The 126,390-nt window shown below is 36.8% G+C and overlaps 1 protein-coding gene across 5 annotated transcripts; it reads left to right on the top strand.

The window, feature by feature from the left end:
• The first annotated feature begins 41,727 nt into the window (after positions 1 to 41,727).
• PPP2R5C (protein phosphatase 2 regulatory subunit B'gamma) lies at positions 41,728 to 121,581 on the top strand. 5 transcript variants are annotated; one of them, XM_035551237.2, is made up of 16 exons: positions 41,728 to 41,906; positions 43,253 to 43,318; positions 59,413 to 59,572; positions 92,534 to 92,733; positions 100,332 to 100,442; positions 101,099 to 101,191; positions 101,300 to 101,430; positions 103,361 to 103,420; positions 105,496 to 105,604; positions 107,892 to 107,945; positions 110,783 to 110,953; positions 111,471 to 111,598; positions 113,144 to 113,245; positions 115,252 to 115,324; positions 117,671 to 117,787; positions 120,607 to 121,581. In XM_035551237.2, exons 1-16 carry the CDS (start codon positions 41,880 to 41,882, stop codon positions 120,736 to 120,738), a joined length of 1,734 nt encoding a protein of 577 aa, XP_035407130.1. In that variant the 5' UTR covers positions 41,728 to 41,879; the 3' UTR covers positions 120,739 to 121,581. The 5 variants fall into 5 exon arrangements, with proteins under 5 accessions (XP_035407130.1, XP_035407131.1, XP_035407134.1 ...); XM_035551238.2 differs by lacking the exon at positions 101,099 to 101,191; XM_035551241.2 differs by lacking the exons at positions 41,728 to 41,906; positions 59,413 to 59,572.
• Positions 121,582 to 126,390: the final 4,809 nt, after the last annotated feature.

Genomic DNA, 126,390 nt, shown 5'->3' on the forward strand with positions numbered 1-126,390 from the left:
AAAACAAACTTGTTGTTTTAAATCTAGAATATAATTATCTATGTTCCAATCCAAATGAAAGACAGTAGCAGCACAAAGACAGCAAAATAATACATGTCAAATCCTAGAGCCTTTACTTGGACAAATTTCCCATCAAGCTTTGGTGGCAGTTTTGCCTAATGAAATATGGCCGAGCCAGGCCTGAAATAGGCAAAAATATAACAAGCCACACCAGTGGAATGAGCTTTGAAACAATAAATGAAATATTTTTGGTATTTGAAAAATAATGAAAATTCAGTGAATTATCAGCATAAAACCACAGGCAACAATATCTCACAAATCCAGTAAGATGGGAGTCCTCAAATTCATTTATCTAGATACAATAGAGAATCAGAAAGATGTTTGAAGGAACAGATGACTTTCCAGAATATTTGGTACAGGCTGAAGGAAATATGCAAACAAATTTTTCAAATCATCATGCTTTGGCAAACAAAATTGACTGTAGCTTTGCATAACTTAGTTTACAAATGGCTCAGTCCTCTCATGTTTCTTCTTTTGCAATGAATAAGACAGAACTGTGGACTGGTCCTGTGCAGGAGACACATCTGGATGATGGGGCTTACGGTGGGGAAGAAGCCAGCATTTCTGTGCTGCAGCCAGGAAACATGCCAGCAAGCAGAGGTTCCTTGGAGCCCAACACCTCAGTAAGAACTGGTTGACATGTAGCCCAGCAGATCGTTCCACTCGACAGACCAGTGCACCAGGAGGCAGGAGATGAAAGGAGCTGCCAACCAGTGCAGCTGGTAAGTCAGGTCACGGAGTAGGAGAAAGATTCTGGCACTGTGCTAGGAAAGTATGTAAGACATACCCCTATCTGTGGGGGTGCATTGATGCAAGAGCCAAATCTATGAGTCTCACACTCAATGCACGAAACTTAACAGCTCAGATGGATGGGTAAAATCTGTATCACTGTAGAAACTGCATGGGATGAAAGCTTTGCAGTTCTGCACAGGAATCTGGTTCTGCTCTGTACCATCTGTGCACCAATTGTGTGGATTGTCTGTTGAGTTTTGTTTGTTTGTTTTTTCATTTGAGAAAGATATAGAAGTCAGTATAAAGAACGTATTTCAGATCACTTTAACTCTTGATCTATTTTTTTTACCCTCACCGATGTTAATCATAGGTTCAAATTTCTTATAAATGTTAAAAAGAACATTCATACCTAATAAACAATTTCTGCAATTTATTTAATCTGAAAAGAAGACCTTTGTTCACACTACTGAAGGAAGTGGAACAAACATCAAAATACAAAATAGATAAGATTCGAGATCTGATTTTCAATGTTAGATACTTGCAGCTGACAGCATATTTCTATGTGTATGTAATAAACGCAGTGTCTGTTTGAAACCAAATGACAATGTGTTAGAAAATACCTGGCATTTCCAGACTTTGATGTGGATGCTCCCATTAGGTGCAATCTCTATGGATTTGTGTGAGTATTCTTACCATATCCCTACAAGCTAGACTGAACAGTTCTTAGCAACAAGTAAATGCAACAATATAAAATAATAGTCATTTATAACATTAGCATTAAACATTTATATAATCATGCATGTTCTATGGAGCATCTAATAAACACATTTCAGAAAATGATTTAAAATCTTAATGTCCACAGACCCTCCTAACATGCTGTGGCACTCAGAGAGTGAAATTTGAGACTATTAAAAACAAATGGGAGCCTTGCTTAATCAGGGCTTTGCAGACTGCTGAAGCCCAGGGGGACACCCAAGAGAATACTTTGATGAAAATTAAGATTATAGTGACATCAGGGTTAAAAAAGGCATTGCTCCTATCTGCTTCTCCAGAAGGTTCTCTTAACTTACAGGAAACCCATCACCTTATGCTCTCAATCAGCAGAAAGCAGCAGTGGAAGTGATGGACTAAGAATTGCATAAACATTGGTAAATGCCTTACAGGAATGTTTTTTAAAATCTTGATGTTCTTTTTTGGCTTCTGGGGTTTTGGCAAGAACTCCGATCTCTAGGCCCATTTCTGTGTACACACTTTAATGATGGGCTTGATTATGAGACAGTAATTCCCCGGAGGTTTAGCTATCTTATTTATTGACATGAACATGAGTACAATGCCAAAATCAAATGGTTATGTCCCAAACCAATGGAAAATCATAGATGCAGAAACATGATGGATTCTTCATTTCTCAGGCTTCATTTATTTATATTGTTTTCCACAGTATATAGGCTTCATAATGTAACCAATACTCAACCTGGCCTTGCAAAAGATTATCTTCCACTGAACAACAAACAGCAGAAAAAATGTCATCCTACATCTGCCCATGAGGGAATTACATTGAGGCCCAGTTATATTTGTCCCAGTAGCTCTGCCCGCCAAGTGAGCCAGTTTCCCTCAAATGAGGATTTGAAGGAGGAACACAGATGTTGGCTCCAGGGTAAGCTAAAACAAGACTGCTAAGGAAAATTCTAGACAATTAACAGTGTTGTAGACTACTTCAGGAGTGAACCTCAAAGGAAAACATGGCAATGAGTTTATAAAAGTGAACTTACTGTCCTCCAATGTTCTCCTACACAGAATTCCTAGTTTCCAGTGAAGTCAACAGGATTTGCAGGCACATAATATATATCAGGACTAGACGTTGTATTCGAAGGTCACCCTATCTCAGTGGAATGCAGGCATTTCTGGGATGAGACTGTTTAACAGAGATAGGGCACAAAATGAAGCTGGACAGCAAAGCAGAATGTAGGCAAGGCGGAGTGCTTAGCGTTCAGTATTCAGGAATCATTTCTGATCACAAATCCTGTATCTCTTTAAGATTACTTAAGGACACAAAAATATATATTTAGGAATAGAATCAAGTCTCTGCTTTTTATAACTGAAAGGCAATATGAAGAAAACATCCTTGCCATCCTCTGTACTAAACTAGAATCACTGAATTTCCAATTAAATGACCATTTTCTTCTTCACCTCTCTGATATGCTTAAAGAGAATAATCCTCTCCCAAGAAAATTCAGTCTCCTGAAGCCTTCTCTTGCAGGAGGAAGTAGAGATGCTCCACAGCCCATAGCTCTACCATATATATTCCTTTAGTGGAATAAGACACATTTCTAGATAAACAACTTAAGAAGCCAATGAAACATCTGTGAGCCAACATTAAAGTCTCTTCATCTGGGAGAATTCCATGCTTTCTACAAGGATGCCTCTCATAGGAAGATGGCCAAAATCTCAGATAAGAGTTTGTGGCAGAAATCTACAAGTTTTGATTGCTATTTACACTATCTCTGCTTTTGAATATATTGTAGTGCACATGCATACATTATGTGCTTTCATTTCTGTTTTATTAACTTCTTTGTTTTATTTTCAACATGATTTTCAGCTTATTATGAAATTATGAATATTTTCTTTTTTTTTTTTTAATTTTGTGCTTTTTCTGATTCTATTATTTAGTGACTTTCCCCTTTGCTTGTTCCCTTGTATTCCCTTAAGGCAAATAGCCAATCTTGTAGTGCTGTATGGAGAGAAGCAGTTGCCAGCAAAATTTTTAATGCACAGGCAACAGAAAAATCCTTTTACCACCCATAAAGATCTGTAAAAGGTAACACTAGCTGGTATTTCTACATACAGCAGTACATTGTATCCAGAGAGGTACTTTCAAAGTCTTTATTTGATCTCAGTTACTTAGATATAGATATTATATGCACAGATACTTCTCATATAACATAATAATACATAATATTAATATAATATAACAAGCACTTGTGTATATCATGCATATACTACTACTACAATGAGTACATACATAATGTTTTGCAATATTCCAGGCAGCACAACAAATTCTTAAACAAGGTGGTACTTGTAAATACTATTACATGAACAGAGCAAAATATAGTTGTCAATCAGAGAAAAACATTCATATATGGACTGTGATATAAAATATTTCCTTAAGACATAGTAATTTCATCAAATCCATCTATATGAAATCTGATCATTCTTTTGCTGTGCTGGATACCCAATACTGCAAACATCTTAAAGAACCAAAAAGTGAAATGAATCAGATACAGAAACGCTCACAGTCCAGTTTCATTATCAGGGCAAAGTATATTAAAATAAATAAATGAATGAATAAATATCATAAAAATATTGAATCTGGGAAATATAAATTATGTTCTAGTTAGAGTGTGATGCAAAACTCACTGATATCTTTTGGAAAAGAAATGGCTCGCAACTTACCCCGAAGGTAAGCATCTAGTACAACAAAGAAAAAAGGTAGAGAACAACATAAACTGTGTAAAGTTTACTGACGATGCAGTGAATCTTTGAATACCATGCTAACTCATCTTGCAAAGATGTTTAGCTGAAAGAGAAAAGTGTCAAAGATAGGCAAAGAAAATGTGGTTAAAGGCACAGTGTAACCTTATTACAAGAAGAGACTGAAATGAGTATGTGATAATATGACAAGGGCATCAGTTAATGAAATTTTAGCAACACACGCCAAGAATGGTTATAACTACAGTGGTTTTCGATAAGAATTCTCAGCAAAGAAACACGTAAAGGAAGCCTCAGGTTTCTGATCACTACTGTAAATATAATAAAGGAAGACAAGGGTGGGGAGGGAGGTGCTCAGTCATAACCTTCAATAGCCTGCCAAATTAAACAAGAAGGAGTTTGGTTTTCAGCCAACAAAGACGAAGTAAAAAATGAAAGCGGGAAAGCTCTGAGTAGAGCTTTTTCTGGTAGAAAGAGACTCATGTATGATACTTTGTAGATTGCTTTGGAACAATACAAATGATTGAAGAAAATTCAAGTCTTTTGTTTGGAGTCATTTGATTGGAGAAAATTGAAATCTTTTTGAAAAAAATACAAAATGAGAAAGTATTAGTACTTCATACACCTGCTGGAGATGAATAAGGTAGAAAGAACTTTGGAAAAGTAGAAATTCAACTGGAAAAGTGCACTTATTGTTTTCACTGCTGTTTCCTGCTGAAGCTGAATTCAACATGGGGTTAGCCTTCCAAATTCAATACTAGACAAGTTAGGATAGGCTCTTTCAGAAGATGCTGCTGGAGACCATTGCTGCATGAGAAAAAAGTTAGCAAGACAGAGATAAGATATTTCTGGAATTAACTCCTTGTACTTGGTCTGCCAACAACAGGATATAGAACTGCAAAGTAATAAATTTTGCAAAACATTTTTAACACATTTCACAACATGTTAATTCATATTTGCCACAGATCTTTGACAAACATAATTGCACTTTGTACCATGGCCATCACATATCTTCTTCAGTTCAGTTCTGGAGTGAGGAACTCACTCTGGTTCTGCTCATCACTTCTGCAAATTATATTTGTTCTGAACTCAGAAGTTTAGGCAACCAACAGTAATTTGATTCTGGAAAGACAGCTTTTCTAAAATAATCTAAAATTTCTAAAATTTAATTGTCATTTGGAGACAGGAGTCAACAGTTCCTCGCCCAACAATACTATTATATAAGAGGAAAGACACACCAGCCTTTCTGGTTCAGCTTGCTGATGTCTGCTTGTCCATCTCTTTCTTTCCTTATTGTTTTTTTCCCACTAAATAGGTATTTAATGATTTCTTTAATGTCTCTTAAGAGGGTAGAGGTGGGAAGGAAGTTGCTAATTGTTAGATAAAGTTTGCAGCAATCATTTCCCATTGTTTAAGCAAAAGTACTGTCCATAGGTAATTGTCTTAAAAAATTCTTGATTTTTTGACAATGTGACAGATCACTGACTGCAAATACTTCCAGATTTTTTGTCTCCCAGACAAGAACAAAACTTAACACATTACTTCTTGTCAGAATTGAAAGGTAGAAAACTAAAAGATACAAAGTGAATGGAAAGCTATTGCAAGATTGTCTTACATTCTCCAGAGTGCTTAGTATCATAACAATTAAAACACGGTTAACAAGATATTTTCTCTTTCTGTTCACAAAATAGATACATTCTTATGAGATTACCTCAGAAAGCAGGAGCTGGCCACTAAATAATAAGCAAAGCCAAGCTGAAAGGGTCATGGAAAGAAAACACTTAAATAAGCAATGATCACCACTAGAGAATCTAGAGAGAGAACCAGAAAAGGTGAGCATCAGAAGTACTACAATTATTCCGGAAGAAACGTTCCAAATACATTTTAGAAATATTTTATGGTGCTATGTATTTATCTTCCACACGCTGATCACAGTGATAAAGTGTAAGTGTAATACAAGAAATTAAGCCAACATTCAGAAAAGGAAGGAAAAAAAAAACAGTTCTCAATTCAAACCACAGTTCTGGTAACAGATGGAAATTGAACCTCTTAGACTGTTCTTACCATAACGACTACTTGGAAAACTTGCTAACTCCAATTATAGCCACAATTAGCACTTTTTAAGGACATAGTTGCATAAAGCAGTGAGATAGATCTAATATCAAATAAATACATGCACAAATAAATAAATCTTGTTTTATTTTACATTGATTTATCACACTCGACAACTGGAGAAGGATTCATCTTCTTCACCACTTCCCCAGATTTTCTCAATTTCCTGGCTTCCAGAGAATGGAATTGTCTTCATGATTTTTAGTGACACCTGCAGTTCTCTAAGAAAAACACAATGAGAATTTTTCTTCCTGGGGAGAAATTTTCTTCCCAGCACAGTGCCCTCTATTTCATTTATCCACCACTAATGGGGCAGTGGGCATAACCAAACTGGTGAGGCATAAAATGAGGTTTTCCAGTGGCTGTTGAATCAGCTCAATGGGGCCATTGAGAGTTAGCATACTTGGGACTTAGACCAATGCAGAGTGCTCTTACAAGCAGAGAACTTAAATAGAACTTTCTTCCCTTTCCCTTAGGCAACCCCATGATATATCCCAGTTGCAGCTCAGGGTCTACATCTTTGTTTACTCAGATGATGTTTCCTAAGCTACAGGCTTTTTTCCAGTCTACAATATCAGAGACAGAATCCTAGTACTATGTAGGTACACACTTACAGACACACTGCAACTTCTAACATCACTTTGTATAGCTCATTCTCATAGAGCTTCATACTATGACACTGATAGACATATTTTAGTGATTGTCAAACTTTATCTGGAAAAGAGTTATTGATCCATGAAGGACAGACCAAATGCTTCTTTAAAAAAAAAAATTGTCAACAGTCTTGTTGATGCTGTTTACTATACACAATTTCTAGTTTGTTTATTTAAAGGGCTTCTGAGAGACTATGAGAAATTTCACTGCTATTTATCCCCAAGCATGGACGTCAGCCTGCAGCTGTAATGCAAATGTACTAACATTTCCAATGAAAAAAACTTATAGCAAAATTTAAATTGAAACTAGATATCAAATAAAACTTACCTTCCCCCCTCCCCTTCCATGCCCCCCCCCCCGAAAATGCTGACCCTGCAAACAAAACCGTATTAATGAATTTTGGATTATTTTTCTACCAAATGTTTAAACAATAGAAATTATATGTAGAAAAGTACTTAGAAAGCCTTGGATGAATAAAGAGAAACCAAAACATTTTTTTTTCAGGAAAACAGTGAGGTGAATACTCATGTATTTTCCACATGTGAAGGTACTTAATGGTTAGCAATTTGATATACCCAGCTCATTCTGCACATGATCAGAGACTAATTCTTAAAACTGATAATTATGATTTTCATTCCACAGTTTTAAATTGAGTATCAATATGTCCTGAAGGTCTTTTAACCTCCTAAATTTCACATTCCTGATTAGTCATTAAACTATCACCTTTCATTATCTACACTGTTTCCCTCTTGGAACAATGTTTATCTCTAATAGTCAATGTTCTGATAAATATTCTGGAATACATTAAGTCTTTATCACTAGGACTCACAGGCTTGTGCAGTGACAAAGAGATAGGGCTATTCTGTAATTCAGTAAAAGAAAAATATAATGCGCTCAAACATGCAATTATTGTCTTTTTTTTTGTTTACAAGACACACATTTAGTGGAAGAAAATATCCTTTGGAAAATCAGAGGTATTGACTGTGTTCAGTTGAGCATCCCTTTAATCATTTATGCTGTACATGACAAAAATTACGTTTAACATTTAACCTAGGCTCCCTTTGATCAAGGACAAATGCTCCTTCTGGAAGAAACAAAGAAAAGTTGGCAAGAGAAAGGAGCCTTAAGTTATCCTTAGGTGACATGTGACCATACAAGGATAAAAGGGGTTAGGGTACTTCATCAGGGAAGGCCACCAAAGACCATCAAGGACCCCCAGTATTTATTTCTGTTCAGCATACTTTCTTCTTTTGAAGGGTGGGAGTGAGAGAGTGGTTGTGGTGGAGTTTAGCTGCCCAGCAGGGTAAAACCACCACAATAAGATAGATAGAATATGCATTAATTTATTGTAAAATGTATAATGAAGAGGACAGCGCTGGGCGTGCTTGATTTGTGGAAAATCCACAGGGAACCCAGGTCTGAATAAAAATATTATCCCTCCTGAGTGTGTGAGAAATGGCTTATTGCACACCAGGTAAAGGATCTGATTTTTCAGACAACAGTTTTTGGCAACCTGGGTGACATGGCTGTGACACCTTGCTTGGATCAACTTACCGACTGCCAGCGAGGAGACACTGCTCTCTGGATTTTGGTGCACACCAGCCTTTTGATCAGGGACTCTGCAGATATTCTCCCTAGCAGGAGTGAGTAAGCAACACAATGGCGCAACATTTGTTAAAAGAGATATTGCCTATTTTGGTTGACTGGTAATCGTATGCACTTGACAGTGGCAACTGGAGCATGCAATTTGATGGTATACGCATACATAAGGTGTATGTTGGAAATTGGTCATATACATTTGACAGCAGTGACTGGCGTATATGAAGTCTTGGTTGAAAACTTTCTTTTTGCGTACACATATGGGCAGTAAACAGGGATCTACAATACCTCCTTGTTCCCCCTTGTGTTGTGTTTTAAGGCATTGGGACAAGTTTGGAGGGGATCCCCTGACAAAAATAAAAATGATTGAAGATTGTAATTATTGGTGGCCAATGTATAAACCAGATAGAAAGGAGAAATGGCCAGAGATTGGGACTTTGAATTACAATACTATTTTACAATTAATGTTGTTTTGCACAAAATTAGATATAAATGGGATGAGGTGCCTTATGTGGATATATTCTTTCCTTTAAGAAATGATCATGAGACTCAAAAGAAGTGTAAACTATTAACATCAAATTCTAATGTAATGATGATTATGGAGATGTGAAGAACCTGTTATGTTGAATCAGAATATGTTGTTCTGCTTGCAGCATAGGAAAAAGATGTCTGAAGCTAGAGGAAGGACAAGGAGGAAGATATTCAGATGTTGGTGGCTCCTGATGGGGAAGGTGTTATGAGTGGAATAGGAGGTAGAGAACAGGGTAGTAAGACTTTTAGTCCAGTAGCAGGAAGAAGCTGAGCACAGCAGCATCCCATAGTACAAGCCCCCTCCCTTCATCAGGCAGTAGGTCCAGATGGTTCACTGGTATATGTAAAAGTACCATTTACAACATTTAACTTAATTAATTGGAAGGAATCTGTGAGATCCTATCGGGATGATCCAGACAAAATGTACCAGTCTTCTAAGATGATTGTGAAGGATCATGACTCAGATTGGCAGGATATTCAAGTGCTGCTAAATAATTTATTTACACCAAAAGAAAAGAGAATGTTTATAGAAAAGGCAAGGGAAGAGAATGAAAGGCAGAATGCTATAGACCTGATCAACATATGCTGACTAAGGAACATGATTGGGATCTGAATACAGGTACAGGGATGCTGATGATTAAACAATATCAACAGTTAATTCCTCATGGAATTAAGAATGGGATAACCCCACCAAAGAATCTTGCTAAATCGTAGAAAGTGCTACAAGGTAAGACAGAGGATCCATATGTCCTTGATAAGCAGCTGTGTGAGGTAGCTCAAAAATGCACAGATCTGAACTCAGAAGACAAGGCTAATAAAAATGACCTTTACTACCCTGTTTGTAGGGCACTCAGCACCTGATATTAAAAGAAAGTTGCAGAAAGTGGATGGGATATTGGGAATTATTATTCCAGCTGATTGAATTTGCATATAAGGTCTTTAATAATAGGAAAGAGGTTGAAAGAAAAGGCAAAATGAATAAGAAAAACTAAAGGTCAGGAAACAAAATGTGGCAATACTGGCAGCCACCTTTGCAAGGCTCAGGCTCCATCTAGGGGACGAGGTTTTAAAGGATGACCATGGTGAGGAAGAGGTCAAGGAACAGCAACAGGATCCAGCATTAGGATTACATTGGCAAAGGACCAGAATGCCCTTTGTAAGGAAAAGGGACATTGGAAAAATGCATGTCCAAAAGGACAGTCTAATTGGGTTCTTATCCCCAGTACAACCCTTGTACCTGGGGAACTGATTGGGATTGTGGAGGAGGACTCAGATTGGCGGGGAATGGGGGTTGGGGAAATGATTTCCTCAGCTGAACTGAGGAAATTTCAAATTTCTAGTTGATACAGGAGCAACTTTGTATTGAACAGCTGTAAAGGACCCATGAGTAAGTATTCCATAACTGTAGTTGGTGCAAAAGGAAAGCAGGAAGTTAGACCCTTCTTCCAACCAATTAAGTGTAAAATTGGTAACAAAATGTTTTTATGTGAGTTTCTATATATGCCAGAATGCCCGGTGCCTCTGACGGGAACGGACTTGTCAAATGAACTTGGGGCACAAATAGCTTTTGATGAAAACAAGGTAAGAATTCACATTCCACAAAATAATACCTGGGAGGCACAAATGTATATGGGGCAAGAATTCCTTAAGACACAGGAAAGCAAGAATAAGAACACATCAAGGAATAATCCCTCTGAGATAGAGGAAGTTGTAACCCCTTTCATATGCGCAACTTAGAAACCTGGAAGAGCTAAATTGGCCGAACCAGTAAGAATAGTGTTAAAGCTGGGAGTCAAATCAGTAAGATGAAAACAGTATCCTATGAAATTGGAGGCTTTTATTGGACTGGAACCTATTGTAAACAATTTTCTCAAGAACGGACTATTGGCAAATTTATTTTTCAGAATTACCCAAGTGTGAGTGGTATAAATATTTATTGGTGATTGTTGATATATTTTCAGACTGGCCAGAAGCTTTCCCAAGTCACACCAACAAAGCTAAGGAAGTAGTAAAAGTATTATTAAAAGAAATATCTAGATTCAGAGTCCCTGAGGGATTCTCATCAGATAGGGGACCCCATTTTGTAGCAGAAATTATTTGAGAAGTTTCAAAATTTTTACAGATTAAATGGGATTTACACACTCTGTGGAAACCACAGTCTAGTGGGAAAATAGAAAGGACGAATCCAACAATTAAGCAACAGATTAGAAAATTATGACAAGAAATCCAGATGAATTGTACAATGGTTTTAACCCCTGGAGTGGGAACAGCCATGAATTATCATACCTTAAGATGTATTGCCTGTGCACTCTTGAAGGATATAAATTTTACCTCACAGGCTTTGACAGCTGTTGGAATAGAAAAAATGCAAATTCAGGAAGCTACTTTGGAGAACTGGGCAGCTATTGATTACTTGCTAGTAAGACACAATCAAGGGGGCAAAGAATTCAAAGGGATGTGTTGTTTCAATCCCTCCAATAATTTACAGCTACTAGAAGAAAACATTCAACAACTTTAAAGAAGTTAGCCTCTGAAATTTATGAAAAGGAAGGACTGGATATTTCTTGGTTAACCTTGTGGCTCCCTAATTCAGAGTGGCTTAAACAGCTATTTGTAATTATTTTGTTGATCATTTCACTGATTATAGTCACTTGGTGTCTGATTCAGTGTTTCTCTTTGTATCCCAAGGAGATATAAAGGAATGATTTGAGACTTAAAGGTGTTAAAACACATTAAGCCTCAAGAAAGGGGGGAGATAATTGTAACGGAACAAACTCTCCTTTGGAAGAGAAGAGGTATTGTCTGTGTTTAATTGAGCATTCCTTTAATCAAGTATAATTTATGTAGTACATGACAAAAAATAAGTTTAACATTTAACCTAGGTTCCCTTTGATCAAGGACAAATGCTCCTTCTGGAAGAAACAAAAGAAAGTTGGCAAGAAGTCTTAAGTTGTCTTTAGGTGACATGTGACCATACATGGATAAAAGGGGTTAGGGTACTTCATCAGGGAAGAACAGTTAGGGTACTTCATCAGGGAAGAACAGAAAAGACCACCAAAGACCCCCCAAAGAAAGGAAGGCATGCGCAGAAGGGTCTGAAAAGGAGCCAAGAAGAATGACACCACATAAGTATGGAACTCGTGTAGATTAGAATGAACATGTATTATATAGATAGATAGAATATGCATGAATTTAATGTATAAATGTAACAAAGAAGCTGGTATTGGGTGTGCTTGATTTGTGGAAAATCCACCAAGCACCCAGGCCTGAATAAAATGTTATCTCTCCTGAGTGTGTGAGAACTGGCTTACTGCACACCGGGTAAAGGATCCGCTTTTTCAGACACACACGTATTATAATTTCCTTGGCAAAGCAGTCTGGAATCTTTAATTCTTCTGAGGATTATGCTACTAGAAAAGCTTTGTATAGAAGCTCCTTCTGTAATTCATACTGACACCTTACTAAATCCCAGCTAAATACTCTGGATCAAGACCACAGTTTCAGTGTTCCATAAACAAGGATTGTCTGGAAAAAATATCCTTAAAATGTTTAGATCTCCAAAACATATCAAAACTAGTTACTTTAAGGTTTGCATAAAGCCAGACTTTATCATGAAATTAAAATGTAATCAACTGTTGTGCACTAAAGTTAAGGAAGCTTAGATGGGATACTTATGTGCGTGACTTAGCACTGCCTAGATTGGAGACATTAAACAGAAATGCCATTGTGTTTACAAGATGAAAAGATCAAGGTGTGCCCTGAAGAACTTACTGTTTCCAAAGAATTAACAGTAACACCATCATATAGAATGTTAACTTCAGGCACTAACATCTAACCTTTTTAGTAATTAATTAGGACTGATAACAGACAGTTGATTCATTCTGAAATACTGATTGACGTCCTTTCTTGAGTACTTGAATTGCTCACCATTTCCAAGCCAGAATGCCTAACTCTCCAGTTATTTCAATAATCGTCTTTGGTAACCAAATACTCCTCTCAAAAACTGAATGCAAACCATAGGAAATAGGGAGATCCTAGATCTGCTGCATGTTTCCTGTTTGTAAGGAAACATAAATCAGACTTAAAATTAATAACACACTACCAAGGCTTACACTTTTCGAGAACTGTGGAGGCACAGACCATCTAATACTATTAATCAGTAAAATATTGTTCTCATTGCAGCAGAAGACTCCTAGCAAACAGAACCAGCCTAAGAATTCTTAAGATAGTGGAGTGGAGTATAATTGTGGAAATGAAAGTGGAGGAATGATATGACAGCTAATTCTCAAAGAGTACAGCATGTTTTGAAGGGTCCAGTGCTCTGTTGCCATGAAAATCACCGTTGTTACACAGGCAGTGCAGTAGAATGGGAACTTGTCTGCCTTATCAAGAACAATCTGGAGTGATGTGATATGTGAAAGACTATCTGGCCTCCACTAAAAGAGGAAAGAATGTCTTAAGATCCAAGAATGTAGGGAAGAAATTTGTCAAGAAGTTTGATTCTGTGTTGAGAAAACAAAGCCAAATAGTTTAGCAAACAGCACTGGAACGACATTGAGAAATAAGCAAATCCACTCAGACTAATGAGAAAGGAGGCTGCTCCACCTAAGCAACCTCAGGAAGCAAATACCTTTGGAGTAAAACACATACCTACCAACCACTGGGTACTGACATTGGTAGTTAAGACTCTCTAGCATGAGTTCTTCTTTTAATGATGAGATGAAAGCATATTATCTCAACATTCCTTCTAGCAGAATGGTGTAGAACCCTGAGTAGGAAAAAAAAAAAAAACAGGTCTGTTCTTTCCATAAGCCACAGCCGGTACATGCCATGCCTAAAATATTAAATTGTTCAAAACAATAACAACACACATTTATTTCTGGTTGCAAATATCATCACCTTTAAAAATGTGTAATGCACTTTGGGAATTCAGCACTTCAATATACAGTACTGAAAGCATACATAGTGCTAGATTTCTTGTTCTGTATTTAATCATACACAAAACCACTCCAAATAATTTTTTATATTTCCATGCATCCAGCTACACACTGGTGTCCTAGGTCCTGCTCCATGTAAGCAAGGTCGAAGCAGGAACTTCCATTCCCTGCTCTAAGGAGCCTGCTCCTGCTCTAAGGAGCCTGCTTTGGCAGGGGGGTTGGACCCGATGATCTTTTGAGGTCCCTTCCAACCCCTTCGATTCTGTGATTCTGTGATTAATTTCAATAATGTAGGATCTAATCCTGCATGTAACACTAAACAGAAGATTGTCATAGTTTGGGGCAGTTCTTCAATCAAACAACACTTTCTTAAGGACAGTATTTTTGCAAAAGTCCTGTGTGAAGGTAATAAAGGGTTACACAGAAAAAATTTAAATTAAAACACTTACCAGTTCTTCCCGCTTTTATCCCTTTTCATATCATATCTCCTCAAAAAATTGTGAATTACTTAAACAGTTGCAGCTGGTACAGAATGCGTTTGGAATAACCATGAATTTCTACAGCTTTGTCAGCAGCACGCTTTGGCTTAAAAAGTCAAAGGATGGCTCAAATTCCATTCATCTCTTCCCCAAACAAGTTCTTGCTACCTTGTATGAAAATAATAATAATAATAATAATAATATGCCAAAGTAGAAAATTAAACAGTTTGGGATAAAATGGAATGATCAATTAACTGAGTGTGTACATGAACTTAAGTGTTTGATTAACACTAATTGGCGTAATTATTTCAGTCAAGACTAACAGCATACGGATAGAATAGGAAGAAGTATTATTTGTGATAAAAATTAGTCAAGACAGTCAAATCTAAAACTTACTGCTAACATTTGCAGAAGAATCATAGCATACTGAGCAACAGGAAATAAAATTCATTAACTACAAAGACAGTATCTCTGACTCTGGAATTTCCTGAACTACAAAATGCTGGAGCTGGAGAGAATGTTCTGACAAAGTAACAATACATGATTCTCCTGTTCTAATGTTTGTTCGTTTGTTTTTTTTCTCACAGCATTTTATTTTTGCCAGTGTTGGAGACAGGAAACTGGGCTAGAATGACCTTACATCTAACCCAATACAAGCATTCCAATTTTTTTAAAATGGATAATGGACACATAAAATCAATTAAGGCTACATCATACATAAGGCAAAAACATGTAAAAAGATGTTCTCAACTATCTTCATACTGAAAGGTGGTCTTGGAATAAACACATAAACAATTAAGAAAGAGAGAAAATAATTCTGAGACAATATAAACCTATCATGTTCCCAGATCTACACATTATGCAGTTCTCACAGCAAGAGATTACTAATGTTAATATTGCAATTACTAATGTCATTAACAATTTTAAGAAGGTTAACATAGGAGAATGTTATTTGTTACTTTGCAAATAATAAGACTCACCACAGAATTCTCACATAGCAGGTGAGAAGGAGTATAAAGCTGGATAGACCTTTGGTCTTTTTTCATATGACTGATCTTAGATTCTAAATCTAAGTAAATGAAGTCCAGAACTTACATTCAAATATTCATATGGATAGTAGGATAAGTACAGTGAAAGTTCACAATTATTATAATTAGTTATACCCATTTTGTGGAAAGAGATATGAAAACTTAAACCTGTTTAAGAATTAGAAATCAGGAAAAGACCAAGGCCAGGCCAGAGCAGTTTCCTGTAAAATTCTTCAACTTTTTTTGAAAGCACAAATATATCAGTAATTTACAGAGACAGGATACAGAGCCAGATGGAATTCTTATATTCAGATGAACATAAAGTACAAGTCTTTGCAGTTCTGATTTATCACAATTTTTGAATAATTTTCATTTGATAAAGCCACACATTATTCCAGGCAACATATTTAGGAGGTCTTCTTTATTGTCTTGTATTGACAATGTTTCTCAAACCTACTTCCCAGGAATAGTTCTTTAAAAATGTACTACTTGTCATATCCCACTGCCCAAACATATCCATGTGTGTTTTGTTTTTTTAAATTCCAAAAAGACTTAGGCACACTGAGTAAACAGATTTAATAAGCTGAACTCAATCATGACTTCTCCGGTTACATTTTTTGGCAGAAAATGACTTTCAGAGTTTCTATTTCAGTAAGATTCACTTAATACAACCAAAGATCAGTATGCTTTGATCCACAATTACAAAGTTAAAATATATGGAGAAAGAATAATGCTGGGAAAATGCTCTCTTGGCAAATAAAAGTTGGAGGAAAATTAATCCCACAAATTTCCCACCTTTAATGAGTTCAGATCTTGCCACCATTAATAATACTGAAATATTTAGTAAACTTTATATAAATGTAATTAGGACCTGCCAGAAGGATTTTAAGCCATTGGAACTTTTATCACATGAGTAAGATCAAAACCAAAGCAGCTATATTCCTTCTTTTCTTTTGCGTTAAGCACCTTTCATACCCCAAGCATCTGAATGTTGTCTTGACTTAAAGCACTTGGCTATTACCCAAAGACAAGTTCAAATAAGGTTCTTTTATTCCATGACCATGCACATATATACATTCTTTCAGTTCATCATCCTTGTATGAAGAGCAGGAGTCAACTGTAGTTAAAGGCAGTCAAGACCTCAAAACGTATTCCACACTCTGCAGTATGGGGTCTTTTATCCCTATTTGCCCCCCTTGATCTTGCCAGTTCTACTGTTAATGTTCCTCAGGGCTTGGGGGGCAGGGGGGGTAGGGATGAGGGAAGGAAAAAAGTACAATCAGCTTCACTTTAAACTCCTGAAAACATCCATTCACTTACATTGTTCTAAAAGAGATCCAAAGATGCTCAAGCACAAAGAATTATTTTAAAACTGCACAATATTCATCTGATAAGTACATGTTGCAGTCTACTGTCATCTTTCCTCAAAGTACTTTATAGTCTATATCTCCAAGTTACTAAATGCAGTCACTACATTCTGTCTCATCAATTTGAGAAGCTAAGATAATTCTGAAAAATAAGGGAAAAATCAGGCATTGATAATTCTAAAATTTTCACTAAAATTTGCAGGATTGGAAAATTCATCAGTAAACATAGTCGTATTTTTTCCCTGAGATATTAATCTACTGTATTCTGTGGGAGATATCTATTTATTTTAAAAACACAATAGGACTGAATTCTTGTGTCTTGTGATGCTGAAAAGTGGAGCAAAGTGTACCATGTCATCCAGCTGCCCTGACTGTTCAGATTGGAAAACTGTCCCAACTGAAGACCTCCTGCCTGCGTCTTTAGGATTCTTTTCAATGCAAATGAGAGCATTGGATGGGTGGGGAAACAGGAATGATACACATCTAGATCTTGTTCTGATAGTCACTGATGATGTATGTCTATATCCAGGAGCATTCCCAAATGCATGTTGAGATTCTGAAATAAAAGCAACTCAAACTTTTTTGGAAGATAGTCAGCAATTTGATCGTTTATGAACCTATAAAGTCAAGGAACCCCATTTTAGCACCTAATTTTGAAAATATTAGCTTAAATGTTTTGACCTTCACTCTTAGAAGTCACATTACATGTAATTACATAAATATTTTGCTTATTATTTCCTTAAAATTCCCATTATGAAAGAACTGATCAATAAATTTCCCACAAAATTTTAGCGGAATCAGGGTGCAAGACTGTCCAATTGAAATCTGAATTGTGAAAACAGCAGTACAGAAGGATTTTTCATTACTGTCTTGTTAACCAGAAAATTCATAGCTTCAAGGTTCCAAGTGAAAGGAGGAAACAGTCTTCCTCCATTTGACAGAGACTTTAGTTGTTTAAAACTTCTGTGTTTTTTTTTCCTGATTTCTACTTGAGTATCTTCACTTTATGTTTTCTTTCCAAGTAAATGAAAAGTGAATTGACTTTTTTTATGTCTTTCCACAAGTTAATTAGTAGCTATGGGAAGGAAGCAGTTAACAAGAGAGAGCGGAGCACACCTACTATATTATTATATGCCATTCATGTCAACACATCCCAACTTCTTTAACAGATCTGTGTAGTATTTGACCAGTCACATCTCCTTTTCAGGCTTCATTTTAGTCATCCATAGAACAGATGTAATGTTGATCTCATCAGAACAATTAAATGTTTACTTTCTTAATACTTGTTAAGCACTGGCACTTTCTTAGATTACAGGAATGAAATAAGTCAAAAATAAAACATGCAGACTCCTTATTTAACAAGTCTCTTGAGATAGTTTCTTAGAAAATAGATTCTCAATGAGAAAATGAGTACGTTACCCACACTAATGCATAAAATGACCATTTCAATATCTCCTTTTTTTTTTTTCAGAGATTTATTGTTACTAGCAATTGTTCAACAGCTGCATCCACCATTGGTATTTGCACTGTAACCTGTATTTACTGTTTCTTTAGTATTAAAGTATTAATAAATCAGGATGTATTTTTATATCTCTAAGATATAGCAGATTAATCCTGTATGCTTGCCAGAAAAAAGTGTTATACTGTGCACACCAAATTATACATTACAAAAGTGGGATGATATTACAGTATTCCAGTACACAGTATGGAATACACTCTAGAATAGGAACTAGAATAAAAAGATGACTTGCAGTGTCCTGCATAAATAGTACATTCCTAAAGTCTATCTTTTATATTACTGTGTGTTCTTTTCTGAGTACATTTTAAAAGCTAAAATTCTACTATCTGGCTTAACAGACTTAAAAGACAGTAACAATGCTCATTACAGACTTTTGGAACCAAAGAGTACTTTGGAACTAAATAGCAAACCTGAATAATCTAACTATTCTTTGTAATTGATGTTAACATCCTTATTCTATGTAGGATCTGCATTTTAACAAACTCCATAGCTCATTCCTTCCAATAAGTCAGTAACAGAAATCCTAAAAATTCTGAGCACTCTCCTTTTCTATTTGACATTGTTGTACTATTGCTGATTTCAAAACAAGCAACTGATCCACCTTGATACAAAGGTATTTTTTAATCTTTTTTTTTTGACATTTTTTTAACTTTTTACAGATGAAATATTATTGATGAGTCAAATATTGGCCACAAATTTTACAGCATTTTAATATAATCAGTTTCCAACAGAAAAATGAGACTTTTCACACTCAGGATTGCTCTAATGACTTCAGTGGAGTCATACAGAGGCTTGGGCTTTCTAAAAGATTTTTCTCTTTAACAATTATTTCTCATGAAACTGTCTCAATAGTTTGTAACTCCTCTGCAAGGGCAATCATTTGTCTTCAAAATAATAAGGAATTGACCATTAATGTGGTGAAATATCTTGAGTATCAGAATCTCAGGCAGTGTGCCACAGTTTCCCTAACACATGTGGGGATAAAAGTAATGGAACAGAGGGTTACAATAATATTTAGCTGAAGAACAAACCAATTTATCTCAAAGCAATTACAAGAAAAAAAATCAAAATACAAATACTTAAATCTGGAACAAAAAATATCAAGCGTTACATAAGTCATAGGCACATGTATCCAGATTATGTAAGGTTATTAGGTAGTTAGTTTATATGTGCTTTAAATATTAAATTAAATAAATCTTTAAATGCTTTAAATCTTTTAAATCTTTAATCTATAATTTCCATCATTCCTGATACCACCCAGTTTTCAGAATTCTTCTAGTAATATGAAGTTAATTTTTGTGTTTCACAGAAATCAGTAAAGAACTTTGGCAACTTTAGAACTAAAGCAAGAAAGAGGCAATTGAAAAAAAAAAAGCCTATTGCATTTACATAATCTTCAAATTATATTAAAATTGAAAGAAATAAAGATTTTGAGCACTCAAAAAAAATTAATATTGAGGGAAGTGAAAACATCAATATCTACAAAAAGAAAAATGGATGTTGCAACTAATAGTTTGCAAAGCACCTGATTCTTCATTTGCTGACTAGTTTTATGTGCTTAAAGTTCACAAAGATAACAAAACAAAAAATGAATGGTAGAGAAAGCACAGTAAGGATGAGGTCTTGGATTTATTCGGATGATTGTCTTCTGATGATAAAAGTGAATAGAATAGAGGTTTTATTAAATATTTCCTTTAATAAGTCAGCTACTCTAAGACACCTTTGGGGTCAGGTTTTCAGTCTACTTTTACTACATTTGCCTGAACATAAAAAAAAAAAAAAAAAAAAAAAGACTCAGAGACTGGATATGTATCTCTAGAATTCCCTCATCACAAAATCACTCCCTGCTGGCAAGAACCCAGTTTAACCAGTTCCTAGAATCTACGTTAGTAACTGGGAAGCAAACAGAAAATGGGCAAAACAATTGCAGCTGGAGGACTCTCTCCTTGGCTCATAACTCAGGTAAGGAGCTTTGAGTGGTCCCCTTTTTGTAACAGTGCAAGGGCAGATGTAAAAGTGCATTCAGGACCTGCTGGCCGTTTGCCAAGAAAAACAGTCCATTATCATTAAGTGTTGTGAATCATTGCTTCAGTGGTTTATCTTACAATTCTTACAATTACAAGGCAGTGCTTACAAATAAATTATGTTTTTTTACAGTCATAAAGCTCAAATGCCCCAAAGCCTACCCCTGTTTCCTACCCAGGCATCCCATATTATAAAACATTGCTGTTTCACAATTCCAAAGTTTCGTTTTTGGGGGTGTTTTTCATGTGTCTGTGTTTCTTTGCTTAATAACTCTTCCATGCATTAATAAACAAAACAAACAAACAAACAAAAAAGATGCTACTTCTATAAGTAACTAGCACTGTTCTACAAATCTCAATCATTTCTTAGAATGAGTTACTAAATTTCCTACTGTCTATGAGACTTCTGCTTGCGTGAGGACTGCCACATCAGGGACTGGTCAGGAATACGGTAAAAGTAGAGTACTGTGACTAACATTGTTAATGCCTCTTTACACAAGATTACAGAGTCACATTTTCAAATCCTGAGGGGAATTTGGCTTGGTAGTTCACCCTCTTTAGCATTTTTAAAGAACAGAATGTAAGGTGCTAAAAACATTTATTTGGCAGGAAAATGGTCTGAGACACTTCTTGAGGGTGAAAAAATGTCACAGTACTTGAGTCCAGGTATGAGAATTATTTTGTGAGGTAACAGAGAAACTGAAAATTGCTGTGATTAATAGACAGAAAGAAATTATAGAGTCATGTTTTTCATTTGTCGAAAGCAATGTGATCAATAGCAAACTCACTGCATTACGTGTTTCTCAAACTATCTACTTACTTAAAATGTCTATTGAATAGCAAATTACTTAGCATAGTGATATTATGATCAACAGACATTTAATAAAAAACGGTTAGACTGTAAAATCCTGGTTGGTTTGGTTTTTAATCTTTTTTTTTTTTTAATAGCAATGAATTTGCTTTAGAACGTAATTGAACAAGGAAACACACAAAAACTATAATAAGATTATTAGTAGTAAAATATTTTTGGAAGTACAATATTTGACTAATGTTGCTAATTCCCCTATACACAAGATTGTATTCACAAACTGTAAAGAAGGAGGTAGAATTTAGTGATTGTTTTTTAAAGGTATGCCAATGAAGAATAGGCATTCTGTCCTGAAGAGAACAGGGACTGGCACAACTAGTCAGAAAATTTAAGAATTAGCATTATTTTAGACTATTATAACACTATACCACTATTTTATTTAGGTGAATTGCTTATTATACTTGAAACGATTAGTCCTGTAGAACTGTTTCCCAGTAGAGAGCTGCACAAATACAGAAAAAAGCACTTCCTGGAAAAGCTCTTTGGCTCCTCTATCTGTGAGTACTTTGGTTACAGGATGTTTTGACCAAAACATTTATAACCCTTTCTTTATTTAGTTGTTTTTTTTAATTTCACAGCTGTTTGATTTGGTAACATTAAAATATAAAAACAGGATGCCAAACCAATGCCACGCCAAACCAATCTACTGATCACTTTAGTACAAAGTCCTTCCAGCTGTAGCTGGCAACTTAAGCTTCAGAAAAAGCCAGTAAAGAAATACGCACCCAGAAATTGTGTCATTTACAAGTTGAAGAACCAACTCCCTCCTTGCCTCTAGAGGTTCTCAGTTTAAAACACAAGGCATGAAATTGAATAGCAAATGGCTCCCAGAGCCCAATTATGAACGATTTTCCTTTTTCACAATGTTGAGCACTTATTCCCATACACTCCCAATTCAGAAAATAGGACTATTGATTTTTTATGGAATAAGGAGCCAAGTTCTGGCCTTCAGTTCCACTTGGTAATAAACTAGTAGTTTTCTTATTTCCTACTACTGATAATATGCAATATCATTTAAAAAATAATAATAATAATAAAAAAGAGAGAAGTAGGGACATAGCTTCTTTTTCAATATCACCAGCTTCTTTTTCAATATCACCAGTCAAAATTCCCTTTTCCTCATTCGAGACTTTTCATCAAAAAGAGAACCTCTTCATCAGAATACATCAGATGGTACCCTATGTCTGTGTTGAATCCAAGGAAGAGCTATCCCTTTCACAATGCAAATTCTGACTTTTGATACCAAGAGACACCTCTTAAAGAGTGCAAAGTGAAAGAACCATGTGGTACTTTTTCTTACAAATTACATGAAGTTCTACATTGAAAACTGTTTAGTTTTCAAAAATGAAAGTAAACAAACTGGTATAAAAATATGCCACCATATAAAATACAAGCTTTAGCTATTTTTTTCTCTCTACCTTTTCTTAGTAATACATATTCTTTTGTTCATATTGCAGGAAATCATAAGGCACATTTATTCCAGAAAGGTTTATCAGTTAACTAGGAATCTGATTTGGCAGAGGATTCTGCTTTCTGTAGAGCTACCTTATAAAGACTGTACATTTTATTCTATTTTACTTTTAAAATAAAAATTTATAATAAGGCTATTATGCATCCCCTTCTATTCCAGTCAATTCTCAGCACATGCTTGTATGGTCTGTCTATTCAATTTATATTAAAAAGTAATGCTTAATGCTTTCCAGGTATTTAGTTCTGGCAGTAGTACACATAGGAGTGAATTGATACTGAAAATTTGCATCAAAGCTAACATGACAGCAAATGAAATCAGTGAAGACAGACTTTCAGATTTGTTGTCATAGCTCTGCCACATACTGTTGGTCTGCTTTCTCTAACTTGAGATGTCAGGGCCTTTTCTTAAGACCAATTGTTTCCAGATGTACAGGATAGTGTCAGTGGAGAGAAAGAAAGAGAATGCATGCTTCCCACTGGCATAATTGAAATTGCAGTGAAAAAGCAGCCTCCACAAATCAAAATCAATCTCTCCAATGTATTTGTTTCTTCTTTCCTCTGTTACATATTGAATTTCTGTCTTATGTTTTTAGTCAACCACCAGAAAAACAGAAATGCTTTGCCTGTATGGTTTCCCTGCCAATGCAATAGGACTCTTTCTCTTTGCCTTATTCAGGGCAAGATGACATCCTTATTCACACTGAAGAGCACCTGCACTGACGACCTGAATTCAGTGAAGCCATTTGCGAAGTGTCATATTCACTATCTATGAAAGATCTAATGTCCCAATCATTGCATATAACCTGCAGTTACACTCCCAGCATCAGGGGCTGGTTCATGTCATTATTAATGGAAATAGAGTATGCCTCTGCTTGACATTCAAGTCAAGTTGAAGTTCACATTCTCGAGACCATTTGTATGCAATGACTACCTCCACATGACGTAGCTCTTCAGTAAGCTGTGTAAAATATGTGTGGTGATTTTATTTCCAGCATTTCTTCACAGATTTCTATTGGAACACATTGCCATTACTGTACTCTTCTTTATTCTCAGCAGACAGCCCAGATATTAAAGGAGTACATTAAATGAACTGTGTTGTAGGTCAGCAGAGAAGGACACAATCAAAGGAGCTTTGGCAATTTTTCATGTGTTATTTCTCCTCCTAAGTAATTTCTGCAATGCAATTAGCAGTCAAGTTTAATTTGCTAATACGATAATAGATTCAAAATTTTATGTTTATTACAGAGCTCTTCTAATACCTATACTATATTTCAGAGAAACACTAAAAAAAATTGCACTGCAATCCTAAATAATAAGCCATTACACTCGAATACCTCATAGGCAAACACGATGTTTTCAAATGCTTCAAAATAATTCTTAAAATCCTGTGTTTGTATTTAAGGCAATTTTCTTACAATTATGAACATGTGAAGCTACACATTGTAATTAATATTTGTTTTATTGTAGTGCTACGTAAATAAAGTATTTTTCCCATGAAGAGGTCCCTTTTCAAGGCAAAATATCTACAAAGAAAACATAACATTTTCCAAATAATATTGAGTCATTAAATGAGCATCCATTTTTCAGTAACACAATATCAAGTTCATTTATTTTTAGTCAACAAGAATGCTAAAACATAAAATAACCCATATAACAGTAAAGCCTACCTTCTTATGACCTTAGTTTATAAGTTCAATGTTCACAGAAACCAGAAACGCAGAATTCAAGAGAATCAGGCAAGTAGAAGTAGAAACAAGAGACAGATTCACCTGGTGGTGCTGACTTGTTGAAGAGAATGGGGAGCTAAGATCCAAGTTACTTTTCTCTTTCAACATCACAAGCTCACTTGTAGTATAAGAAAGAGCATCATTTTAATCAACTGTCGGGCCTGTCTTCATCCAAATAGGTTGCAACTTGTTACTAACATACAGTTAATTTTCACAGGTGTGCATAAGCATTTCCTCCAGCACAGTTCCTTTTCAAAGATGTACATAAGCATTTCTGCCATGACATATCGTTATTATTTTTTCCTGATATTGTTTTTCATTTCTTTATTTATCCACAGAATACACAAAGCATAGTCAGACAGTCTGAAACTGTTCTGTATCTTCCATTGATGATGCTCAACTTTCAGAGAAAAACTTCTACAGGAAAAACATAGTCTCCATGGCCATTCAAGCACTGGTGAAAAACACTGCCAACAAAATTACTGGTTGGTGTTTTCAATAGTTAGCTATATTGTGGGGCGACTGGACACATACAGTTAATTCATTAAACACAGTGCTGTGATCCGCCATCATATAATATTTAGTCACTAGCAATGTGATCCAAAAGTAAACCAATGAATCGGAAGCAGAATGCTTTATAACTCACCACTAGCTGCTGAATAACATCTTTCAAGCCTAATAACGTCAGAACCCTTCACACAACATTTTAAAGTAACACTGTTCATTGCGTGGTTACATCTGACCCTTAGTGGAACACTACTTATGCTACTAATAGTTTTATTGACACTTGAAGAATAGCTGTTGTATCATCCAAAAGGATCGTTTGTCAATTAATTATTGTTCTGTAGCTACATTTATGTTGTTGCAAATTTTATGCTTTCACATTGGAAACCACTGCAGTTTATACCATTATAGCAAACGCTGCTTGAGGGAATTGTGAAACAAAGATGACAAGACAATGACTTCTCTCTGTGCACATGAACTGTACAGATCAAGTATCTCCTTTGCTCCAAGTGCAGACCTCAGGAAAAAAAAAAAATGCTGACATTTCACACTCTAGTTGGATGCTAAGAAAATAAACACTGCATTTTTACGTTTTTATTTTTGCTTTTGTTTTTTAAAGGCAAATCACATAAAATTAAGAAAAATATTTACTTCGTATGCTTTGTACAGACTAACAGAAAAACAACTTGACACAACATGAGCAAATACTCATGTGAATTAAAATGTATTTATAAAGTACAGGGAGCTTATAGGAATTCTATAATACATCAACATCAGTATAACCTACCTACAGTATATTTTGTGGTATATTAAGCAGTAACATTTAAAAGGTACAATCCCATATCCTAAAACAGGTTTGATAACAGTCTAGCTAAGGAGAAGAGAAATGAAAGCACCATTAAGGTACCTGGAATCACTACACAAGGGAGCTGGCTGTAAGCCAAGTGGTCTTTGAAAGAAAAATCAGATCAGTAAAAGTATCAACACATGAGTTCCAACCTGTCCTGATTGTTGTTTCCAGGGATCACTCCATGTGAAGAGCTAGAGATGTATCTAACCATGTTTTTTCTGTTTCCTGCTTTCATTTTGCTTTGGCTTTACATGGGGCACACATGAATAGGAAGCATAACCTCTTCATTCCCAAAGTACATTATTAGATAAAAATTCTCCAGTATGTGTGAAATATTAAAAAAAATAATAATACTCTGAGTTGTAGGATTTTAACATAGATACATTTCCAAACTTCAGGAGGATGTGTGAGAGATCATTTATTTTTTGTTACATCTATCTTCACTGTAAATAAATACATTTCAGTCTAGACTGGCCCTTTTAGTGGGTAATTTTGAAAAACTGATGCTTTGAAACCTCTGAGTTTATTCTTTGCACAGTTTTTTTTTTTCCTTTCTTTGCTTTCCCTGAAGCTATACACTAGAAGTTTGAAATCTGAAACTTAAAAAAGAAATGAAGGACGCTTTATGTGCTCATGGATACCAATGTCTAGACACACTCACCATGATTTTAATGGCACAGTTCAAGAGTAGACTAAAAACTAACTAGTGGATCCTACCATGTAAAAAAATGTACCTTTGAAAAAGCTGCCACATCTGAAAAGAATTACAAAATTTTGATGGTCTGGCAAATTACAAGAAATCATATACTGTGTTTTACAGTCATATAAAACATACATAGTGCAGCTGATGCTGGTGGTTGATGCATATATTATCATCCCATTGTATGCAGCATTTGGTTAATTATTCCTTTTATGTTAAGTAAAACTAAACTCTGAATTTATAAATACTAATGTGGATAACATTCCATCTTTTCAACACATGTAAACTAATTCACACTGATGTAAACTGAGACGTGTTAACACATACTGCCACTAGAGGATAGTGTTGTCATATTACTGTGCACTCACATTAAATATATGAAATTCCTGTAAAGTTCACTTATTTTCTAAAGCCAACAAAAAAATATCATTCATATTGCAGTTAAATATATTTTTTTATCCTGAAAAAGCTTAAAGCCTCTTTTTTAATTAAAAATCACATAAAAATCACATGGCATAATTGTTTGTTATTAGTTTGCACTTAGCAAGAATATTTAACACGCTATTTGTTTTCAATAAGTGAAATGAATTTACCTCAGGCTGAATGTGCTATGTGAAAAACTCATGGAAGGATATATCCGTTGTGTAGTGGTCTGATATATGGCAGAAAATTGAATTTTATTGCAGTGGTGCTTGAAATATGTGACTCACTTCTGAAATGCCTGTGAAATGTAATACAGATCATGGCAGCCTAAGCTGGTCTACTTGCTGCCACATCCCAACTCCATATGCATCTTTTTGAAAACATGCTGTGGTAAGTTTTCTGTCTCTTTTGCTCTCTAAACTGTCTCACCATGATCAAGCTTTGCTCTCAGCACAAAGTGCAGGGATACGCTGCCCTGGAATGTGTGGCACCAAAGCTGCCTCAAATTAAACTAAAGTGCTTTGTAATCGGACTCGAGAAAAACACTTCTACATTTAAAAATCCATACATTCCTGCTGTAACTAGCAATCAGATGAAAGTAATTATGTTTTTATTAAATTTAAGAGTTAATTTCAGAAATACTGTCTCCAGATGCAGGTATAGATCCTTTTGACAGGTGTCATATTCAATAACAAACTGCTCATGAAGAAGCTTACCTGCCCAGAAGGTTCAATGTACATCTTGCTAAAATACTTACTATTCAAAGCATCTTTCTTTTAATTATTTGTCAAAGTGTCTTTGCTTTTATTATTTTAGAATGTTCCTGTTTCATTGTAGCATTAAAATAATTTTATTTGCTTGATTAAAAATGAAGCTATTGAGAGTTACAGGTATCAGACTAGAAACTTACCTAAAAGTGACTCACAGTCTCCTGAGCACTAGGAGCCAGCTTGGACCAAGCTCAGGTATATTCGCTTATGGGAATAACAGGGAATAAGAAACTCACTCATGTAAGCATACTTACACCTTTGCTTAGGCAAAGCAGAGGCAAATCAGCTGCAAACCTCACTTCAAGTACACACAACTTAGAAGAAGACTTGCACAGGACTGAGGAATATGCTGTATCAAATAAAAAGCCAAAAAATGTCATCCAAAAAAAAAGAAAAGGGGAGAAATGTCCCTGGGAGCTCTACCTGATGCAGTACAGATGGAAGTTTCTCCATGTTTAGAATTAAAATACTAACATCTGGGTTAGGGCTTGGCAAAATCTAAATTTACTCTGGTAATGACAAGGAATTTCTTCTTCAACAGAAGGGCAGAACATATTTTAGACACTTGTTTTCAGTAACTGAAATCTAGACTGGAACACAGTCAATTCATTTAGGTCTGTGCCTGCCAATTAACATCATACTGTTCAGAATGAGAGAACATTTTTCCTTAACATCTATGTTCACAATATTCATATTAGTAATACCACAATATTGTAATGTATGTATTTACTCAGTTATTTTGGTACGGCCTTAATTTAAAAAGCCATTGTTAGTAGTATTTAAGGAAGAGTTCCATACAGAGAAGAAAATAAAACAGTAAAAGTGGCTTAGAAAACAAGACCTAAGAGAGGTGAAGGATCTGAAAAAGTGTAGGACTTCATAATCCTCTTGATACATGAAAGCTGGTTATAAAAAGATGATCATCTACTGCTCAGTGTACCCACTAGAAGGAAAACTGGAGGAATGTGGTGGTTTTACCCAGCTGGGCAGCTGAGCTCCACCACAACTGCTCTCTCACTGCCCCTCCTCAAAGGGAAAAGGGAAGAAAATACGATGAAAAGGGCTCAAGGTTGAGATAAGGACAGGGAGATAGCTCAACAATAATTGTCACAGGCAAAACAGACTCAGCATAGGGAGATTAATAAAATTTATTGCCTATTTCTAACAAGCTAGACCAGTGAGAAACTAAAAACAAACTAAAAACACCTTCCACCTATCCACCTTCTTTTCCCTCTTCCCCCCAAGCAGTGCAGGGGAATGGGGAATGGGGGCTGCGGTCAGTCCATGATGCTTTGTCTCCATCACTCCTTCATGGTCACTTTCTACCCCTGTTCCAATGTGGGGTCCCTCCCATGGGATGCCATCCTTCCTGACTGAAAAGGAAGCACAAGAAAAAAATAATTAAATCTTACATTGAGAAGAATTAGAATATATATTATGAAAATTCAAACTGTAATTGATGTGAAGCCAAGCAACAGGCCCACATAAGAAGGTAGTGAAAGCTTTTTTAACAAAAGTTTAAAAAAAAAAAAAGTGTTTGTCCTGGATTGTTAAAAAAAAAAAAAAACTTGACAAGAGTAATACTGGATTTGTGAGACAAAATTGCTATTGTTTTACAATCTCACTAAAATCATGTTATTAGTAATAGTAACACAACAGTTTTAGGAAAAGAGGGCTTTTTGTATTTTTTTCTTATAAACACATATACTTAGCACACTTTCTCTACATTCTTCTGCAAAAATCACAATGAAATAACTCTTATCTCTTCTCAGCTGTCAGTTCATCACTAGCATCACACAACACTGAATTTTGGGACCTCTCCTAAAACTATTCTTTAAGTTTTTTTCTCGGTACTGTAAGTAGGCACTAGAAAAAGCAACCAGTAGTTTCTATAAAAAAGAAAAGCAAATTCTTCAGCTTTCCTGTTCCTCAGCTGAAGCATTACATAAGTCTTCCAAACAGAGTGATTTAAATTCAGTTAGAATTATGGTTTTTTTATTTCATTACATCATACTAATTTAAAATAATTACAAAGTTTTTTTTAATGAAGCAAGTCTGAGTAATTTTGAATCCAACAAACTCCAATAATATTTTACAAGGGATCTTTCCTTGTGAGCTGTTTCTTTATGCCCTACAGTTATAGAAATAAAAACACTTAATATGTGTGTTTTTGTAAAGGTATTTTACTCCCATTTTAATAGATTCTTGTTACAATGTATATTAATACACTAACATTACAGGTTACTGATTGCTGATGATACTTAAGCAATAAAATTCTGCATGTGATCTCCACATACTAAAGAATCTATCATATACTCCATCATATCTCCTATACTATGATGTGCTTCATTCAAATAAGTTTTTCTTTTTTCCCTCTGATTGCTGAAACTTGTTTTGAGTTGTAGTTCTGATTTTCTTACAAATGAATTTAGTTTCTCTGAAACCTTTGTATGCAATTAAATAGTTATTACAATGCCAGAACATGTGTCTTGGATTGCTCAATTAAGTAATTACTATTATTACATAATACTATTATATCTGCACTAACTAGACACTTGGCTGAAGGCATAAGTGTCCTGGCACATCTAGTTTTGTTTTTAAAAGTACATTATTAGGCAACTGTGTGTTGATAACTACTGGCAGATAATCTTTACAGAAATGACCAACAGCGTACATGAAAAGAAGCCCGAATACATTGTCAAAAGAGATATTAAAATCTGATCTATGAAATACTTTTAACCAGCTTTAAGTCTTGTTTTAGATTCTGCTTGAGTAAGAAGACCAGAAACTGAGTTTCTGTTAAACTCAGTTTAACCCCTCACATGTTAACCAGGGGTCTGATCTGAATTTTTCTTATAATTGAATCACCAAGTTGCAGAGGTATTAAGAAAAGCAAGAACCAAATTATTTTTTACTATGTTTTGTCTTTCAGTCTCTTGGCTTCTGTGATACTGCTATGAAACGTATACTCCAATTGCCAATGACTATGGAGGACCTGGATTTTTAATGTCAGAGCTGCAATTTGTTTTCCTAATTCAGACATTCTTTGAATAACCTAAGGAATAAAACCAAGAACATTTATTAACCCACCTTATTCCACAGTTCATCTTTAACAAAAATACTCTATCTGAGGTTGAGTTTAACTTCAGGATTTATTTAGTTACTAAGTCAGTCAGGGTTGCAAAATCATACCCCTCTGAATGAGACAGTTCTATTGGTAAAAGCACTACAGTAGATACTGGGAAAAATAAAAATTTATTGGGGAAAAAAAAAAGGGACATAGTTTGCCTCATTTGGAGAATTAAAGTAAGCCATGACTGGGGAAAAAAAATAAACAAACTTCTAAACCAGTTTAAGATCCAACTGTAACCAGTTTATCTGTACAAACTCGTTAGTTTATTACAAAAGGATGAACACTAGAACAGAAAAGGCCTTGAGCCTGGTCCCGAGCAGCCAGACCAGCAGGGAGAGCAGTCTGCAGCAATCCTCTGTAGTTTCTGCTGTCAGTCAGGGCATCAAACTATAGCTCGTCAGTCCCTACCTACAGCAGAAATGCAATCTTGAAGCTACAAAGGCATGAAAACTGCTGAGATCTGTGTCAGAGATAAACAGCCAAGCCTTTGGTTATTTTGTCCAGTGAGATTTATTTGGCATCTGATTTTTTTATTTATTTTTTTTTAAAAAAAAGAGAGATTATAAAGAACTTTTATTTCGCAAATATCTTGGATCAAGGATTATATTTGCATGTCATTTTCTCCCAGGCAAATAATTAGTTTCCGAATGTAAACAAGCTCCCCCCTCTAAGGAAAAGTAAAATAAAGATATAAAATAAAAAAATCTATAACTCAAAAGAGCAAGCCTTTTGGAGGCCTTAGGAAGCAGACAGTTAATACTGTCTTGGTTTGGCTGCAGGCTTAAATTCTGACATTTTCAAATCATATTGTTTAGCAATTTAAAAACAAAACAACTACTCCAAATAAGACTATAAATCGTGGGTGTGAGTGGCTTAAATTCTGATGCAGTAACTTCATTGTTCCTGGTGGAACTGTTAATTAAAAATCTTAAAATATTGTCCAAAACAAACAAAATCCTCCAAATATTTTGGCCATTATTCTGGCATTGACATCTCCATTGACTTCAGTGGAGCTGCACCAATTTTATCATCATTCAACTCCTTAAGTCCAAAACATTACCTTACTCACTTCATAGCACTAAGACGTATTTTTTTAAAAACTAGATACTGTTAGTTGTAATAAGTCATATGTTCTCTTTTTCTGTTCAAACTCCCTCTTTTGCAAAAGTATTTTGAAGCAGTAATAGAGCATACTAATGTAGTACAGAGTCATGCAAAAACTAAGCAACCTTATAATCATGGATCAATTTTTATGTCACATCTTGTGTTTTAATTCCATTTATCCACTAAAATAGAAAATACCAAACAACTTGCCATGGCTAGTAAGTAGATGTTAAAGCTAGGAAGCTAAATAATACTGAGATAGCTCATGCTGGAAGAATTAATAGCAATGTAAAAGCTAGAGCACAAGCTGTGAATACATTATTAATGATGTTTTCTTCTCAAATCAGCAGATGGACACTGAGTTGCTCAAGGAGCTGGTAATGGGATACACAGCTTTTCATCTCAAAGTAACTACTTCAGATAAACCTGACATTAATTTTAACCGAAAGTTACTGTTTGACAGGTATTCAGTAACCAATACGTAATAACTGGTCTTAGTCTAGTTTTCCTGTACAATCTGGTTAACAAAGTTGGCATGCTGTTTTCAAACTCAGTATCGAGTAGGTCAGAAGACTTGGTTACCCTTTTATCTCTAAAGGTTTGGCCCCTCAAAATAAGTTTCAGACCCAATTGCAAGTGGGACAGCAGATTTAGCACGTTACTCTTCAGATGTCATTTTCCACCAATGTCTAATCAGAATTTTTCTCAAAGACTAGATTAATTTTTAAATAGAAAAAAAAAAAAAACATGGAGAAGAAAATCCACCTCACATAAACTCATGAAAATATTTTTATGACACTGACCACTGATTTAACAAAGCTTGGCATGAAGGACATGAAGTGTTCTTCTTTTGTACGCTCAAGGCAAAAGAATTTTCAAAAGTGATGCAAATACACAGTATGGATGCAATATATCCATATTGTCAAAAAAAAAAAAAAAAGTATTAACAACTTGGTAAAAATCAAGAGATTATAAGTCCCTTTTGCTGGAATTTTGGAGAGGGCTAGTAGATACAGACCTCAATAAAATTTGCCATGTTCTGTGGTCTCCATGAGCTTTTAATCGATTAAGTTTTTTTTCAAGTTTAGTGAACAGAACTGCACTTATGTTTTCATGGAATCCTACTGAAATTGGTAGGGTTTCAAGCTAAACCCAAAGGCTGCCTATATCACCTGGCACCTGATGGCAAAATTGGTCATAATTTAGAAGCACTTTTCTTTAAAACAAAAACATCATAACTGATCAACTTTATCTCTTCAGAACGAATGACATAGGACCTGTATACAGGTGGAAACACACGGTCAAAGGTCAAACTTGCACATCTGAGTCACTACTAAGCCTTTGGCTCCCTGCCATTGCATAAGTAATGCCTACATAGTAATTTCTTTGGAATTGTACAGCTTTTGATCATATTCCTTTTATTCTAGCTTCAAGTACACAAAGACTTATAGTTAATTAGCATTTAATTAGTAACACTATATATTAAGCTTACCTTTAGGGAAGTGCGTATGTCATAACAAAACCAAAACTTTCTGTGAAAAGGACATTTGCTTACTAGCACGGTACTTCAGCATTGAGGGAGAACTGCTGGTTGGTTCCTTAATGCAAGTAAATTTTTTATATTCTTAGAAGATTAGCTACTGCTATGTATTAACATCTTTAGCAGAACTAAACTTCAAATCCAGCTTAGTAAAGTACGTTGCAAAAATGCAGTTAATGTGGAGTAGGATTCATACATAAACGTAAATAAAGAAACCTTTTTTATATATCTTACATTTATTTACACTTCATTTACTTTATTACTTTTATCCTCTTTACATACATGAAAGAAATATTAAATTTAAAGTGCCATGGGAATTATGGACAGGTAGTTACTTATCTGCTTCCTTTATATGCTAATAACATGGATTTTCCTGTTCAATTTATACTGAATAGCAGTGAACTTTAGCTCATTTATCTGCTAGTTCTTTCTCCAAGACAAAAACAAAGGAGTCCATGAAGTAATGTGGGCATCTATTCTAGAAATTAAAAAACAAAAAATAGGCAAAGGGCTGCCCATGAAGACATCAGTGTCAACCTAACCTCTGTCTTGGCGGCCCTGGTGAAAGGAAGGGGAAAACAGCTCTAACGATTGATTCTTGAATCAATATTACATGCATATGGATCACTTCTCTAAACAGCCAAGAACAGTATGAACAGGGAGTCTTCTGATGAAATTGGAATGAAACACATAACAATAAAATATAACAATAAAAACAAAAGCAGAGATATGTAGCACGCTGGAGAAATGAGCTGCTTTAAGGAAATTATCATCTGTAAGAATAGTTGCAATTATTCAGCTCTGATCACATGCATGCTATTTTCAGGGACAGGAAACAACTGTGGACAGAAAAAAAAAATTAAATTTAAAAAAAAAAAAAGTAATTGTGAAGGAAATGCATCAAGTATAAATACAATGTACCATACTTTGAGGAAGGCATGCAAACAAAAAAAAAAAATCTGCCAAAGGCCTTGTTTTTTCACTTCTTAGTAAATGACCTCCCACATTATTATTTCTCAGTACTTTTGTTCAAAATAAATACTAATATGCATAAGAAATAATGATACAAATGTAAATACAACTCACATCTATATAGAGTCTTTAAGATAAATACTGAACACACGAAATGCATACAAAGGTAACTTTGGGGCATAGTCTGTACAGGCATGCCAGACAGGCAGTACACAGCATCATATAAATACAGATGGAAGAGAAATCTGTAGTTAAGTTTGCCTAACACTCCTGTTATAAGGTTTGAGTTTGAGATGCTTGTAAACTTTGCCAATGTTTAATTGCTCAGTCTGATTTTTTTTCAGAGTATCTGATTTGTTTTACACCTTCTTAAACATGGAGCTGCCACATCCTAAAATGTGGCTAAGCAAAAACTACAGTTTGCCAAAGTTAACAAATTCTTATAACTGTTGTGTTGAAAAACTACCTAGAAGGATGAAAGGACTTAGGTGTTCTGCTGTTGTGTAGAATCTACAGCCCTGAATTACAGGCCAAGGCTCCCAACGTAACACAAAAGGAGACTCTGAGTGCACATAATACTATTAGTTTGAATCATTAGCTGTTTTGTTCCAAAGTCCTCTTTGTTAGTATCTGCCCTTTGGAGAAAAATTACAAGGCTTCCTCACAGACAAAACCTAGGAGCCAGTCAGCAGCTAGATACCTCTAGGAAATGGTTTGACTCTAAAGTCTCCTTCCACTTGGTCCAATCCTCCAACATCATCCTTGCAAGCCTTTTGCCTGGCATGCATCCATATTATACCTCTCTAGATACATGCCGTAGTAGTAGATATGTGGCATGGTGTGAGCATTTCTCACGTTATCTTGGACAAACAAAAAAGAACCTTTAAAAATTTTTAAAATGTCTCATATGCAAAGATAGGCTTCAAGGTGCTGACAGAAGGTCTGACTGGCAGAAAACTGCAGGCTATCACAGCCCTTGAAGACACGGGAATCTTGGCTGCAGGAATCACCCCAACTACCAAAAGAGAGATGGCAGGGCAGCTTAGCGCTGAGGGATGCTGATGGATCTCAGCATTGCCCCAGGCAGTAATCCCTGAAAATAAACTTTATCCATGTTACACAGTAAGAACTGGCATGATCACAGGATGTAAGTGCAGTGGAAAAGTGATATTTGTTCCGTGCCCCACATTTAAAAAAGGCTGAGGAATGATCTGCAGAAGACTACAGGATCCCTCTGGATGCTGCACAGAGCAGATGCAGGCAGCCTGCTCTAGGTGGAGCAAGCCAAAAGCTCTGTTGATGGAAACTGCTCTTTGCTTTCTGACCAGGAAACACGGATCGCTCCTGAAGCAGATCACAACTCCAGCATATGCATCTTTCGAGAAATTGGACGCTTCAGAGCATACTCAGAAGTAGACACTCAAGCATCTACAGATTTTTGGTAGTTACAGGGTTAAGTCCTGAGTACGCCTTCTGAGTATGTCTTTCAACTCTTCCCACACTGAGATAAAAATGTATAGCTATATTAGCTATGTCGAATCCCAAAAAGGCAGAAAAAAAGTATGAAGTGTTGAAAGAGAAAATCTTGTATGCCATCAACAGGAGGTACAATTAATTGGAACTCCTCATTCATTCCATAAATACCAACTTACACATAATAAAAAAGAAAATGTAGGAGTTTTAGCTGCAGTCACCTTTATGTTACTAGTCTCACTCATCTGATACAAAATTAATCTCTCCTTTGACATCACGTGGGAAGAGAGAACGGTACTACGTGATTAGGAACATTACACTAATTGCAGCTAAGAACCTGGAATCAACAAAGACACTGCTAAAAATTGCACCAAAACACACCACAATGATGCTGAATTCTGACATGAAAATGAGATGAACTAGCAAAAATAAATTTATCCCTTATACATTCTGAATGCTAGGCCCATCCATTAAATTTTAAACAGATTATATATGATATGTAAACATATCTCTTAGCTCACTGTAAATGCTGAAAATGAAACCACTAAAGATAGTAGAAACATGAAAGCAGACCTCCTAACAACATCTGTGTTACCAGCAGTGTTGCACTTCTTGCACTTCTTCTTTTTTTTTTTTTTTCCTGGAAAGATTCAACTACATGACATGCAGCAAAGTCTTGCTCTTAGGATCTTTTTTTGCTTCACTGAGGCGGAAGAACATCAAATGATTTGACTGAAGTGTTATAATCTTACTATATTTGTAGTTCCCATCTCTATGGAATCTGGGTACCAGCACACACAAGTGGAATTGCCATTCTGGATAAGACAAATGGTTCATCCACCTTAATTACTGTGATCATCATCTGACTTTCCAGATGAAATTCATTTTAATACTTAATAACCAATGATGGGCATAAACACTGCAAACTGTGGTCACAAACAGGAAAATCTGCTTTGTTTAACTATCGTTAGATATTGCTAGATATTTTTGTTATCTACTTCCTTGTCCACAGTTTGTGATTAGGATATCAGTAACATGCTGCATAAGTGAGTTCTCCATGATCATTATTTATGGTTTTTCATTTTCATTTTAAAATTAAGTTGGCCCTAGCAGAAATCCAGAATCAATGTGTATATGAATATGGATCTTATTTACTACTGACATTGTTTGGTACCAGGCCAGTTGCCAGCCAAATGTGACAACATTGCCAACTGGTCCAGAAGCTCCACTTAAGCTCTGTCCTGGGCAGCCAAACCTGGCCTGCTTTCTTGTACTGGCATCCAGCCCTCTACTTCCAGCATGATTTATTGACAGGGCTTCCTAGGTGGACCTCAAGCATGCCTTGTAGCTAGTCTTGTCTCTGGCCCCCATCTGGTTGGACTTTAGACAAATACTATAAGTAGTCCTCTCTCTGGGTCTGTCTCCTGTAAGCTTGGACCAGCATTATAGATAGTCTTCTCTCTATCCTTCTCTTTGGCCCTGTCTCCTGGTGTTCCAGAGTGGACTTCTTGGATAGGCCCCTGACTCATTAGCTCGCCTTGCCTTATTCCCGTCACAAGCAAGATGACTTCTGGTTTTGCCAATAAGCTTCTGGAAGCTTAGTGAAAAGGGGTCTTAACATCAGCTTTCACTCCTTACTTGAAAAAGTCCTGGATTTTTAACAAAAGTGGAAAATATCCTAGCAGACATCTTCTGCAATGTTGTAATTGTCTAAATAACTTATAATCCTATTCACTAGATTCAAAATGAAATCTTGTCATTTAAAAAATAAATAAATTAATTAAGAGAAATGAATGAGAGAAAGAAGATGAAAAGTTTTAAGACCAGACAACTCAAAGAAATTTGTATTTCGCTGGAAATACACAGTCACTGAAAATTCTTGTTTTTCATTTTTTGACCAACCTGAATTTTACAAAAAAACAAAGTAATATTACAACTAGAAGGTATCCAGTACTGACATTACTATACATACATATGATTACATCAATGAATTATGGTTCTGAAAGTGAAAGTCTGGTTCTATCTATCCAATAATTGCCATTTGTATCTATGTGGTCACAAACGAGGCTGAAATATCATGTTGTAAACATGTATGAAGTTGACTAAAATTTGACTTACTCATCATCTCAAAAGAGCCTGACTTCTATACGTTTTGAATAAATTATTTTGTAACTTACAGGACAGCAGAACACGACTGCTAGGCATCCAATGCTAGCAGACATTAACAGAATTGAGGAGAATTAAAACCTAGTCTTTTGAGAACAGCCCAAGAATTATTTAATGTAATTCAGGGTAGGCAGAATAAATACATGCTAGTGAAGGTTTCTGAAAGACGCTTCATCTTTTTGGTGGAGTTGAATATACTGCCTTTGCAGCTTTTGATATTAGGCTGTACAGAAGAGAAGTCTATTGCAGGTGCTCAGAGCTGAAGAAGTAGTTTATTTCCCCCAGACATAACTTGGCAGTTTCGCTATTCCTGACAAGAAAGTTATCTTACCTAATAGTTCAGCCTGAACACAAGATTAGAAAAAATGTTTAAATTTCAAGCCATCTATTCCAGCCTCTTCACTGCCAGTGGTGCTTGAGTTTTCATTTTTCTCTTTATGTCTCACACAGGGTGCCAGAAAGCAGAATAAATCTGCTTCAGTCAATAAAGAATTTTGAGAAACAGCCTGCCAGGGATTGACAATTATGTGTAATGACGACAGTTCACTGGCTTCTCAAACCTTGTCCACAAGTGTGGCTGCATAGCTTCAGCTGAGCCAAATTAACAGCTCGCTGGCAAAATGTCTCATTGTCTCCTGTCTTCCCTGCTCAGTTAGTTTTCTGCTATATTAGCAAGTTGAATTGGCATACCACCCAATTAAACAAGAGATGGGGCGTGGAAAGCAGTAACACCATACAACTGGGAATGGACGATGTTATCCCCATCACAGTGGCAGCAATCTGTTCAATAAACTCAGGACAGAGCATGAATGCTTAACCTTTATAAAGGGCCTCCTTCTTTATAAAAAAATAATAACCAACATAGTTGGAATGGACTAACCATGTAAATATTCCCCTTCATTGCCATGCTGGACACATGGCCCAGTTTCAAGCTATTAAATATTATAAAGCTATTTTATACAAGACATTAAACTATTTGGTGTTTTAACTTTTGCAAGTTTAGATAATTCAGTCAATACAGTAAAAAAAAAAAAAAAGGCAAATTAAATTGGTAGCTGTGATACGTTTGGTTTATTTTACTGTTTTAATTACAGAGATAGCCTAATCAGTGTGAATCTGTTCTGGTTTTTGAAAATATCTAGTTTGCATGAAACATGTTCAGAAGTTAATGCAGCTATTAATATAGTCATACTCACACTCATATTACACTATTTTATTTACATAGTTTATCCTACTCAGTGACAAAGTAATTAGGCCTACAGTGATATAACACCATAGCAAAAATAAGATTTCATCTCAATGCTGTGTGAAAATGTAAGTCATTTATCTTATTCTCATATTTTATGAAGATACTAGAGCATACACATGGAACTATTTTTCTTGTAAACCACCTCCACCCACTGATTATTTCGTATAATACAGTAGGCCTTGAAAAACACAATTGCTTTCTGTTACTGGTGAATGAGACTCTTTCCCCAGCAAGTTAGGTGAGGGGGAGTCAAGTTTTTACAAGGGTTTCTACATCTGTGGTCACAAAGAAAACCTCCCAAATGTAAACTGAATCGGTGCCATCTTTTGAACCTGTATTCAGTCTGATGTATTGATTCAAGGTTTTCCCAGCTAACAGACAATTTTTGCTGCTGCTGTTCATGAGTAGGTGGGTAACAATCATGTTGACTGAGTTTTTTCAGTATTTGGAAAAACCATGAGCACTAGCAAGCACAAAGGAGGCCAAGAGCCAATGAGAAACTCATTAAGCTGCTTAAACTGATCTAAATCTAGGCTGTTGAGGTCACATCCCGCCCCCGCCACATATTTCCACCCCCTTCCTTCAGCCAACACTAGTGTTTACAGAAACAGGTGGTGATGTGCCAGTTCAAGGGGAGTGAAAAAAATAAACAAAAACACAAAACCCCACATCATTTTGGGGGGTGAGTTTTCAACCAGATCAATTCTATGAACTGGTTTAAGGGGCTGCACAGTTCCAGCATCAGTGCAGAAGAGTGAGACAGGAATACGGCAGCTGGGAATTAAGAGTAGTTTAAGCTTCTGTGAAACTGGAACTTAACAAAGAATTGGAAGCTCTGGAGTTTATCCTCAGCTGTAAAAAACCCTTTCATACACTCATCACACTGCAGACTACAGATGGAAGTAGATTTCTTTTTCTTACTATCTATGTCCAAAATCCATGTTGTTTTGTTGGTGAGAAGTCCTACTTAGTAGTAGTAATTTCTTTGTGACTGGTTCCTAACAGAAGCACAACAGTGATAACAGCACCTCAATTCTAAATCCTCAGACCAGAGAAGATTAGGGAAAGGATAAGAGGCAGACATAATTTGTTTTCTAGCACTTAAGAAGCAGTGAAGGAAGGGGCCTGAAGCAAGAGGAAGCAACTCTCCCTACTCAGTAGTATTCCTTGTAGTGCCTCAAAAAGGGGAAATTTCTTTGTTCTTTTACCACAGCAAAGTGTTCAAATATAGTGGATATAAACTGATGTTAGATACCATCACATCTGATATGAGTACTTATTAGAAATCCCAGTTCCTAAAAACGAGAGCACGGCTGCTAGCTAGAGCTGCCTTTGATACTCGCGGGCTGAGTAAAGAAGGAGATCAATTTCTCTTTCATGCTGGTGTTTGTTAGGCTGTAATTTTTCTATCCTTTATCAGCACAGCACAATAAGTATTTAATAAGCGTGCCCAACCTAAATTTTAAATGTTTTATATCTTGGCATTATTATGAGGATTAATATCTCCTTTTTCCTCAGCTAATGGTAGTTTGGAGCTTAGTCAGGCCACGTGACAAACACAATTTGTAACTTTTCCAGTAGAAGCATATACACCTTTTTTCTTTTGTCAAAGAATATTGTTGACTTTTGCATTCTGACTTTGAAAGATTAAAGAACAACTTTGAAAGATGACATCTACAAAAAACAGGCTGGAACTACGCAAAGTTCGCCTCTTCCTTATCCACGTTCTGCAGGCAGGCAGTGAAGTCCCCCAGTTAATGACGACCACAAGACTTGTATGAGGGGCACGCGGCCAAAGGTTTTTATTTTGTTTTTTTGTTTTGTTTTTATTTTTTTATTTTTTCCTTCCTCACACACCGGCTGCTCCACCATCGTGCCGGCCCCCGGAGCCGCAGCCCCTCAGCGAAGGGCCGGCTTCGGAGGGCGTCACCCAGGGAGCAGCGGGGGTGAGGCGGCATAGCCCCAGCCTTCGGTGCCCACCTCGAGGCGGGGCTGGGGGCGCGGGGCCCTCCCCACAGCCGGGGCGGAGCCGGGACAGCCCCGAACCCCGCGCCCCGCACCCGGGCCCTGTCAGCGGCCGCCGCCGAAGCGTGACAGGAGGGGAGGGGGGGAGAGAAGGGAGGCGGTAAGCCCCGCCTCCGAAGTGACGCCACTGGAGGCGCCGCTCACGTGACGGAGACAGCCAATGGGCGGGCAGCGGCCCCGCTCTCCGCGGGCGGGGGGCGGCGGAGGAGGGAGGAAGGGGGCGGGGGGAGGGGCTGAGGCCGCCGCCGCTGGAGCCGGAGCCGGGGCCGGAGCCTGGGGGGGGGGCAGCGGCGGCGGCGGCGGCGGCGGCGGAGGAGGAGGACGAGGAGGAACGGGGCCGAGCGGGGGCTTTGCGCCTGGCCGGCCGCGGGGCGGCTATGCCGAATAAAAACAAGAAGGAGAAAGTGAGTGGGGCAGGCCCTGCGGGGGAGGAGGAGGAGGAGGAGGAGGAAGAGGAAGGCGGGGAGCCCCCTGCCGCCATGGGGAGGGGGGGAGCTGGGAGGGGGGCGCCCCCCGCCTCGTCGCTCCCCTGCCTCCGGCCGGGCGCTGAGGAGGGGGTGGACCCCCGCGGGGCCTAGCCCGGGGGGTGGGGGGGGTTAGGGGAGGGTTGGGGGGGGTCCCCGAGCAGCCTCGGCCCGGGGGAGCCGGCCCGGAGGGGCTGAGGGAGGGCGGCGGGGGAGGGAGGGAGGGAGGGAGGGGTGTGCGGAGAGGGAGGGGATGGGGAGGGGAAGGGGGGGAGAGGAGGGGGGGAGAGGGCGGGGGGGGCGCCCAGGGGTCGCCCTCAGGGCTCTGTGAGCACTGGGGGTACTGGGAGCTGCCCCTCTCCTCCTACCCCTCTCCTCCCCCTGTCCCTCTCTTCCTCCTCCTGCTGCCAGGCAGGTCTGGGTGTCAGCCGCCCAAGGGGGCTCACGCACAAGTTGGAGGAAAAGTTCCAAATCCAACCCACTCAGCTTCACGTGTTGCACTTTACTTGTGTGGCAGGTAATTAGCTATTAGGGAATGAGGGGAACTGGGAACAGCGAAGTAGACTGGCACATCCAGCCGCTGTCCTGCTGGACCTTCTCTGTTTGGTTGGCTTCTGCCCGCCTTCCAGTTTTTCAACATTGCTTTGAAATTAGATGGGTGTTGTGATTTGTGTTCTTTTGGTTTCATTTTTAATGTTTTTCATGATATCCTAGCTGCCTGTGACACAAAATGTTCAAACTTCTCATTGCTTTTCTTAGAATTAGCGAATCTCACAAATAGGCAGTGGGTGAAAGATCCAATTACAGTGCTGCGAGAGAGATACCAGAGTTGTGGGCCTGCTCCTAAAACTGGACTTTCTAGTGCGTAGAACACCAGGAGCAGACGAGATAATGACAAGTGCAATGCGTCCTGCAATGATGCTTGTTTCAAAGCTAAACTAAGTGTAAATGCTCCTGAGGCCAAAAGCCAGGCAGCAAGGTCAAATTTTTAGACATGGTTCAAGTCGCTTGCATTCTTACCTATATAAAAGCTTAGCTCTATATATTGTATCGGTGAGTTTTGAGGCATTAATACAATTCCAAAGCTGTCCTGAAGATGAAAAATGTTTAAAGCAACTTTGTAGAGACTGATAGTTCAGTATTATGGTCTTCCAGTAAAACGGTATCATTTTTCTCCTATCAATTTTAATATTCTCAGCAGGCATCTAAAATACTAATTTCTTGACTTGAAAATCTCCCTAAATCTCCTTTTCCAAGTAACTTACACTGTGAACTTTTTTTTTCAGGAACCTGCAAAATCAGGCAAAAGTGGAAAAAGTGGCAAAGATGGACAAGAAAACCAAGAACATGAGGTAAAAACTACTAGAATGTGTAGTCTTTCCAGGCAAATTTGTGATGACTTTTGAGAAGTCCTTCTGGATTGTTATAATTTTAAAGTGACAGGTGAGGAACCTGGAACAGGTGGCGTTTCTGGAACTCCTGACTTAGTATTTGATAAAGTCTTCTAAGGCTCAAAAGAAGATGCTTTTGAAGAAGTTATTTTTATGTAGAGTAACTTTAGAGATCTAGCTTGCTTGCTACGGTCTTAAACGCTCATCTGTTTCCTTTCTGGTTGCTGAGAGTACATCTATCTTATTTTCTGGTTTTATTGTGAGGTTTTGGGCTTGTCTTTTAGCTGCTTTTTGCGGTTTTTAATCATTCTCTGTAATTCCCAAAGCTCTCTTCTCGAAAACTTTTGATGTTAGCGTGTCAGTTAAGTGTAAGTAGCCTGTTATATTATCAGGAGACCTTAGGCTTAATCAAAGGCTGCCAGTTTTTTTGTTGTCTAATTTCTGTGTATAGGTATACAATGGGGTGTTCCATTTTTGACTGATTATTATGTTGTTGCTGTGGCATTTCTTTTTCCTCTGCATTGCTGCCTGTTTCGCCCACCAGCAAGGTGCAGTGGCTTGAAAGGGGTCAGTTAAATCCTTACATGCTGCCTTTCTCACATTCGTCTGGAAACCTACAATTAATAGATCTGCTTCATTTGGAAGTCCGCTGTTTATTTACTTAAAAGTCTTACTACCAGCCCAAGTGTAAAATGCTACACTGAAAAGTTTATGTATATTTTATCCTGTAAACTACGTGTCTTGATACCGACACAAAGTACTCATCCAGCTTTACCACTTTTTCTCTCTCGCAAATGATTACGGGGGGGAAGGGAGAGAATGTTTTTCCTACAGAACATGTACTCTTTCTGATGCGCCTCAATGAGCTTTCATTCCTTCCTTGTGCAGAAGGATGAGTGCTACTGTCACTACAAGATTTAATGACTTTATGAATTAAATTTAAATATTTTTGCAAATTCAGATAAAAGAATTTTGAATTTCGGCAGAGGGAACTCATATCCTAGCTACTAGGAAAAAAGCCCTTAGAATGAAATCAGAACTGTATCAGAGTGTAGATGTTTATAACAGTGCCAGCATATAATGAATGTATTTCATTGTGATGCATTCTGTTTTTACAGTATATTGCTATGGCATTGAAAGAGCATTACTTCTTGCCTGTAATCTTAGTTCCTGTGCAGTTGTAAGGCTTGCCATTATCAGTATCTTTGCTGTACATTGGTTGAATGCTTATTTTTTCATGCTTCTGAACAGCAAGCTGTGAGACCAGAACTAATTTTCTTGGTCCTTCAGGATAGAGTGTAAAGCTCCCACAGTAGACTAGTGGAGTGCTTTAAACATTAACTGAAAATGTATATGTAGATTCCTTTCTTTCCGCATGTGCAGATAAAGAAAGCTCTTTCTTTTTTGATATTTGAAATGTGTGAGAGATTAATCTCAATAGAAGAGTATGTTGTAGTGTTCATGCATTTTTTTCTATTGTCTTTCCAAGTTGAATTCCCAATGCGAAGTACAGTTCACTTAGATTATTGATGATGTTTTGCCATATGTGAGTAGGGACAGAAAGGGAAAGGGACTGGCAAACTGATGAGAATGTGACTGGCACATACACTGTGATTGCCATTCCCAGTGGGCATTGTTTAGTCTCCAGACAATTTTGAACACCTCAGTGCTTGACTCATTAACTTAATTAATAGAGTAATTGCACACAAATAGTAGTATGGAGTTTGCATTCTAATGTGGCTGACTGTAACAAAGATGTATGTTAGCTGGTGCTTAGAGATGCAGAAGAGCAGCTGTTTGTTAACATAGCGAAGACTAGTAAGTATAGAAATGCTCTGGAACATGCTATTAATACACTTTTTGGATTTTTTTTCCTTATAAGAAGGTTGTGTTCTTGTTTCCTTGTACCTGTGTTTTAACATGGCTTTTTAAAGATCCTCATCTAGACTGTGAGTAGGTTTAGAAATATACCGCTTCATGTAATTTTTTTTCATCAAACTGAATTTAATGGGCATACATTTAATGTAAATGAATGTAATGCAGATGGCAGATTTTAAAGACTGCTATTCAAAGAGCAGGAACAACACAAGCAGCAGCATCCCACAAATACTGTATTTATAGACACATTTATAACACTTACCTAAATTCATGATGCCTTGGACTTCCATAGATGAAAATATAAACAGTTCTTAATGATTTGCAGAAACAAAGAAGTGTGTTTCCTGTCTCCCGGTCAGGGAAATGAGATTTTGCTTGAGTGAAGCTATACAGCAAGTCTGTCTGAGTGATTAAACGATACCTGGTATGCCTGGTCAAGCGTGCCCGTGCTGAAAGAGGATGAGAGGGACTTGGGCTGGTACTTGGGTCACTTTGTAAATTTCAACAGAAGCACATAAATGTGTATGTATGGAAGTTCTAAAGCGTAGCTGCAGTGCACAAGTGACTTGCTGAAGTAAATACCTCTTTGCTTACATCTCAAAGAATCCCATTGTAGTTGTGTTTGAAAACAAGGTCCATCTTGCCTGTTTTCATGTCTCCAGTGTTCCCGACAAACAGGTGTTTGGGAGGAAAACATACAAGATGGTTCTTCTTGCATTGCCTGTGCCTTGGTTACTTGATGTATTACAAAAAGAGCCAGGCTAGAGAAGACCAGAGGTCTGTGTTCTTTGGTATTTTCTATGTGGTTAGTAGCTGATACTAAAGAAAAGAGTTTGAGTAACGGAGTGCATGTATGGTTTTCCATTCAGGCATGCCTTTCTTTCAGCCAGTGTGTGGCTTAGAAGGTTGCTTTCTAGATGAGCTGTTGTGTAAAGTTGTTTTCGTATTGTTAGTGACTTAACAGACTTTTCTATATAGTCGTCTGTAGATTTTTTCCAATCCCCCTTTTTAATATCTGCTGGGTGAGAGGGTTCCATTTCTTTGGCTGTCCTCCTGTTCGTGTTATCCTTCTATTCCGTTACGCTTTCAGTGATGGAGCTCCCAGAGCTGTACACAGTGCATTAGGTGAGGGCACCTTGTGTCTGTGCTGTAATAACTGCATTCCAGCTTCCAGTTATTGAACACGTAACGAAAGAGCTAATAGGATTAAGTTCACATCTAACTTTAGCCTGTAGCCTGTTAGTAAACACTAATGAATTAAACCAAATAATTGCCAGAACAGTTGAATCTATTCCTTTAGGTATAGCCTTATACCTCAGTAATTAGTCCAGTGTATTCTTGTCTTCAGGTTGTGAACAAAAACATAGTCTGTTGTGTATTGTTTTCTTCTGTGTGGGGATAGTGCCTTCCTCTGGTAAAATACTTGGGGCCAGTGACCAAAATCTATAATCAGAACTTAAATACAGATTGAAGAAAAATGCCCAGGTGCGAGGGGTTTTATGCCAGCACTTAGAAGTTGGTGGATGTTCCCTGTGATTGAACTGGCCTTTGCAGAAGGTACTTTCCTCATGGATAAGCTTCATTGTAGGGTTCTGGTTTCTCCCAGGGGTTCAGAGGTGTCCTTTTGGTTTAAAACAGTAGTAACTCATGGTCAGGTGTACACAAGGGGAGAAAAATGAGGTCTTGCCTTTCTTTTTTTCACTGTTAAGAGCTCTGTCTAGGAAAAACCTAGTGTTTTTTAAAATTCAAGTGTTTCTTACAATGCTTTAATAATAGTTTTCAGGTACAACCACAGGGGAAGGAAGTTGACTTTAACCCCATAGACTCTCATTTCTGTGTACTTTGATTGTGAGAAAGTATGTGCTAAAACTTGCACTTTTCACTGGTGACACCTATTGCTGCTCAAGCAGTTAGAACAGTTCAAAAACTTAACATCCCTGAGCTGGACTATGTTGGACCTTCAGGTGAATCCCTAACTGCTTCATATTTTTGCTCATTGCTTTGGTATTGATGTTGAAATTGAAGTGATTGCACTGATATTATCTGGGAACACACGGACAATTGGCAGCTCAGGTTCATCTGGGAGGTGGAAGTGGTAGAAGTATCTGGTGACCTTTACACAAGGCAGGCACAGGTGACAGGGTGATGCCTCTTCTAGATCCAACAGGGCTGGTTTAAGAAGGCATGAAACTTTGAAACTCAGAACTTCATTACTTTTGAATGTAGATGCTGGGCAGCCTGTAGTGGGGGAAGACAGCTGTTGTTTAACAAAGTATTGGCTTGGTGACTTTCAACAAACAAGAACAGAAATCATAGCTCTTCCTTCGAGTTCTTCTGCCATGCAGAACAGCAAACGGAAGACTGATGTGGTTTGAGTAGTGTGTGTGTGTATTATCTCATTGTTTCCATGTACTGCCCTGCTTGGGTGTTTTCTGCTTTAAAAGTGTTCTTTTTTTTGATACAAAACGTAATAAAATGCAAACTGCATTGGCCAGTTTCCTTGCTGTGCAAGAAACTGCTTGATTTATTGACAACATGTGTTGCAAATGTCAGATGATAATCAATGTTGAAACCAATTTTCAAATATTAAGAAAAAGGTATGCTAAGTACTGATCCATGCCTCTGTCTTACCACTATCAGCCATCTCTTTCCAGTAAGTTTGTTAAATACAGGTAATAACTTCCAGCGCAGCAATTTTAAGCTATGTTTTCAGAGGTCTTGTTTTGTAAAGTTGTTGTTTTTTAATTAATTTCTTAAGCTATTCAACATAGTGGTAATATTTTTCAGAATTAGTAGTGAAAATGCAGAAATCGTTGAATCTTTAAAATGCTTTGGCAAAAGTAAAGATTTCTGTCTCTGCAAGAACCTTGACAAGTGGCTGTCTTTCCTATATTAGCCAGGATACAGTGGGGGGGAAGGCTATCAGTATTCTTATTACTTCTTTTACTGATACCTGGTTACATGCACACATACAATTGCCAATTTCCTTAAAAATCGCATTTTAAAAAAAGGGAGAGAAATAGAAGTGACATTGATAGCTTTGTGTGGATTTCTTACTGGACATCACCTGAAGAAGTAGCCTGATGTTAAAACAAGAACTAGGAATAAACAAGCAATGAAATCCAGCACTTTTTGTTAACAGGCTCCTATGACCTGTTGCATCAAGTGTTGTTTAGACAATTGACTCCACATTTTCTGTATACAGTTCCTTATTTTTCCTCATGTTTTCTGTTTGTGATTTTCATTGCAATGCGATTTAAGAGGTTGTACCAGTTATTAGTAACCCTGAGCAACAAAATGAAGATGGTAGATAGAGGCTCTTACACAATATCTAGCTTCTCAGGAGGTTTTTCTACTTCAGAATTTGTAAAGTTATATTTGAAAGTCTTAGTGCAGAGGAGTGTTTATTAGGCAACCTGTTGGGGACTACAGCAGAGGAGCATGAGGTTTGGAGGTTGGATGGGGAATAATACTCAAAAAAGTTTCTCCTGTTGTTCATGTGTATTAGGACTGCTCCTAAATGACTTTTGGAAATACCTTCTTGTGACAGAACATTCTGTCAATCAGCTGAGACTATCCTGTTTTAATTGTTTACTATACTAACTGATGTGTAATTCAGTGCATATATATTCATCGTCATGTATAAAGTGGCTGTCTTTTAAGCTCTTTCCCTTACTGTTGTCAGATGGGCATCCTCTTTTACTCAGTGGCACAGCACTTTTGGATACATTGCGATCAGGATATTTGAGGTATAAGAAGATTCTTCTGTACTTGTTGTTCTTCATAGAAGCAGATGTCTTTTACACAGAGATGTTTGGCATAGATCAGGTCTGTACTATTCAATTAATGCCTGATGTTAAGTAATGATTTATTTCTAATACAAAATTGTTTTAAGGGTTTTGGTAAGAACTTCCTACCGTGCTGTCAGTTGGATTCGAGTCATAGAGCCATGGAAGTCAGATATGGCTGACAGCCTGTGATAAAGCATCTCCCAGCCCTCAAGCATTCAGTGGGCCAAATGAATAAGCTGTGATTGTATGGTGAGTACAGCACGTAGGAAACCTGGCTGTACCCTCGCTGTTTTTTCAGTATGTATTCAGCAGTGTGTCCCAGTTGGACTTGTATGCTGAAAAGCCCGTGTTTTGAGGAGTCAGTCCCATGCAGCAGTTAAAATTTATTTGGCAACTGGTCTTCCTTGATTTGGAAGAAGAAAGGTTTACAGATTATGAAATATTTTTTTAACAACCAGACCTTTCAAGTTGGAATCGCAGAGCAGCTATAAACAGACAGTATTAGGCCTGTTTTTCAAAGCTTTTCTACTGCGCTTGGGATTTTACTTCTAACACAGCAAAAATAGGGCTTTAAACCGAAACTGCATGTAAAATGAGGATGGATTTTTGTCATGTATCAGCTATGTAAATGAAGTCTATAGGCTTTGGGTTCTTTTTATTGTTGTTTGCATGTTTCTTTTTAAGCTGGTATGTCAACTACTTTAAGAAAAAACACCCTTAATTTAAAAACTAATTTTTGGTCATGGCTTCCAGTTCTAATTTTCTTCAGTAGAGAATTTTTAAATGGGTTAATCTAAGAGTTGAAAAATATTTCAGTGCAGCAAGTAAGTACAGCGTTATCACTAAATGAGGTGCTATTTACTGATTAGAAAGATGCATTATGTGTTACTATTAAAGCAGCCATGCAAGTTTTTTATTTTTAAACTTCTCTCATTTTCTATTTCCAATTTTTATTGATATCTTGTCTTTTTGTTTTGGGGAATTGGAATGCCCTTCTGTATCCAAAACAAATATACCTTAATACTGAATGCTGAAATAGCTTACCTTAACAGAGTCTATGTAATTTTTATATTATACTTTCTAAATCAATTGAATTCATAAATGATCAGTATTTTTTACTAGATACTGCTATAAGCATATTGTTATCTGAAATGAGATATTTCTGAAAACATGATCCTATGCCCTTCAAGTTCTCACACAGGGATGGCAACTGCTTGTGTCACACATGATGTGTGAGGTCTTCAGTGTGCAGTTTGTTTTAGTACCTGCTATGCTTTCCTTAAGCATGCTCTTAAGCTCTCTGGATCCCTCCTGAATGAAAACAGAGCAGCAAAGGCTGTTCTCATTAAAAGGGACAAAATGCTCTTTGAAAATGAGCATTAGTAGTTCGGAAATTGAAAACATCCTTTTCACCCTTTGTTTTGATTGGTTTCTCTTTTCTTCTTAAAGACGTACTGTTCCTTAAACTTTGAGAGGAATCAATTGTTCTGTAATGTATATGTGTAACAGAGAATTACCATTGTAGTTATCCCGTGTGGAATACAAACAGTAACAAATAACAGATACATTTTGAATCTACTTTAAATATATAAGTTTAAAAATATTAAATCTTGTTTTGTTTTTTCTCAACTTCAAATGAAGTTAGAATACGTTTGTAGTTATACAAGCGGGATGGTAGGAGCATTTTGAGTGTGGCTGTTAACAGGCTTTGGGAGCCAATAATTGTAAAGCTAGGAAACAACCTTGCTTCGTTCTTGAATATACAAACCTAAAATATGACTGTCAAATATTATTGTTTGCTATACATTATAGTGATTACAATTTAATAAGGTTCCTTATCACTGCCCAGTTTAGCAGTCTGAAGTACTGAAAAGTAAACTTTTCTAGAGACCTGTAAAATTAAGGATTAAATTATTTGGTGTAAGACTTCTTTAGAAGTGATCAAGGTTATTGCTATACTACTAAAATGTCTGGGAACCTTGTCATGTACCATAACTCTCTTGTATGGCACCCAATACAAAAACCAATTGGTGGGTGGTATGGGGGAGCAAAACAATTTCAGTGCAAGTATGTGAGGTGAGAAACTGTTTGGAATAGATCCGGGAGCACAAGAATACAAACATCACCGGTAAAGCAATGTATACGCTAGTTTAGGGTCATCGGTAGCTTGATTTAATTAGAATTTACAGCAGACTTGGGGTTGGGGCTTAAAGCATGTGAAGTGTGTCTGTATTGTTCCCACATTCGAAGGAAAGCAAAGGAACATAAAGGTAGTTTTTGTTGGATTTTTTTTGAAAGTAAAAGGCAGTTCAGAGAAAAATTAAAATTGAAAATCAAGAACTAATGTAATTTAAGCCAGGCCATCGTTTATTTAGATTCTTCATCTCTGTATTTATATAAATGTTTTGAAATAATACCCGGGACCTTATCTGTTTTTAATCCTATTTAATTATTTAACTGATGGTTGCAGGTAACAAAATAGACTCTTCTGGGGGCATTTGTTTCTTTGAAGTCTCATTATAGAAAATGCATTAAGGAACAAATGCTTCCTTGCCACCCATGCTTGTGATGTACCGGGTGCTCGCTGATGGTGGTGTTCCAGCAAACACGGCACTGCGTGACTGCATTGAGTCTGAGCCCGGGCACCTGATCGCCAGTGCTAACTTCCTCTGCAACCTCAGGCTGCTGGATCTGATCGCTGACTGAAAAGAATCAAATGTCAGTTTGTACACGGAGGAAGGTAGTTTAAAAGAAAATAAGTATCAGTAGCATAAGGGTTGGTTTCCATTTGCTCCTCGAAAACTTTGACTGTGAATGTTGTCAAGTTGCCATGCAAGAATCTCGAGGCTTCAGTACACGGAGCTGAGATGTTCGGCAATTGTCAGGGTTGGTTTGATGTGTTGCAAGGCAAGAGTATTGCAACAAGGCTGGGTTGATACAAGTCTTTAGAAGATCAAATTTGAGCTGCGTGTGTAAGCACCTGACAGGAAGTACAAGCAGTGCTTTCTGTTATAAGTAAATGCTAGCAAGAAAGGCAGAAGAGTTTCAGCAAGTTGTAGGCCAGTCTTCTAAAATAGCGTGTGGCTGTAAAACCTGCTGTGGTGCACTGCTTGAGAGATGACCACTGCTGCTCACGGGGAACTTCCCGGTCACTGCTGCAGTTCAACAAACTGCAGGTTGTGTCTGGCAATACACTGATGGAACTCCATAGGTATACAACATGAATAGCTGGCAGTAACACTGCTATATATAAATGCAAAATCACAGTTGCTAAACGAGTGTAACTCGGTGTGCACTGATTATGATTAGTGTGCTAAAATATATAAATGTTATCAACTGAGCTGAAAAGCCATTCATTTATTATAATAACAGGAATCCTCAAAGCTTTCAGATGCAGCTTTTGCCAAATAAAAACATATGTTATGCAGAGACTACCACTATCCTGTGCATCTCTGCCACTGAGAGAACTGTCAGTGATGATGACTGTACTTGGTAGAAAGGCAGCTGCAAATACTGTTTTAGCAGGCCAGTCTAAGTATCATTCTGGTAAATGATCTTTTTGGGGAAAAACAATAGAAATCTAAATACAGCCTGTGTGAAACTGACTGAAGCTGACAGTACCATAAGCAGGATCTCTGGAGGCTTCACCATAAGCTGTCTGTCCATCAGTCCTGTGGCTGTGAAGCTAGTCAGCAACAGTGGCAAGAATCGTCAACAAAGTGAAAATCTCAGAACTATTTGCCATCAAAAATGGTACACAGCAAGCATGTTGTTTCCCTGCTTTTTCTTTAATGGTTTTGTTAATGGAGCAGTGCACCTTTTTATGGGTCCCCCCTCAAAATAAAAGCATTCAATAAGCTTAGTAGGTAAAAAAAATAATTTGTGAAACTGATTTCCAAAAGGTCTTTGAGACTTCAGAATGCAGATTAAATCAAAGAGGTATTAGATTTGTGGTATACAACTCCATCCTGGGCTATGAGATAAGTGGTTAAGAACCCATATTGAGTTTCATATAGTTTGCAATGTCTCTACAGATTGAAAGTACTGAAGTTAAAGATCCTACCAGGTTGGTCCACATCAAACTCCTTACAAGTGATTGGGCACTACTGGGCAGTGTGAATGTGAATTACTGTAGATAGTTTTAATGGCTCTGTTGCGCAGTATCTTTAATACCGTAATAATAAAAGTTTGTTCTGACATTGTCCTGTTGGAAAGCATGTTGAACTTCTACCTGGACATTCTTCTCTAGTCATTCGGAAGTGTTTCAAGACGTTGTTGTTGTTGGAGGCCTGTAAACGTGGTGGAGGACTGTCTTTCACATTAGTTTCAGAATGCATGGTATCGTCCAAGAGAAGATCACAGTGTCACCGCTTAATAAAAAAGCTCTCAAGGGATGTGTTTTAGAAAAAAGAAGGAAGGTGACAAATCCTCTTCCTCCCCAGTGGAGGGGAATATAGTGCCCTAAGAATTTACAGGGACAAGCCTGAAGGAGCGAAGACAGCATACCTTACCCACACTGATCAGAGAAAGGATCAGTGAAAGCATTACAACAAAATTTACAGCACAGACATTAACTTCAAAATAATGTACTGCCGTCAGAAGGTGGGGCATGGTTGTTCTGTGTGGAGTTTAGGGTGAAAACTGCTGCAGTTGCAATAAATAACATTAAAGTATTCTGAGTTTCAACGTATCAATTCACAGTTGGTTTTTTTTGTTGTTTTTTGCTTGTCTTTAAGGCTGGTAAATTAACATGCAGAGATTTCAGATCTCCTAGCTCAAGCAAGACCTGACTGTAGGATGGTCATCTTTGAACATCTGGAACTTTGACTACAGGGCAGATTTCAATACTCTTTTATCAGTCCCAACTGCTAATTCAATACCACAAGCCCACTTCTTGAAAGTGTGCCGTGGGTTAATTACCACGTTGATTGCTTCTGGGCCATATGTCAGGTATGGCCTGACTGTGTTCCCAGCCTCAAAGCAGAGGAGTAAATGAAGAGCTGCAAAAGAGACAGCTCTGAGGCAGAGTTTGAGATGCTTGGAGTCTTGAGAGATTTTCACACTGCTTTGAAGTTATTCAGAGTGGAAAAACTGAATGGTATTTAGATTTTTAACTGCTTTCCATCCATTTTGACACCTTTATCTTTGATTTTTAGTTCTCATCCCAAGAGATTAAATTAAATTTAGACTCTCAGCTGAATTACATTGAGTAAGTATTGGACCTCTACCTCTTAGCCAAATTATTTTGATTACATATTGGACCCTTACACGTTTTTGAAAATGAAGTTGTAAATGCTCCTTTTATGTTTTTTCCTATCCTTTGTTTAGTTCTAGCAAATTGTGTTTCAGTTCCAGTGTAAGTATATTTCAGATATAATCCAGAATGCTTTTAAAGCCCCTTCTGAGGCTTGCTTGGCAAGAAACATGCTCTTCTGGGTGCTATAGATCAGGCGTCTGTTTATCTTAATGAAGAATAAATCCACGGAGGCTACTTGCTATACCAAAATAAAAAGAAGGAAGGGATTAATTCTGCATTAAGCATTCTTCTATTCTTAGGTTCAAAATAATGATTCTCATTAAAAGCATTCTGCTCTTTTTTACTTCCTATACCTGCATTTCACAAGGAGTCTCAATTTGTTAACCGATACAAGGTTCACCTACCCAGATTTTTGTAGTCCAGAGTTTTCGTCAGGGTTCTTGCTGGTATGCAGCTTGCTGCTTCCATCTTGGGTTGGTGTACATACTGATTTAAACTTGAATTCAGTTGTGATGCTTGAGAGAGGGAAGAAATTCGCAGGTTAATGTTAGCCTGATCTTATTCAAGAAATACCATACAGGTTGCTTCCTGGCACAGTGTTATCTTCGGGCAGAGAGATAGAATCTATCTTGTCCTGCTCTTAGGTGGTTATCTCTTTTTGTAACTAGTATATAAATCATCCATTTTTTTTTTAAATCTTGAATGGCAGATGCATCCAGGTGCTTATTGTCGCCTTCAAATTCTTACCATGTGTTGACTAGTTTATCTTAAAACTAAGTATGAAAGCTCGCTGCTTTATTCCAAGCTTGGCTTGGAAACCCTTTTTGATTCTGTGGAGCCAGAAGGCTTTGTATGCTCTGGTCCAATTTGGTTATTAGTGAGTGTGCTTTGAAAAGTAAGGTCAGACAGGTTTTTTGGTTTAAGGGACTGTCAGAAAGGGAACGCTTCTTGAGTCTTCTGAAGAGACTTGTTGACATGGGGCACAGGGCTCATACATGTTCCAAATCCCGCTACTCTCCCTCTTAAGTGACTGTGCAAAGTAAAAGTTGCTGCATGAGTTGTTCAACGATGATCAATTAATTTAAAGAGAAGAATTGGCTGTAACTGGGGAGGTGCTTTGTCTACTCGTTTCTGTCTTAGCTCATCACAAGCTTAGTGTTGTGCTCTGTTCTATATATGCCTGTGTGTGGCATTCTTGGCTCCATTAGGCAAAGTATCACCAGCAGGTCAAGAGAGGTGACCCTTCCCTCTGCTCAGCACTGGTCAGGCCGCACCTGGGGTGCTGTGCCCAGTTCTGGGCCTCCGGTACAAGAGACCTGGGCACACTGCAGAGAGTGCAAGAGGAGGCCACCAAGATGCTGGAGGGCCTGGAGCACCTCTCTTGTGAGGGAAAGGCTTGAGGGGGACTTCATCCATGTCTATAAATAACACTGGGAGGGTGTAAAGAGGATGGAGCCAGGTGGTGCCCAGTGCCAGGACTAGAGCCATCGAGCACAAACCAGAGCACAAGAGGATCTCTCTAAACACAGGGAAGCACTTCTGTGCAGTGTGGTTGACTGAGCAGTGCCACAAAGAGGTTGTGCAGTCTCCCTCCTTGGAGACCTCCAAAAGCCACCTGGACGTGGTCCTGGGCAGCCTGCTCTGGGTGGCCCTGCCTGAGCAGGGGTTGGGCCAGGTGGCCTCCAGAGGGCCCTGCCGACCTCAGCCATTCTGAGACTGTGAATGAAGGGAAGAAGGGATACAAGGGCAATCTATTGTGAACTACCATTACTGGCAAGAAATTTCTTTCTCGTCTCCCTCTATTTGCATCTCTCGGATTCATGTTAAGCCTGTTCACGGGAACCAAGGAGCATAAGCTCTGTATTTTCAATTGTTAAAAGCAGGACATAAAAGTCAGGATCACACTGATTCTGGTAGTCTTAATGTTCATCAGAATAGGTAAAAACTAAAACTAAATTCATCAGGAAGTCTGGAGGTTTTTTTTTGTTAAAGCAGCATCCTCAGTCTGATATTTTTGGAGTATTTTGTACGCACTTTTAACTTTTTCAGCCACTTCTAGAACTGAATGTATCTCTGACTATCTAAACGTTTGGGTAGGAGGGAGCTGCTTGTCAGAACAAGGGTAAGAATAGGTATTTCCTATTCTAGTCACTAGAAGAGAACTGATAAAAGCATATCAGTAGTTGGACCATTCTGCTGTCAAGTAAGCGGAGTTCTCTGATGTAGAATGATGTCAATCTGTTTTTCTCAGGAGTTGTGGTTTTCTGAGGTAATTTATCAGAAGAGCTTGGCTCTTCACTCTGAGCTTACAAGGACTGTATCTTCATAAAAAGTGAAGTATGTTACCTTGAAGTCTTTAGCAAATGAACACACAGAGCTGTTAATCTGAGTTTTTCTCGTTAGACCGCAGCTTTCGAGTACAAGATGATCAAAGATGGTGTGGCTAAGATTGTTGAGCTGTTTTTTAAGCTGATTTAACTTCTTCAGGTGCCCGCATTCTCTCTACCTGTGTGCCAGTTCTGGGGGCCAGTTCTGTCCTGACAGCTTCGTCGTGCCACTCGCAGAAGTTGTCAGTTACAGCTGTGCAGTGTGGTATTCAAATAACCAAGAGCTGTAAGCTGTTTTGGCAGCTCTCTGGGACGTGCTGGCTGGGTGGCTGGGCCGTGACTGAAATCAGGGATGGTTGGGGCTGGCGGCAGAAAGAAGGGCAGCTCCTGGATGAACTGGCCAGGGATTCAGGGCAAGAGTTACACTGAGTCGCCACTGCTAGGTGGGAAGTTGCCATAGGAACAAAAAATGCTTTCTTTCAACGTTTCTATTTAGAAGGGTTACCAGTCCTCTTAAATAACCACTTTTAGCTAATTTTAGATTGTATCTGCAATTCAGAGCACTTGTTTCCCTGAGGTGCGTGTTACCTTGGCATACCAGAGCATGTGCATGTGTGCAGGCACACAAGCACTTGCTAATTCAAAATTGAGAATTTGCTTGGGAATAAAGGAAACAGGAAGGTGACTTTTCCTGTTTCAAGTAATGAACAAAAAACAGGTGGTAGTGGAAGACAGCCAGTTCAGAAAAACAACACCAAGCTCCAGCACCATATTGAAAGTCTAGGAACTTACCTAGTAATAGTGTTTATAATACATGAAGTTAGTTTTTCTCACTTAATGCATGGTAAATCATTGCTTCCTAATTTTGTGGTGCTATTTTTCTTTCTGCTTAGTTGCTTCATAATTTCGATTTGTTTTTTAACTGAGTTAATGGGTAGAACCTACCTCACAGATCACTTGTATTTCAGCAGAAAGTTTAAGCTTTGTTTGAGATTAAAAAGAGAAATAGTCAAAAATGCAAAGTAACAGATATCACTTGGATGTAAATGCTTTTAACTCCAATGTATGCTACTTTTACTGAAAGTCTAGTGTATTTTTGGTAACTTAAAGTGTGTGGGGATCAATGTATTGTCTCTACCCTTATTTGTTCTGTAAGGCTATAACCATTTTTGCTTTTTTAATAGTAAATTTGCAGAATGGGAATCTTAAATGTGTTTAATGAAATCTAACTGTTGCTTTCAGTCATATTTTCAGTACATTAAGTACTGTGTGTATAATTAAATAGAATTGTTAATCTATTCTTGAAGTATGTACACTTCTCTGCCAGTTAGAGCATTTGCTGCTAGAACAAGCTTTGCATAAAATGACTGTCTTAAATTTATCTACCTTTAGAGGCTCTAAATGGTTATGTAGGGTAACATTTTCATGTGCACTGAATGTGTACACTCACAGGCCATATGGAAATTGCTAATTGAATAAGCTATTCTAGAAATCCTCTTTAGAACATGAAGAAAAGTCATTTCTGTTCTTTTAGCTGTATCCCTATGAAAATGTTTTTGGTGTTAGCTCATGCAGGAATGAACTGTTGCTTTCATATCTATTATATTTAACAAAACTAATTAAATCCATTCAAACTGCAGAAATAGTAGCATTGCATCCTGATTTCCATCCTGAATCCCATTTCCATCCATTTTTTTTCCTATTTCTTATCATATGGGCGCTTATTGAAAAGGAGGCTGTGGTCTCCTCATGTAAGAGAAAAGCATCAAGGTATATTTTCAGATGTATGCTTCAGTGTAAAACAGCTTGCAAATTTGAAAAGCTTCTACAGCAATTTCAGATCCTGTAAAAAGAATTGCAGTGCTTGCAGGACGATTTCCCACTCAACTGTTTTTATATTCTCGGTGTAGGTCACTCCTAGATGTTTTATGAGTCTTGTAAAGAACCTTGTGAAATCATTCATATTTAAAAACAGTTAACTATTGCCTACTTTAAACCTGCTTTTCCTACTTCAAAAAAAAAAAAGGAATGAGAATAACAGCATCACAAGTTCTGACAGGCTTTTGTTAATGATGCGTTTTATTCAGCTTGAGTGAGAGCACTGTTGAGTGTAGTCTGGGGAATAGAGTGAACTGGGGACCATTTTTCTGATTCTGTTATTTAATTCATCCAGAAGTACTGTGACAATCTGGTAAGGAATATTACAATAAAAGCAACCTGCTGTGAGTAGGCAGTAAACTGCTACATGTACATTTCAGAAGCTGCTGGAGCTTCCTAAATGCTCAATCTGCTACAATAAGACAGCTCATTCCTTTACCTTCTATATTATATCAAAGCCTGAATGCCCCAGCCAAGGTTAGGACTCTGACAGTGAGGCATAGTACAAACAGGCAGTGTGAGGTTCACCTGCTGTAAACAGACAAGTTCCTGATCACTTCAAAGCTCAGGTTAGATAGGCAAATACGTTGAAGATCTGGGTTTCACATGCAAATGGTGGGAATAGCTGAGGATCTGCATTGTTGGAAAACTTCTTTTTGGTTGGCGGGTAACTTTGAATGCATGGACTAGTTAGTGCATGTAACAGGATGGTCTGTTTCTGTACCATAACACTCATAGATGGAAATACTCATCGGAAAGAGTGAACAAAAGAATAAATAACCATATACTCAGAGGATGATGAATATAACATCTTGATTAAAAGGTTATTTTGCTTAATTTAAATCCTATAACAACAACAAAAAATCTTAGAAGATTCTCTGTAAGTTCAACTATAGTTAACTTTTTTCATTTCTTTTTAAACAGGTGTCAAACAAAAAATCAAACAGCACTCCTCCCCCAGCACAGCTATCTAAAATCAAAGTACCAGCACCACAGACAGTACTGAAAAAGGAAAAGCGGCAGAGTTCTTCAAGGTTTAATGTTAGCAATAACAGGGAGCTTCAAAAACTGCCAGCTTTAAAAGGTATGTCTTTCTAAATGTGAATGACTCTTGTGGGGGATCTTGAGCATGAGACGGAGAAGCATCTCAACTATCATACTTCTTTTATCTGAAAAACATATGTTATATATTAAATATTAACATATGCAAACCTGCACACACTTGCATATGCAAACACATGGTCTTTTTTCATTTCATTCCTTACACAAGGACACCCAGTCTGTTGTCTTCTTGGCAGGCAGTATAGGAAATACCCAAGTCTTTTCAACCCAGAAAGGTTTATGTGAAAGTAAACTCAATCATCTTGCATAAAAGCAGAATATTTGGGCTTTTTGCAAAACATTAGTCATCTGTCCACAATGTGGCATTCTCAAACCCTACTTTGTTTGCTTGTACTAAGATAGCTCTTGGCACTGAGAGAAGATCTGGTCTATTGCTGTTTATTGGTTTGGTTCTCCAGAGCATAGAGTTAGACTTAACTCCAGAGTTAAGTGGAGTCATGTCTTTTTGATGAAATCAAGTTTTTTTCCTTTGCCAGTTTTAAGGCTTAGTGATCATGTAGAATGATATTTATGGCTGTTTGTGAAGAAAAGACAACAACTGATCTCTTCTTTCACTAGTGTGGCATTTATCATCTTTGTTTTAGCTGTTGTCCATGTTGTGTTATGTTAGTACATGTTAGCATATTGTGTTTATGGTACCTTGCAGTGTCAGGGCAGAATTTTCCAGGTCTGGTAGATGTACTGATCTATCAAGGATGAACAATTAATTTGCCCTGAAAACTTATTTAATGCTGTTTCGAAGTGTGATGCATATTGCTTTCCAGTGTTCAAAGCTGGCAGTGAAACACTAATAAATTTCTGAAATGTTGAGTAGTACAGTTGTAGGCAATGTGAAAATGTCAAGGGATAAGACTTTTTTCCTCCAGTCATTACTCTCTTGCTTGTCATGCATTAGTGTTCATGGAAAATAAGGAACCCGGTTTCCCAGCCCCTGTGAACTGTACTGCTCTTCACATAGACAAAATTAGGCTGCAACATTCTTCTCATCATACAGATGCTGTTTTTACAAGAAGAATATGAAATATCATAGACTACCACACTACCATGACAAACAGATGTGTGAGGCTTCTTTAAATTTTTCAAGACCTCAATCCATTTTAAGGAATGGCATTTATATTCACTAATTATTTTTAAATAAGAATATTTATAATATGTGACAGATTATGAATAATATGTCATCTCTTAAACTCACGTAGCAGGTTGATGCACATACTGGATGTCACATCCAGGGTGTGACATGAGCAAATGATACTTTCATAAAAGTTATGCGTACAGCCTTAGTGAGTAGCATACCCATTTGAACAAAGACTCAGCTGCAAAATAAAATACTCGTTACTTGTTCTAGAACCTCTATTCTGTTCATTTTCAAACATTGTGTTTCTGGTAGTGCCTGGGACTGCCAGTTCAGGGAGACTAGAAGTGAGCATTCAGTTAAAAGTGGAGTGGATCGTGAGTTGGAACGGGAAAAATGAGTGCAGATGTGTGAAGGGCAACGTAGTCCATCTTACTGAGGGTGGGGTGAATGCAGAGAACTTAGTGGAATGTCTCATCACTGGTATTATCACCAAGTACCAGGGAGAGTTGGTAGTGGAGTTTTAGATTTGTTTCTACCTTGGCTCTGTTGCAGTTTAAACTAATAAATGTATGGCAGAAGAGTGCCTGCTTGTAATTCAATAATAGTAATAATCTTAGGAACTGTCTAAGGTGTGTTCTAATGTTTTTGAAGCAACATACCTAGATGTCAAGAAATGATAGAAATAATTTGTCTTTCAGACTGTGATCACTTCCCTGTACTCTCAGACGAAAGGAAAGAAAAGATCTTGAGCTTATATCTGGTGAATAGCTCATGATGCTGCATGTGTGTCCTCAGGCTGTCGAGAGTCACACTTTGTTATGAAATTGCTGATAGTGCAATTGCTGATCTAGTGATAGATAATAATTACTACTAATAGTAGTACTAATGATTACTAATAAAGCTGTGTCCGGTCTCTTGGATCACAGCAGGTGCCTGTATAATTGTTGTTCCCACTACATGTGCTCACTCATGACTAGGATTCCTAAAGTTTCTTTTTGGACAGCTCTGTGTCTGGATGGGAGTTAAAGCAGATTGGCAGGCTGTAATTTAAAGTGACTGAGAGGATTAAGGTGGGTTTGACTTGAGTGATGAGCTGGGAAGAATGTAGCATTGTTTTGGCTTAGCTGTGTTTAACCGGCTTTCAAACTCTAGTTACTCCTAAGGAGTAGCTCTATTCCTGTGGCTACAGAAACTGGGAAACCTTTCTTCCATGTGTAGTAGGCCAAGAGATGTACATCTTCATAAATGGTGAGTTGAGTACTGTGTGGTGTGAGGCACTACATGCAAGATGTATTTTAAACACTGCATATGGAGCCATCTTCATGGACTCAAAATTCTGTGTTAGACTTGTGAAAGCTGATAAGTGGTAGTCTCTAAATGGCCTGTGGTATCCCAGAGGTAGCCACTTTCTTCTGTGCCAAAATGGCTTTTTGTCAACGTTTCTTACGTGGGAAACACTTTGCCTGTTAATCTGAAATAGTCTCGATTCTCAGGCTTCAGTTGTGCTGCTTTGTGTTGGGTGTTGCGTGAAAGTGCTTCTGGAAATACCAGCCTGCTTGCCCTGTTAGCTGCTATTAGTGCAGCGTGATTTGTATTCACTGGAGCAGATCACGATTAACATTGTGAACCTCAGTTTATTCAGGAAATGGAGGAGCTGGATAGCTTCGATAACGCAAAAAGAATAAGAAATAAATTGTGAGTTAAGAGGCTCTAAGAATAGAGATAAACATACAAATTCTGAGAAGTGTATGATGCTATTGCATTGCAGAGCGCAGGGATCTATGTATTAGCAAAGTTGAAAGCCAGCGCAGCTCCCTGCAGCACAGTGCAATGCAGCCTGACGTGGTTCAGGTAGAACAGGCAGCTTCTATGCCTGCTGATACCCCAGAAGTACCCCTGGTGAGCTGCTCCCAGGACTATGACCTAAGGGGTCAAATGCTATGGAAAGGTCTTGCCTATTTTCACTAAAATGGAAAAACTCTGTGCCAATGACCTTGTGTTATGTTACGTTGAGCTCATCTGCTTTTCCTTGTTAGCTAAGATTTGCAGTATAGGTACTTGTTACATAAAGTTGATTTTGCTTTCAGCTATTCATTGGGGAAAAAAAAAATATTTATTGGTCTAAAGATGTTTTTTTGTGTTGTTATAATTTGAAAACTTCCTGATTAATGCTTCGGTTATATCAAGTATAAATAATTAAGGGTGTTTCAGCTTTCAGAAACTTACCGGTTCCATTATTTTAGCTCTCTTAAGAAAACAGCTTTCTGTAATTCAGGATGTATTGAAGTTAACAAATATAGAATGTGTTCTGAGAGAGACAAACAGCCTAAGTGTTCAGTATGAATGTTTAATAAATGTACAGAACAAGTACTTACACGTAACTGACCACAGACACACCGAAGTAGTTTGTGTTCTTTGCAACTGCCCATTTAAACTTTAAGGAAGAACCTGGAATTCGTTGTTATGCTATGGACAATTTCTTCATGGTTAATTGCCAAATAATTCTATAGTGTCTGTGATTTAGTTTGCCATGTGCTGGCATTTACAATGCTTATTTCTGGTGAAGTTGATGGGTCAGTGGGTCATCTTCACTTCAGCTCTGTAATGTTGTTTACCTCTATGAACTTCTGACACCCAATTACATTATACCGAATAAAGCTCTACAGCTCACATGCGTGCTACATGTGCTAATCATATAGCTGTGTTCATTTAGTTTTGAAAGAAAACTGACATTAAAGAGAAATTTTTGAATAGAATCTTGATATGTTATATTGCATACTTGTTGCTTACGTGCTCAATGGCTGTAATAACACATTTTCACTTCAGTTCTTATGGGGAATTGTTAGTATCCAAAGACCATTATTCAGATGTCTTTGTAAAATCTTTAACAGTGATCTGGTTTAATGCTGAGGGAAGGGAAAGATAACTTTTTACTTTTCTTTTTTAACCTTTGACTTGAAGTAATTGCATTTACTTCCAAATCCAGCTTTTTTCCTCCTAAGTGTTTTCTTTAGGAAAACATTCTCAGATAAACGTTTGTAAGGCTTAGCTTACTACCTAAATTATTAGAAGATGGTCAGACTTAATCTTGTCTGAATTTTCTATGCAAAGCTTTTTGCAAGCGTATTTTTACAATTAAAGTGTTTTTCTTCTCTGATTTTACTGAGATCATGTTTGGCCCTCACTAAATGAGTAGTGTGCCACTGTTAGCATCTGCAGGACCGCATCATTGAGGTGCTGCTCTGATGGACTTGCTGACTAATTGGCAAAGAACAAAAACGAACGGAAAACAGGCCAGCCAGCTATGTGGCATTTCATAAACAGTTAACTGGTAACCTACATGTTAGTATGTTTTCACTGCTGTGCAAGGTTATTAATATAGAAAAGTAAAATTTAAGGTTAATGATTCAAAAATGTATGATATTAAGTACTCATAAGAATTCATAGTTTTAGAAATATTTGCATTACAGGTGGACAGGTTTTTCATCATTCTAGTCCTGTTACTTATTTCTAAGATGTTCCCTTGTACATTATGTACGTTTAATTTATATGCTACAAGGGATTTTGACAGCGCAGACAGGTGAGCATACTTGTATTTGCACATGTTACTTTTGTACGGATGTGCTGATTTTAGTAAACTGTGTAAACGTGCAGTGTTTAGAAAACTTGTATAAAATGGTGAGGTTTTTTCTAATTGTTTGGTTTGAATCCTACAATAGTCAAAAGAATGTTGCAAGAGAATTCTTGAATACAATATTCAAGATGCCCTGATTGGGATAAAACACTTTATACACTGTCAAATACAGTTGTGTCACAAATCTAGCTTTAACCTGCAAGGAGTATTCATTAAAATATTATGTTCTCTCAGTTCTAAAATTAAAAAAATATATATATGCTCCTGGATATTCCAAAGTGTTGAAAAATTTCCCAATGAGCATGTGTTAGTCGTGCATATGTAAATTTGGAAATAATTCAAAAATATGCTATTTTTATAGCATGTCTGTGTTTTTTTAAAAAGCTGGATGGAAATCTGCTTTATAGCCTCATAGAGGACTCCCATGACACCAGTGTCATAGTTTTGTTTGTGGGTTTGGGGTTGTTTTCTTTTTTTACGTGAAGGTGAACATTGTTTTACGTGATCTAATAGATGGCAGTCGCAATTCAGCTTTTATTTTCAAATGCAAATCCTAATTTATTTGCAGAATTACTGCTTTCCTCTTGGGGTTGGATTTCTGATCTTGGAAAACGGGGATACAATTTTCTTATAAAGGTGTGTGTGTGTATTTATATATATCAAGGTAGGAAGAAATGAGCCGTGTTGACAGATGTGGATGTTTAGACTAACTCTTGAGTGCTGAGCAGTGTAGAATATGCAACATTGTGCTGCTTTGGTGTAGCATAACTACATGATATGATTAATAGATTTTTAGTATTCTGTTGTTGAATGTCATGCTGTGTGTGTTGATTAATGCTGTTTTTGACATTTTGGTGAAGATGTCTTTCTGATTTAGTGGTTTGGTGAAATCAGGCTATAAGTCAAAACTTTTCTTTTTTTTTTTTTTTAAAAAAAAAAAAGAGGGGGGAAGTAACGACCATGACAGGTCATAAGGGTGCTGTTTTTTCTGAGCACATTTCACATAGAGTGTGTGGTTTCTCTTTTTTTTTCTTTCTCCAACCAGAGACTTTTAGAGGTATGCCAAATTCTGAGCCTGTTTTGTGCAAGGAGGGAACTTGAGGATGGTGTCTCAACTTGTCTGCCTGTGATACAGAACTCTGATAGAGAGACAAGTGTTATTAAAGCTTTCCTAATGCTTTTAAGTTATAAGTGGATGTCTAGGGGAGAGCTCTGTTTTCATTCTCTATACAATATTAAAATCTGATGAATCAAGATTGCAGAAGAAGTGATTCCATTTTAAGATTCTAAGACTTTAAATATTTAAAAAAATAAAAATTGGGCCTAATATTCATTGATCAAACCGTTGTACCCATGAGGAAGGAAGAAGTGTGGGTTTCTGAAGAGGTCAGAAATGGAAGACCACTGCATGTTTCTGTCAACATGGAGAACAGATAGCTAAGCAAAACTGAGATCAAGGTAAATTAAAAAGCAAATGAAGTATTGACCTCTGTGCTACAGGGAAATTCAACCACATATGTTGGTAACTTCCCCAAACTCTCATCTGGATAAGTTCAAACTCAGTTTGTTAATTTCTTGTTTAAAACTGCCATCTATTTCCCTGATGCAAAAGAGGTTGGGTATCCATAATTTACCTGAGTTTATGGGAACCATAGAGATAAAGGACCTTTTTAAGGTTTTGAGGAGCGTTTTTCTTAGAAGCTGTTGAGACTGGAAGTCTCAATGTTTAATGCTGTTGCTGTCACAGAAACCTCCTCCCAGTTGTAAACTAGAATGAAGGTGCAGTATTTCAGCCATTCCGGTTTAATTGCACTTCTTGTGTGTATTCATAGTTAATAAAGAATTTTGTCCAGCTGCAAGGTGGTAGCATCGCTGTTTAGCTAAAAGTATGTTATGCAAAGTGAGGTGGTAGATTTAACAAGATAATGCCACTATAAAAGGTGATTTGCCCTGAGACATAATGCATGTAAAAGGCAAAACAGTGAGGCCAAACAAATTCATTCTCATGCAAAACATCGATGAATACAGTTCTGTGAAACAGATGATGCTTTTCTCTGTTGTACATGAACTACATTGGGCTAACTCGGTATGCTAAGTGCTATTCTTCTGGTCCTGGCTATGTTCATGCTATTATAGTATTTTTGGCAGCCTAATTTTCTATTGAATTTCCTGAAACAAAAAGCCTGTAAAGGAAAGTTCTGCAGAAGGTCCTACATCAGTGTGTTTAGTTGTCAGTGAATGTGTGTATTGTATCATGTGAAAGAACTGTGGAGGCTTTCTTTGCCACCTTCATTTAGTAACTTTGTATGTCTGGAAGAATTATGAAACAAATGTGAGTGGTAAACACAGAAACTTTGTGCAGCAAAAGCTGGCAGTTGTTTAGTGTTCATACAGGAAAGTACGCTATCAAATTGGTAAATATTTTAATATTTAATGATTATGAAAGCATTAATCTTAAAGTATTTAGCAATTATCCAGTATTAATTATTTTGTAACATTTTAAATATAAATAAATATGATACCTTGTGAGTGAATAAACATACCCAAAAAAGGGGTTATAAAGAGAGAGAAATACTTTGCTTGAGTTTTTTTTTTTTGTTAGCTAGCTTTACATGAAATCACAGGCTTGGATTAATGAGCCATTTTTCATTTTAACTGCCCTATCAAACACCTACTCATTAGTCAGCAGCTGAAAGTGTTAGAAGAATGCTCTACATCTGTCACTGGCAGCTTTTCCTACCAAACTTGTTTCCACTGAAGCCTGGATAGCATCCATAAAAATGGAAAATAAGACAATACCATATTTTAAATCCTAGATTTTAAGCTGTATGTTCAGAGTTCAGATCTCTTAAAATGTCTTTTATTATGCCTGTATTTACAAAAAAGAGCATTTCGTGTTGTTGCACAGGTTTTCATTGTAATGATACCTAAACATTTTTTTCACTGCACTAAACTGCTAATTTCTTAAGACCTCTACTAATCAAACATTGTGTTCAATATTTATACATTTAAATGTATCTGCTGCATAACTAGCATGCTTTCAAGGTTTTACTCTTAAATGTAATTTTTTAAGCATCGTTCACTTCTTGAGAATGACTGGTGATCTACGTAATAAGACCACATACAGGAGTGAGTTTGGTATGTTAGGTTTTATACAAGGCTCAGTTAAAACAGTATCAGTACTTGAAAAGAGTCTGTTATCTACCCTGGGAAGTATGTTTTTGCACTAGATTCTATTTTTAAAACACAGTTCTTTTAAGGTAACTAATGAATTTTTGTGTTGTACAGCTTTCTGAACTCAGATATCTAGTATGTTTTTTTCCCCTCTTAAAAAATCTTTTGAGCGTACGGTATTGGCTGAAGTAAAACTTGGCACTGAGTCTGTGTGCGCTACAGTGACCATGCAAATACAAGGAGATCCAGACAGAGACAAATTCAGCCATGGGCAGATGTTTGCCAATTTCACTTTTAATCAATTTCTTCCTGTACTCTAGTAAGCAAACATTTTTAGGTTTTCAACATTGGAGGTAGAGTACTGTATTTCTCCATGCTTCAGTCTTAGGAGCTCTTTAAGGAAGCCAAATGATAATTCACACTTGTTTAATTTATCCAAGTGTTTTTTTAATTATTTGCTTTTTTTTTTTGGATAGCTGGGTGTTAAGATGGTTTTTACTGCCCCTGTTCCCATGAGAAGAACATTTCCTCTTGTCTGTCCTTTGGAATCAAGTCAGAGCCTTGTATGAGTCCAGCATCCTTCCTATTGCTGTGGCTTCTCTTCCAGACTGTGTAGTACCTAATGTGTTTACCTCTCCTAAAACAGTGTTATTGTCCTTGAGTAACATTCTGAACTCATTGTTCATGGTAGTGATGAGACTCTTTTCTGTATCTTTGTAATTTGTGAGACTGGTAATTTTTTAATTTTTTTTTTTTTTTTGCTTAAAGGGAAGAAAATTGCTGGGAAGGGTGGGGGTTGAATTAAGTTGGTCCTACCAGTAAAACCTGGATGTGTTTATTCCCATCTCTATTCTGCATGGCTGTCTGGTGAGCCAGATAATGGTACTGACCTGGCTCATCCCAACCTGTTTCCTTCTCATTTCAACTCTGCTCTGCTTCCTAATCTGGTTCAGCCATGCAGCTGCATGAGCTCAAAGGTACAGGGCTGCAGACGGTTAGGCGCACGTGGCTCAGGAGAGGCGGGATTGCAGCGGCAGCTCAGGAAGACTTAGTTCAGTTTAGACTCCTGTGGAAGTCTAACCTAACAGAAAAGCAACCTGACTGTAAAGTAAGTGGCTTTCTGTTGGGTTAATGGACTCAGCCTTTGCAGCTGTGGGTCTGAAGCAGATGGGAATGCAGAAAGAGGATTGAAGCAGTCTGCAACTAGGCTGTCTTAGGTTGCTGAGGAATTGCAACTTCAATATTCATGGAATTATGCCTTTAGTTCCATTGGAGTCCAGACTAAATAACATTTCCCCCTCCTCACTCCAAAAGCTCAAACTACTCACTTATTCTGAGTGGTAAACAGCTTTGTTTAAGGTGTTTTAATGGAAATAACTAAAATTAGATGAATTTCTGTCTTCTGTGTTGTTAGTTCTGTCACTAGTAGTTAGAACAGTAACTAGTTCAGAACAGAAGGGCGAGCTTTGCACAGGTGAATTTGTTTTTTTCTGGTGTTTTGTTTTGTCTGTTTATTTTTACATCACAATCTAAATGGACTGCTTGTTTTGAAGGAAATGCCACATAGTCTCTCAGTATAAAGAGAATTCACCAGCTGTCCTGCTGGATCCTAAATGTAACAATTAAAATTCTGAGGACTTGATAGGATTTTTTTCATTCCTATTGTCAGGAGGTTTGGAGTGAGAAGCAGGTTCAGAGGAAATGTGTAACAGCTACAGTTTTGCTATGCTGTCAATATATTTTTCATTAATTTGTTAACTTCAGCTGCCATTTTTAGTATTAATGTTTTTTGATTCTTTTGCAATGAAAGTGTATTCATAAATTTGTTCAAATCATCTCTTCCTCCCATTGATAATCATTAACGCTGTTCCAGTTGTCCTAACCTTCTTTCCCTTCCCATTAGAAAATCAATTCCTAATTCAGTTTTCTTTGCAATTCTTTTTTTTACCAATGAAGTTGCTCAAATTAATTCAAATTAAATAGATACTTTCTTTTGGTGGCAAATCAAATGTTGTAAGGCTGAAGCAAAGAGCAGCTATACAAACCTCCTGAGCAGAACGTACCTCTTAGTCTGTGTAACTGGTGAGAAGATGTCAGATCTTGATAACGAGCAAAAGGTTTTGCAAAGATTGAAGTTCTCCAGCTCCCCTAGTGCCCTGCAAGAAGCACACCAGGGATATACTGCATTGTGGCTGTTCGAGCAAATTTCATGATAATTAAGTACTGGCCTTAGATGGAAGAGTCCTGCAAACAGGAAGAAATGTGAACAGGATATGGGTATTTCACAAGAGAAAACTTACTTGAACGTGATCTAGTGCTCTGCCAGTACTACTGCTAGCACTGCACATTTATCACTTACTCTCTTTAGAACAATGTAGGGGGGTTGACTTACTAAACCGTTACAGAAATTTTTGCAAATGAACCTCCAACTATTCAAGCCATGCTTATGGATAAAGTAGGAAATGGCACGGTAACTAAGGTAACATTCCCTTTTTGCTCTGTTGTGTTCCAGTACAGTAGATAAATTGTGTACCATTGTACCAGCAGTCTATGTATCCACTTTTGTATTTGCAGGGAGTTTCAAACAAACAGAAGCAGCAGCTACCATTAAAGCAAGGATGTGAGTAGAGAGGAGGAGAACAGCAGCTCTCTTTTAAAGATGTGGTTACCAGATAAACTGGAATTTTAAACACAATTTTTTGCTTCATCATACTGAGGCTTATCATTGTAGAACAGCCTAATTGTACTTTAGATGTGAAAGAGAAACACAATTTGCTCATAAAATTCTGTGTGTGAAAATATTGAGCTCTTTTTTTCCTTCTTTCATCCATCAAGATCTTGCAGAACACTTTGAGATCAGTCTTGGTTTTATTTTAAATTCAGTTTTGTTAACAACGTATCTCTCTGGTAGCCTTTGTTTTATAATATGAAAGCTTCATATCTAGGGTATACCAAAGGGATATAGAAATACAAAAACTGACTCTTGAGAATACACCTCCCTTGGTTTTGCCTAGACTAGAAGGACAAGTGTTCTGAATCTCTGCAGCATTAGAGAAAGGTTTAAGAACATACCAGAAGTTCATGTATTCCACTTTGCTGCACTCAAAAGCAGGATCAAGTGCATTTATATCACTCATTATGTTTGTCCATTTTTAAATTGGAGAGAAAGTTTGCAGTCTTATTTTGTTTCACTATGCTTATTGTGAGAGGCTTTCATTTAATGTCTAACTTAACATCAAGGAAGATCACTTACTACAGTGACTGTAGAAAAACTAATTCTCTTCATCTCCGTAATTACTTTTTAAAACACTTGGATACTCTGTCTAGACCTGTTCATCACAAACTCCACCCCCTCAACCCCCCCCCCAAAAAAAAAAAAAAAAAGAGCACTTGGATCATATTTTAATTGAGTTGGTTTCTAGATTGATGAGAGAGTCTAAAGAAGACCAGGTTTTCATTGTTCTTAAACTGATAGATCCACAAGTTACCACTTTAAATCAGGCCCAGTCATCAGTCAGTAAATCCAATTGATTTCTTCATGTATCAAATGGGTAATATTCCTCTTATATATCCCAATTAGTATTTTCCCTTCATCTAATTTAATAATGCTCAGTACAGCTCTAACTTACCTTTGACAGTGTATTATTGTAGGGCAATACAATTTTTGCAGCCAGGTAAGCATATGCCTGAACATTTTTGTTCCAAATTTTCGTAAGCAAATTATGTAACTGAAAAGTCTCTTCTTTTGGATGTACTTCTCTTTTGAGCAGATATCAGATAGGAAAATGTTGTAGATCAGGTAATTTAAATACTGAAAGGTGGTGTACTGGTGCAAATAGTATTTGTGGAGAAGCACCAATCTGGAGGTGGTACAAATACAATATTGCTTACGTCTCTGAGCATCACTCCCAGAGGTGCAGTATCTAGGAGACAAAACGGTCCTTCAAATAACACTTTGTGAAAATACGTGTTCAAATCCCTGGCGATAAAGAAAATGTCGCTTACAGTGTTTTGTTGCTAATACCTCAATTCAAGGAAAAGGTTTAAAAATTTTGTACTACTTTCTTATGTTTCCAGGATTATGCAGCGAAATTGTTTTTGTGTGACTATGTTCTGGTTCTTAGTGATGTGATAGTTTTAAATATTTTTTGAGTTACTTATTATTGAACTTGCGTGGGTTTTGCAATATTGAAGTTTGACAATGTTAGGTTTGATTTTAGATAGGTCAGTCTCTGGAATGAAAGAGACACTGAAATGAGCATGCAATGAGCGACTGCATTCAGGAGCTGAACAATTTGGTGACATTGGTCTGTAACAGACCCAGGCTAGCAACCATTTGTGAAGCACTTGATGGGAAAGCTTGTAGAGCCTGATATTAAAAAAGCACAACTAATAACGAGTGAAAGGTATTTATCTTAGTGGGAACCACCTTCTAAGACGGCTTGTGGAAGCCAAAGCCGTTGGAGACACTGCTCTCGACGCAGTATTTTTCCACTGTGGAGCTGACCTCCAGTGTGGCAATTCTTGGCAGAAACTCTCAACTTTTTCCCCTAAAAGGGGGGGGGGGGAGGGGCAAAATACCCAATACGCTGTCTTAACAGGCGTTTAGCCCCTGTTAGCAGGGGGGAAGGAACAGCGGAGCGCGGTGGCCCAGCCGGGCTCCGAGGGGCCCCCCAGGCCCGGTGCCTGAGGCGCGGGCCCGGCGCTGCCGCCGCGGCCGCCTCCCATTCGCGTCTCGCCCGGTGTCATTTTAAGTTGCGGCCCTCAGCCAATGGGGCCGCTGCCGCCCGCTGACATCACCCGGCAGCCAGTTCCCTCCAGCTGCACAGCGCCTCAGTTTCTGCTTTTTTTTTTTTAATAAAAAAAAAAAAAGACCTAAAATGGAGGCCGGTTTCTCGCCGTAAGCAGCGGGCTGCCTCCCCCGGCGCAGCCCCGATGTTGACATGTAACCGGGCCGGCGGCAGGATGGTGGTGGTGGACGCGGCCGGTCCCAACGGGCCCTTCCAGCCCCTGGCCCTGCTGCACATCAGAGGTGAGCAGCGAGGGTTTTGCTACCGCCGGGTCTTCGCCCTTTTCAACCCCCTTCGGTTGATGCCGAGGGATGCGAAGTCAAGAAGGTGCCGCGAGGGGCGGGGGGGGCCGAGCTGGGTGTGCGCCCCCAGCTCCGCCGGGGAAAGGACCCCCGGGCCTGGTGGCTGGGGAGGGGCAGCGGTGACACTCAGGGGGAGAACAGCCTTGGTGCAGCCAGGAAGCATTGCCGAGGAGATGCGGTTCAGCGCTAACAAGCGAGCTCTTATGTGCCTGGTGGCTTGCGCAGCCTTCGCTGTTAGCTTTCTGCACAGAAACGTGTTCTCCTGGATCTACAGAATTGCTGCACTGCAAACCTACACATTACGTAGTCCCTTAGGAAAATGCATTTTCTCCTGGCATTTTTTTTTTTTAGATAATATCGAGGTGTGTGTCTTGTTCTGTGTTCTTGCAGTTAGTGGAATTTTGCATTGCCGTGTGTTTCTTTGTGTTTTTACATGCCCATAAACAAGCTTCGTAACCAATCAAAGCATTTATTTTTTTTAACGTCCTCCTCAAGCTGGCTTTGTTTTAGAACTTTTTAGGAAAGCAGAGCATTTATTAGATGGGATCAGCACAGCTTGAACAATGGCACTTATATGCAAGAAACACAGCTGATACTGTTCTTGATTACCTTTTCCTTCTCGGCTTTCCCTGGCATAGGCTAGTTGTTAGTACTGAAAAGATTTTTTTTAATGAATGTTCCATTTGCTAAAAATATTTTGCTTTGAAAGTGTTGTGTTTTTTTTTTTTAATAAACGAAACGCACAGAAGCCTGTTCCTTTAAGCAGTAGCAGTTGTCTTCATATATTAAGAGATCGTGATTTCTTTTATCTCTACAAGAGCCTTACCCTTCTTTGTCTGAAGTGAGACTAGATGTATTCTAGAAGACTCTAATTTTGGTCTGTGAGTGGGGGGGGGAAATGTGGTAAAATTCCCTTGAGTTAGAATAAGGGCTTTGCTTGTTGTCAAGGGAATATAAATGCGGCTGCCTGAACTGTAGACAGGCCTTCACTCTTCTGTCTGTGCAAATCACCTTAATTTCCTGATTTGTGCTTCATTTTGGAAGGGTAGAAGTCCCATCTTTTAAAGGCGCAAGTGAATTTTAGGAAAAACAAAGGTTGGAGGCAGAACTATGAAGTGTTATAACGATGAACCGCAATAACCCTTTGTCTTAATATGATAAAAGGGTTCACGTCAGTGATTCTATTATCCCTGTTGTTGCTCAAATCAAGTACGTAATTGTGCAAGCAATTGTGGAAGTGCATTTTAAGAAACTTCTGAAATTTACTGTTGTAAACACTAAATTTTTGGTGCACAGGATAATATGCTAATAAGGTTGAGGTTAAGGGTTGTGTTGTTACGTTTCTTGTTTTCTTGTTTCTTGTTTTGTTTTTTTTTTTTATTAATGAAGAGAGTCAACTTTCTTGTAAGCAATTAAGGAACATCTGGGGGATTACTTTGCATTTTTCAGATGGTAGGAAATTACATGGGTGTCTGGTATTATAGCCCAGAGGAGTCTCTTCAGAGGTGAGGGGGAGCGGGGAAGAGAATGCATTTCTTCTATCCATCCATACTAGTTCATTCTTTTGTATGCAACTCATCTCACTAGCTGCTCTAATTTAACCAGTACTGATTTGCCCCCAAAATGAATCCTTACAGAACTATATATTTAAAATGAATAGGAGCTAAAGTGAGCTGATAACTCTGAAGCCTAATGACAAAGGTTTACTGTTTGTTCTAATCCATGCAGCTTTTACAGTTGTCCTTTTACATCATCTGTTGAAGCATGGGTTGAATTTTCTAGTAGAAGTGCTTCTCTTTGTAGCTGTAAGTGCTAGAATTTTAACTTTAAAAAAAAAAAAAAAAAGGCTGTTAGTATCTTCTCCACTAAAAAGTAAATCTGCTTTAGGACAAATTTCATATGGTGTTTAAAGTAAAAGTTTGAGATTGTGTATCTTATTTTACCCTTATATTGGAGGGTAAAATACTCTATTTGGCCTTAATCTTATTTGGGGTGAGTGGGGAAAAAGGAGGGGGGATTTTTGTAGAGCAGACTATCAGGAATTACTTGAAAATAAAAATTGCAATCTTGCTTTTAAAATTAATTCTAATACACTTTCTATACCTGGATCACATGGAATATGTAAAGTTTGCAGAATTAAAAAGAAGTCTGGTCTGGCAAGAGATGGAAGCTTGCTCCTCTTCTTCCTCCCCCTTCTGAACTGCAGACAGCTTTATTGTCTGGGTTACTTGTAGCTTTGCCAAAGCACCACAGTTGGGAAAATAGATGCAGGTGTTTTTAAAAAGTGATGTTTAGAGCCTTGTGAATAGGAAATAAGGGTGTCAACATCTTATTGTCTACTGTTGCTGTCTCTGGAGGAACAATGGGGATTTGTAGGATAGGAGGTGTCAGGGCCCTGAATACCCCAGCTGGTGCTCAAAATCAGCTCTTGAGTCAGGCTGTCATGGAGAGAGCCGTGAGAAGTCTTGTTGGGGTTCCCCCCCGTCACTCAGGGGCTGTTTTCAGGCTCAGGCCCTTGGCTTTGGTCGCTGCCTTATCCAGGCTGCAGCCATATCTTGGGCGGTGTGCCTTTCGGGGTCCTGATGTGTTGACCACCTGGCTTGACCTGCCTCTTCACTGCAGACATGTTCCTCAACCACTGGACTGTTGGCTGACCCTGATCACTGTCACTAGATCGGCTCTCCTTTTCTGGTTTGGGTACAGTGAGACTCTGCCCTTTGTCACAATTATAGACTGCTGGCAGTTGTCCAAGACCAATGTGTAGAAATCAGGTCTGCGGAAGATGACTTTGGACCCATTGCTGGAAAACACCAAGCATCAGAAGAGCCCAGTCCACGGCGAAGGCAAGTGGCATGCAGCCATTACTGTGTGTTACCGGCTTGTGCTGACAGCGCTGGCTCAGGAAGAATGTTTGGCTACTGGGGTAGTGAGCCCTTGGTCATTCCACCCACACCAGGCTTTCCAGGAGGCCCAACTCATGCTGCTGCGTCGATCGTCCTAGAGTACAGAGCACATAATGGTCAGCTCAGCCGCTTGGCTTTAGTGACTGCAGTGAACTGAAAGCTTACCTTGCAAGCTTAAAGAGAATCGGTTTCAATTTGAGCAGCTGTTACGGGTACGAAATAGCTGTTGTGGTTTGTGGTCCTCAGTAGAGGCGGGTGTGTGTGCAGTTGGCTGTGAAACAAGCGAAGATGGAGAAGGTAAAGCAACTGGTTGTGGGGTATCTGCATGGAGAGCTCCTGTAGGATCCTTGTGTGGAGGTCACTAGCTATGAAGGTGACGTAAGGACAGCAGAGAAGAGGATTATTAAGTATTGCAAACGTAAGATTTTTACAGCAAAGAGGGAAGCAGAGCAGGATGGTTTTTCAAGATGCTTCTCTCTCCTTATGGAACCCTTCTGGCAGTGAAACCCCTAGGGTGACTGGAGTGCACTCAGGGCCCTGATCCAAGTAACTGAGATGAGGCCTGGGGGAAGGAATCAGGACCTTCTGATTTCCATCTCAGTGCTTCAAGCAAAGAAAGATGCTGTAAAAGCAGCATCGATTACAACAAACTGTTAACATTTGTCACTAGGCTTCAGTTACCAGTTTGTGTTTACTGTGGTGAGTTGTCTTGCAGGAAGCTGTAGCTGTAGGACAGAATGCAGTTAGAAAATGATCTTGATTCTCTGTGTCGGCAGATTATAAATGTCTATTCCTTTGGGGGGGGGGGGTACGCTTCTCATTAGGAATGCAGTTGACTGCTGTTAGCCTGAAAACCAGTGTTTTCCTGTAGTCAAGACATAGATATTCAGATATTTGAACAAAATATTGGTAGAACTCTGCTCTGGTCTGCATTGCCAGAATTAACAGAGTATAGAAGTTAGTTTAGCGACCTAGTTGCTTAGTGGAATTGGTAATATTGTCTGTTCACGCTTTTCCAAAACGATTTTCAAGATACTTTGCAAGACGTGGTGAAAGTTGTGTGGGAGGGAGGATGAGAATGCCCTGATCCTGTGTCAGCTCCCACCGGTGCTTCCTGTAGGCCGTGACCTGTTTCAAATACCTCATTGTCTGTTGTCCTCTGCCTTCCAGAGCAGTAAAATTTTTTGACACTCAACTTTGTAATTATTTAACTTAATTTGGATTTTGTGAAAGTTTGTGGGGTTGGTTTTTTGAAGATGTAGGTAATGTTAACTCTGCTTGTTCTTTTCATGTGCTCCCTGTAATCCTGAGCAAGGGACCATGGAAGGTAGTTTATATTCCATCTCCACATAGTGCTCTTCTACAGGGTATGACTAAAAATGGCAGCGGTAACATTCTTGTGATGTATATATCTGAGGATATGGATAGAAATTTACATTCTTAGAAAAGCTTGGTAAAAGCTGATGGTTCTGTTGGGTTAGGTGCCAACACAGCATCAAGCACCTCGCGATGCTGGTTTCTCTGAGCTTGGGCCACCTTAGATAACCTTTCAGCTCCAGATCAAATCATCATAAACTAATGCCAGGTTCTTAAAGAAACCAAGTGCTCTCCAGCTATTGTAAGCTGCATTTCCACTTTGTATTTTCATAGCTGATTATGAAAGGTCAAGTCCCTTTGACAATGAGTAAACAGAGGGAACAGCTTTTAAGTGAGCTACATGATGCATTTAAACCTGAAGTACGTGATTTTTCTTAAAGGAGAAAAGCTCACTCAGTGCTTTCATTTTATAAAGAACCCAAAGAACCCAGCATGTTTCTTTTTCTTGAAAAATAATTGACTTGTAGATATTTCTGTTTAATAGTACTTGCTGAAAATCACGAAGGCTTTTAGTTCACAGGATTTTTTTTCTGAGCTAAAAAAAAAAATCAATTTTGTAATTAATTAAATGGAAGTGGAGGCCAAAGCTCACACTTTAGCAGTAATGCAGACCAAATTCAGCATGCAGAGCAGCAGCCATTAATCTGACGATGCACAAAAGGAGCCTGAGAACTGGGTTTGCTGGCCCGAGGAAGGAAAGGCGAGGGAGAGATGTTTTCTTCAGCTGACGGGAGGGTATGGAGAACAGAGCCAGACGCTTCTCAGAGGTGCACGGTGCCTGAAGAGAGATGACTGATACAAGCTGCAATGCAAGAAATTGCAACTGAATGCAAGGAGAAAAAAATTTCACTGTGAAAGTGTTTAAACATGGGAACAAGATTCCAAAAGGGGCTGTGACATCTCTGCTTGGAGACGCTGAAAACTGGAGTGGGCAACATGAGCAGCTCTGCTTACGTAGTTCACCTTGCTTTGAGTGGGGGATTAGACCAGCAGAAGTGAGACAGTCACTTCTGATAAATTATACTATGATCCTGCAGTTCTTTATTGCATGTGGGGCAAAAAAGACTGTCCTTTCTGTCACTTAAAAAAATAATAATTTTAATGTACTTCTTAAAATTCAAAGAGCAATATTCCATATTTTTGGTTGCTGTTTTTTCCCCTTTGGTTACTGAAATAGACTTCTAAATGCGTTTAGTGCCAAAATGCCTATTAGTACTTTTACGTCTGTGGTAACTCTGAAGTTTGTGTAGTACTTTCATGAAAACTGTTACGGTGTTTTAAATGATTCTCACTGTTTTTGTGAACTGTTAAAGATAGGGTAAGTGGAGCTGTATGCAGTATTAAAAATATTGGCACACAAAAACAATGTTTCGTTACTTTCTTAATGCTCTTTTAGCAGCTCAGCAGTAGTCAAAAATTGTTTGGCAGGTATGTGTTTTTAGGGAGCATCCATAACTAAAGTATCTTTTGAGTAAGCTAGAACTCGTAAATGTATGCAGTCAGCTGGTTCACCCACACTTCTTCACATTTATCTGCTTTTGGAAATATGTAATAAATGGAATTCATTTGCTCAGTACTGTGAAATCTTTCTGTAGCTCTTTTTAACAGGCTTTAAAGTGACAATGAATATTCCATTAACAAACTGTGTGACCTCACTATTAATCTTCTGTATTGTTTATGAAAATGTTGAACAGGGTAACTTCTACCACAGATCCTCACATGTTTTTGGTAATCTTCCTGCATTATAAAAACATTGTTAAAAGTTTTTTTTTTAATTCCTGAGATAACTGTCACCTACCTACTTTATAATCCTTTCCAAGAACGTGATAAATTTCAAGCGTAATTTCCTTTACAAGTGATCACTTTTTTTATTAATGCTTTATTAGTCTGAAACTGGGCTGTATTGATTTTGAAGGCATATGTAGAAATCTCAATGTCACCTTTCATGCTGTTTTTTCTGGTGTTAGTGTATCCTGCTGTGGGAAACGAAAGTGTTTTATTCCCACTGTACTTCCTGCGCAATGGTAATTTTTTTTTACCTCCATACACATCTTGCATTTTCCATACAAGTAGGTATTTTTAAGGATGATAAATTAACTGCTTTGAGCATGCATGTTTGCTTGACCATTAATTTTCTTTAATCTTTCAACACATTTAAATGTAGTAAACATTTAAGGTACAGTGAGTCTTTGTCAGTAGTGAGTAGGATCTTCCTGAGAAGGAAGTTGCAGAGAGTAAACCCCATAATCACTTTCTTCAGAGATGTTTCCATCACATTAATGAGCCATGCTAATTCATTTTCAGTTTACTTAAAATATAAATTGATAGCTACTTCTGAAATTGCAGGCATGGTTTTAGTTCATGGAAATACTCCTGTGCCTTCAAAATTTCCTTCCCCACTTCTAATCCAGTTAATGCGACTTCCCATGATCAGCACACATTTTCTGTTCTGTTTGTGGGTTGCAGTTCTTGGTTTTGCATGGATGAATCTTAGCTGAGGTTTAAAGGAGATGAAAAATGCTTGTTCTTCCCCATCAGAGCAAATTGAAATTTGATAATCTGGAGGTGGGAGCACTGGCTGCTTGTTTGAAGGTTTTTACCTGTGTCTTCTTACTGAGCCACCCAGACTCTGTTGATGTTCAGCCTGACTCCTCTTGCCAAAATTGCCAAAATTTTCCTGTATCCTCGTAGCAGGTACTTGGCCAGTGCTGCTCTATAGCCTTGCTTAACCATTTGTACACAGAATTGTTAGCTTTGAAACTCTCTACTGTTCTTCCTGAAACTGGTGCTTTGAAAGAGAGAAACAAGACCATCTTCCCCAGGAACAAGCAACACTCCTGTTCTTAATGAACCCAGGTCTCATATCTGTAGGATTGTGAGATGCATATGTAAGAATGTCATCAATTAGTATTAGATAATTATCTAAATTATCACAGCACTGTTATTTCATACAAATGACTGTTACAGTACTATTGCCTCTTGTGATGGTTTTGCTGGATTTTTAGAAAGACATCCGGATGTAGCCGTAGTACGTAGCCAGACACAGACTGATGTGTTTGTGTTTTTTTTAACTGGTGTTTCCTGAAGCAACTCATGGGGAACATTCTTAATACTTGACCAAGAATGCATTTAAAGGAGGCTGCGTATTTATCACACCTGCTGAGTTTAATGTGTTACTGCTTTTACTCTCTGTATTCTGTACTTCTGTCATTCCTTCTGTATTTTTTAATCTTTGTCTAAATCTTCTAGCCAAATGAAGTGTGTATGTATAAATTCAGCTCCTGGAAACAACGAGGATGTTAAGTGTTCACACTGCCTTTAAAATCTCAAAGGGTTCAACTGTAAAAAGTCTTGGGAGGGGACTTTTTGTTGAGCTAAAAGTTCCTTTAAATTAGAGGAAGGTAGTCATCTGGAATTTTTAAGTTGTATTTATTGAGTCATACTGTAATGGTATTCCCTTCAAAGGACGCAAAATTGTATCAACATAAATGCATATCGTCCTCAATTCTTACTTATACGTCTAAATTCTTCTGTTTGGTGATTTTTTGCTATGACATAAGTTTTAAGATTAAAATCCAACATCATTGTTTTCAAGGAAAATTTTTATCCCCATATCTGTTAAAGGCTTTTAATAATAAATTGTAACTTCTATAGAGTCAGCTAATTCTCCATCAGATACTGCTAGTTACTGAAACCATTGTAAAGCATGTAGATTAAGTGGGTACCAGTAATATTTTTCATTTATAGGTACAGGAGTATTTGCATCTATGCAAACAAGATGTTCCTCTGCTGGTAATGGCTTTTATGTTCTAACCTTTATGCCTGACCTAAACCACCTATATGAGTGAAAGTGCAATCTTCTCAGGAAACAGAGCCTGTGCTTGGCTTCTGTCCACCTGCTTGTGTTTAAAAATGACACAGCTGAGTTAAATGATGCTCTGAATGCAAATGAATGCATGATATTTTAAAGCCAAATCTGCACGTGTTTTATTGAATTCCACTTAATGTGCATACAGGTTGTGCAACACCATTTCTGCTATAATTTGCCAGTTAAGTTTCCTTTTTCAAAGGCAGTTAAATTAAGGATGGGGGACTGCCTCAGAACTGTTACCAGTAATGGTGGAAGTGACAGTTTTATGTCAGGCTTCAATTTTCTTAATTGCTCTTGTGACTGATACATGTCTGAATTTTATGAAGTAAACATTTTCCTTATAAGGTCTTTAAAGAAAAGACGAAATACGAAACCAAAAGATGTAAAAGGTAAGTTTAAAAAAAAAAAATCATTCATTTTGGACTTCTCCAGTTATTTACAGCAGTCTGCTACTTGAAAACTTTTCTCTTTGGATCAGTTTTACGGAAGTTCTTTAATTTGCATTTTTGGATTTGCCAACTGTTTTTTTTGTTTTTTTTAACAAAACCTCTAGAACCAAATTTTCATACTGCTTTTGTATTTAAGTCAAAGCATAACAATGTCAGTGCTGTTTCAAAGGTGTTCTGTTTTCATTCGCGTATTGGAAAGAAAACTTGACCAAAATGATCAAAGCTTGAAATCTCATAAACAGGTTAAGGAAAAACTGTTACCAGTTCTTTGAGGTATAATAAGTTTTTCTTCAAAGATTACTCCAAATGAACTTTAATTAGACTAGAATGTTTCTTCCAACCTCTTCCCGGCACGCTATTTTATCCTTTGCTTCTGTTAGCATATAACCTTCTACATAAACTATCTCAAAATCCCAAATCTGATGCAGAGGTGGGTGGTTTTTTGTTTGGTTGGTTTTTGAGGACTGCCTATTGAAGTTATTTGCGTGGTATGAAAAGTGTGGTTTTGTTCTTGTCCCAGTAGGAAATTAATATCTTACTGACCTTTGAATCAGAGTAAACACATGCTCTCCAAAGTAAAATTTTGAGCATGGACTTTACTGCCTAATTCTTCTCACTCCCTCTGATTGGAAAGTGAGTATTCATTAACGTAGCTTAAGGGATAATGAATGCTAAAGCTTATTTTAAATAGAAGAAATTAAAATCAACTGCTTTTATTGTTCATTAATTCTTCTGTTTAAAAAGAAGATAGTAACTAAAAATAGCCTTAATACATATTTAGGGAAATCTGCTGGGAGTGAGGTGTTTATAAACATGACCAGAATTTTTGGACATGCAGTGGTGGGTCAGCCATAGCTAAGAAAGCCAAGCTATTTGTGCCTTTTGTTGGAAGCTCAGATTTGAGTGTGTTATATAAAGAAATGGTCCACTCGTTCTGCTGTGGGAGAGTGGTAGAAATTTGGTGCACGTTACCAGCAGAACGTCAGCCTTTCTGGCAGAGAAGCAATGTACTCCTTTCGGGATGCTGTTGCTAATAGGTACAAGCTCCATTCTGTCCAGAATCCCTTTGTGAGACTGAAGACTAGCCCGACCAGAGCCTAAAGACATCTGTTTGAAGTAAATACTGTAGTTGTCTGAAAACATGTACACAAGGGAAAATAGCATTGGAATATGCAGTGATGATTTGTGAATTGAGTTAAATGGAAAATTCTGAAGTACTTCATTCCTGCCATAATATACCTGTATATATTTGGTTTGTAATCTCTATGTCTTTAATCTTTAATCTTAATGCATAATAATGTTGAAAGCCTGTATTTCAATATGAGTCAATACTATGGTCTTGTTATATGAGTCAAAACTTCCCTTGCTAAAACATGAATTTTATTTCCCAGCGGGGAACTGCTAGTAATTGTTGTTAGTATTTGAAGTAATGGTTCTTAGCACTTGACGTGGCGAGCATTGGCTGCTAAGCAAGTCATTGACCTAGCTCTAAGGTTACTTCTCCTCTCCCAGGCATTATTGCTGTCATGCCGACCACTTCTTTTACCCGAGTTGCATCACACAAGGTTCCCAAATTTCATAGGCATATGGAACTATTGAAGTGTTGCTTATGCCAACAGTGAGGAAGGCTACGTACTGAACTGGAAAGTAGGATTTTTTCAGGAATACACGTGGGGTGGTAACTGTTGTCTGTTGAAAGTTCAGTCAGAACCTCAGTTTGCATCCAGGCTCAGTTACCTTCACTGGTAAAGCCTTCCCTCTGAATAGACTTTTTGAAAACACTTATTCCAGATCTTATTTTTAATTTTGAAAATAATGGAGAATTCAGCTGATTCAGTGTTATCATCAAGGAAAAATTTTAGAAGTGTTTGATTAATTTAAAAATAAATGTTAGCTTCAGTGAGTGCATACAGCTGTGCCTGTGGTACAACTTAAAGAACTCTTGCCTGGGGGGTTGTGCGTTTGGTTTAGGTTGCGTTTGGATGTGAAACACTCAGGGTTTCTTTCTATGGTTTAACCATAGAAAACCGTGGTTCTCTTTTCTTTGTGCTTTCTAATCTATTATGTCATCTCTTTCCAAGTCAGCACTTGACCCAGTGTTCTTCAATGAAATCTTATGATATCTGTTAATAATTTTTCTAGATCTCACCATTAAGTTTATGTATTTTACAGTTCCAAAGTGTCTAACAGAAAACAAGCAGTAACCCACAGGGTTTAGCACATGTAACAGCAAGGAGAGGAACAACCATGCTGATAGGCTCTTTAGGAAGTAACCAAGATACTTTATACATGTTTTGGTGGTTGGTTTTGCGTTGGATTACATTTTACACAGATGTGTGACAGCTAATACTGTTGGCAAGTTACTCACTCTTGAGTGGTATCTGGCTAGAGTTACAGGTTGGTATATGGAGTTGTGATGTGCTTCAGGAAGCTGCACTTCTGCTTGTAGTAGATGGCTTGGCATGATTAGCTTAGATTTATTTCAAGCAAGTATCAAAAATGGCAGAGTTTTATTCAGTTGTTCATTGTTTTCTTCAATTTTCTTAATATAAAGCATATAAATTACACCACACACTGCACTTACATTCTGTAATGTAACTTAAGTCTGGTCTCACCAGTAACCTTGATAGCAGTTCTTCATTTTCTGAGAGACGGTTATATATATTGAAAATACTTTTAAACTCAAATGCAATTGATGTTGCATAATTTTGTTTATGTAAAACTCCAGATTATTGTACCATTGAAAATGGATGCAAGGTTACTTGTATCTTTTGAAGTACATAGTAAATCTAGGAAATAGAGGATTTTTCACTTATGGTTACTAGTAAGTGCTTTGTGTTCAAAAATGGCTTTTCCTGTCATGTTAGCTGTGTGCGTGCCAAAAAGCTCAGAGATCTGTATCTGTGTGGTTCCTGCTTCCCTTGTTAAGACAGTTTTTTCTTCCATTGTCTGTTTGATTTTACTCGCTGTCATTTTTCTCCCTAATTTTCAGGTGGAATTTTTACTTCATTAGGTCAAGCCCATTTCTGCTTGTTTCACTTGTCATTTCCTGTATGAGCATTCGTGTTTTCCTCTTTATGGCACATTGCCTTCCAAGTATTTATGCAGTTATGACTTCTACTCTCTATTTTTTTCAATGTTTTAATCTAGTCTAAAAATGCTTAGTTCAGTCAGATTTAAATATATATCTGATCTCAGGGTGTTTTTTTTACTGTTTTGGGGGGTGGTATTAAGAAAGTAGCTGATTTCTGATAACATTCTTTTTAATGCAGGAGCTTAGATGCAGGGTGGTTTGGGTCCACTTTTGAAGAATCATTACATAATGTAGTAAGTCATCGTGTGCCTCTGATCCACTTTTCCCATCACTAGTTACGATGTACACCTGGAAAAGATGTTAGTGGAAGTCATTTCAGTGCCTCAGCTTGTTTAAATATGTAAAAAAAAAAAAAAAAAAAATTAGTGCCAAACAGTGCAGAATGACAGCAAACTTTTTTCTACTTCCTTGCCAGTTGAAGTCCTTAATCTCCCATTTTTATTTTTGACAGTTAAATGTCATTACATAAAGCTTCTCTATCATCAATCCCACAATTTAATCTTGTAGCTAGGGGATAGCTGCCACCACCAATAGCCTTCCACGTGGGATTCCCCCAAGACTGCAGGACTGCAGCTTTCCTAGTGGATCACTGTTGTGAAGCACCTCTCTTGGGCTTCACTCCAGGACTGGCAAAACGTGTGCTTCTCAGGACTTGCTGCCTCTCGTAAGCTGTGGGTTTTTTTTGCTGTTGCTGTTTAACTAGTTTTACGGTAGTTCATTTAATTCTAGCAGCCGTTAGTTTATTTTTTTCTAATAAATGCAAGACTGTATTGCTTTAAAGAAAATCTAAATCCAGTGAGAAGTCTTTCTTTTGAATGATTTCTTTATTTAGAAAAAAAAAGTTATATGCTATGTACCTTTCTACGTAATGATTTCCAGCATCTTGTTCCTCCTGCCTTCCCCCTCCCCGTTTCTGTATCGTGAGATTAAGACTAGTTTCATACACAACCTGTCAGAGGTGGAATAAACTTTTCTCTTAAACAGAGTTTCAGTTAGACCTAGACTGCACATCAGCAGAGAAGCAAAGTCAGCTCTATTGCTTTGCTGAAAAAAATAAAGCTGAATTTTCACTACTAGCTGGGACCTTTGGTTTCTGAAAACAAAACTTAAGCAAAACCACTGGAGTACTTGAATGTGCAGAAATTTGAACAACTTGAAAGTGAAATCAAATGCGGCTTGCTTTTGAATTTTAGATAGAAAATGTGCCACATGGGTAGGATTTCAAGCTTCATTTTTAAACTTTATTTAATATCAATATGTAGGGAAATATTTACCATGTTTTGGGCACCGGTCTCATTCAGGCGCATTACAGAATGTGAAACAGCAGTAGTTAGTAGCAGTGCGGTTTCTCTAAAGACAGAGAAACCAAACCAAAAGCTCTTATTTCCAATTATAAATGCCTGTTACCTGGAGCACAGCCAAAAGGTATGTCTGGCAGCAGCTCAGTTCCTTGAAGGCAAAGGAGTGGGCATAGCCAGTATTTACAGCTGATTCTGCTTTCTCTATGGGATTGCTGCTGAGAACAGTGGTGCTGCATAAAAGCAGCAGATCCAAGAGAGGGTCATGCTTTAAAGTTGCAGTTTGCTGTACAAGTACTAATAGAGGTTGGGTGCATCCATCTACCAGTCTCAGCTCACCATCGAATTGGCCTTGAACAACACAATTTTGCTATGATATTAGCTGTTTGGGCTGTTAAAACATTTCATTGTCTGTCCTGCAGAAGCTGAAAGTATCTTTAGAGCATTTTTAACTATTGACCAGGAATTTTTGGAGAATCGTGGGCTTTGTTCTAGGCCAGGCTGAAAGTTCATCTAACCTGCAGCATCCTGTTTCTGACAGGAAATGCATTGTTTCAAGAGAAAGGAGAAAAAAAAAAAGGTTGAGAACTTCTCAGTTGGAATGTATTTGAGTAATAATAGTATAATAAATGGTAAATGGAGAAGGACCTCAAACTTGAAAGAAGGAGCTGTGATAGAGACTCAGCTGCAGTTCTTTTGGGAAAAGCCTGCATTCTTTTATGACACTACTTCACTTACATGTGAATCCCATTATCTTCAGTAGTGAGACAGTAGAATTTGCTTTTCTGTGCCACTTAAGAGAGCATAATATATAAAAAATACTGAGTCTAATACAAGCACTGTGTGTCTTCCCATGGGTGTTCCTGTGGCTTTGATCACTATGGGCATTTTTCTTGTTTTAAGCATTTCTTTTGGAGGAGGAAAAAAAAGCTTCTGCAGGATCAATAGTGTTCCAGATAAAACAGTATAAACAGCAATATTTTATGTATTTTTTCCATCCAACGTATGCATAACAATACCTTGTTTCAAGTAATCTGCAGCCAAACTCCCACTCCCAGGGTTGCTAGTTATTGTATCAAGTGTATTGCATATTGTATGTAATTATAGTAATTCCTTGTATTCCTTAAGTGTATTTTAAAGTACTGCTAGACGTAATAGCATTAATTAAACTTTCCATGTGTGAACTGGAAGATTTTCTCCCCACCCCCTTACTTCCAGTATCATCTATTGGGGTAGAATACTGTTATCTGGGAGAGTTTTGTCTCTAAGTACTGTTAGTTTCTTTTGTTATAATTTCAGTAAAATAATTGCAATAAAATCTGCTGAAGAAAATCAGCAACTGTGATGAGTTGGTCAAATAATAGAAATGCAAGAACAATTAAGTTCTGTAACCCAAGGAAGTGCTCCTTGCTGAGGACTAGCATAGGAATTCAACCATGTCAAAATAAAGTAAATATTTTAAATAGAACTTTATTAAATGTTAGACAAGCTTTTTTTGTAATCTTTCCATTTTTCTGTGATTCTTCTTCTCTTCCTCTTTAAAAACTTGATCGCTAGTTCTGGAAAAAGTGATATTTCTGTTAAGTCTACATTTCAATGGATTATGCTCATTTTCCCATGTTCTGCAGTCCCCCTACCTACATGGCTGGCAATTTCTATTTCCTTTACTCTAGATATTGAACGCTCCTATTCTTTGAAAAAATGCCTTCATGGTACTGTTAACTTCAGTGTCTGGGGAAAAAACAAAGATTGCCTGTAACATACTGAACTCCTCATGCTGAAGTACAACTCTGTAGTGCAAATTACAAAGCTCCAGCTTCAATTTTGCTTGCTTTTCTAACGGACAGCCAATTTAAAAGACACTAATACTTGCTTTTTGTTGTCAGAAGGGACCATGTTATCAGTCAGTATCCTTGATGGTATGTCCTTGATAGCCCCCTAGTTTACAGTTAAATGTTGTTTTTCCATATTATTTAAAAACTGTAACCTTCAGTAGGCTTGGAGACACATTTCATAAGATTTATCGTCTGCTTGCAAGCAAGCATCATGCTAGGACTCTTGCTCTACACCTGTATCTTAAGGAAGCGGTTATTTCTAGCCTGTGCTTTTTATCTAGCCTTTTTTTTACGGTGACCTATTTTTTACACATGCTACTCTTCCTCAGTGTGGTGGTCCTGTGTATCCTGTTACTTAAACCTGGGTATGCTTCTGCATGAAGAACCTAGTTGTGCATTTAAAATGATAGGAACTCTTTTTTGTTGATATGCATGTCCATAATCTGATCGGTAGCTCTTATTAATGTCAGCCAGTTTTAAAGAAAAAAGTATTTTTTCCTTCTGATAAAGTGGAAAACTGTCAACTGAGCAAAACTGATACCTCTGCTGAGCCTTCACAAACAAGCAAGCAAGTGCTCACACAGCTACAAGGAATTGTATCTCCTACATGTATTTTCTGCAAATTCTCAGTCATGATTTGTTTTTTGCTTTTAAAATGACGTAGTGAGTCTTACTGACCACAAAATATAATTTGTGGTAGCAATTGTATTGTTCTTCCTGTCAGGCCACAACCTGAACATTTTCAACTTATAGCTTAATTGCAGTTGCAGTCTGTACGTGAAAACAGCTGTTCTGTATGACATTGCTGAGTCGCCTGCTTACCCTGCCTGCCTTTGTCCTCCACTCGGCAGCTGGTAAAGGCTGTTGTCATAGAAAAGCGGTCTTCTCTGGAAAAGGTAGAGAGTGAGTCAGTCATGGACACCCAGTGATGACACAAAATATAAAACTTGAAATGTAACTTTTATATTTGACTGAAAAAGTTACCCAGAGAACAGTAAGTTCTCTGCAGTCCTACAATGCAAATGTGTGATGTAGTACTGCAGGTACGTCTGGGCGCTTAGAAACTGAACTTTTGTTCATGTTTTCTGCTTTTGTTTCTTTTTCTATTTCTATTTTTCTTAAGTGAGGCAAAACTTTGTTCTATTGTGAAAGCAAGGAAATCATCTGTGTTCTGCTAAGACACTTAGGCAAATTCTGTAAGTATTGAATATGTGATATAAATAGCAAAGGGAGAGTTTTTAAGCATTACTCAGTGAATAGCACCAAAAGTCAATTTGGGGATAATTGTAAGGAGTAGCTTTTGAATAACCACAGCCTTCTCAGTCATTGAGGAATGGAGCACCAGAGCTGCTCAATCACAAAAAAATTCATACCTAATAACACGGTCTTCAAGTATGTCAGTTAACTTAAGCAATTAGAAGTCAGAGGTTACAATTAATTGTAGTGGAAGATGATGTAGAAGTTGTCACACAGTGAATGGAAAGCACACAGCCAGATAGTCCTTGGCATGTGGCTAGGGATAAATGACTTGTTGGGGCATCTCGTAATTAAACAGGTGTGCGTACATTCTCTGTACAAAAATTCTGGTCTATCCAGTCTGCTTCTTGGCCACCTTCACTAATCTCTGTCATCCTGAAATCATCCCTTCAAACCTTACGAGTAGGGATGATCTTTACTTGATGGCAAGTACCCCAGGCAAGCACCATGAGAGAATTGAGGTCCGGACACTTGAAAGCTGTTGACGAACGCTTACAAGGCTGGGAGGGGACATGACAAACAATTCCTTACAAATATGTGAGTTTCTCAGTCTCTACGAAGACCATCTCTCACTTCACTGAGCGATAAATATTAAACTTAAAATATTTAAATCAATTCAAAACAAGTGGTGATGCAGGTGGCTTGCCTTGTGAGGGTGTTCCTGGACCCCTCTTAGTTGTCAGTCTTTAATTTCAGAGATTAGTACTCACTATAGCTGTAATGCTTCCTCTCCTTCCAGGTTGGTGTACTGGAAATCATTGTAATTGTATGTCCATTACTTGTATGATTAAGGTCTGTGGATTTCGTGTAGTATACATCTCCAGCACGATATCCCTAAGTGAAATGTTGTTACGCTTCAGGCTGAACCACTTTCCATTTTACGGTTAATTGGGAAAAGGTAACCACTTTCTACAAACATTTTTACATTCAGGTCATAAATCTACCTGACTTTCAACATGCAAATGACTCCATTAAATACTCTTTCCAGGAGAAATTATTCATTAGCTATAGTTTTTAATCTAAATAGACAAAAGCATATGTATTCAGATACAATTTGTGTGGCTTAAAGTATTTTGAAATTATTCACAAAACTGGACAGGATTTTTGTTTAATTTGCTGGAAAGTTAGTTGTTCACATCTGCCATTTAGCACCTTCTTTCTAATTCTTGAACTCTTCGTTATCCAAGGTGCCTTAATGACACTGAAGTCTGTAACTGATAATGGTTTCTTTTGTGTACAGTTTTTTGTCGTTCTGTATCTTCTTTGGAGCTATTCTGCTATGTTTTTTTCTTCTGCAGTTGATTAGTGGAGCAATTTTTTTTAAAGCTACAGACACTAAAGTATTTTAGACCAAATATGTCATACAGGTTTATTACAGCAAAAGTACTTACGAGAGTAAGTTCTTTTGGGGAGGAAGGAGCCACTCCAGTTTGCTATCTTGACAATACATTTGTCAAGCATTTAAAGGAGAGCTACTCATTATATTAACTAATCAGCTGGGCTGATATGTCAGGCAGTTTATTAGGTTACATGTTCATCTGTTAGGCTGTGTGTGTTTATATTCAGTAGTACCACTTGAAATCCTTTGTCTGGTGATGGCTCTTACTGCTTGTGTTTAAGAAAGTTTTTGCATTTTATGGTGCGCTGAAGAGAGAGACAATCTGTCAGCTGAAGTCGAAGCAAACTGCTAGCACTTTTACAAAGGCAATCTAGACTTATTTTGTCTTTTATCATGCTATTAATGGCTTAGTTGTTCATATTCAACAGTAAAAAAAATTGTCATGCAAAAATGTTAAATGCATTATGGTGCTAACTTATGCTCTGTGGTATATTCTCATTTCTTGTCTGAAACTTAATGCTGTGGTTATGTGGCCATTTTAATTGGCATAGATTTTTTTTTTTGCTGCTGTCAAAATATGGTACTGTTCTCTTTACATCTGGCCAGTTACTTAAATATTCCAAATTTACTGGAAGTTAAGGTCCTGATCCTGAAAGCTTTTGCTGTATATAATAAACTATAATGTCACATACATTGATCATCTTAATTGCTCATGGGGTGACTTAGGCAAAAACCAAAGCACATGGGGAATTTTGCGGCATCACAGCTAAACCTTGTAGAATTTTAGAGGCATAACTTTTTGTTTCATAACTGTTGAAATGTTAGCTGTAAGAGATATTTTAAGTTGTCACCATATGAATATTTATAAATAGCAGTCTAGTGTTAGTTCTTTCTTAACAGTAACCTAAATTTAAACTTCTACATCTAAATTTGGACACAGTGATTTAGGCTTGCTTCAGATATAACGGGTGGGTTTGTGTTGATATGAGTGTATTTTTACATTTTTGAAGGTTCGTTATTTTGGAAAGTACTGATGGCAAAAGTAGTGCTGGCTTCCTTGCTTATTGGTTCTCTGTATGTTTGAACTGTACAATCTAATTTTACTTCACATACAAGCGTTAAATTAATTTTTGAGGATCATCAGGGTGGATTAAGGTGTAAAAAGCACATGAATTAAAGACTTCAAAGTTTTCAGAGAACCTAGGTGTCCTTGTCAAACAGCAAAAATAGCACTGCACAAAGCACTGTATAAAGGAAAGGCACGTGTAACTTGATATAACAGTGTTACAGACAGAATTAGAGAGAGTTACCAAAAGAAGTATTTTGAAAAGGTATCACAGAAGAGAGAAATTTAAGTAGATTTGTACGCACTTGAGAAGAGTCACTTTAAACGTGAGGAGCAGTAAAACAAAGCACCAGCAAACTTGTTCAGAAACATTATGAATAGCTAGAGTAGCTTCACGGGTCAATCAAAGGTCCTCTAGAAAAGAGGAAAGGGGAGAAAAAAATTGAACAGAAGTGGCACTGGGAGACTTGAAAGGAAGATGGGCAGAAACGTTAGTGTTCCTATTACTGTGTTTTCTTACCAGCTGCACTTGAGTGATGATTAAACAATCAGTAAATATCAAACCAACTATTTACTCATTTTGATTTAAAATTTACTGGTCTTTTTTTTCCATGTCTTACCCACCTTGATGAGAGCTGACAATGTTATTTTATTGCATGTTATTTGAATATATATAAATACATATATATGTATACATGTATATATCAACTCATGGCTTACATTTGGTAATTGTGATCTTTTCCAGAAGGCCAGTGTTTAATTTTGCAGTGCTGGCCACAATTAACTGAACTAAAAATGCTTCAAGAGATTCATAATGCAGGACTGTCTCTTGCACATGCAAAACATTCAAAGTGATGCTATAAATTGAACAATAGTTGAAGATCCTACGTGCATCTACTCAAATTTCTTTAAATATTTTTTGTGTTAATGAAGTTTTAAAAATAAATAGTTGTTCTGTGCCTACATGTGGTTACTGCAGTCTATTTTCATGCTTGCTGAAAATAATGGAATTTGTGAGGTGGTACATCACAAGTTTAAAAAGTGACTCTGGCTTAAGTATATTGATGAAACTGAAAATCCACCGATTTATCTCTCAGTACTCAGAAAGGAATATTTCTGCAGGTATAGTATTTTGTACACAAACTGAGCTCTTTAGGGAATTCTTGAGGCATTTTTTCAAGTATGTGTATTTTTTTCAGTATTTTTTTCTGTGCAACACCTGTTTGTAATGAAGGCAGTCACGCATCACTTTTGGATTTTGTTAATTCATCCTCTCACGTACAATGTATTTTACTGGGGTTCTTGCTTTGGACCACTATATTCCTGAAGTTCTTTGAAGATTTGGGAAGTTTGCTTTTAGTCTTAAACACTACGGTACCTGTGTCTTGGGGAAATAAAAATGAGTAAAGAATAAAGTCTGCTACAATATAACTTACAACCAATTATTTTTACTTTTCAGATGTTCCTCCTGCTGATCAAGAAAAGCTTTTTATCCAGAAGTTACGACAATGTTGTGTACTTTTTGACTTTGTTTCTGATCCACTAAGTGACCTAAAGTGGAAGGAAGTAAAACGAGCAGCTTTAAGTGAAATGGTAGAATATATCACACACAATCGCAATGTGATTACAGAACCTATTTACCCTGAAGTAGTACATATGGTAAGTAATGGAACCATTCTGAACTCTTTTAATTCATAATTACTTCTTCAGCTGTGTCAATCTGTTTGAAGAAATCTTACTGAAATCTTCAAAAAGATCAACTATGTTTGCACATTGGCAAAATGGTAATATAATAATGTTTTTAAGTCCTCTTGCAAGTATTGACTCTTCTATGTAAGAGAAATTGGATGCATATTTGCAGCAGAAATAAAGTTGATGAAATGAAATCTTTATTAAAAAAAAGACCATCCATCCCCTCCCCCCCAATCTTTTCTGTAATAGGCATTTATAAAAATGCGATGGGGGTGAAGGATGTAAATCTAGTTTTTAAAAGAACAAGTAGATTGCAAAACTGAAAGTTTGAGTGTTTATGTTAGAATTAAGATCACTTCTGCAATCTTGATACTTAATCTCACATAATCACATTCAGTGCCCATAGTTGAAATTTTATTTTTTTTTTCTGCATTTGGAGCTGAGAATGAGGCTCAGACCTTATTTTATTACACTGATGAAGATTCTGCTGGAACAAGTTATATGAACTATTTAGACCTGTGTTGTTTCTTCCCTTTTGCTATCTAAATTTAAGCCAATTCGACCCACTTTGTTTTCTGTCCTGTGTAAGTTTAGTCCAGAGGAGGCCGTGAAACTACAGGAGAGTCTTTCTGCTCTCATTGTGGTGACTGGGCACCAGTTGCATGGAGTAACAACTGGGCTGAGAACAGAAAAAGCATCTTTTCAAGTAGCTAAGTACTAAGCTTGCAAAAAATTGTTGGCCACGTGACATGGTGGTCTGCCCCCCACCCAAATACTCAGTTGGGTTGAGCTTTCAGGGGGAATAAGAAAATGGTACCTCTTTAACATCAATGTGAACTCAGTCAGATGTTGAGGTCCTGCTCCAAATCAGAGACTGTGAAGCATCTTTGGAGTAGATTCAAAGATTTATAGTATTAAAGGTGTTACTCTGAAGAGTGCTTACACCGTAAGTGTTCACTGATACAGAACTTATTTTCATGAGAACTTCTGAGTAAATGAGGATTCTGTACAACTTTAAGTCAAATGTACACAAAACATTGAGGATGGTTAATGAGATGTAGACCGTGTCTTTTCCTGTTTTGATAGCCTATTTGTATATACGTTTTTTGCTCATCAATAATTTATTTGAGAATACTTGATACTCATGGAAAGAGAATTATAAAAGAATAAACTTTCTGAGATTTCATTTAGAGAAAAAAAATGAATTCATGATGATGGCTTGAGTATCTGTGTAAAACGTTAGTGTTTGCTCTTTGCGAGGAGTCTTAACTGTCCATAAATTCTTAACTTCTGCATTGTGAGCCCACATTATCTTCCTCTATCAAAAACCAATGGCAAGGATACATTTAACCAAGGAAAATATATACTTTGCTTTCAGATGCAACTAACGGTAATATAGTTTGCAATTCTGTCAGTCTAATAAATCTTGGTGCAGAATTTGACTCTTAATCACCAATGTTCTGCTATGGGCTCACAGCATCTGTTTGACAATTCTTTCAGTGAATTTAAAATGCTTTTTACTTGTAAGAATCTAAAGGATATGGGATTTCCTTGTATAAGACTTGTACAGCATTGTGGCAGACACTGTCAGTAACCGTTGTCAGACCTGGACTAGGATTTTTAGGTTAAATTCAGATAGCAATTTTTTTAAGGCTGCTATTATGGAAAAGTTTTCTTTCAGTTGTCTGTAATGAAACAACCATATTCCTCTTGCAGTATTATTATATGCCTCTTTCAGGCGTGCACATACAGATGAGTAGTTTTTGCTAAATTCTAGTAGTAGATTTATGTGGATTTTAAGGTAGAATGGTTGTCTTCTATGTACTTTAAGAGACCTGTCTACATTAGGACTCATTACACCAAACTTGGGATAATAATCCATCTAGTTCAGCATCCTAGTCTTATCAGTGATGAGTGCAGAGGTTGCTGGAAAAGATTAAATCTGATTTTTCTTTATCTGAGTTGGTAGTTGGTATAGGAGTTAGGACTTTACTGTGCCAATCTGTTTATCTTCACAACTTGGAGGTTACTCATCTATATATGACTACATACATACATAAGTGTGTGTGAGAGAGCGAGAGAGATTTTTGTTTGCTATAGCTACTGTAGTGTTTAGGCCAAAAACTTAGGGCAATAAATTTCACAAATTACCTATTTAATAATAATAAATTATTTTTCCTTTTCAGTATCTTTATTTGTTCTTTTACTCTGATAAGAGCATTCTTTATAATTCTAGCGATCACATCATGTTCATGCCCCCCATCCCAACCTGCTGTCCCCATTCGTGTTTCAAGTATCTTTGCCAAATGTATAGTTAGATCTTGTCTTTAAACTATGTTTTGATTTGGTTGCTTAATAATTATTTAACTTTAACCATGAGTCTTCTTTTCAAACAATACGAGAGAAATGAGTTTCTCAAATGGATGTAATGTTATTCTCCAGAGGGGAATGCAAGAGTTTCTTCCCCTTCTTCCTCAAAGACCCCTCCGACGTCCTTCAGATTCTCTTTACCTTTTTAAGCAAAAATGTGATGGGAAGGGAAACGTTTTTAATAAAGACTTGTTTTACAAGTTCCGTTTCTCATGTATATTATAGTAAGGTTGGATTGACTATCCCCAAAGCAGGAACTCACGTCGTCTCAAAACTGAAAGACATGTGGATAAACGTCTAAATACACGTTGTAAATGTAAATGATAACTTAATAGTTTGGATGAAAAGCATCTGTTGCAGATTCTTGTTTAGTAAAGGGATATATGCTTTGGTTTAGCTTTGGTTTTGAAGAAAACAAGGCTTTATGAGATTGTTCTGTTGTGCACTGATTTGTCAGAAACACAAACATTTGAGGATATTAGTTTTGTAGAATTCTTGTGAGGATTGTTAGCTATGTAGGATACAGACCCATAGGAGTGCTGCTTTCCATCTCAGGAAGGGATGGGCAATATCTGTATTGTATCTATTTTAAGAGGGACTATGAAAGTGAACATTGGTATGAATATTCACTTCCCCCAGCTAACCAGTCAGAGGATATTGAGGAGAGCTGAGTGGAAGCTAAGGAAATGCTGAATTTTGAGATCCGGGGTTGTAGTGTTCTGAAAAACAAGTAGATCCAAAGCTTGTATAAATAAGACTTACTTCTGTAGCCCCCAGAATAATTTCCTTGATGATGATGTAGCACTTGTGGATAAAAAAAATCAATGTTTTTGTGAAGCAGAAAGACCAATATTACTTCTTAAGTTGGTAATGTAAAGGAATTAAGATCTTATTTTATAACTAGGTCATTTCAGCAGCTAAAGCAGTGCTACTGTTCATGTATTATGAAAATGAAATGACATACTCATGCACATGGGAATATATATATTATTTTAAGTGTTATTTTGGTGTTATGTGGGTAGGTTTTTTGTTTACTCTGACCTTTGATATGGAATAGGAGTTGATATTGTGAGTAGAAGTGTACTATTTGTGGCTCTATTCAGCTATTAGGATGGCTTTATCTATTAAAATACGGAGGGCGCAGACTGTCAGATTATAAAGCTCATCATTCAGAGCTGTTCTTGTCAAGCTTCACTTGGGCTGCTCAGCAGAAGGGAGGAGAAAATGTGTGTAATGTTACCTCTGTGATACCTACTTGTTTGAAAATTTTCTCTAGTGTTACACAAAATGGGCCACCAGAAAAGCAGGGTACATAACAACCATGACAAGCAAACATATCTGTAAAATGCAGCTTGTTGGCCTTTTCTTTTGTTGTTCTCCCATCCTCCTGAGTTACATCCCTTGGAGTTAAGCAGGCCCGTGCTAAAGGTGCAGAGAGAATTGTGGCACACGAGCCCAGTTAAGACTTAAATATGATAAAATTAGGGGGGTGTAGGGGGGGTGCTTGTGGGGTTTTCTTGGATTTTGGGGGGAGTGTAAATTAATCCTTTATGCTATGTTTACTTAGTACTTCTGTGGGAATTTGACCTTAAAGGAAATTGGGCTTTGCAGCTTGCATCTTGTCTTTTTACCAGACAGTAGTTAGGGAAAAGACATGCCATTTGACAAGAAGGCAAAGGTCTCAATAATACTAACTCATTGTAAATTTTCATAAACTTCAGTGGTTTAATAGACAAGTTTCAGATCTGTCTTCGTTAAGAAATGCTGCATCTTGATTTGAGCAGTTCTCCGTTCTGTTGGTCAGAGATTTAAAAAAAAAAAAAAAAAAAAAAAAAAAAACAGAACAGATCAAATCAGGCTTCGTTGGCTCCACTGCTCATGGAACAAGTTATTCTGTTTTGGGTTTTTTACTTTTTCCATTTTATATTCTCAAAACAAAAAAAAAAAAAGGGAACCATTACTAACACCTTGTACAACCCAGCTTTTCTTTCTTCTTTATAGTAAGAGCCCGAGACTTTCTCATTGAGAAAAGGCTGATTATTCTTCGTTTTGCTTAACGTCTTAGCAAGTGGGAATCAAGTCTAGTCTTCCTAAGTTTTTCTTGGAAGACCATTGATTTATTGCAATTTTTCTCCTTTTTAAAAAAAAGCTTCAAGGTTATTAGTTTCTTGATGTCCATGCTGTTAAAATATCTTTATATTTATATGCCCCTTTTTAGCTTTACCTTTAATTCTGTGAAACTGTAATTACTCTGATACAGCGTTCCTAATCAATATCAGCCCTACAGCTCAGTTGTTGAAATAAAGGAATATTATGAAGCAAAACAGAGCGTCAGGATGACTTTTCCTTCATGGGAATATGATGTAATTCTTGCAGATTTAGCTGATGCAGTTTGATACTGCCTCCCACTGTCTGCTCTGCCATCTGTCAGACGTGAGATGGCAGGACAGCACATACATATGCTCCATAGCCTGCTAGTTAATAAGTAATGTACAGCATTATTTTAAACTGTGAATGGAGGTGTTAATGATAAGCAGTCAGAATGCGAACAGGGAAACATGGCCTTCTGTTGCTCTTCCCAGAATCCCACTGAAGAGGGGTGGAGTGGATTCCTCTGCAAAACAACATCTTTAGACAGCTCACTCTTTCAGAGCTTCTGGGTTATCTTCAAATTATAAGCAGCTAAGCTCTGATGCTATTTAAAAAAAAAATGTGTATATATATATATATATAAAACTGTGAGAAAAGAACAAAAATGTGTGTATGGCATGTGTATCATAAAACAATTGAAAATTAGAAAGACTAATACTATGGCATAAAGAATAGACTTTTAAGTGTGATTAAAGTAGCCCTACAGCTACGTTATAAGTAAACTCCATCGTGTAGGGTTTAGGATTTTTCCTTTAATTGTTGAGAGCTTAGGAGCATCTCAGCTGATGAATTAAATAAAATGTTCTTTTGCATCCTCAAATAAAACATTCAGTTCGGTGCAAATTCCAATGGAGTAATCTTTTTTTTTTTTCTAGCTAGTTGTGCAAATGCCCTGTACTGGCATGTTTGCTGAGCCAAGGATTGGCTTTCATGAAAAGGCTCAGTAAATGGTTCTGCTGCTCCTGGTGATGTAGCCTTTTGCAAAGAATTTTCTTTTTCCTGGGAAATCTGTTGTATCTTACTTCGCCAGACTTAGGAAATGTATTTTTCAGGTTTCCCCTAAATTTTTGCAAAAAGATTCCCCGATCTGTTACAATGCTCGAATAAGTAGGAAAAGCCTTAAAGAGTTTCTGTATGTAGCCTAATATACTTGATTGTTATGGAAGGTTAGAATAGTAACCCACTTCTTTTATTTTGGCAATCTTTTCATTTCTGCAGTGTGTTCAATCTGAAGCATTTATATCAAAGAATCGTTTTGAAGTAGAGGATGCGGTTTAGGACCATAACTTGAATTGATCTGTATTTTTCGTTGTTCAAAAATAAGTTTAGGCTGCTTGGTACTGGTTTGATAACAAATAAGCAAGCAACAAAACAGAACCAAAAGTCTCTATTGGATGCACTTACATGGCTAAATAGATTGCATTTTTCTATTTGCTCATCAGTGTTGTCTCCTACCAACATCTGCCCTGCCTAATACTCTGGATTACAAGTGGAATTGAGGAATTACTCTCTTGGTATTGACAGCTGTAGCTGTCTTTACATTTACAGATAAAGGATTTTTCCGGTTTTCTTACTGGCATGCATGGAAACCTGTTCCCTGCAACTTGCTCAGTAAAAGGTTTAATCGTTAACTGCTCAGGGGTGACAGAACAACCATTTGAGTCACTAGCTAGTTGGTCCTTTCTTCTCCATGAAGAAGCCAGCTGTCATTTCAGGTGGAGAAGTGAGGGTACCGCAGACTTTTTAAATCTGTACTAAGCCATTGTAGGTAAGATTACTCTTGAGAATGTGCTAAATTTATCCCAAAAATCGTGCAAAATTTTTTTCAGCTAACAGATGTGTTGTACTTTCATTTATGATTATACGTATTGTATGTATTGATGCAATTGTGATTATATCTGATCATGTGTATTTTTATTTACATTCAAAAAATAGTACAAGCAACATGCATTCAGTGATGAAGTGGTTTTACCTAGAAGAGGACCTCTTAGAAAAGTGTTCTGTGTCAAAATTTGTTTCAAAATCATCAGTCTGACAGTACCTGTGGTGATCAATGCACAATGCGCAGGAGCACAATCAGCACCCATCTTCCCTAGAATATTTCTGACCTTGAGATATGCAGAAGTTCCTTAAATTTTACCTTTACTTTGATGCTTTTTACCTTTTAAGATTTTAAAAAACTTTTTTTTGTCTTGAAGAGCGTTTCAAATCCCTAATAATTTTTAAAGGGCTTTGTGGCAAGTGCTACTTTGATTCACTCACATTACAAATCTGCATCTAGACAAACACTTGACAGCACAAAATATATTTATACCTTTGTACTTGTGTGCATGTGTGGTTGTGTATATGAACCTTGAAAAGCAATTCATCTTTGTAGTCTGCTCCTCTTCCATGAGGATGCCAAACCGTTTTCAGGGCTTTGAGAGCTCAGATGAAGTAAAAGATTCAAGATTGTGCATTTCTCCCCTCTCAGTGCCCCCATGATGTAAATGGGCATGGTTTAAGAGAAGTACCACTAGGAGGGGAACAGAGCAATTTGTTTTTGAAATGTTTCCATATTTGTACACCCAGAGTATGATTTGAAAGCGATAATAATTTACAGAATAGTTGCAGGTAATATTTGTTTTGCAGCTCTGGTTCTGACTTCTACTATTGAAGGTTGTTGTGAGGCCCTTTACAGTGTATATATAAAAATATTTGTCTAAACATTTATATATATATATATATATATATATATATATATATATTTGCTTGGGCTTTTAAAATGTGCGTGTTTATATGTGTCTAAAGAGATGACATAAAACATCCTGTCCATAAGTTTGTGCTTTCAAGAATATTTCATGGAAGACTGTTCTCCAAGTTTAAAATCTTTAAAGAAGAATAAATTTACCTTGTTTTTGTTGAAATTGCCAGCTTACATATCTTGCAATTTTGCAAATGTTAACTAAATAGGTCATGTTAAGAATTCTCAGTGAAAACTGTCTTTGAAATCTTTTATAATCATTCATTTGTTTCAAAGCTCTTAAAGGCTCGTGTGATTTCAGTTTGCAGTTAATATGTTTCGAACATTACCACCTTCTTCCAATCCAACGGGAGCAGAATTTGATCCAGAGGAAGATGAACCAACTTTAGAAGCTGCGTGGCCTCATCTACAGGTACTTAAAGAAGACTAGGAATTTGTAATTTAACAGAATTTTAACGTTAAAATCATTATTTATTCACTCAAAATGACTTAGGTTAGGTGTTTATATCTGTAAGTCAATTGCATTTCTCTGCTATACCTAAAATACTTCTTGAATTTACACATAATCTTTTCCAAAAAAAACATTAGTGTATTGGAGGTTAAAGGCTTGCTGTTTCTTGCAGTACAGATGCAGCTGCTGTGACTTAAATGAGCTTCAGGTTGTCACTATTTGCTTTGATCTGACTCTGGCATAGTTCTGGCTTTGAGAGGTACTATGACAAACAGAGGAGAACAGAGAATTTTCAAAACACGTACTTCTGAGCATGATGAATATTAGATTATTCTGGGTCTCATGAGGAAAATCTAGCAATGGAGCTCAGCAGAATTTGAATGCAATTTAAAGAACCTAAAGTTCTTGCTCTAGATAAAAACATACTGCATTGGGAGGGCAGGAGCAAAGCTTTCATTGTGTGCAACATAAATTTAAAAAAAAAAGTGTGCTATACAAATATAAATAAAAACAGTCCTGTTCTGAGCAACTAATTAGTAATTTTGGTAATGTACTGCTTATAAAATGGTTTCTTGTTTAAAAAACTAATACTGTTTTTTGTCGGACTTTTTTTTCAGCTTGTTTATGAATTTTTCTTAAGGTTTTTAGAATCTCCAGATTTCCAACCTAATATAGCTAAGAAATATATTGATCAGAAATTTGTATTACAGGTAAGGTTTTAAAAAAAAAAAAAATTTAACTTCAAGCTCCAAATCCATATTATCTTACAATGCATTAGGTTCAGGTAAAGTGCATCTTTTCTTTTTTCCTCTTTGCAGCTTTTAGAGCTTTTTGACAGTGAAGATCCTCGTGAAAGAGATTTTCTCAAAACAACTCTTCACAGAATATACGGGAAATTCTTAGGCCTGAGAGCTTACATTCGGAAACAAATTAATAATATATTTTATAGGTAATGCATTTTATAGCTTTTTTTTTGGGGGGGGGGGGGGCTTCTAGCTTTGGTACACTTTTCCACAAGTCATTATACTGTGATTGTTTTACACTCCTTCCATCATGCCTCTGTTTTCTACCCACAATGAATGTATGACACTACCCATTTAAGAAACTAGCAAAAAAGCTGCCATATACTGGGTACCATTCCATGAATGGCACCAGCAGTACCAGCTGCTTATCTTCTCTGTATGTGGTAACAAGTGAGCCTTTAGAAGAGATAGAGAGGAGCTACTTCAAAATAATTGGGAAGCCTTCACTCTCCTGCAGACAGGAGCTCTTGACTGGCCATGTCTAGAGCCAGTATGTCCTCAGGTAAAAATATATGTATATAATTCATTTCTGAACTTTTCTTTTTACTTGCTACTTTTTGCGCTTTACTTTCAGGGGTAGCAGAAGCAAAGTCTTCAAACACAGATGGTTCTGGTGTGTGGCTTTTGGAAGACTGAGAAATGTTCTAGCCATTAAATTGACTTCATTACAAAGAATGCAAACTATTATAGTTTTCCATATTTTTTCACTCTGAAATTTATATGAGAGATGAGGTTATTTCTACAGTGCAAATGACATTTCTCTACTAAGTTGTAGGGAAGAAAATCAAACAGAAAAAGTCTCATTTATGTAATATTTTTGAGCTGTAAGTTGAAACTTTTTGCATTTGATTGTAAACTCATGAATATGAACACCAGGGAGGAAAGCTGTGTCAACTTCTGTCTTGAATTAAGGGATTGTACATGACAAACTCTTAAAGTATGTGTAGAATTTTTCAAAATACTTCATTTTCTTATACTTTTTCCTGCAAGTCTTTTTACATAAGCCTAGTAAGAAACAGAAGTGTGTGATCTTTGTCTTTTAGCCACTAATCAAAATTACATAAATTCTGTCCCCATGGTATGCTAATCTTATTTTTTCTACTATGAAATATATATTTTTAAAAAATTATTAAGCCAATATGTTCCTGCTTATTTAGTCTTAAGGTTTTCATATCATTGTCTTTAGTTTTGCTTAATATTGTCCTGAATTATATAGAGAGCATTTTAAGGAGAAAAAAGTCATATCAAATACTCTGGATTAAAAGTAGTTTTTAGTATGTTGGTCTATGACAAGTTTTCAAATAGGAAACAATTTTCTAATAAATGAAATTGATATTATCTTCTAGTAAGTAAAAATTTTGATAATTATTTGTAAAATACCTGAAGTTGTGCATAGAAGTTTTTCAATAAACTTACATTCAGGCAATTGGGAAAAATGCAGGAAAGGTGATTGCATGGTAAATTAGTGTTCTGTCACAAGAAAATTCAGGAAAATTTGACTTCCTCGGTTTATTACAGAGCCTTTTGTGTACATAGGAATCTGTAATGCCAAATAGCTCTTTAGATCCATAAGCAGTAACTCTTTGAACACCTTGTGCTTGCATGTGCTATAGAAGGTTGAGTCACGGCATTTGATTATGCCAGTTGCTCTGTGTTATTTTAATATTTAAACCATTGTTTGCTGTGTTCAGTTCTGCATTATTGAAATGGCATGGAGTATGATTGGAAAAGGCTCAAATGAGTGTACTATTGTTAAATGTGGGGGAAAAGAGCAAGCGTGAAGGTTGAAAGCAGCTTGATGTGCTCTTGATTTATTTCTGTATGGAGCGTTCATGTCTTCTGCAGAACAGGGGCTTCAAGAACACAAAGTGTCACTGTCTTCAGAAGAGTTTGTAAGACTGCTAAATTGTTCTGGTGAACTCTGCAAAGTTTCTCTTCCACTGTGTGCTTGTTTTCTTTCTACTGAGTGACTGAAACTGGGGAGGTGAAGGCTACCTATAATGTTAAATGGCAATCTTGGTGGTAGACTTGCATCTCTTTTTGGCAGTAACTGAGTAAAACTTTTCATTTATTTAGGTTTATTTATGAAACGGAACATCACAATGGCATAGCAGAATTACTGGAAATACTGGGAAGGTAAGTTGTAGGTTTTGTCTAATTAGACTTGCTTCATCCTCAGAGGAGGCTTTAAAGATTGAGTTGGGGATTGCAAATTGTTATGAGACAAGATGAAAATAGCTTCCTAGCACATGGCAAAGCTGTAGCTGAGGATAAATTTTGTATAAGAGTGCAGAAATGGAGCAAAAACTTCAATGTTACAGCAACATTTTTGGGGTGTGACAGTTTTTTATATCATATTTTTAAGTCTTATTTTCTAGCTTAGGAACCTTGTGATTAAGATTAGTTGTAATGCAGCTGTGATTAATGTGTAACTAATTGCAATTTGTTTAAAAATTCTTCCAACTTTACTAAATGTGTAGCAGGTAAACACAGGCAGGACAGATAGGTTGTAAGTTCTCAGAAGCCTTCTATTAATCTCCTTATAGTAAACTTCAGTGATGCATCTGAAAGCCCTTGAAACTAGAATTGTACAACATAAAGCTGATAGCCCAGTCAAAACTGGTGTGGTTTTTATCAACTGATTTCTCTCATCCATGTGCAAGCTTTTATTTTATATACATAATACACTTTAAAAGCATAGCTAATTTTTACTTTACATTCTTTTTGTATCTTTGCATGTAAAAATAACAGTGTAATGTCACTTAATTTTAGAAATACGTAAATTTCACAGGCTCAGATAATGAATCAAGTTGGCAGAGACCTGTGGATATCATCTAGTCCTGCCCCTCTGCTCAGGATGTAGTCGGTGAGAGTGGGTTGTTCAGGGCCATGGACAGTCAAGCTTTGAATATCACCAGGGGTGGAGACCACAAGATCTCTGGGCAACCTCTTCCGTGTTGGACAACCCTGAGATTAAAAAGGGATTTTTCTTCTGCGTGAAACTTCCTGTTTCAATTTGTGCCCCTTGCCTCTTGCCTTTTCATTGTGCATCATTAAGAAGAGCAACTGTTTTCACAGTCTCATCTGATACTGTTACACATTGATAAGAGCTTCTTCTCTTCCCAAGGCTGAACAGTCCCAGCTCTCTCAGCCTTTATGGGTATGTCAGATGCTCCAGTCCCTTAGTCATCTTCATGGCACTTTGCTGGACTCTCTCCATTTTATGTCCGTATCTTTCCAGTCCTGGGGAGCCTAGAACTGAACCCACCACTCCAGATGTGTCTCACTAGTGCTAAGCAGAGGGGATGGATCACTTCCCTCAACCTGCCAGCAGCTCTGTTCATAGTGCAGCCCAGGATGCTGTCTAAATTGAAAAGATGTTTTGTAAATTCCCTATGTCTACATGTCTGCCTGGAATAATTATTTCATTTTCAACTAATATTCAATGATTAACTGAAGTTACAAATCTATCATTACATCTATGTGCTATAAAAGTAATGAAGTAATACTGATCAAGATATACTGAAGACTGTCTAAAACTGAAATATGGAGCTAAATCTGCAAAACTTACTGTCACTGACTTTTTCACTTTAGGTTTTTTAGGTTGGCTATAAGTGTTAACTTTGTTTAAAAAAAAAAAAAAAAAAAGAAATTCCCCTCAGGTTTCCAAATCAAAATTTGTATCGCTTAAATAAGGCTTCTGCGCTGTAAACATGCTATACTGATGGGCTGATATTGATGGGGATGGGTTCTACAAGTATTTTAGCAGTCCATGTTTTTTTTCTCCCTTGTTTGCTGTCCTGGGTCGATCTCTCCAATATTCAGTCTCAGGTTCATTCTTTAATTCGGTGACGATGCTGATAGGAATATGTATTCAAAGCTTTGTTTGTAGTGAGTAGTTCATAACAAAAATTGGAATCTGAAGTGCTAACATAGTCGTATGTGTTGCTTGGAAGAAGAATTTAGGACCTGTGAAAGATTTGGGTGAGGTGTGGGCAGATGTTGATTTGACTGTTCTATTTATTTGTGCTCTTTAAAGAGCTGGATCAAAAATGGTGTCTGGTGCATGTGGAATCTGTACATTTTTCTGCTACACTGTTTTCCAGGAGTTCTCAAATGTGCTATGAAAACAAGGGTTTGGTACATGCTGTACAGTAGTGCAGTTTTTGAGTAATTGCTGACTTTTATTTTTTAATTTCTTTCCCTGACAGCATAATTAATGGATTTGCCTTACCATTAAAAGAAGAGCACAAAATATTCTTATTGAAGGTTTTGTTACCACTGCACAAAGTGAAATCACTCAGTGTTTACCATCCACAGGTAAGTTTTGTCTGGTGCTATTCTTAATAACATAAAAAGTGCAAAGGTCTGCTATGATTGACACCTTCTGTTCTAACCTACCTGAGATGGATTGGTGTTTCTGTTCCCCTTACTTCATAAACTAATTCTTCTACGCCTTCTACTGACTTGCATTCATATCAGCAAGAAGTAGACATAGGGTTGCCTGTCTTCTATGACATATCTTACTGAATGAAATAAGACACTTCAAATGAATTGTGTGAAATACCAAAGTAAAGTCATAAATTCACATTGAAACAGCAGCAGATATTCAGAAAGATTGCACTGACAAGTCCAGATATATGTGATGAAAGCTAATTTCTATAATCAATTTAAATTTTCTTTAGAGTAACGGAGAACGCTAGCTATAGTAATCTTTGTACATTCCTCAGATTACCTGGGCGGATTCCTTGGTAGTAGTCATCAAAACCAAGGAAGGAATTGTGCTAACTAGCTTAACTTCGATAAATGAAAAAACATTAGAAAAAACATTTAAGCTGTTTGATATGTGCAGTGATACTGCTATTTAAAAATTTTACTTTGGGATTGTTGGCGAGTGCAAGGGATGTAATAGTTGACTGTCTAGGCACAAAGTATCATGCTTAGAAGTGAAGTTGGTAAACACTAATTCAATCTAATCTTGCATCTGCTTGAAAGTAATACACATAGTTATTACTAGTTCACTTTCTCATATTATAGCAAATCTTAAGATTTACAACTGTTCTGTGCTTTTTTGACTAACTTAGGTGATGAAGTTCAAAATATTTTTAAACCAATATGGGACACCAAAATGTTAGCAAGTGGAAAGCACTTTAGAATTTAAAATCGCAATTTTCTTTTCTATGATTGAAAAGAGGAAATGAGTTGAAATGTGAAGTACAAGATAGAAAAAAAAAATCTAATTCACAAATACAGAAAGGGGAATAAATTACCAGTTAATGTAAAATTAAACCTATTTACAACTGTACTGTTACAGTTTAAAAAAAAAAAGACATCTTAAGTAAAGACGCTTCAAATTTTCATCTTTTTGTAACTAAATCAGATATTGCATTCTCTAGCTTTTCACCAGCAGCCTAGATAAGGCCAACTAGGAGATAATTTTTGCTATTCCACATGTGTGTGGACTTTAAGAAGATAGATTTGTTTTCTCAGCTTCATAGTCTATTCCTTCGTGTTCATTTCCAAGAGATCTGTAAACTTTTTCTACATAACAGAAAGATGAAATCTCAAATAGAACAGTAATTTGCGGATTGATTTCATCACCAAAAATAGGTGCAAATTCCCATTCCCATGCAAGAATCTCATTTAGAGATGATTTGCAAAGTGACTGTTTCCCTATTGGTAACAAGAGGAGAGGTTTTTAATCTTCCTTCTTGACAAACCAAAGGAGGCACCAGCAGATACACAGGCTATTGCCTCTCCAGCAGGAGCTGATTCAGGCTTTGCAGTGCTGGCTTCTGACTATTTGCCTCAGGGAAGTTCTGGAGTTCATTGTATTAAAGTGAGCAATTACATTTATATGAAGGAGAACTTCTAGGACATGGATTTCTCATTTGCTTTAGAATTAAGTTTCTTTAATTAAAATCAGCAAAGCAAAAACTATGTAAAAACAAGCAGGGCATTTGAGCAAAGATGTAGTAGATGTGAGTAAACAGTGTGATCCTTTGTCCAAAAGTCTGTTTTCATGTTGATTTCATACTGTTTAATAGCGTATCTTTATCAGAGGATAGAATCATTTAGCAGTGAGGCGGCTTCCCCAGATTTGTAACTGCTTGTTCGTAGTCTCTTCTCCGCTTTTGTTATCTTCTCTTTGTATATTAAGAATCACTTCAGTATCCTAATTCATATTAGAAAGAATCGGTCTTACTAACCCTATCTTTTTGTATCTCCTTGTTTTCTGGTAACAATTTATCAATTCTGATCACTGATCCACTGTATAATGAGAGAACAGGTTAATTTCTGTTCAAGCCTTTCTCCCCCTCTTGTGAATTCTGGCTTTCTCAAGAGACAGTATACAAGTCTTTCAACAGTTGAAAGTGTATGTTCCTATTATAACCCAGAAGATGAGTACAGACTTGAGATAGCTGGGGAAAAATTGTTAAAGCATATGTACTCTTTTGTTGTTTTTTAAATTGTCTGCCAAATAACCTTGTAAAATTACAGAAAAACTGTTGTTTTTATCTGGATTCAGTAGTGTTCTCCAGTTATACTACTGATTTCAAAGTGTGTTCAGTTTCACAAGCGTTAATAAAATATTCTTTTATTTTAGCTGGCGTACTGTGTAGTTCAGTTTTTGGAAAAGGACAGCACACTTACAGAACCAGTAAGTTTATCTTGCTATTATATGTTTTTGGAATATTAATCTCTTTCATCTGTAGACTGCTTAAAGAGGTTTTAGGAACAAAGTATTGATAGGTGATTGTTTTTAATCAGAAGAGTCAAATATTTAATCATTTTGGTTTATCGAGTTGATTTTTTTTCTCAGCAACCGTTTGGAATGCTCAAAATGAATTAATGCAACTTGAAAATTATATCTTTTAACAAACAGAAGAGATTTTATTGTGCTTATTTTGTTCTGGCTGACTAGATCTGAGACAGTTGATGCAGAAGCAGTTTAGTCAGATGCTTGCTTGCCTGAACTGTGCTGTGTTGAGAAGCTGATGATATGCTAGAGCACAGATTTCTGGCACACAGCTACGTACTGATGCAAGGCTTTTGAGTCAGATCCTGACTCCTTTTGAATCAAATACCAATTTGGACATAAACAAAAACAGACTTTGGTCTGGCTGCATATAGCTGAAGAGATGAATACTCACTGTCCTACATAGTATATAGTGTTTTGCATCACTAAGCCAACACATTTAATCACTAAGTTGCAATCTGTAAACAATTGCTAATAATGAAAGTGATTTAGAATTAGATTATAACTGTTTCCATTGTAAAATGGAAACTGAATCTTAAAGCAGTGTGCAACTGAGCAAGAATTCTCTTCTACTTGGAGCTTCTAGTCTTTAAAATACCACGTCTTGTACATTCTGACATTTGTGCCATATGAGATCTTGAAATCTTACCTTTCTTCCAAATATCAACTGGGATGTTACATATTTCCTAGTACGAATTTGAACTAATACAAATCCAAGTTTTTTCCTTTTTTATCCCAAATTAGTACATAACGCTTACAACATTTTTTAATCACAGTGAGTAATGCATGTGCTAAGTTCCCCTTCCAAAATTCCAGTCATTACAAAATAAAAGCCTTTGTTTCCCCTCGTAATTGTCAGATAAGACATTTTTACATCTTATTTAATAAAATCTGTGTAAATTTCCCAAGGCTTCATTAATGACATAGTATCTACTCCGACAATTATATGGATACATACAATAAACATACGCTGATTTCTCATTGAGGTATTATTTCATTGATTGTGTTAAATTTTACTTGTAGTTTTTAAGCTTAAAAAAATCTGGACTTTTGTAAAAGTATCATCCATTTCAGAAAATAATGCTCTCTTTTTCTAAATAAGAGAGAGAGTTTGGTGTCTTAAGACAAAGGCTAATGGATTGTTGTAACTTAAACTACATCAAAGCTGTATAGAAGCTTTTTAGGAGAGGGTTGTTGTGGGTTTTGCTTGTGTGTTTTTTTTCCAAGAATTCTGTGCCTTTTTTCTTCAGTTCTACATCTAGAACTAGACGAACACTGTCATATTTTTGTTCTTTATGTGACTTTTTAGGTTGCTTTATGTACAGTCAGCAGTGAGCAAGAATTTAATTTCAAACAGTCTGTGCTATGGTTTTGTCTCCAAGAGTATGTTGCATCATGAAGATAAAAGTACTTCCGTTGCGTTTCTTATTCCCAGAGTATTATTTTTAAAATATGGGATGCTTTAATTAGTATTAATCAGACAAGCTAAGAACAATCATAAGCTATACAGTTTTCAAAAAATCTGTTGAAATAGTTAAATTGTATTGATTTAAAAAGAGGTACAATACAAGATTTTAATAGTGCAGTTGCCAGATGAAAGTTAAATTTCAGAGAAAAAGGTACTGAAATACAAAGTTTCCTGCATACTCATAGAAAGTAAGTCAGAATGCAGAACGAGAGGGAAAGAATTGGGTTGCATTGGTTTACTTTATCAAAACACCACTAGTTAAAATTACTGTCTGACATAGGAACGCAAATGTCCTGAACCTCCAGTGACTTAGAGTCCTAAGCCCTGTTTTTTTAGTCTTTAACCACAAAACAAAAGCATTTCCAAACTTGTGCTTTCAAGAACATACTAATTTCTTATAAAAATATCTAAAATGGAGCGATATGTCAATCATTTTGAAATATTATTTGAAAAGTCTTATTTGAATATTACTAATAGCACAGTATTCATTACGCCTTCAGTATAATTTTGCATATTTTTGAAGTTACTTAATAAATGATGATGTAATTGATAACTCCATTAATAAGTACAATGTCTAAATATATTAACTTCTAAACTGATATCACTCTTCAGACTTAAGTTCTTCAACTTACATATTCAATAGATGAAACTGGTTTTCAATTCAGAGACCTTACTCACGGATGTGTAGATTCTTTCTGAATACTTGTGAGCCCTCTGAGAGACTGCTTCCTTTTCTGTATCACATTTTATGGATCCCCTTAAGACTGTGATTATAGTAATGTAGTCAATTAAATAAAACTTAATGTGTAACAGTAATCTGCCTGGAGTAGTCAGTCACCTGTCAGTCTGGGTATTTATTGTCTTTCCTTAAAATATAGTGATAGAGCTTAATTTCTTGAGCCTTGAAGTGTTCCTCCAAGAAATAAGAGCTTGAAAACTGCTGTCACTTAAGTGGCAGATATTTTTCCCATCATACAGCAGCAAATTTGCACTTTGAGTTGATGGTCACGTTAAGATAGATGTCAGGTTACTTCCTCTAGTCTTCTGATTGAACAAGTTTTTTAACGGTATAACTGTCTCCTAAGAAAATGTTTTTAGCCTTATCAGCTGTTATTTCTGTGACTGAGCCACATCTGATTGCTACTGTCACGTGGGACAAGAAATTTGAGGGTTTTGTTCTGTTTAAAACATTGCACTTCTTAATGACATGAGATTTAGTACAAGGCAAAGCCAAGTTCTTATGAAAACTATGTTCACTTTGCTTCTACAGGTTGTAATGGCACTGCTGAAATACTGGCCAAAGACTCACAGTCCAAAAGAAGTCATGTTTTTAAATGAACTAGAAGAAATTTTAGATGTTATTGAACCATCTGAATTTGTAAAAGTTATGGAGCCTCTCTTCAGACAGCTAGCCAAATGTGTGTCCAGTCCACACTTTCAGGTCTGTACTTCCTGAATGTACAATCCGATGAGAATTTTTATAGAGTGAACTTGGTATTATTTGCTGCTGTTCAATATACTTAATTTTATTTCTTGCAAAAAGTCTTCAACTCTGGCAAAAATGGGGTATCCAAATTTTAGCATAATTTCTTTCCAAGAGCATAATACATGAGTTCATATTGGCTAATTCACTTAAGCTCTTATGTTAGGCATACCACTTTTAAAAGCACCTTTCAGAAGCACCTGAACCTTTTCATTATGTACTGTTTGCATTTCACTAGTTATGATAGAGTTCTACAGATACTCTTTCTCTGGGGGAGAACATGTCTCTGCTTGAATCTTCTGTTGAAGAAAAAGTAGTTTTTCTGTCCTTCCATGAGTAGCTTTCAGTTCATGATACAAAAATTCAAATCTGTTACAATTTTTTTTACCTTTCAATTATTTTTACCAAATGTTTCTATTATATGATCTTTAAGGGATTGTCTGAAGAAGTGTTCCTTTTTTCCATGTTGTCTTAGGTGGCAGAGCGAGCATTATACTACTGGAATAATGAGTATATTATGAGTTTAATTAGTGATAATGCAGCAAAGATTTTACCCATCATGTTTCCATCCTTGTACCGGAATTCAAAGACACATTGGAACAAGTAAGAAACATTTGTACAAATAAAATTGTGCCTTCTTTTATGTCTAGTTTAGGCTTGAAAAGTGGTTCAGATCTTATCTTTGAATTGATAGTTTTAAATGTGCTAAGCTGTTTATTCTATGACATTAAAGTTACTGGGTAAGGAGGAGATTACTGTAGTCAAAATATTAAATATTAAGAAATGAAGAAGAGGATAGAGTTTTTTCCTTTTTTAATTAAACAAAAACTTTCAGTACATCTAATCCATGACACTTTATTAATATAAGTTTGGCACTAATCCATAGTTCAGATATTTCTAAAGACACAAGCTATGATTTCTGATATCTAACCCCTTTGCTCATTTGCATTTCTTCTAAATTCTAGTGGAATGTGTTGTAGATCAGGACTTCTATTTTCCTTTACTTTTCTTGTGTTTTTTTTTCCCCTTTTCTGTTTACTGTTTTCTTTCTCCATTGACTATTTTAACTTTTTTTCCCCACAATAACATAGTACTTACGCATGAAAACAGTCCTGGTCAGCTCCTTTCTGCAGCTGTTCCATTGTGAAGGGCCTCTTTGTTTGAGCTGTTGTGCAACTGCTGGGATGGTAAAAGTATCACAGTCTAGTGCTGGCTGTGAACTGAGGACTGATGAGGGGTCGGCCAAAAATACCTAATAAATCTGCCACTAAACATCAGAAAAGAAATGGAAGATAAAGTGATGTTAAAGTGATTGATTACTATCACTGGTTGTAAGCAGTAACAAATAATGTACTTATTAATAAACTGTGATTCAGTGATGCAATTCTACATAGTCAATATGGATTGTCAGTTATTTTTCTGGCTTTCAAGGCCATGCAGTCATTTTGTTCTGAGCAAAGTCATGCTACCCAGTACAGCTGCACTCTCACTTGCAACACATGCATGATACAAAGTAATCACTTAACTGATTGCTTCTTTCTTTGGTTGTAATAATCAGTAAGAGATTAGACTAGAATTGCAAATTACTCTGTAGAAGTAAGTGCTTCATAAGTCACATGGGGTTTTTTGATCCTTTTTTCTGTTGTTTTCCACATCACTTTTCTAACACTTTTCCAGAGAGTCCTGGCAAAATTGTGTTGAAGTAAGTGCTGTTGCTGTGTGGCAGTTCTCAAAATGAATGGTGTCTTTTCTAGGCCCCTTGTAGTTCCTTTGATTTGTCAGTTCCAGTAAGTTACTTGTATCAATAACTTTAACACCATCTTGCATTTTCTGTAATAACTGTAGTTTGGTTAGTGTCAGCTACTAAATTTCAAACCTAGTCCTCTGATACACATAGTATTAAAAATTAAGTTCAAGCTTCAAAAGTGTGTGTGACTAGTACCATAGCGTAAGTAAACTGGTGATTTTAGCACTCATGTTAGCCCTTCTGAGGGTGGACTGAAACTTCCATTAACTAGTGTTGTTTCCATTTTTTTCTGAAATGATGTAATTTTCCAGTTATGTAGGCTATTGGCCTCTGTTGACCAGGAAAAAATAGATTTCAAAGTTTAAAGTACTCTGAGTTTCAACCAGAAGTTTTACTTATAGGACAATACATGGCTTGATATACAATGCTCTGAAACTCTTCATGGAGATGAACCAAAAACTGTTCGATGACTGCACACAGCAATTTAAAGCAGAAAAACTGAAGTAAGTTTTTATGTCAGTGTGTCTGTCTGTTCTTGAATAATTTGTTCAGAGTGCTTTAGCTCTGAAAAACTACTGTCTCTCTACTGGGAAGTTGTGCCCATTTGATTACAGTACAAGTCTCAAAATTCACTTGGTGAAATTTCTCATATATGAACTCTTTAAAATCTTCAGAATAGGGTGCTTCATGTAGTCTTTGCTGCACATCACCATCTTCCTGATGAAAAGTAATTTCTGGAGAAAGATGCTGCTAATCACGGAGCCCAGCGTAAAAGATCTCTTGAACAGCTTAGTTTACATCCTGTGTTTATTTTAGCATGCTTTATTTACCCAGTGTTGTTTTCTCTCATGTTGCCACTCGGTTCTTCCCAAAACACTTTTTGTGTGTTTTCAGCATTGCATTGTGTGTGCACATGTGCATGTTTTTCTAGAAATTCTCCAAGACAAAGTTGTCACTTTTTTGTAATACATTATTTGCCAGAAGAATCCTGATGAGTTTAGTACATTCCTGCACAGGCCAGTGAAACAGCAGGGAATTGGAAGCTAGAACTTTTCTGGTTTATGCCCAAAAATGCAGCTAAATCTTATGATAATAATGTCACTTATCTTCTGTTCCTCTTTTTCCCGTTAGACATAATTTTGAGACCCAGAAGTCAAATGTATTAATCATTTGGTGCTTATTTTAGAAACTGGGGAGCATAGTTAGAAAGGCAGTATTGAAAATACATCAATTTGAATTCCATTTTTAATTTCAAAGTGACCAAGGATTCCCTTAAGTAATGTTTCAAATTATACACCTATATTAAAACAATATACTGGAAGCAATATGAATTCCTAATGTGGATGAACTTGCCCAAATTTTGAAGGCACTTATAACAATTTCAGTAGAAATAAGCTTGTAGTACAGCATAAATTTTTAAGATACATATCAAAATGTGAAAATTTCTTTTTTGTTTTTAAAAGAACAAAGACTATACATCTCTCTCTTCCCTTATAGCGAATAAGTAGAACCCATTTTAAATTAGAAAGCAGTCTTTTCTCCTTTGTTCTCTTTGTTTGTTTTAGGCCTGTTGGCTTTTTTGGTTGTTTTGGGGGGTTGTTTTTTTGTTGTTGTTGGTTGGTTGGTGGTTGTTTGGTTGTGTGAACTAAGGCAGGCAGAGTACTAAGGATTACATCAAAGCAAAATAAAATCCCTCACCGCACCACAGTTTAGATGGGGTGGGCGTCCTTCTACCCCACTCCAAACCTAGCTTAATGAAAAGTTGGAGACAAATTTTGTGTAGACTTGTTTTTAAGTATGGATCATCTGCTCAGTGTTTTGAAGTCTGAAAGCCTTTTTCAAGCACTCTTGAGCTAAAAGCCCTTTTAAACTCTGCCACCTTGCAAACGTGTTTGTTCTAGTCTGTGCATGAAGTTGATTATATATTAGAATGGGGAAAAACAATTTTTAAAATTTAAATTACATCAGGCATAAATCACAGAATCGTAGAATATCCCGAGTTGGAAGGGACCCATATGGATCATCGAGTCCAACTCCTGAATAAAGAATCAAACCTTTTCGCTTCTTTTTAGTGTTCAATACAAAATTTCTCTGGGTGTTTTATTTCAAATTATTACCTGAAGCAGTTGGGCTGACAATAAGAATCCCTGCCCTTTATATATTAAAAAGTTTTAAAAAAAAAAAAAAAAAAAAATCAAAACTTTTGAGTTGTAACCATTTTAACACAGTTACAAAAGACTAATTGGTATCAGTTGGTTTGTTGCTTTCATAACTGCATTGGTGTTCTTGTTTCTGTTTCCTTTTAATGTTGTTTTTAGATCATGGGGTATTGATATAATGCAAATTGTCCTGTCAACAGTAAGTGGTGTTTTGGGTGGTAAGCTGGAACAAGCATAGACAAATAATTTGTTCTGGTGAAATTTTTCATATTTAAGAAAATGTACATAAGTTGTGATACAAGATTCACCAAGCTTCTTTTGCTATTTTTGCTTTTAAACTTTTTTTTCAGAGAGAAGCTAAAATTGAAGGAACGGGAAGAAGCATGGGTTAAAATAGAAAATCTAGCCAAATCAAATCCCCAGGTATTTAGAAAAGATTAACATAACATGTTCATGTTTAAATACTTTAGTTTTGTTAAATATCAGTGGGGGAAACAGGTCTGACTGATCATGGAAATAAAGCAATTTCACTAATTGTATTATGAAAGATATACAATAAAAGTACTTTTAAAATTTGTAACCTTTCTCTTGTGCAAGTAATTATTTAAAAAGAACAAAAAAGGTTTCTGAAAAATATGATGTGAAGTACTTTTTCCTTTTCTTATAATAGGAGATATACTGTATTGCGGTTTGAAAAGTTATTGTGCAAAATTATGGAAAATATAGAGATGCCATAAGTGGTTTCTCTTGAAAAGCTGTTTTGCAAACAATATATTACAAAAGAGATCTTTCTGCAAACTGTGAGTTATGACTGGTCAGTTTTCCTCTGTGTCAAATGGATTAAAGTAATATTGTACATTCTTGTCTGCTGCATTTGTTTTTGTATTTGCAATGGGCTGGTCTTCTGATGGACCTGCACGTCAGGTTCTTGCTAAAAAGGAAAACATCCTGTCAGGCACTTGTTGAAGTAACTTGATATTATTGAAAATTTGATAAAGAAAGGTTCCTTTAGACTACTTATTTTGAGATCATGGGATGGTTCAACCTGGATTTCTCCCCCACTTACCCACCCTCCCATTGCTTGGGGAATGCTATTTTTATTTTTTAATGAAAGGTCATTTTTCTTTATCTCAATCATGCTGACTTGCTGCTATGAGGAAAAAAAAGTTTCAATTACTTTGCAGCAAGAAACTTACTGTACTGTGTCTTTGCAACTCTGAGTTTAAGTGGTGGAAGATTGAGTAATGGTACTCTATAAATGGAATCAGGACACTTTATGATCTCAGTGCTATTTTAAAACAAATTATGGGGTCATCTTTTTTTTCAAAGGAGAAGGAATTTCATAAATGTTTATTTCCTCTTGTGGCATTTCTCGGGGAACAACTACTAGTGTGCTCAAATAAAACATGTTCAAATCAATTGGTACCACTATTGACAATAGATCAGTTGAATGAATTTAAAAAGAACTATGTGTAATGAAAGTAGCAATGGTTTTTCAGTGACAGAACGTTCTCTAATCAGATAGTCCATACAAAAGCCCTGGTTGAAGAGTGTTTGATATACACGGTCACTTCCTAAAACAAATGGTGAACTATGCATCCGACTAAAGAAGTGGGTAGACTTGTGGTAGTAAAATACGCAGTACTACAGAGTAAAATTGCTTGTCTTCCCAATTAACTTTATAACTCAGTACGTTTTCCGAAACTGGTAAGCACAACCTGTATACAGTATATTCTGTACAGTAGTCTTGAAGAAAGCTGGTAATTGCAAGCAATTTAAAATATGATTAATTTGAACACCAAATGCTCCCCTGAATAAAGAATTGACATAAGTGTATAGGCGCTTCTAGCATACTCTGTAATGGATTTTAGCAGTTCCACTTCCCACCCTGAATTTCTATTAATGTTTACTTTGTCTATTTACTGACAATCCTTGTTCAGAGCTATTCCTTACTCTACATGGCATAAGAATGCATTTTAAGATTTTTAGATCTTGATAATTTGTTAAATCCTTGCAGTCAGTGTCATCTAACATGCATTATATTATGGGTACACTTAGATACTAAAATATTTTTGAAGAAAAATGGTTGAGAAAGTGCCTGTGGGTGTTCATAAATGAGTTTTGGTTTAAAGACCACATCTCATCTGAATTAAAATAGAATTTAAACTATTGATAAACCATTGAGATTGCAATATTTTGATCTAGTTTACAGCAAACTTTAGATACTATACAGTTGTTTTCATAGCTTTTTTAATTCACAAAATACTTGAATGGCTGCTTTATTAAACTTCTCTGTCTTAAGCAAGTATTTCATTTTGAAATTATTTTACATCTGTATTAACCAAATTGGTTTTTTAACAGTATATTTTCTTTACAAATACAAAATTGCACCAGCAAGTTAAATCATTGTGTTTAGGTTGCTACACTGATCGTAAATCACTAGACAATGTATTAATAGGGTTTCAGTTGCCAGAACAGAAAATCAATACTGGCAAAATCTGAATATATTTTAAAATTCAGTCTCAGATAAAGCATAATTTTTGTATTCTGACTGTATTTTTCAACAGGACATTTCTGTCAAAATGAAAGTATTGGAGTTCTATTTTTCTCCATCTTTCATGTGCACTTGGGAGGAAATTTATTACTTGGTACCTAGAAACATAAGATAATAAGCTAATCTCAATTATAACATTCAGGTGCTCTAAATCACTCTTAGTGTGTAGGTATTACTACTAAGAATGATAATTTTAACACTTTGCATTTTATTAGTACCCAACATATAGTGACACGAGTTTGATGAACAGTCCTGTTGCAATGGAAACAGATGGGCCTTTAATTGAAGATTTGCAGATGCTGAAAAAGACAGTGAAAGAAGAGGCTTGTCAGGTAAAACTATGTGAAAATAATAAAGCACTCATTACAAATTGAATTAGTAAATTATAAATCTGGCATAGTTGCTCTTAATTTTATTTATTTTGTTAATCCTATAAATGAATTTGAGTTACATTTTCATCTCTTACTGTTGTCTCCTAAAGTAATAAACTTCATTAGAGCTGCGACTTTAAAGTGATACTGTAGCAGCAAAGAATATATTATTATATACAGTTATGCCTGTGGGTCTGCTGTATGGGTCTCTCTAGATAGTTCTGCAAAGGTTTTGTTTCCTTTCAACTTAGAAATAGCTGTCTGAGTCATGACAGAAACAAAGGCTATGCTTTAAGGATAATTAAAAATATGGCTAAAATCCAGTGTTCTATTCTGTACATACCAGTTTTGTTTATTAAAAAACATTTAAAGTAGTCAGATTCTAATGATGACATTTCTTTTGTCTGTTATTCAGAGCCTTCTTTTTGGCTAAAGCTACTATATTCTGACAAAATTAATGAAGTGTCCGCCATTAAACTTGTCTTGCTTACATGTAGGCTGTTTTCCTCAATCCACCATCTGTCATGTTCCATTACCTAGTAAAAGGCAGAGTCTCAAGGCCATTCCAACCTTTTTGTCTTTAGCTAATGCTTAGTGATCTTCAGGATTTTTTTATATTCAGTTAAATGGAACAAGAGTCCTGACATTAAAAATAGACATTTGGAGAACTATTTGAACTAGGAGCTAATGGAAGATGGTGAGGTAACAGGGAGCACTGCAATATCACTAAGATGTCTGGTAGAATGTCAGTAATATGAATACTTCTATATCCAGCAATTTTTGAGACCAGAGAAGTGATCTCAAAGAGTGGTTGAGATAGGAGATAAATTCTGTTAATTTAAACAAAAGAATCAGACAAGGAATTTAATGAAAATAAGCATATGGTGAGCATAACGTTCCACATTAATTTTGTAGAATTCAGTAAATAATTAAAATTATATTTCTGCATTATCGTATTTGATGTATTATAAGAAATATGTCATTTCGCATCCAGTAGGATGAAGTTAAAAAATATATATGTATGCCTCAAAGTTATGCTCTGTGATGGCTGGCTTTTAAACAGTCACTTCTGGAGTGGATTGCAGTGAAGCTAATGGAAAAGAAACAAATTGTAAAAATAAATAAAATTCCAAAACTTAGTTTAGAACCGTTGAAGCATTCTTTAACCATCACTCCAGGTGCATGCTTTCCTGCTTTTCTCTGTTCAGAAAGTGTGCAAGAGGTAAATGAGATTTTTCAAAGATACAGATCCTATCTTAGCAGAGCTAATGGAATGTTTTGAAGCAGGAGTTACTATTAACAGAAACTTAGAGATACCTCTGAGAAGTATAAAGCAAGAGGATTGGTAAGTGGCTCGCTAGAGAGGAAAAAGATTGATTAAGGTTTAGGGTACTGTAGATAGCAGGCTAAATGCAGGTAGGATTCTTAAATTTATGAGTGGACACTAGAGAGAACTACATATCCCTTGCTAAGTACTATCAGAAATTGATGTTAAAACGATCTACAACAGTTACCAGTTTAAAAAAAAAAAAAAAATTAAGTCAAAAGCAAAATCTAGTGTTCTTAAAACCAAACTTGAGAAGTGAGAACTATGTCAAGTTCTATACAGTTTCAGTGAAAGTAAGGCTTTGTTGGAGGTTTGGAATGTAGCAGTAGTGTGTCAGTATTGAAGAGGTGCTGCTAGAATGGCTGAGGAAAGTAGAACGGCTTTTCTTCTGTACTGGACTACAGCTTTTCTTCTATACTGGACTCTGGTAAAGCTGAATTTGGCCACCATGTATTACTAACTTTGTGAACATGGTAGTGAAACAAAGGCAAAGTAAAAGCTGCTCAGTTTTTATATGGGCCTTTTTTTTTTATATTTGAGTCCTATTATAGGGCTCTTGGGGAACAAAGGAAGAAAAAAAGAGTGAGAATAAATGGTTGCTTTTCTGTGTGAGAAGAACCAAACAGCAGCATGCCAGATTTATCATGGAACGTTCAGTGTACCTGAGAAAGAGGGTGAGAAATGTGAGGTGACACCACTTACAGATTGCAGTTGTGTGGGTTAAATGAAATTGTACAGGGTGAGAAAGTGCAGACCTAACTGAGCTCCTATGTATGGGACAGCGTAACAGATAGGGAAGGGAGGGCATGCGGGGGGATGAGAATATCTGCAGAAAATCAGTCACCTTTCTCAGTCATCTTATTAGGTTTGTGTTCGTGCAGACAACTCTGAAGACTTTGAGGATGATTTGTTAAAGAACATGAATTAACATCAGTGATCTAACAGCTGAATTAGGGTAGATGAGAAGGACATGAGGACTGTATGAAGGCATCATTATTTAGTTTGATGATACTTTGACAGGAATATTGTCTGGTTTTGACAGAGCATCAGTACTCTAACACAGGAGAACCTTAATTTTTCAGATATGTGAATGGTGCAAGCATGAAAGAAACTAAGATCATTTATCTAGGATGTAGAGAAACACAAAATGTTAAAAGGAGAGGTTTTTTTTTATTTTAAGGAAGGTTATAATCAAGGGACAATCATGGTAGTAGCATCGTAAATGCTAGCAGCTCTTTTTTTTTTAATTTTATTTTCTTCTTAGTAAAAAGAAATTGTTTCAAGACTTGAGACTGGATAGCTGGTGGAATAAACGGGAGACAGTAAAAACTTTTTTCCTTATTTTATTTCAGTCCCTGAAAGGAAACTGAACATACTGATATGGAAGAAATATTTTAAAGTAATTGTTCAGTGATTAATATTTTTGGTTAACTTTGTTCCATTTTGATTTCAGGCACAGAAAGATCAGAAAAAAGATCGTCCTCTTGTGCGACGCAAGTCAGAACTGCCTCAGGATATCTATACCATGAAAGCCTTGGAATCACATTGCAGAGCTGATGAATTAATATCACATGATGGGCATTAAACTATTTACAGTGAAATATTATTTTGAAGGAAAAGATGTTTGTTTTTTTTCTGGACTCAGTTCTACAGTAGAACTTACTTTTTTGTGCCATACCAATCAGTTACACACAAAGTCAAAGCTTTCTTCAACCCAGTTCTGTAGGCAATAACTTAATAGAGTATGCAGCTCAAGATTAGTAGTTCAAACAATGGTAAATTACCCAATTCCAAATGCAGAATGTCGGGTTGACTATAATCAAGTGGACACAATTTCCTGGAGGTGTTACCATAGTACCAGCTAGCTGATAACGTAGTTTTTTATCTTCATATTTGAGAAGAGCATTCTATAAACTATTTCCACCTAAAAAAATGAATGACCAATAGTTGGTACTAATGATAAATGTGTATTTTCAAAAGCAAAATTATTTCAAATTTAATAATTAAACTTTTTGTAGGATTTCTCAACTTTATAGTTGTTTCCACGTTATTGCTGTCTTGTAGTATACCAGCAGTTTTGAAAATACACAATTATTCTTTCATACTATAAAACATGGCTTACAAACTGGTAACTTTCATGACAATCCTCAATCATGACTCCTTTCTAAGAATTATGTAATTTTTTTCTCCTTTACTTAGGATGAAGATACAGATCTATATATTCCATGTCCTAATACTTTATGTATATTTAAAGCCATATTTTCCAGTCTCTGGTATATAATACGGCACCAGTATTTGAGATGTGAACTGGTAGAATAATTTTTCCTAAAATGAAAATTTTGTTTATGATGACTGGGAATAGACTGAATATAAAATTTCATTTTAATTTTTTTCAAGTCAATAAAATACTCTTTCACTGTTTTCTCCCTTATCTGAGCTTTTAATACTCAGCATTTTTCTTGGGCTCTAGGAGTTCAGTATTCCATGGCAGATATTGTGTGTCATTTCAGCTGCATCAGTTTTTATCTGAAAGATGAACATAGCCTTTCAGGAAACAAACCATTACAAGCTTGTGTAATTAAGTAAAATGAGGAAAAGAACAGAACCTTGAATTCCATTCTGCTTCTTTTTTAAGAGTCTAAGAGCTGAGGGGATAGTGACCATAATTTTACCGTGAAAATATTTTTTTGTTGTAGTTGTAAAGAGCATATTTGCTGCAAATACACCTCACAAGTGAACTGAAAATGCATCTGAATTGCTGATGATCTTCAAATGCTGCTATATATTCCACAAGATTACTTGCATGTAATGAGCTTTTTGTTGTAGATGGAAAAGCACGGGAGGAAAATCTCTTTTAAAATATAGTGCTTTGTCTTCAATATTTGATTTCTCTCAGGGTGGCCAGTATTTTGACTTACTTATCCTGCTTACAAGCTGTTTGAAATGTGTTCTGCTATTCTAAGTGGGTGGTTAGTTTCTTTTGTCTCTGGCAGTAACATGATATAACTATGTTTAATGTCTTGATGCATAAAGAGATAAAAACGTGGCTTCTTTAAAAATAGTTTTGTTTTATTTTTTAAGGAAGTATAACGTCTCCTGCATCCATGAAAATATTGCGCAAAGCAGACATTCATAGTAACCTTGTGCAGATGTAGTGCCTGCTGTTTGTTGGTTGCATTTAACATACAATTTCCAATATTTGTTACGTTGTCTATTGGAAGAAAATTGTTGGTGGTGAACATTGGCTTACAACAACTAAATTTAAAGACCAACCCAACCTTTAAGTGGAACGTCCACTGCGTCTGAAAACATTTCCTGTAAAACTTGAAAAAGAATATGCTTTACCATTAGGATAAACTATATTAAAAGAAGTTTAAAGATGCCTTCTCCTTTTGAGGGAAAAAGGGTGCTTTTTTAATTGTGTAAAGCAATGTCTATGTATTTTGATATACCATTGTTTGAACTTCCATCTTTAGCTGGTAGATTATCAGTTACCTTTGATTTTGGGTGTTCGGTATGTTTGTGCAAGAGGTTGCTGAAAGGAATTATTCTTATGTTACCCAAGGGAAAAAGAAAATGTATATCAATGTTTGATTGATTGTGTGATGCTCAACGTATAAGAACATCTTTCACTGTCTAGATTTAATTTCTGTTCTTTATTGAAGATAAACACTCACCAAAAAGGGAAATGTTTAGAGACTTAAATTTCACCATAAATTCGTATTTGAAGTTTGGGCCACTGGACATTTGTTTAGGCATATTCCAAATCTATTACCACTAATGGTTTAGGATGTTTATTATCAATATTTATATAACTATAACCCTTTACTAAACCATTCTAAAACTAATACGTGCAAAATAAAAAGTAGAATTTTGGTGACTGTTGTTCTTCATAAAGTTCTGTGTTTGACACCTTTTCCTGTTCTCCAAAATTACACCTGTACATCAGGAATGTCAAAAGTAATATTACAAGTGTCTTTTTAGTGTGGCTTTAGTATGGCTTCATTTTAATATTGTACATACATTGTACCTTGTTTTATGGTAATAAGTAATAAAAATGTAGACTTCATATTTTGTACAGAATCGTCCTATGTACAGAATAAAAAGTTCCTAGAAACAGCAAAAATAGGTAAGTGGAACAATTATTTTTCATTAGACAATTTCTGTAACACTGTTAGTGGAATGTTAAGTTCAAATGTACCTACATATTTTTTAACATTTTGTAATTCAATTTTTTGTTCTGGCATTGTTTCTGAAGAACTTCATACACCTGCCATTTAATATGCTTTTATCTAATTTTAAAACAAAACAACAAAAAAATGGTGTATTATATGGACAAATAAAGAACATGTGAATTTTACTTGCTCATCATGAAACTAAATTTAGCTCAGGGCCTTGGGGGGTGTGTTCAGATTATCGTAGTTTGCAGAATTAGCTATGTGAATTAAAGAATAAAATAATTTCATAAGTTTCTCAAAATACCCTAATCCTGAAAAACAGGAATTTAATGGGAAGATTATTAATAAAGGTATAGGGGCAAATATATATTCAATAGAAAAAGCAAACTTCGCTTCTAGAATAGGTATCAGTACTGAAAAGAATTTGATAAATTTCCAGTCCACAAATATGAAAACATTTTATAGCATAACATTTTCCCATGTAGTGCTTCTATTGACAGGCTTCAAACAAAGTAGCCATAAAGGATTATGGTGTGGGTAGGTGATGACTGGTCAGGTGGCAAGGATGTAAGAAAAGATCTTTTTTCCCCTCTGGAACCCCTAAAAGTCTCCAAAAGAACTAAGGTAATGACTCGCGTAGAGCTTGACTTTCAAACAAGTAGTTGGGGTGCAGGGGGTTGTTTGTTGGTTGGGGTTTTTTTGTCTTTTTAATGGTAATACCAATCTGTTCGGGGTTTTTTGCTTGTTAGAATTTTCTGTTTGGGTAGTTTGGGATGCGGGGATGGGAGTGGAGTTAGTTTTGTTTGTTTCTGGGGGGATTTCCTTTTTCTGGAGGCCCAGGATCAATATCTGACTATTGAGTTAGAAATGTAAGATTCAATCCAAAGAACTCTGCTAATAACCTACTCATTTTGGAGACACCTAAATTCAGTAGCCACCTCCCTGTGAAGTCTGTGTGTGTTTAAAGAAATTGAGTTTTCTGCATGAGCTAAAACTCATCACATGCACTCCCAAGCTTAATCATAAATCAAAACAATAGATACTGAAACAAGTGAGGATTCAGACATTCTGTTTATAAAATTAGGATCAAGTATCTTTCAAAATACAATAGCAGGTACTGTTTTAAAATAGTGGAGGTTGTGACTTTTTTTTCCTATATAAATACACTTGAGTTGTGATCATGTTCAGGAAGTGGGAGAGGGGGAACTCACCATTTTTGTCTATGGGAATTAAACTCCGGGGCTTTGACCAACAACTTTTTTTTTGACATTGCTAGCTTGATAAGGCTTTTTAGAAGCAGAAAGGTAGGTGCAAGTGTGGCACAGATACACTTGTGTTTGGAGGCTTGTTTTACTTTCTGAAAACTGTTCTAGTACCTTGGAAAGAGTACTTCCAGGATTCCAGTTTATGGGGAGGGTTGGTTTGGATCCTGCTATGGACCATCCGCCTGAAAGTGGAGCATTTTTGCTCCTAGAATCTTATCCTTCCTGTGCATAATAATTGTGGAGGATCAAACTGCATATAGCTAATTAAGAAATGCCATTCTAATTACCATATCCCTGTCTCCCTGGATTATAGTTTATTTTAAATGATGAGACTTGGCTTGAGCTGCCTTTACCTTATGAAATAAAACTTTGATGTAGTTAAATACTGTGTGTGAAAAAATTCCCAAGGGGGAACTTACTGTGGAGCTAAGGAAGATGATGCATTATTCCTTCATCATATAATTGAAGAGCAGCATGACTGCAGCTGCCTTTCCGTGAACCGATTCATATTGGGACTGTATGCACAAAATGTGAAGTTTCAGAGGCTTCCACCGTAGGATTTTGAGGGGAGAAGGCTTCCACTGTTTTGATATAAAGAGGAGAGAGCATTCACATAATTCGCTTCAAGTTATATTAGGCATTTTTGTGGACCAGAAAAACGCAGGAGTGTTCATGTCGGTGTGAAGGTCTTGCCATAGTAATAGATTATGCTTTTTTTCTAGTACCCTGCCTGGAGAAGTCTTTCTTTGTGTTTTGATATTAAGATGGAATATCCAAGAAAAAAATATTCATAGTCAACTCGAGGTAGATCAAGGGAAACGATTTTTCACTCTGATTGAGCCTATTCTTCTCATAGAATTTAATTGAACCTGAGAACCTGTGCAAAAAAAAGTTTATCTTTGTTTTGATTTCCTTTAATTTATGGTGTCTTCCTACCACCCCCTTTGGCACAGCAGGTGAGGATTAAGTGAATAAAGGAATACAAAGTGTCTTATCTAAATTGCATTTTAGTTGCAAGTGGTCTGACACTTTGATAAGAGTCCTAGACTTGTTCTTTATTATAGTCTTGTCACATATAGGATTTTTTTTGTGTGTGTTTTTTTAAAGTAATGTACGACTTGCTGGTTTGTTTTCTTTCATTTCGGTTTTTGGCACTTTCTTTGTGATTCAGCAGTAGTGGATATAATTACCTGGATTCTTATTTTTCATCTTTGTCCTGCTTTTTTTCCTTATTTCCTTACTTTACTTTCCTTATTCTTATTTTTTCCAGGCAGCAGTTTTATAATAATGCTATTGTATCTTTCTTTGTAGACTACAAAAATTTTTGTGGTATTTTGGTGCAGCAGATGACAGCTGTTTAGAAGAATGAGCATGCTGACATTTCATAACATACAGCTTCAGCTAACCTGTTAAGAGATGCCAAGTTACACTTGAGCTGGGATGTTCAGTTAACTTGTTTTCTAGATGCATGGCCTGAACTGACGCTTACTATATGGAAATGAGTAGTAGATGGTTCTTCTCCCCCTGGGAAGCAGCCAGGCAGGACCTAGCTATGGGTCCTTGGTGGAATTCAGGCAGCCTGACAAAGTGCTTTTATATATATATATTACGTTATATATTCATATATATATATATATAATGTAATCCTTTAACATAACTTCTATGTAGAAGAGTAATAGGATGTGAACAAACTGGCCTTCAGGCAATGAAAATAGGGACGTGTTGTATTGAATACTTAATAACTCAGTAGCTGTGTTCCTTAAATAGGAAATTCAACTGAGTTAAGTATCTATT

This window comes from Cygnus atratus, chromosome 5 (assembly GCF_013377495.2).
Source record: "Cygnus atratus isolate AKBS03 ecotype Queensland, Australia chromosome 5, CAtr_DNAZoo_HiC_assembly, whole genome shotgun sequence".
Lineage (NCBI taxonomy): Eukaryota > Metazoa > Chordata > Aves > Anseriformes > Anatidae > Cygnus > Cygnus atratus.

Coding starts and splice junctions, on each gene's coding strand:
- PPP2R5C (XM_035551237.2), top strand. CDS start 41,880: ATGCCGAATAAAAACAAGAAGGAGAAA. Junction 103,421..105,495: donor TTACTGGAAATACTGGGAAG/GTAAGTTGTAGG, acceptor TTTCCCTGACAG/CATAATTAATGGATTTGCCT. Junction 111,599..113,143: donor TCAAAGACACATTGGAACAA/GTAAGAAACATT, acceptor TTTTACTTATAG/GACAATACATGGCTTGATAT.